At 50.6% G+C, this 133,687-nt stretch overlaps 1 protein-coding gene across 3 annotated transcripts; it reads left to right on the top strand.

Moving 5' to 3' along the window:
- The first annotated feature begins 48,047 nt into the window (after nucleotides 1–48,047).
- Nucleotides 48,048–122,691, top strand: LOC119363747 (pentatricopeptide repeat-containing protein At2g41720-like). 3 transcript variants are annotated; one of them, XM_037629114.1, is made up of 11 exons: nucleotides 48,050–48,486; nucleotides 49,142–49,314; nucleotides 57,216–57,321; nucleotides 58,244–59,353; nucleotides 59,426–59,531; nucleotides 59,605–59,809; nucleotides 77,512–77,644; nucleotides 99,240–99,344; nucleotides 99,787–99,907; nucleotides 122,146–122,301; nucleotides 122,377–122,691. In XM_037629114.1, exons 1-10 carry the CDS (start codon nucleotides 48,112–48,114, stop codon nucleotides 122,169–122,171), a joined length of 2,460 nt encoding a protein of 819 aa, XP_037485011.1. In that variant the 5' UTR covers nucleotides 48,050–48,111; the 3' UTR covers nucleotides 122,172–122,301; nucleotides 122,377–122,691. The 3 variants fall into 3 exon arrangements, with proteins under 3 accessions (XP_037485012.1, XP_037485011.1, XP_037485013.1); XM_037629116.1 differs by lacking the exon at nucleotides 49,142–49,314 and having other exon boundaries at nucleotides 48,280–48,486; XM_037629115.1 differs by lacking the exons at nucleotides 99,787–99,907; nucleotides 122,377–122,691 and having other exon boundaries at nucleotides 48,048–48,486; nucleotides 122,146–122,300.
- The last annotated feature ends 10,996 nt before the right edge of the window (nucleotides 122,692–133,687 follow it).

Here is a 133,687-nt window from a genome sequence, read left to right as displayed (position 1 = left end):
TAGGATTTTTGAAACTTAGGCGAGTACTGGACTGTAGCTAAGCCCCCGAGTGAGAGGATCGCTCGTCACTCGGTAGGATTTTTCAAACTTAGGCGAGTACTGGACTGCAACTAAGCCTCCGAGTGAGAGGATCGCTCATCACCCGGTAGGATTTTTCGAACTTAGGCAAGTACAGCCCACGAACGTGAGGATCGCTTGCACAATCTCATCCTTCTTCTTGATGGTGCAGCCCCGGGGGGAGGGGTCATGGCCGACCCGTACCGTTTGGTAGGATCTTTCAAACTTAGGCGAGTACTAGACTGCAGCTAAGCCTCCGAGTGAGAGGCTGGCTCACCACTCGGTAGGATTTTTTAACACTTAGGCGACTACTGGACTGCAGGTAAGCCTCCGAGTGAGAGGCAGGCTCACCACTCGGTAGGATTTTTTAACACTTAGGCGAGTACTGGACTGCAGCTAAGCCTCTGAGTGGAAGGCAGGCTCACCACTCAGTAGGATTTTTCAAACTTAGGCGAAACGGATTCGCAGCTAAGCCTCCGAGTGAGAGGTTGGCTCACCACTCGGTAGGATTTTTCAAACTTAGGCGAAACGGATTCGCAGCTAAGCCTCCGAGTGAGAGGCTAGCTCACCACTCGGTAGGGTTTTTCTTTTCAACTTAGGCGAAACGGATTCGCAGCTAAGGCACCCACTGGAGGATTTTAGAACATGTAAAAAATGAACAACAATCATTCGAAAGACTGTAAAATTATGTCTTTGGTAATCAAACTAAAAGGTATTTCTTATTACATCTCAACAGTCTGAATGCTTAAGAGTAAAAGGGGCGGAGCAGCTCCGCGTTCCAAGCGCGTGGCTCATCTTTATTGTGCTCAAAGCTGAAAAGACGATATGCTCCATTGTGGAGCACTTTGGTGACGACGAAGGGGCCTTCCCAAGCAAGAGCGAGCTTGTGTGGTTTCTGCTGGTCCACTCGAAGAACCAAGTCTCCCTCCTGAAATGCCCGACCCCTTACGTTTCTGGCATGGAATCGACGCAGGTCTTGTTGATAGATGGTCGACCGTATCAAGGCCCTCTCTCTTTCTTCTTCCAGGAGATCAACTACATCTTGCCGAGCTTGTTCTGCTTCCTCTTCTGAGAAGAGCTCGACCCGGGGCGCATTGTGAAGCAAATCGCTCGGTAGTACAGCTTCGGCTCCGTAGACTAAGAAGAATGGAGTTCGTCCAGTCGACCGATTAGGAGTTGTCCTATATCCCCAAAGTACTGATGAAAGTTCGTCGACCCAGGCTCCTGCTGCATGCTTGAGGTCACGCATCAATCGGGGTTTCAGTCCTTTGAGAATCAATCCATTTGCTCTTTCAGCCTGCCCATTCGACTAAGGATGGGCGACTGAAGCATAATCGACCCTTGTGCATTGGGAAGCACAAAAGGCTCTGAACTCGTCAAAGTCGAAGTTCGACCCATTATCCGTGATGATGATGTGCGGAACACCATATCTGAATGTTAATTCTCTGATGAAGTTTACAGCTGTACTTGCTTCAAGGTTTTTAATGGGCTTGGCTTCAATCCATTTGGTAAACTTGTCGACTGCTACCAGCACATGGGTAAACCCACTCCTGCCAGTCCTCAGAGGTCCAACCATATCCAATCCCTAGACAGCGAAGGGCCATACGAGTTGAATAGTCTTTAGAGCTGACGCAGGCTTATGGGACATGTTGGAGTAAAACTGACAGCCTTCACGTTTGTCTACTATTTCCTTCGCCATCTCATTGGCATGTGGCCAGTAAAATCCGGCTCAGTATGCTTTGGCCACGATGGTGACCATAGGTCCCCGAGTGAATATCATTGAGGATCATTTAGCCTTCTTCTGGCGTGATGCATTTCTGACAGACTCCAGTTACACTTTCTCTGAATAACGGACCTTTTATCACAGTAAAGGCTTTAGATCGTCAGAAGATATGTCGAGCCTCTTCTTCATCCTCTGGAAGCTCCTTCCTAAGAATGTATGCAATGTATGGCACTGTCCAGTCGGGAGTGACGACCAAAACTTCCATGAATAAGTCGACCACGGCTGGGATTTCGACTTCAGTCGGATCTGTGGCGCTTTTAGGCTGTGGGGACTCTTCAGTGAAAGGATCTTCTTGAACTGAAGGCGAATGAATATGCTCCAAAAACACATTGCTGGGAATGGTCTCTCTCTTAGATCCTATCTTTGCCAATTCATTTGAAGCTTGATTTTTCAGTCGGGGTATATGGTGAAGCTCCAACCCTTCAAACTTCTTTTCCAGCTTTCTTACTGCATTGCAATAACCAGTCATGGCCGGGCTCCTGACATCCCACTCTTTCATCACTTGATTAACCACCAAATCCAAGTCGCCGTAGACCATAAGGCGACGGACGACGAGTGAAATGGCCATACGCAACCCGTATAAAAGTGCTTCATATTCAGCTTCATTGTTGGAGGAATCAAAATGAATCTGGAGAACATAGCTAAGCTTGTCTCCACAGGGAGATACCAATACTACCCCAGCACCTGAACCATTCAGCATCTTGGAGCCATCGAAGAACATGGCCCAATGCTCTGAGTGAACTTGAGTCGGCAGTTGCTGCTCAATTCACTCGGCAAGGAAATCTGCGATTGCTTGGGACTTGATAGCTTTCTTTGCCTCAAACTTGATATCCAATGGAAGGAGTTCAATCGCCCATTTTGCCACTCGACCAGTTGCATCCCTGTTGTTCAGCATTTCAGATAATGGTGCGTCGCTGACGACTGTAATGGAGTGATCAGAGAAATAGTGTGCAACCTTCATTGTCATGTAGATTCCATAGACAAGCTTCTGATAATGTGGATATCGTTGCTTGGATGGAGTCAAAACTTTAGATAGATAATACACTGGGCGCTAAACTTTGTAAGCCTTTCCTTCTTCCCGCTCGACCGTGAGAACTGTACTGACAACTTGTCCAGTGGCTGCAATATAAAGTAGTAAAGGCTCTTTGCTGATTGGCGCAGTAAGCACTGGCTGGGTAGAAAGCAGGGTTTTGAGCTCTACAAACGCTGCGTCGTCTTCATCAATCCACTCGAACTTATCAGATTTCTTTATCAATTGGTAAAGAGGTAAGGCCTTTTCACCGAGACGAGAAATGAATCGACTCAAGGTGGCCAAACAACCAGAAAGCTTCTGAACGTCATGCACACGCACAGGGCGTTTCATTCGGAGGATGGTATCAACTTTTTCTGGATTTGCATCGATCCCTCGTTCGGAAACGAGGAAACCGAGTAACTTTCCACCTGGAACTCCGAATGTGCACTTTGATAGATTAAGCTTGATATCATACCTTCTTAGGTTGGCAAAGGTTTCTGCGAGGTCAGTCAGTAGGTCGGAACCTTCACGTGACTTGACCACAATGTCGTCCATGTATGCTTCCACATTCCGACTGATTTGAGTGAGCAGGCACTTCTGAATCATCCTCATGAATGTGGCTCCAGCATTTTTAAGACCAAATGGCATGGTGACATAGCAAAAGCACCCGAATGGGGTGATGAAGGCTGTTTTTATTTCATCGGGACCATACAGTCGGATCTGATGATACCCGGAATATGCATCTAAAAAGACAAGCGCTCACACCCCACAGTCGAGTCAACAATCTGATTGATGCGGGAGAGAGGAAAATGATCTTTCGGGCAGGCCCGATTGATGTGCTTGATTTCGATGCACATACTAAGTGAATCGTCCTTCTTAGGGACCATGACTACATTGGCAAGCCACTCGGAGTGGTAGATCTCTCGGATGAACTCTGCTGTTAGGAGCCGAGCCACTTCCTTGCCAATTGCCTTTCTCTTCTGCACGGCGGACCACCGAAGATGCTCTTTGACAGGTTTTACCTTGGGATCGACACGCAAACGGTGCTCAGCCAGTTCTCTGGGTACACCCAGCATGTCAGAAGGTTTCCATGCAAAGATGTCCCAGTTCTCACGGAGGAACTGGATGAGCGCTTCTTCCTATTTGCTGTCGAGTGTTGTTGAGATATGAGTCGGTGCGGCATTGGGATCGGTCGGGTGAATATGAATCGGCTTCCTTTCACCAGACGACTAAAATGCAAAATCTGTGGCAGGCTTCTTAGCTCGGAGCAAATCACTCGGATCTGCATTCTTCTGATATTCTTGAAATTCAACTGCTGCCATTTGTGCATCGGCAATTTTGGAACCCTTCTGGAAGCATTCCTCCGCTTTCTGCCGATTGCCAGTAACTGTGACCACACCTCTGGGGCTAGGCATCTTCAACTTGAGGTACATGTAACATGGTCGAGCCATAAAACGTGCGTAGGCAGGCCTACCTAGAATGGCATGATATGCACTCTGGAAATCCACAACTTCAAATGTCAACTTTTCCTTACGGTAATTCTTGGAATCACCAAAAACCACGTCAAGGGCGATCTAGCCGAGTGATTCGGCTTTATTTCCAGGGATAATGCCATGGAAACTCATATTGCTCTCGCTAAGTTTGGACATCGGAATGCCCATCCCCTTCAAGGTTTCAGCATAAAGGATATTCAGGCCGCTACCACCATCCATTAGCACTTTGGTCAGTCTAGTGCCTTCGACCGCTGGGTCGACCACTAACGCTTGCCTCCCAGGGGTGGCTATACGCGCAGGGTGATCAGACTGGTCGAACATAATGGTTGTTTGAGACCATTTCAGGTATGTGGTCGTCGTCGCCGGAGCGACCATATTCACTTCCCTGTTGATAACTTTCAACCGACTCTTGCTCTCAACATCAGCAAAAATCATCAGGGTGGAATTGACTTTGGGATAACCTTCGTCTTCCTCTTTGTCATCATCTTTGTCCGACTCTTTTTCCCTCTCACTGGGTTGTTTCTCTCGGAACTGCTGGATCAGGAGTTGACATTGTCGAGTGGTATGCTTAGGGTAAATTAGATTACCCTCTTCGTCCTTCTTCGTATGGATGTGACACGGTAAATCCAACACATCATTTCCTGCTTGATCCTTTACCTTCTTAGGGGGCCAGGGCCCTTTAGGTTTTCCTTTAAACTTTCCTTGAGCCACTGCTGCAATCTCACTGGGTGCTGCAGGCTCGGCCTTACGTTTATGTTTCCGATTGGAATTACCCCCACCGGCCTCTTGGCCGACTGGTTTACCCTTTCCGCTGCAGAGTCGATCCTCTTCTTCTCCGTTAGCATACTGGGTGGCTATTTCCATCATCTGAGTTAGAGTCATATCTCCAGTCCGACCGAACTTCAGGACCAACTCTCGGTATTTGACGCCTTCCTTGAAGGCACACACCCCTTGATGCTCTGATACATTTTCAACGGTGTGATGCAAAGTGGTCCACCTCTGACTGAAATCCCTTAGAGTCTCACTCGGCTTCTGCACACAATGCTGCAACTCTGTCAATCCTGCTGGCCGCTTGCAAGTGCCCTCAAAAGTTCTGACGAACACTCAAGCAAGCTCTTCCTAACTATATATACTGCCTGGGGCTAACTGAGTCAACCACGCTCGGGCTGATCCCTCTAGCATCAGAGGAAGATGTTTCATTGCCACTTCATCATTCCTGCCACCAATTTGCACAACCACTCGGTAATCCTCAAGCCAAGTTTCAGGCTTGGACTCTCTAGTGAACTTACTGACTCTAGTCGCCAACCTGAAGTTGGGAGGAATCACTGCAGCCCTGATGGCTCTGCTGAAACACTCTGGACCTGAAACATGCACTCTGCTGCCAGTCGGACGATCTTTGCCAGGGTCTTCTCTATGCACTCTGTTCCGGTCGACTAGACCTTGAACGAGGATAGATCTTGCATCAAAGCCTGGCTCTCTTGGGTCGACTGGTGCTCTGAGCTCGCCACTGTGACGGCGTCTATCATCGTCTGTCGAGGCACATATGACGCACTCCTCGGAGGAGGCGTGGGCACTCGACGACGATTGTTGCGGTCGAGTCGGTGATCATGTCGCCCACGGCCTTCACACTGTAGGGGCGATCTTGGACTGTGGGCCGACTGAATTGTATCCGCTACCACAGATCTGCTATGAATCCTATTCCGCGATTGACACACTATTGTGTTTTGTTCTCCTGCTGCCCGGAGTAAGGCCCGGATCTGCATCAAACCTCTGCCAGCCTCCGACTAGGAAGGTTGAATTGACTCTGCTATCCGGGCCGCAGCTGTGAGATTTTGAATCGGAGTGCGGTATACCTTAGGTGGAGGCGGGAAAAGATGTCGTCAACTGGACCCAGGGATCCGCTCCCGAGCACGCTCGTTGAGAGCACGCTGAAGGTTCTCTAGTCGAGTGTGCTCAACCAAATTAGCCAAGCGCACCTCTTCCAAGGCCCGAGCCTCGGGGGTTTCTCCAATGATGGGCATGTGGAGTGCATCCATGTTGCGGCGACAAAGTTCTTCCCTCTGTTGCGAAAAGAGGGGTTCGGGAGGGTATTCCTCGTGGACGCGCGACGGATCACCGCCATCTTCACGGCGGAAACCAGGTGGACTACATGGTCCATCGACCATCAAGACTTCAACCGCAGGGTCGCTGCTATCACACTCGGATGCGGTCTCGACGGAGCCAGTCGACAGATCGAACAGGCCGTGGAGAGTTTCGTCGGGCTCGATTGCCACGACTTGATGGGTGGCCGAATGTCGAGCCACCGCATGCCTCACCCACCGCTGAAGCCACGATCGACCGGATCTCTTGCGGCGGCGAACAGCGGGGAGAGAAGACACCATCGGAGCCAACCAATACTGGGTCGACGGCTGCTGGGGAAGGACGCCACGAACGCACGCGCCAAAGTGCGTCGCCCCTCGGACGGGGAGCGCCTCGACGTCCAGGGGAGCTTCCTGAAGCCAAGCGGAGTCGTCGGCGATGAAAACGAGCGCACAAAGACGGATCTCGCGGCCCTCAGCCAATCCACCGCCCGGAACCATGATGATGGGGATCAGAAAAATTGCAACTTCACCAACAAGTCGCTAAGACACCTGCCCCACGGTGGGCGCCAACTGTCGTGGTTCCAAGACTGACAGTAGAAAGGGGGTAGGTATGGAGAGGCAAGATCTCAGCTATGGTGAAGGTGTACACACAGGATTTATGAGTTCAGGCCCTTCGCGGAGGAAGTAATAGCCCTACGTCTCGGTGCCCGGAGGCGGTCGACTGGATTATATGTGTGTGATGTTACAGGGGGTGCGAACCCTTGTCCCAGAGGAGGGGGTGGCTTATATAGAGTGCGCCAGGACCCCAGCCATCCTCCATTACAAGGGGCTTAATGTACATAAAGTAGGGGCGTTACTGATAATGTCAGCCTTAAGTGCTATTAATGACTTTAAAGACTACAGAGTGAACGCCTGATCGTTGCAATGCTGAGTGACTCCTGATCTTCGGTGGGTCGAGTGATTCCTTGTATGGTCGAGTGACAATGAGTAGGAGGGGTATCCGAGTGATATGATTGGTCGAGTGGATTGCACTCGACACCTTTGACTGGGGGTTCTTTGTTGCCTCTTGGACTTCTTATCTTCTAGGGTAGTGACCTTGGGCAGGACGTATAGGTCAGGCCTATGACCCTACCCCAGGTTTGTATCCTTATCAGAGAGAACTTGCACTAGTGAAAGTATGAGCCCTAGGCCTTGTTTCAAGGCATTGCAATACCTTTTTCGCTCAGTTTTGTTACATGCTACCTTGCTGTTTTTATATTTTCAGATTACAAAAACCTATATCTACCATCCATATTGCACTTGTATCACCATCTCTTTGCCGAACTAGTGCACCTATAAAATTTACCATTGTATTGGGTGTGTTGGGGACACAAGAGACTCTTTGCTATTTGGTTGCAGGGTTGTTTGAGAGAGACCATCTTCATCCTACGCCTCCCACGGATTGATAAACCTTAGGTCATCCACTTGAGGGAAATTTGGTACTGTCCTACAAACCTCTGCACTTGGAGGCCCAACAACATCTACAAGAAGAAGGTTGTGTAGTAGACATCACTGTCCAACGAGTGTTGAGGCTCGCAGTGGCTATCATTATGTTCTCACCCTCACTGATGACTTAAGCAGATATGGGTATGTCTACTTAATGAAACACAAGTCTGAGATCCTTGAAAAGTTCAAGGAATTTCAGAGCGAGGTAGAGAATCAACATGACAGGAAAATAAAGTTCTTATGATAAGATCATGGAGGAGAATATTTGAGTCATGAGTTTGGCATGTACTTAAGGAAATGTGGAATTGTTTCACAACTCACGCCGCCTGGAACACCTCAGCGAAATGGTGTGTCCGAACTTCGTAATCACACTCTATTGGACATGGTGCGATCTATGATGTCTCTTACTAATCTACCGCTATCATTTTAGGGTTATGCTTTAGAGACTGCAGCATTCGCTTTAAATAGGGCACCGTCTAAATCCGTTGAGACGACGCCGTTTGAATTATGGTTTGGGAAGAAACCTAAGTTGTTGTTTCTGAAAGTTTGGGGATATGATGCTTATGTCAAGAAACTTCAACCTGAAAAGCTCGAACCCAAATCGGAAAAATGCGTCTTCATAGGATACCCTAAGGAAACTATTGGGTATACCTTCTACCTTAGATCTGAGGGCAAGATCTTTGTTTCCAAGAATGGATCCTTTGTGGAAAAGAGTTTCTCTCGAAAGAAGTAAGTGGGAGGAAACTGGAACTTGATGAGGTACCCCCTCTTGGAACAGAAAGTAGCGTAGCTCAGGAAGATGTTCTCTGTGGTGCCTGCGCCGACTAGAGAGGAAGTTAATGATGATGATCATGAAACTTCAGATCAAGTCTGTCTGAATCATGTTAGCAATTGCTACATTCCATGATTATGAGATCTGACAAATGGACGTCAAAACGGCATTCCTTAACGGTTTCCTTAAGGAAGAATTGTATATGATGCAGCCGCAAGGTTTTGTCGATCCTAAGAATACTGACAAGGTATGCAAGCTCCAGCGCTCCATCTATGGGCAGGTGCAAGCATCTCGGAGTTGGAACATTCGCTTTGATGAAATGATCAAAGCATTTGGGTTTATACAGATTTATGGAGAAGCCTGTATTTACAAGAAAGTGAGTGGGAGCTCTGTAGCTTTTCTCATACTATATGTGGATGACATACCATTGATGGGAAATGATATAGAACTTTTGGAAAGCATAAAGGCCTACTTGCATAAGTGTTTTTATTTGAAGGACCTTGGAGAAGCTGCTTACATATTAGGCATCAAGATCTATAGAGATAGATCGAGACGCCTCATTAATCTTTCACAAAGCACATACCTTGAAAAGACATTGAAGAGGTTCAATATGGATTAGTCCAAGAAGGAGTTCTTGCCTGTATTGCAAGGTGTGAGATTGAGCACAGCTCAACGCCCGACCTCGACATCAGAAAGAGAAAAGATGAGTGACATCCCCTATGCCTCGGCTGTAGGCTCTATTATGTATGCCATGTTGTGTACCAGACCTGATGTGAACCTTGCCATAAGTTTGGTAGGGAGGTACCAAAGTGATCCTTGTATGGAACACTAGACAGCGGTCAAGAATATCCTGAAGTACCTGAAAAGGACTAAGGATATGTTTCTCATTTATGGAGGTGTCGAAGAGCTCGTCGTAAAGGGTTACATTGACGCTAGCTTTGACACAGATCTGGATGACTCCAAGTCACAAACCGGGTACGTGTATATTTTGAATGGTCGGGCAGTCAGCTGGTGCAGTTGCAAGCAAAGCATCATGGTGGGATCTACATGTGAAGCGGAGTACATAGCTGCTCCGGAAGCAGCACAGGAAGGAGTCTGGATGAAGGAGTTTATCACCGACCTAGGAGTGATTCCCAATGCGTCGGGTCCAATGACTCTCTTCTGTGACAACACTGGAGCTATTGCCATTGCCAAGGAGCCCAGTTTCACAAGAAGACCAAGCACATCAAGCGCCGCTTCAACTCCATTCATGAATATATTCAAGATGGAGACATAGATAATTGTAAAGTAAATATGGATCTGAATGTCGCAGATCCGTTGACTAAACCTCTTCCACGAGCACAACATGATCAACACCAGAACTCTATGGGTGTTTTATTCATCACAATGTAACTAGATTATTGACTAGTGCAAGTGGGAAAATGTTGGAAATATGCCCTAGAGGCAATAATAAAATGGTTATTATTATATTTCCTTGTTCATGATAATTGTCTATTATTCATGCTATAATTGTATTAACCGGAAACCGAAATACATATGTGAATACCTAGACCACAACATGTCCCTAGTGAGCCTCTAGTTGACTAGCTCGTTGATCAATAGATGGTTATGGTTTACTGACCATGGACATTGGATGTCATTGATAACGAGATCACATCATTAGGAGAATGATGTGATGGACAAGACCCAATACTAAGTATAGCACAAGATCGTGTAGTTTGTTTGCTAGAGTTGTTCTAATGTCAAGTATCTTTCCTTAGACCATGAGATTGTGCAAATCCCGGATGCTGTAGGAATGCTTTGGGTGTATCAAATGTCATAACGTAACTGGGTGACCATAAATGTGCACTACAGGTATCTTCGAAAGTGTTTGTTGGGTTGGCACGAATCGAGACTGGGATATGTCACTCCGTATGATGGAGTGGTATCTCTGGGCCCACTCGGTAATGCATCATCATAATGAGCTCAATGTGACTAAGGAGTTAGCCACGGGATCATGCGTTACGGAATGAGTAAAGAGACTTGTCGGTAACGAGATTGAACAAGGTACGGGGATACCGACGATCGAATCTCGGGCAAGTAACATACCGATGGACAAAGGGAATTGTATACGGGATTGATTGAATCCCCGACATCGTGGTTCATCCAATGCGATCATCGTGGAACATGTGAGAGCCAATATGGGTATCCAGATCCTCTATTGGTTATTGGCCGGAGAGATGTCTCGGTCATGTCTGCATGGTTCCCGAACCCGTAGGGTCTACACACTTAAGGTTCGATTACGCTAGAGTTGTAATGGGAAATTGTATGTGGTTACTGAAAGTTGTTCGGAGTCCCGGATGAGATCCCAGACGTCATGAGGAGTTCTGGAATGGTCTGAAGGTGAAGATTATATATGGGAAGTCCAGTTTCAATCGCTGGAAGGTTTTGGGGTTATTGCTATTGTATCAGGACCACCGAAAGGTGTCCCTGGGTCCACCGGGTGGGGCCACCTACCCCGGGGGGAAGTGGGCTGGATATGGGTGGGAACCAGCCCCCTAGTGGGTTGGTGCACCCCCAAGGGCCCAAGGTGCCTAGGGTTGGAAACCCTAGGGGGTGGGGGCGCCTCCCACCTGCTTGGGGGGCAAGTCTCCCCCCTTGGCCGCCGCCCCCCTCTAGATGCATCTAGGGGGGCGGGCCCCTCTCCCCTTCACCCTATATATAGAGGGGGTGGGAGGGCAGCCACACCTCAGCCCCTAGCGCAGCCCTCCCCCCTCGTACACCTTCTCCTCCTTCGTTGAGCTTGGCGAAGCTCTGCCAGAGAACCACGAGCTCCACCACCATGCCGTCATGCTGCCGGAGTTCTCCCTCAACTTCTCCTCCCCCCTTGCTGGATCAAGAAGGAGGAGACGTCCCCGGACTATACATGTGTTCAATACGGAGGCACCGTCCGTTCGGCGCTTGGATCGGATCTTCCGTGATTTGAATCATCGCGAATACGAGTCCATCAACTGCGTTCTTGTAACGCTTCCGCTTAGCAATCTTCAAGGGTATAAAGATGCTCTCTCTCTCTCTCTCTCTCTCTCTCTCTCTCTCTCTCTCTCTCTCTCTCTCTCTCTTGTTGCTAGCATCTCCTAGATTGATCTTGGTGACACGTAGGATTTTTTTTTTGAATTATTACTATGTTCCCAACAACATCCGATGGTGACGGACAAGCGTGTGGAGCCCTATGACATGCTTCCACACCCCTACGCCCTGGATACAACAAGAAGGCCCCTGTCAGGGCCTCTTCCAATCCAATGGCACGTCGTTCGCCGGCTCTGCCAAGAGGAGAACATGGGGGTGCCACAATACAGGCTACTGTGAGCATCTTCCATTGGAGAGGGGAGCGTGGGGGTGTGGCAGTACATGCTACAGGGAGAAGATGGGGTGGAGCGAGGGTAGGGAGATAGCATTACCTGGGTCGTTGTTCGCCCGTACCATTGTGCCGCTCTTGTTCATCTCCCTCCCCGTGTGGATCTTCTCCTCGACTTGACGAAGAAGATATGAGATGCCACCATGCCAATGAGATCCTCCTGAACTCGATGAAGATATGAGATGCCAACGAGCGGATTCACCACTCTAATCTAGGTTAGTTGCAGTTTGTTGCCGCTCGTGGGTGGGAGGAGGTCGGTAGCGGCGATTCCTATGTGGAGAGGCAAGGGATTGAGAGCGAGAGATTTGCGAAAGGGGAGTGGAGGTGGATGTGCATACGTGGTTTTTTTTACTTTCGGACGGGAACGGGAAGGGGTGGAGGAGGTCCGATTTTTCAGGTGCGAGGAGAACTACATGTACGTGATTAGGGAGGTCGAACCATCATGACATCTGATTCTGCTTTAGTAGTAGAGACTAGGCTTAATTGGCATTTCAATTTAGTGTACATTGTAAGATTTGAATTGAGGACCATGCATATGGCTTCTGTAATTATTTCGAATTCATGTCGTACTAGTATTTGAAAAGTTGATGCACTAATATTGACTCGATTGTTATGGTATTTTGTATGTGTGTTGTCATATGCTTGAATCCATCCAAACTTTTGTCACTACCGTAGTGTTCATATTATACATACGAATTTGCATTAAAGAAACATAGCATGGATACCATGAAATGCGAAATCCACGTTAGAATTGGAGATTGCTATGTGACAAACACACTCTAATTCAAAGAACTCCTCATTAATTAATTTATAGTATCTCGTTTCAAAGGACTAATTATTTGCAAGGAAAACACGAGCATGGTAATACATACAGATTCATTTGCCAATGAAAAAAAGATTCATTTGCATTCTCAAATGTAGACGCGCCAGGCAGACTAGGGTCGATAGAACATGATATGACTTGATGTACAAAGATAATGTGCAACAAATGAGCTCTAAAGAACATGATATGACTTGGTATACAGAGATAATGTGCAACAAATGTAGATGCATCAGGCATTCGTTTGCCACAGAAATCATGCATATGGACATGTAATTGGCTCAATAGAACATGATATGACTTGATATACAGAGATAATGTGCAACAAATCAGCTCTAATATGGAGTCATCAGAAGGCAGCGAAGTACCACCACTATAGCGATGTAAGAAGTAGGGGAATCTTATTGTGGCCGCTACAGACGACTTTGGCCACACATAACCTATCGGGACCCAGGCGTGAGGACCGGTCATACACCTTCAGCCTGCCACCTAGAGCCGATGGGCGTCCTCCATGGCATGGGTTGCTGCTCATCTTCCCCCAGATCAAGGTCTTCTCTTCTCGGGCATGCTAGATCCTACTCCTGGGAGAATCCCGCGAAGTAATCCTGGCAACCCATCTGGTGTCTTGTTTTGAGCTGCTCTTATGGTTGCAGGCCAGAACCTGCCGGATATTGCATAGCCTCCAAAAGCCTCCCTTTCTGTCCAAGGAAAGCGTATGACCCAATTTGTTTTGGCCCGTCGCTCCAGGCTGTCACCACCCTAATTTTATTTATGCCGAAAGATGCCGCCTTCTTCCCACCTTGGGAGAAGGGGACATCGCTGGAATCCTCCTGCTGGTCGGAGTTGGATTCAGAGGGTGAGTTGTGTTGACTCTTGGTAGGGGCATCCAAGACACTGTCTTGGATGGCCAGGTTTTCTTTGCCCTGGTCTTCTTCACCCCTTATTTCTTTGTCTTGACGAGGACCACATAAGGGTCCTTGGTCAGCAGCTTCTCAAAATCAGGGCTCCTGGGGTCCTCCCGCTATGGTGTCGGGAACTTGATCGCCTTGGCACGTGCGTGCCAACTTTGTGCAAAATACATAAATTGACCACTCAGATAAGAAGAAGTGGCAAAGAGTCTAATAAATAACTTAAGACAAAATATTACCTCAGTGACACGACGTGCTTGGCTTAAGATGATGTCTCCATCGAATGGGAAGTTGCTCTTGAGCTTGAAGAGCATCTTCCACATCCCATCGAGGTCTTTTCCTTGGAAAAACCTTCAGATCATCACCTCCTCGTTCTCCTATGAGTACCTCCACATTGGAGTTGCTCAGCTTAGAGGGTCAGGATCCGACGATGGAGCATCACATGGACTACATCCACTAAGGTGACACCCATGTTGCCGATGGCCTTGACCTTGTGTTGGAGCTCCTCCCCTCCCCCGGTCAAGGTTCTTGCGGTTCAGGAGTGCATCCATTGTAGGGGCGTCGCTGAGAAGGCAGGGACCCCCTCATGCTTCCCTAATGGCATGTCGGCCATGTAAAACCATTCCTCCTGCCAAAGCTTCATAGTCTCGATAAATGTGCCCTTGGGCCAATATACCATGGGGATCTTGCTGATCATGGACCCATCACACTCCGCAAGATTAGAGTCGCTACTGTTCGGCTTGATGCATAACAGCTTTAGCCAGAGCCTGAAGTGGGGCTCTATGCAGAGGAAGGCCTCGCAGAAGGTAATGTAGCTGGGGATGTGGAGGATTGAGTTCGGGGCCAGGTGCTGGAACTGGATCTCATAGAAAAACATGAAACCCCTGAGGAATGGGTGGAGAGGGAAGCTGAGACCTCGGATGAGGTGAGAAATAAAAATCACCCACTCCCCCTTTTGGGATTCAGGGATAGCAGAGGCTGAGCAAACCTCATCTTTGCGCAAGGGAGATCGGCACCTAGTCGTCCATGGGGTAGGAGGTACCCATTGGCCTAGAGCTCAGCAATGGTTCCGATGGTGAAGATGGAGGGCAACCCTTGTCCTCTCTTATCGATGACCTTATCCTCAGACACTGAAGAGGCAGCGCCTTTTCCTTTCCCGACCATCTCTTTGCGATGGAGAATAGAAGAAGAGGGAAAGGGGCGAAGGTGGAGCTTGAAAAGCAAATCTCGGGGTGCTTGAGCTTGGGAGCATCCTTGACTATGGAGCAGGAATGAGAGCTTGGGGTGAATTGGGTTCATTATTTCCCTTTTATAGACCAGTAAAAGACTAAGGGGCACCATGCCATGGAGTAAATCCGCCAGTTCCCAATGCGACGTGCAATATGTGCACGCAAGGATTAAGGGATTTCATTAATGATATCACTTGAAATCCGGGGCATGATCGCTTTATCAATGGGACGTGCCAATAGAAACGGCCTCGAGCCATGATAAACTCAGGGTAATGGCTATTGATGAGACAAATCGGCACCGCGGTGGGCGGTGAAGGTTTAGTTTTTGACCGAAAGATATCATGGCACGACCCAAGCAGGCCTACTATGCTCATGTGGCAAGCCTTCATGGTTAAGCTAAGGGAGTCTCGGACCCTGTAAAATAGATTGTAGATAAGAAGGGCCTTGTTACAAGATACCCCTTAATTGCCCCAAATAAATCATTGCGCAAAATTGCGTGTGGCCACAATCAGAGGAGGGGGCGAGGATGGAACATAAAAAGGACTTCAGATATCAATGAGTCCACGGATCTAGGAACCAACGAGGAATATGGAACTCGCCTATGAAGCCAAAGACCAAGAGATGAAGCTCTCCCGAGGAAGGAATCAATAACCTCGGCTTAAAGACTAGTTGAGGGGCTACTAACGGTGTCCTGGATTAGGGGGTGCTCACGACATCGGTGTGCCATCCATGGGTTGGCCCAAGGACCCACCGATAACCAAAGAATGGGCCACACAAGCCATGGCCCACGACGTACTCAAGATGGAATCCTGCGAAGACTTGGCATATACTTCAAGGCATGTTTAAAAGATCGACATGTTTATCCCTATATGTAGTCGACATACTTATAATCTTAGATACCCCCGGTGCCTGTATAAGTCGACGGGTTTAGTCCGCAGGGGCAAGTTATAAATTATTCATACGATCTCGAGGTAGATCATCCTGTACCTTGTACCCCAACCACAATCAGTACAATACTAATACGTCTCCAACGTATCTATAATTTTTGATTGTTCCATGCTATTATATTACCCATTTTGGATGTTTATGGGCTTTACTATACACTTTTATATCATTTTTGGGACTAACCTATTAACCTAGAGCCCAGTGCCAGTTTCTGTTTTTTCCTTGTTTTTGAGTATTGCAGAAAAGGAAAATCAAACGGAGTCCAATTGACCTGAAATTTCACGGAGTTTATTTTTGGACCAGAAGAAGGCCACGGAGTACCGAAGATGGTCCAGAAGAGTCCCGAGGCACCCACGAGGGTGGGGGCGCGCCCTACCCCCCTGGGCGCGCCCCCTACCTCGTGGCCGCCTCGGAGACCCCCCCTGACTTGTTCCCGACGCCAAAACCTCTTATATATATGGAAACCCCCAGAACATAACCTAGATCGGGAGTTCCACCATCGCAAGCCTTTGTAGCCACCAAAAAACAATCGGCACCCTGTTCCAGTACCCTGCCGGAGGGGGGATCCAGCATCGGTGGCCATCTTCATCATCCCAGCACTCTCCATGACGAGGAGGGAGTAGTTCACCCTCGGGGCTGAGGGTATGTACCAATAGCTATGTGTTTGATCTCTCTCTCTCGTGTTCTTGATTTGGCATGATCTTGATGTACCGCGAGCTTTGCTATTATAGTTGGATCTTATGATGTTTCTCCCCCTCTATTCTCTTGTAATGGATTGAGTTTTCCCTTCGAAGTTATCTTATCGGATTGAGTCTTTAAGGATTTGAGAACACTTGATGTACGTCTTGTGTGTGCTTATCTGTGGTGACAATGGGATATTCACGTGATCTACTTGATGTATGTTTTGGTGATCAACTTGCGGGTTCCGTAACATTGTGAACTTATGCATAGGGGTTGGCACACGTTTTTGTCTTGACTCTCCGGTAGAAACTTTGGGGCACTCTTTGAAGTACTTTGTGTTGGTTGAATAGATGAATCTAAGATTTTGTGATGCATATCGTATAATCATTCCCACGGATACTTGAGGTGACATTGGAGTATCTAGGTGGCATTAGGGTTTTGGTTGATTTGTGTCTTAAGGTGTTATTCTAGTACGAACTCTATGATAGATCGAATGGAAAGAATAGCTTCGTGTTATTTTACTAGGGACTCTTGAATAGATCGATCAAAAAGGATAACTTTGAGGTGGTTTCGTACCCTACAATAATCTCTTCATTTGTTCTCCGCTATTAGTGACTTTGGAGTGACTCTTTGTTGCATGTTGAGGGATAGTTATATGATCCAATTATGTTATTATTGTTGAGAGAACTTGCACTGGTGAAAGTATGAACCCCTAGGCCTTGTTTCAAAGCATTGCAATACCGTTTGTGCTCACTTTTATCATTAGTTACCTTGCTGTTTTTATATTTTCAGATTACAAAAACCTATATCTATCATCCATATTGCACTTGTATCACCATCTCTTCGCTGAACTAGTGCACCTATACAATTTACCATTGTATTGGGTGTGTTGGGGACACAAGAGACTCTTCGTTATTTGGTTGCAGGGTTGCTTGAGAGAGACCATCTTCATCCTATGCGTCACATGGATTGATAAACCTTAGGTCATCCACTTGAGGGAAATTTGCTACTATCCTACAAACCTCTGCACTTGGAGGCCCAACAACGTCTACAGGAAGAAGGTTGTGTAGTAGACATCAAATACAAGCAGGACATAGGGTTTTGCCTCTTCGAGAGGGCACGAACCTGGGTAAAAATTGTGTCTTTCTCTACTTCCTGTTACCATCTAGCCGAGACTACTGGCTCGGGACCCCCTACCCGAGATCCGTCGGTTTTAGCACCGATACTATGGTCCTGCTTTGCCATTGCCACAACATGGTTGTCTCCATAATTAAGGTCATTAGACCGGAACCATGCATTAAGTTCAATGGATCCCCGTTATGTTATATTATCTTCGGTCCTCATAGATGTCTCCACCTGTCACGTCAGAGGATGCAAATTTTCTAAACAATATGTGTTAGTTGTACATGTAGGTCTTGAGATCATGTTGCCCGGGCCCTTAAATTGGAGAACACGCATAAAGTTCACCATAGAATAACACTCACTACATAGATCATAAGACTACGAACACGGATGGCGACAAATGGAATAGACACAAATGAATCTTACCACTCACCTACATCTCCCACGCCTAGGGGGAATTACTGACACATCGAAAGAGAATAACCAATCATCTCAGAGAATAAACCCATGAAGACCATATCAATAATACCGTGAAGACCCACAATAAGAAGAATTATCAAACAAGTCTCTATCTCTAGATGAGTATGAATAGAGTTTACACCATGATCTTAAAACTTGGAATTCTCTTACAATACTGAAGATGAAATGAATATGGAGATGGAGGAATAAAACTAGAAGAAATCTCCGGTGGTTCTCTGTATCTCTTCTCACCCTGTTCTGGCGGCTAAGTTTCTCCCCTCCTCCTTTGTCCTACATGAAAGTGTCTTGTCCTGATAAGGTGTGGCCTCTGGCACTTCATACAACCAACCATACGAGCGCTCGTGCATGCATGAAAGGTCGTCTTTCACTCTGTTACGCCAGATGGTTGAGCCCCCAACATGGAAGTTGCTCCATTTGGCTTGATTTACAACAATTATCCTTGGTTTCCTTCCATACATGGTATTTCCTACCAAACAATGAAAAATGATTTTTCTTCTCTCTATTGAAGGATTAGTGTTAGAAATAACCGAGAAGAAGTATATATCCGGGGAAAACCAAATGAAAACTACTTGCAAATAACCATAAATTTTTGAACTATCAAAATACAAAAAGCAGAGGAACATACGGCAAATCAAGAGAAGATACTTTACCGACTGGTGCTAGCATCTGAATAAGAACAGAAAAAATGACATGGCTTCGAGGTGTTTCTACAGAGCACAACAGAGGACAATGTAGAGATGTCTGAGAAGCATCGGACATGGCTAGGTGGTAAAACTATAACTACCAAAGAGAAGTGTGAGTGATAGAGGAGGATGAGGAGCTATATGGAAGAACTAAGAGTTGGTAGAGGATGAAGAAGGGTAGATGCTCGTGTCTGGTGGCTGGGCAAATGGGCGTTGGGCGCTAGGGCATTAACTTCTTATGCTTGGACAAAGGACGAGGCGAATACCTGGCCATTTATGGGGTGAAAGAAGACAATACAATTTGGAAAATAATTGTACTAGAAGGCATGGGTTTGATTAGGGGAGACTTGTATAAGACCTCACATTAGATGAGATCAATTTAAAAAAATAGAACATGTTCAAACATTCTTAATTTTTTTGTGAACACACATCAATGTTTGATTTACATCCTTAAAAAGTTTGAACTCCTAATTTGACCTACACTGATAGAAACAAAAAAGATAAAATCGAATGTGAATAGTGACAAAGTACTATTCACTCAGAGCTGCCACTATTCACATTTGTCTTTTTTTTAACCTTTAACTGTATGTCAAATTTTGAGTTGATTTTTTTGGGAGTTCTAGACACACTCCGCTAATATGTTGCCAAGTAATTTCAGATTTTTTTGAAATGGCTAAATATAAATTCTTGTGGTTGATCTAATTGGTCTCACCTAAGAGCATATACAGTCGCGGACATCAAAACTGACCCCTCAAAATCCCATAGACGCGACCGGATGCGTCCGCGGACACTGACCGGCCATACCTCATATTTTGTGCTATGCATCAAACTACCTCATATATCAACCCCTAGATCCATATGCAAATAAAATTCTACATATTACGTAAATCACGCTACCCTAAACTATGTTTCATCATCAGAAATGTCCATGACTTCCGTGCCGAATGTCGGTTAGATGGGCGTGTAGGAGGGCTCCGAATCCTCCCCCTCCTCATCCATATATGTGAGCATCTCGTCGATGGCCGCAGCATGCTCCGCCTTTGTCTCCCATAGATGATAGCGGTTGGCCTCCGCCTCCGCCTTTGATCGGAGGGAATCAAGGATTGCCTGCTGCTACGCCTGTAGATCCATGTCCGCCACATCCCCACACCCCTTGTCTTCCTCCTGCTCCTCTTCCACCTCCTGCTCCTACTCCGCGTCCACCTCATCCTCCTCCATCTTCCCCAACTCCTCCTCCAGATACACCGTGTTCGGAGGTAGCCCCGCAGCGATCCAGGCTTCATGTCTAGCCCGGATATGCTCAAGGAGCTACAGGCGGTGCTCCGACATTAGATATGGGTAGCTCCTTACACGGCGGCATGGTGCATGACTATTGTGTTGGGTAACGTAGCATGCAATTTCAAAATTTCCTATGATCACGCAAGATCTATCTAGGAGATGCATAGAAACGAGAGGGGGAGAGAGTGTCCACGTACCCTCGTAGACCGAAAGCGGAAGCGTTAGGTTAACGTGGTTGATGTAGTCGAACGTCTTCATCTAGTACTGAACGTACGACACCTCCGAGTTCAGCACACGTTCAGCTTGATGACATCCCTCGAACTCTTGATCCAGCATAGGGTCGAGGGAAAGTTCCGTCAGCACGACGGCGTGGTGACGGTGATGGTGATGTGATCCGCGCAGGGCTTCACCTAAGCACTACGATGCTATGACCAGAGGTGTAAACTATGGAGGGGGCACCGCACACGACTAAGAGAACAATTTGATGTGCCTTGGGGTGCCCCCGCCCCCATATATAAAGGAGGGGAGGAGGAGGTCGGCGGCCAGGAGGGGCGCGCCATGGGGGGGAGTCCTACTAGGACTCCACTCCGAGTAGGATTCGCCCCCTCCCCCCTTTCCTTTCTTCCACCGGAGGGAGAAGGAAGGAGAGGAAGAGGGAGAGGGAAAGGGGGCGGCACCCCCTCCCCTAGTACAATTTGGACTGCCATGGGAGGGGGGAACGGACACCCCTTGCAGCCCTCCTCTCTCTCCACTAAGGACCATGTAGGCCCAATACTTCCCCGGGGGGTTCCGGTAACCCCTCGGTACTCCGGTAAAATACCCGAACCACTCGAAACCATTCCGATGTCCGAATACTACCTTCCAATATATGAATTTTTACCTCTCAACCATTTCGAGACTCCTTGTCATGTCTGTGATTTCATCCGGGACTCCGTACAAAACTTCAGTCACCAAAACACATAACTCATAATAAAAATCGTCATAGAACGTTAAGCGTGCGGACCCTACGGGTTCGAGAACTATGTAGACATGATCGAGACACAACTCCGATCAATAACCAATAGCGGAACCTGGATGCTCATATTGGTTCCTACATATTGTATGAAGATCTTTATCGGTCAAATCGCATAACAACATACATTGTTCCCTTTGTCATCGGTATGTTACTTGCCCGAGATTTGATCGTCTGTATCCTCATACCTAGTTCAATCTCGTCACTGGCAAGTCTCTTTACTCTTTCCTTAATGCATCATCCCGTAACTAACTCATTAGTCACATTGCTTGCAAGGCTTATAGTGATGAGCATTACCGAGAGGGCCCAGAGATACCTCTCCATTACACGGAGGGACAAATCCTAATCTCGATCTATGCCAAACCAACAAACACCTTCGCAGACACCTGTAGAGCATCTTTATAATCACCCAGTTACATTGTGACATTTGATAGCACACAAGGTGTTCCTCCGGTATTCAGGAGTTGCATAATCTCATAGTCAGAGGAACATGTATAAGTCATGAAGAAAGTAATAGCAATAAAACTTAACGATCATTATGCTAAGCTAACGGATGGGTCTTGTCCATCACATCATTCTCTAATGATGTGATCCCATTCATCAAATGACAACACATGTCTATGGTCAGGAAACATAACCATCTTTGATTAACGAGCTAGTCAAGTAGAGGCATACTAGGGACACTCTGTTTTGTCTATGTATTCACACATGTACTAAGTTCCCGGTTAAAAATTTATCATGATATAAGGAAATATAAATAACAACTTTATTATTGCCTCTAGGGCATATTTCCTTCAGTCTCTCACTTGCACTAGAGTCAATAATCTAGATTACATAGTAATGATTCTAACACCCATGGAGTCTTGGTGTTGATCATGTTTTGCTCGTGGAAGAGGCTTAGTCAACGGGTCTGCAACATTCAGATCCATATGTATCTTGCAAATCTCTATGTCTCCCTCCTTGACCTGATCGCGAATGGAGTTGAAGCGTCTCCTAATGTGTTTGGTTCTCTTGTGAAATCTGGATTCCTTCACCAAGGCAATTGCTCCAGTGTTGTCAGAAAAGATTTGCATTGGACCCGATGCACTAGGCATTACAACTAGATCAGATATGAACTCCTTCATCCAGACTCCTTCATGTGCTGCTTCTGAAGCAGCTATGTACTCCGCTTCACACGTAGATCCCGCCACGATGCTCTGCTTGGAACTCACCAACTGACAGCTCCACCATTCAATATAAATACGTATCCGATTTGCGAGTTAGAGTCATCCGGATCAGTGTCAAAGCTTGTATCGACGTAACCATTTACGACAAGCTCTTTGTCACCTCCATAAATGAGAAACATATCCTTAGTCCTTTTTAGGTATTTCAGGATGTTCTTGACCTTTGTCCAGTGATCCACTCCTGGATTACTTTGGTACCTCCCTGCTAAACTTATAGCAAGGCACACATCAGGTCTGGTACACAGCATTGCATACATGATAGAACCTATGGCTGAGGCATAGGGAATGACTTTCATTTTCTCTCTATATTCTACAGTGGTCGGGCATTGAGTCTGATTTGACTTCACACCTTGTAACACAGGCAAGAACCCTTTCTTTGACTGATCCATTTTGAACTTCTTCAACAACTTTATCAAGATATGTGCTTTGTGAAAGTCCAATTAAGCGTCTTGATCTATCTCTATAGATCTTGATGCCCAATATATAAGCAGCTTCACCGAGGTCTTTCATTGAAAATTTCTTATTCAAGTATCCTTTTATGCTATCCAGAAATTCAATATTATTTCCAATCAACAATATGTCATCCACATATAATATTAGAAATTCTACAGAGCTCCCACTCACTTTCTTGTAAATACAGGCTTCTCCAAAAGTCTGTATAAAACCATATGCTTTGATCACATTATCAAAGCGTATATTCCAACTCCGAGAAGCTTGCACTAGTCCATAAATGGATCGCTGGAGCTTGCACACTTTGTTAGCACCTTTTGGATCGACAAAACCTTCTAGTTGCATCATATACAACTCTTCTATAAGAAATCCATTAAGGAATGCAATTTTGACGTCCATTTGCCTAATTTCATAATCATAAAACGCGGCAATTGCTAACATGATTCAAACAGACTTAATCATTGCTGCGGGTGAGAAGGTCTCATCGTAGTCAACTCCTTGACCTTGTCGAAAACCTTTCGTAACAAGTCGAGCTTTGTAGACAGAAACATTACTGTCAGCGTTAGTCTTCTTCTTGAAGATCCATTTATTTTCTATGGCTTGCCAATCATCGGGCAAGTCCACCAAAGTCCACACTTGGTTCTCAGACATGGATCCCATCTCAGATTTCATGGCCTCAAGCCATTTCGTGGAATCTGGGCTCATCATTGCTTCCTCATAGTTTGTAGGTTCATCATGGTCTAGTAATATGACTTCCAGAATAGGATTACAATACCACTATGGTGTGGACCGTTGTGACGCCCCCGATTCAATCGTACACTAATCATACATGCAAATGTTTACGATCATGATCAGGGACTCGCGGGAAGATATCACAACACAACTCTAGACACAAATCAAAATAATACAAGCTTTATATTACAAGCCAGGGGCCTCGAGGGCTCGAATACATAGCTCGATACACAAGAGTCAGCGGAAGAACCAATACCTGAGTACAGACATAAGTTAAACAAGTTTGCCTTAAGAAGGCTAGCACAAAAGCAACATGATCGAAGAGGCGAGGCCTCCTGCCTGGGACCTCCTAACTACTGTTGGTCTTCAGCGGCCTCCATGTAGTAGTAGTCGATGGGGGTGGCATCAACTGGAAAGAGGAAAGAAGGGGGGGAAGGGGTAGCAAAGCAACCGTGAGTACTCATCCAAAGTACTCGCAAGCATCAGATCTATACTAAGTATGCACTGGTATCAAATGGAAGGTTTGTATCTGTGGACTGCAGAAAGCTAGAATAGAGGGAAGGACTGGCCTATCAAAGACTAGCATCTTCAAGCAGCTCCAAGCATCTTGCAGCAAGTAGAAGAGTAAAGAATAGCAGTTTATATTTAACAAGCATGTTGTAACATTAAAGCCCAGAGATCCTTCCTCGACTCCCTGCGATAAAGCAATCCCGGAGCCACATATCTCAAGTATCCATTTGTAGTTGTATAAGATCAGGATATAAGTCTGAACGTCCGTTACCGTGGACACGACTATTAATAGATAATCTTCCCTGTAGGGGTGCACCATGTTTTCCAACACGCTCGATCACTCTGGCCGGACACACTTTTCTTGGTCAATGCCCGGCCTCGAAAGATCAACATGTTGCAACCCTACCCAGGCTCAGCAAAGAGGTCCCCGCCGGTCTACCTCCTAAGCACTCCGGGGTCTGGGCCAATCGCCCATTGCACTCCTGGTCGTTGCGCGTAGGGCGGACCTAGGCACCACCTCTGGGGTGCTGGCCCAGCCGTGCCGCACTGCTGAACTGGACGTGTGACAAGGCTTCGGCTGATACTGCGACATCGAGGCCCATAACTATTCTCGCGTGGTGGTTAGTGCGTAAAGGCCACAGGCCAACTCAGAACAAATACCAAAACCATAGTGTATTATTAGCTTGCGGAGACGAGCAGAGACTCATGATCAAAGTGACCCCGTCGCCCCGTCTCGTGGACTTACGACAAGGGCCCAGAATGCCCGGCTGTGCCATGTCATTATCTTGCGGGTGCTCTCTGGGCCCGCTCGACTTTCCCAAAGGTCTCAACAAAATTCAAGGTAACCGTGTGTCCAAACATCAAGGGGAAAACCCGAGGAATCACCCACGGAGGATTCCACTCGATGTAATCATCAAGGTGAACATAAGAGGAACCACCCCCGAGGTTCACACTTGAGGGGTTGCACGACAGAGCCATATCGGAAATGGTGAAAGAGGAACCACCCTCGTTGACCACGACCGAATAGCTACACTACAGAGTTGTCATCGGGAGTGCGTTGTGAGGTCTCACCCTCACCACTCGATAGTAGCTCCGCAGAGTCGAGCAACTAAAGGGGCATGATGTGATTTGAGGTGCCAGGCTCTGGTCATTGATCATGTTGATCGAGTCGTCGAAGATGAAGCAGGGCAACAAGGACAAGGTGGGGGTCACTGATGGATCTCTAACCAACCTATACTAAGTAGTTTAGGATAAGCAGGTAAGGTACAATGAGCAGGTTACAAAAGCAGGCTATGCATCAGAATAGGAGCAAGCAATAACAGTAGCAAAATCTAATGCAAGCATGAGAGAATAGAATGGGCAATATCAGGATGATCAAGGGGGGGCTTGCCTGGAAGCTCCGCTGAAAGGGAAGAAGGGTCGTCGTCGACATAGTCGATCACAGGGGCATCAGCAGCGGTCTCGGGGTCTACCGGAGAAGAAGAGGGGGAATAAACAGTAAATACAAAGCAAACACATGCACGACATGACAATAAGCAGCGCTAGGGGTGCTCTAACACAATGCTACACGATACTGGTGAAGGGGGATAACATCCGGGAATGTTTTCCCGAAGATTAGCATTTTCGGACAGGTGGACCAGAGGGGAAAAATTCCATGTTCGCTATGCTAGGGGCATGTGACAGATGAACGGAGAGCGTATTTGGATTCATCTCGTCATTCTAAGCAACTTTCATGTAGAAAGTTTTTCGATCCGAGCTACGGTTTAATTTCTATGATTTTCCGAAGTTTTAATGCTATTTTGCAATGTTAATTTAATTTGAAAATAATGAGAAATTGCTAGGCGCACCCAACACAGTGTGCACAAAAGTGTACCCAGTGGCTGACAGGTGGACCAGGGGGTCCCGGTTGACCAGTCAACATTTAACTGGTCAACAGGGGGTGGGCCCCCCTATCATTGTCTCAGCTCACTAATTACTGATTTAACTAACTAATCTAGTTCATTAGATTAATTAACTAAGTTCATTAACCATTTAACTAATTAAATAAGTAACACGAAGCACGAACACGTCGATGACGATCTACGACTACCACAGGAGAGAACGGAGAGAGAGCGAGGAGAGCATGCTCACGGCGGAGCTGTAGGGGGGTGGCAGCGGGCTCGTTGGAGCCATTGGGGAGGATGATGGGGACGGGGTCCGGCGGGATCCAGCGACGACGCGAGGTTGCGGCGACCTCCAGGGCGTCAAGCAGGCGTTTGGCCACGAGGGAGAGGGGACGGGGCCGCGAGAAGGACGGCGGCGGTCCGGCGAGGGGGGCTCGGAGCGACGTCAGGGTCGAGCGGTGACGATGGGGTCCGGGCAGTCCGCCCGATCCTGATCCAGTTCAGGAGGGGAACGAGAGAAAGGAGGGGATCGTGGGGAGCTGGGGTAGTGGGGGTTCGTGGCTAGGGTTCGCTAGGGGTGAGGGGATAAGGGAGGAAAGGTGGGCCGGCCGGCTTGGTTGGCTCAGGGGGCGATGGCCAGCTAGGTCGGTCAGTTGGCCAAGGCCCAAGGGCAGTGGGGGGTGTTTATCTTCTAATAAAACTGCCCCACTGTTTTCTTTAAAAAAACAAGACTAAAAGAGCTTTGTTAGAAAAGAGGCTTGTCAAACAAAACAAGCACATTATTTCTAGGAGTCACAAAAAGTTTTGAGGCCAAAAGTAGTTGCCTAACCATTTTTGGAATTTGGAAAGGCCAATTTAAAAGCTGCTGGACCACTAAATAAATTTCCTGGGCACCTAGGATTCCAAAAGAGGTTGATTCCAACATGACAAATAACCAGAGATTATTTGCCGCAGTTTGAACATTTTAGATTTTATGTTTGAAAACTTTTATTTTTGACTTTAATTTAAATTTGAAATTGCACCGGATTCGAACCAACACGAGTTTAACAACAGTAATCATGATGACATGGCATCATTAGCAGGGAATTACTGTAGCTTAATTATCCGGGCGTTACAAATCTCCTCCACTACAAGAAATCTCGTCCCGAGATTTACGTGGTGAAGTAAGGGGGAAAGACTCGAGAAGGACGGAGCTCATCGTAAGATAGGTACCTGAGGGCTATCTCACTAAAAGTGGCATTGATGCATCTCTCGAGTTGGAAGTTAAGAAAGTCATCGAGAGCAAGATAAGAAGGTGCAATAAGAAGGTTCAACCGGGTAGGCAATCGTTCATTGCCTGAAACAGAGGGTGAAATGGGTTCAGAGCAATGGGAATAAGTATTGCGCCTGATACCACCAACTTAGATCACTAGGAACGTGCCTCATGATTTACATACGAAGCCAAGTGCAAGGAACAATTTTGGAAAACACGGATGTACAGGAGTGTCAGGTTTTGATCCTGTGGAACTGTGGGTTATGGGCCCACCATGTGGAACGAAAATTAGGAAGGGTGATGTCATCTTGCATGATCTTGATAGCAAGGCATGTCAGACAATAACCTGTCAGTTATGTCGGCAACAACATTGGTACCAAGGGTGAGGGACAAAGAGAACCATTTTCCCTGCTCGTTAAGACGAGGCGGACCAATAGGCAAAGTTCTCGTCCATCGGTGGCTACCGAAATGTCATCAACAATAGTAACAAGGTCTTACTGACAGAGTTGTACACCGAGGTGTTTACATAAGCAGGGTATTATCACTGCTCAGATATGTTAGGTTACAAGAAAGGTTAAACAAAGCAATGGAGACTTGAATCAGTTATCGGTGTTATCGAGTGTCTAACAACTCAGAACCCGTGGAAACTTTGAATCGGCAAGAAATAATAGTTGATGAAGAACTCATAAAAAGTTATATAGTTTCGTGATATTCTCGAGATACAAGAGGGTAATACTCGAGGGTAGAGCAGAATAGGGATTGGACAGGTGAAAAGATCTGCAGAAGGCAAGTACTTTAAATTGTTCGAAAAATGGGATCAAAGAAGAACAATATGGTTGGAACCACGGTTGTAAAGGACCAAACATAGATACAAGATAAACTTACCACAAGGGGATAAATATTATTACAAGAAGCTTCATTGATAAGTTCCACATCGGGTCCATGGGCATGAACACAAAGGTTCAAGGTCGACTCCCACTTCTCCAACGCACAACCTTCCATTCACTTCTCGCATTTGAAGAAGTTGTAGCGTTGAAAATTTACCTGGCAAAAAGCCAGCAGAGTATAACCCGCATAACTTTTGAGTTCACACGGATTTAGGGAAGACATAGATTCAACCCATCGGGGCATCTTAGGAACAAATTCCAGAAACTTTAGGAACAAATAACTCAAGCTCGGAAGCAGAGCATGGTTGACAAAAGCAGGGGATACAATTTACCAAAGGCATTATGTATCCAAGGAAAAGCTCACAAGGTTATTGAATAAGAAGGACGTTGTCGGATAGAACCCAACAAAGGACCTAGTGGTCCATGAGGGATCTGATGTGAGCAACGGTACTCAACCAGAAGAAGAAATGATGCAAGGAGATTGGGTTATAGAAACAACTGACTAATTCAAAGCTCAACGCAACGAAATTATGATTTTCAATTCAAGGGGTCAGAAGCAGAGGCTTTGATCAAAGACAAGTAAGTTGGATAGACATAGATCGACAATCAATCAAGGTTTGATTTGTCGAACACCAGCTCATGTCCAGAGTGACATCTGAGCCAAGGGAAGAATTCTAATTAGGACCGATGATCGCGAGCATTCACAAACTTATCGAATCAAATGCTCGAAATTACGATGACAAAGGATGCTAATGAGTATTGCTAGACATATGGAAGTAACCATAATGCAAGCATATAAGGAGGAACAAGAGTAATAGGCTACTGAGCATTTTCGGAAGATCAAATAGTTTTTCAGGGCATCTTGTAATAACAAGAGCAACTGGGGATGAAGGTATGAACGACAATGTAGGTAGTTACCCATAAGGATTTATCGGTGGTAGGGATCGCAACGGTGAAGGGCACAAGGGTCTCTAGAAAACTTCGGAGAGTATCTTCAGAATCTTCTAGTGCACCAAGTAACCATCTGGAGTGAGGGGCTCTCCGGGAGAAAGTATTTACGAGAACCTAGAGTTGTTAGCAAAATCATTTAACCTGAATAGAAGAGAGATCAGAGTCCCAGAGTATAGACGAGGAATAAAAGATCCTAATACCACCCAATGGCGACGTGGGCCCATAAGCCACATAACCATGTTAGTAAAACAGTTTTTCAAAGACTAGACTCAACTTTGGCCAAGGAGTAGGAAAGGGGGTTCCTACAGGTAGTCGGCTCTGATACCAACTTGTGACGCCCCCGATTCAATCGTACACTAATCATACACGCAAATGTGTACGATCAAGATCAGGGACTCACGGGAAGATATCACAACACAACTCTAGACACAAATCAAAATAATACAAGCTTTATATTACAAGCCAGGGGCCTCGAGGGCTCGAATACATAGCTCGATACACAAGAGCCAGTGGAAGCAACAATATCTGAGTATAGACATAAGTTAAATAAGTTTGCCTTAAGAAGGCTAGCACAAAAGAAACATGATCGAAGAGGCAAGGCCTCCTGCCTGGGACCTCCTAACTACTCCTGGTCTTCAGCGGCCTCCATGTAGTAGTAGTCGACGGGGGTGGCATCTTGCTCCAAGGATCCACCATCTGGTTGCATCAACCGGAAAGAAGAAAGAAGGGGGAAAAGGGGTAGCAAAGAAACCGTGAGTACTCATCCAAAGTACTCGCAAGCATCAGATCTATACTAAGTATGCACTGCTATCAAATGGAAGGTTTGTATCTGTGGACTGAACTGCAGAAAGCCAGAATAGAGGGAAGGCCTAGCCTATCGAAGACTAGCATCTTGCAGCAAGTAGAAGAGTAAAGAATAGCAGTTTATATTTAACAAGCATGTTGTAACATTAATGCCCAGAGATCCTTCCTCGACTCCCTGCGAGAAAGCAATCTCGGAGCCACATATCTCAAGTATCCATTTGTAGTTGTATAAGATCAGGATATAAGTCTGAACGTCTGTTATCGTGGACACGGCTATTAATAGATAATCTTCCCTACAGGGGTGCATCACTCTGGCCGGACACACTTTTCTTGGTCAATGCCCGGCCTCAGAAGATCAACACGTTGCAACCCTACCTAGGCTCAGCAGAGAGGTCCCCGCCGGTCTACCTCCTAAGCACTCCGGGGTCTGGGCCCATCGCCCGTTGCACTCTGGGTCGTTGCATGCAGGGCGGAGCTAGGCACCACCTCTGGGGTGCTGGCCCAGCCGTGCCGCACTGCTGAACTGGACGTCTAACAAAGCTTCGGCTGATACTGCGACATCGAGGCCCATAACTATTCTCGCGTGGTGGTTAGTGCGTAAAGGCTAGAGGCCAACTCAGAAAAAATACCCAAACCATAGTGTATTATTAGCTTGCGGAGACGAGCAGAGACTCACGATCGAAGTGACCCCGTCGCCCCATCTCGTGGACTTACGACAAGGGCCCAGAATGCCTGGCCGTGCCACGTCATTATCTTGCGGGTGCTCTCCGGGCCCGCCCGACTTTCCCAAAGGTCTCAAGTAAGTCAAGGTAACCGTGTGTCCAAACATCTAGGGGAAAACTCGAGGAATCACCCACGGAGGATTCCACTCGATGTAATCATCAAGGTGAACATAAGAGGAACCACCCCCGAGGTTCACACTTGAGGGGTTGCACGACAGAGCCATATCGGAAATGGTGAAAGAGGAACCACCCTCGTTGACCACGACCGAATAGCTACACTACAGAGTTTTCATCGGGAGTGCGTTGTGAGGTCTCACCCTCGGCACTCGATAGTAGCTCTACAGAGTTGAGCAACTAAAGGGGCGTGATGTGATGTGAGGTATCAGGCTCTGGTCATCGATCACGTTGATCGAGTTGTCAAAGATGAAGCAGGGGCAACAAGGACAAGGTGGGGGTCATTGATGGATCTCTAACCAACCTATACTAAGCAATTTAGAATAAGCAGGTAAGGTACAATGAGCAGGTTACAAAAGCAGGCTATGCATCAGAATAGGAGCAAACAATAACAGTAGCAAAATCCAATGCAAGCATGAGAGAATAGAATGGGAGATATCGGGATGATCAAAGGGAGGGCTTGCCTGGAAGCTCCGCTGAAAGGGAAGAAGGGTCGTCATCGACATAGTCGATCACAGGGGCATCAGCAGCGGTCTCGGGGTCTACCGGAGAAGAAGAGGGGGAGGAAACAGTAAATATAGAGCAAACAGATGCACGACATGACAATAAGCAGCGCTAGGGGTGCTCTAACGCAATGCTACACGATACCGGCGAAGGGGGATAACATCCGGGAATGTTTTCCCGAAGTTTGGCATTTTCGGACAGGAGGACCGGAGGGGGAAAGTTCCATGTTCGCTATGCTAGGGGCATGTGACAGATGAACGGAGAGCGTATTTGGATTCGTCTCGTCGTTCTGAGCAACTTTCATGTAGAAAGTTTTTCGATCCGATCTACGGTTTAATTTCTATGATTTTCTGAAGTTTTAATGATATTCTGCAATGTTAATTTAATTCGAAAATAATGAGTAAATGCTAGGCGCACCCAGCACAGTGTACACAAAAGTGTACCCAGTGGCTGACAGGTGGACCAGGGGGTCCCAGTTGACCAGTCAACGTTTGACTGGTCAACATGCGGTGGGGCCTCCTGTCATTCTCTCAGCTCACTAATTACTGATTTAACTAACTAATCTAGTTCATTAGATTAATTAATTAAGTTAATTAACCATTTAACTAATTAATTAAATAATTATTTTTATATTTTTTTCTTGTTTTCTTTTCTCTCTTTTTTTAACAGGGGCGGGCCCCACTTGTAACTGGCCCAAGAGGCCACACGGGTTACAGGCGCAGAGGCGCCCGCCCGAATGGGGCACAGGCGAGGTCGTGGCCGGTGATGGCCACCGGGGCTGCGGCGCGGCGCCGGCAAGGGGAAGTGGAAGCGAGGCCGGGTGCGGTGGTGGCCAGGGCGGCCGGCGGAGAGGCGAGGCTGCAGGGCCTGTCGGTGTCAAAACCGGCGGATCTCGGGTAGGGGGTCCCGATATGTGCGTCAAGGCTGATGGTAACAGGAAGCAAGGGACACAGATGTTTACCTAGGTTCGGGCCCTCTCGATGGAGGTAAAACCCTACTTCCTGCTTGATTAATATTGATGATATGGGTAGTACAAGAGTAGATCTACCACGAGATCGTAGAGGCTAAACCCTAAGAGCTAGAATATGATGGTATGATTGTAATTGTGATCGGACTTGTAAGGACCAACCTCTCCGGTTTATATAGACATCGGAGAGGGCTAGGGTTTACATGGAGTCGGTTACAAGAAAGGAAACACAATATCCGGATCGCCAAGCTTGCCTTCCACGCAAAGGAGAGTCCCATCCGGACACGGGCCAAAGTCTTGAGTCTTGTATCTTCATGCTTCAATAGTCCAGACGTTGTACACATTCTGGTTGTCCAGATAACCCCTAATCCAGGACTCCCTCAGTAGCCCCTGAACCGGGCTTCAATGACAATGAGTCCGGCGCGCAGTATTGTCTTCGGCATTGCAAGGCGGGTTCCTTCTTCGAATACTCCAAAGTAATTATCGAACACTTGAATCATGTCCGGATCCACAAAATGATCTTTACACACCGTTGTAGAGAGAATGATATTTCACAAACGCAATCTGCTGACAACTTTTTTAAGCAACTCGACGTGTCATTATGGTCGGGTCATTATTCGAACCGTTTTCCTGCAACCTGCCATAGCGCATATTGCGAGGCGGTTTCTTGGACACGTCTTGTCAAAGCAGAGATCGTGTCCCCTTATCGCGGGATTCTCATCAATATGAGTATGTGTAATCCCACCACGCCATCAATCGTGGTGCTTGGGAAGCAAGCGATTCCCAACGGGCAAGTGGGGAGGCGCACCGCTTTCGTCGCCTCTATAAAGGGATAAGATTTCCTCATTTTTACCCACGCCTTCCTTCTCCCTTGCCCACTCTTGCCCACTCGAGCTCCAGCGCCCAAGCCCAAGTCTTCTCCGCATAGCTAAACATGTCCGGAGCAGGAGGCAAGTGGGTGGCTTCCACCGTCAAGGAGAAGCACGTCACAAATCTTCGGGCGGCCGGATACTTGGCCGCAGACATAGCGCACCGGCTATCGGACGCCGGGCAGGTCCTTCCGACCCCAGGACCCCACGAGAGGTCGTGTTCATCGCCCACTTCGTCCGTGGACTGGGATTTCCACTTCATCCCTTCGTCCGCAGGCTTATGTTCTACTACGGGCTAGATTTCCATGATCTAGCCCCAAATTTTGTCCTCAACATCTCGGCGTTCATCGTCGTATGCGAGGCCTTCCTCCGCATCCGGCCTCACTTTGGCCTGTGGCTGCAAACCTTCTGTGTGAAGCCGAAGATTGTAAGCGGCCAGCAAGCGGAGTGCGGAGGAGCCTTGGTGGGCAAGATGCCTAATGTCACCTGGCTGGACGGCTCCTTTGCGGAGGCCGTAAAAGGGTGGCAATCGGGGTGGTTCTACATCATCGAGCCGCGCGGCGCCAACTGGGCGGCGGCCCCCGAGTTCCGATCTGGAGCCCCCATGCGGTTCACCTCCTGGGAAAGGAAGGGCCTGTCCTGGGGCGAATCTACAGAGCTGACCGGACTCCAGACCTACATCAAGAGCATGAAGGACAAGAACATCAAGCTTGTCAATGTGATCCAGGTCATGCTCGTTCGCCGGATTCTGCCATGCCAAAGGCGGGCATTCAATCTGTGGGAGTTCGTCCCGGCCGAACACCAGACGCTCCGGAAGCTCCACGACATGACGCACAAAGGCGCATGGAAGGTGTTGTTCAAGGCCTCCGAAGTGCCTCCTCCCACATCCGAGGACCGCGGGCTTCACGCCGCGCAGGCTCCTAGTCAGGTGAGTTCTCAGACTACCACCGGATTCGGTTCTTCCCAATATATTCATGGGAGAGCCTTAAGTAGTCATGCACATTTGTTCAGGATTATGTGGAGATAGCGGAGCAGGTTTACTATTCGGCTCCGTTGCCAGAAGGCCCAGCTGACACTCTCCTGACGGAGATGCTGGTCCCGGCACCGTACAAGGTGCCGGAGAAGAAGGCCGAAAAGAAGGCCCCGGGGACCCGAAAGGGTCTCCGGCATAAGGTTATGCCAGAAGCCCCATCCGAAGACGACAAGGCACACTCCTCCCACGAAGGGGAGGAGGAAGAAGAAGAAGAAGACGCCCCATCCGAAAAGGATGAGGGACCCGGGGAGGCGGACCAGGGGGACGGAAAAGGCCCTCGGCGTAAGGCCATCATACCCCTGTCGTCTAATGACGACGAGACAGATTCCTCCCACGGAGGCGGGAGGAATCAAGAAGAAATTCTACCTTCCCACACTAGGGGGGGGAGAAGAAGAGAAAAACCGCCCTAGAGGGGGAGGCTAGGGCGTCCAAGAAGGGGAAGGTGTCCCTTCCGGACTACTCCGCCACGGCCGCTCACAGCGAGGAGGGGTGGCTGCCCAGGGGGAAGCCCCCAGTGCGATCGTAAGTGTCCGCACTCCATCATAACTTCACTCTATAGCTTTTGTTTAACGCCGAACATATGTGCAGTCCGGCCAGGGCTCACCCCGAGGTATCTTCCTTCGGGTCCCTGAGCGATTCGGAGATGAATTCGCTTTCGACAGCCACTACTCCTCAGCCCGCGGATGACACGGAGGTGTTGTCCCGAAGGCTACCGGAGCGTGGGGAGGTGACTCTGGAGACGCCCCAAGGCAGGGTCCCAGATGTCGGACACGCGGGGTTCAAGATCCCCGCGGATCGTGTCGATGAGAGCCACGATAGGCGGGCTTTCAGCCGAACACTGTCCCAGAACCTTCAATGGTTTCGAACTCAGGCGGACAACCCCTCGTTTGAGGTAAGTGCTAAATATGTGTAAAATTACCACCCGATAGGTAGTATCCCCTGATACTCTGTTTGGTGTTCGGAAAGAAAAGCCAAACGGAGGGTCAATTATAATCCGCAGGAGTCTAATAATAAGTATTCGTGTGAATAAGCAGGCTGTGCTGCTTGCCGCTGTTGCCCGCACCGCCGAGGTTGCCGAACTAAAGCGGTACCTAGAGCAAGCGCAGGGAGAGCTCGGCCTCACGAAGAGGTAGCTTGAGAGAATAAAGGTAAGCGATTCCCCGCTCGCATGTATTTAAAGATAGGCAAAATTGGCTAGTCTAACGCCAAAGCGTCGTGACTGTGTAACAGGGGCCACCGCCGAAGTGGCGTCCCTGAAGAAAGCGTTGTCCGAGGCCGAAGACAAAGCGGCCTTGGAATGCAAGGAGCGCGAAAAGCAAAGTGCTAGAGTGGGCGAGGTACAGCAAGAGCTTCGGGACCTCTGCAAGAAGTATGAGTCCGTGGAGCATGATCTGAAGATGAAAGAGGCCGAGCTTGCGAAGGCCCTTGTGAGTTTGAAAGACGCCAAGGCCGAAGCCGAGAAGGCACAACAGGAGATCCAGGAGGCCAAAAAGATAGCAGCGGGTAAGAAGTTCTTTATGCAAAGCAAACATGTGGAGGAGGCGTTTCTTTTACTTACTCGAATTCAGAGCTCTCCAGGGGCATTCGCAGATCTGCCATGCAGCGTATCAGACGCTGCGGAGTTCTAGCGTGCCCAGGAGGGGAGCTCAACGGAGAAGCTGTTTTGGTCCCAGTATGTTGGGGCCAAACATCCAATGCCTCTGAGTGACCAACTAAAGCAGTTGGTCGAACTCCACAGGGCGGCCGAACTGGCTATGAAAGGTTTCATAGTCCGGATGTGGCCTAGTGAGCTCCTACCCAGTAGCTACTTTCGCCTGATCAAGCGGATGGTGGATGCCTGACCGCGGCTTGAAGTGATCAAGCGATCCGTTTGCATCGAGGGTGCTCGTCGGGCATTTGCCCGCATCAAGGTGCATTGGGGCAAGCTGGATGCGGAGAAGCTGGTAAAGGACGGGCCGCCGGAGGGCAAGGCGCATCACCATCCCGAGATGTACTATGATGGCTTTATGAAGGGTGCTCGTCTCGTGGCCGATGAATGTACCAAGGACACTATTTTAGAGTGAATTCACTTCTGTCATGTTTGTAATTTAAAGACGAAGTTACTTGCACTATGTAGCGCTTTTGTTATTTAAAATATTACCTTCTGTGCGGCTGTTTATAAAATTCTGAAAGTAGGCCAGTCGTTGGCTTCCGCCCCCACGTAACTAGTACTGGGGTGTTCGTGGAAAACCCGGACACTCTTTATCCAAATGTTTGGTCCCTTAAGGAGGTGTTCAGCGTAACGAACAAGGCAATCGGACTATGCGGCTTTATAACTTTCACTTAGCCATAGAAGTCTACAATTTTAAATTTTGGCGAAGCCCCTAAAATCCGGACGGCCGAATTGGGGTGCTATACACGCCTATATCGGACGAAGCCGATTTATCGCCTAAAGCGGAAAATCTTTAAGGATTTTAAGACCTCTCGAACAGCGACCAGCTCTCGCCACATCATGCCGGTCAGTTTTCGGCTTTCTCTACTGAGGTGCTCGTCCGGAAGAATCGGGACACAATCACAGTAGTTCTTACTGCGCTACCTTAGCCGATATAACGGAATGTAAGGCACCAAAACAAGGGAGCCACGCTATCCCAACTGTAGACCCAAGACATGATTCGGAGCTGATGCATATAGTGCTATAAGTTCGGGGTGCCACACTGTTGAAAGTGTTCGGACTTTACTTGCCATATTACGGGGCGCCATGAGAAGCCCCTGGCAAACTGACCGTACCAAGGTGTACAGATGCAATATCAAATAAACATTTATAAGAGAAAAAATGTTCAAGTAAGAATAATAAGCTGACGCTATATATGATCTCCCATTGACGAATAATACGTTTAAGCGTATGTTTACAATGGATGCATTAAGCGGAGATAAATAGGACTATTTGACATGTCCTATCCAGGGGCAGGCTGTGTACAGATAGATAAAGCAGGTATAATGATCGTAAATAGATTCCACCTGGGTATTTCCTTCCGTGCATAACGTCTGTTGCCTTCTTGGATGTCTCTCACATGTAAGTCCGGCAATTCGGCTCTTCTGAGGATGCTGCACTAAAGCGATGTCCTGAAATGTAAGAGGGAAAGATTATGAAGGTATTTGGCGGTTACCCGCACTATTGACTGAGTCATTGATGCGCCTCCGCCCATGCCCATGGTATCTTGAGTGTGTGATTGTGTGCGTGTGGCACAAATGCTGCTTTGATGGGGCTTGAGCGGAGGCCGGACTGCTAATAACGCTCTTGGCGTTCCTGATGATCCTGTTGCACGGTGCTCCGGACTCGCTTGACGGTGCTTGAGGTTGTCGTCGCCGGATTGGAGGTTTGCCGGAGGAGGCCGCATTGTACTTCTGCCGCGAGGGCTGCAGTATGCTCTTCTGTACGGAGAGAGCGGTCCATGTTTCCATTTACTGTTATGACCCCGCGCGGACCTCGCATCTTGAGCTTGAGGTATGCATAATGTGGTACCGCATTGAATCTAGCGAATGTGGTTCGTCTGAGCAGTGCGTGGTAACCACTACGGAAAGGGATGATATCGAAGATTAACTCTTTGCTCCGAAAGTTGTCCGAGGATCCGAAGACCACTTCCAATGTTATAGAGCCCGTACAGCGGGCCTCTACTCCAGGAATTACACCTTTAAAGGTGGTTTTGGTGGGCTTGATCCTTGAAGGATCAATGCGCATTTTGCGCATTGTGTCCTAATAAAGCTGGTTCAGGCTGTTGCCGCCGTCCATAAGGACTCGCATGAGGTGGAATCCATCGATGATTGGGTCCAAGACCAATGCGGCTGAGCCGCCATGACGGATGCTAGTAGGATGATCCCTACGACAAAGGTGATCGGACAAGCTGACCATGGGTTGAATTTGGGGGCGACTGGCTCCACCGCATAGACGTCCCGTAGTGCTCGCTTTCGTTCCCGCTTGGGGATGTGAGTGGCGTAGATCATATTGACCGTTTTCACCTGGGGGAAATTTCTTTTGACCCCCCGTGTTCGGACGTCGGGGCTCTTCATCATCGTCGCTGTGCAGCCCATTGTCCTTGTTTTCGGTGTTTATTTTGCCAGCCTGTCTGAACACCCAGCAGTCTCTATTGGTGTGGTTGGCTGGCTTGTCTGGGGTGCCATGAATTTGGCACGAGCGCTCCAGTATGCGGTCCAGACTGGACGGTCCCTGATTATTTCTTTTGAACGGCTTTTTCCGCTGACCGGACTTGGATCCATTGAATCCGGCGTTTACTGCCGTGTCTTCTGTGTTGTCGTTATTGTTCCGTCGCTTATGTTTGTTGCGTCGTGGCTTGCCGTTGTTATCGCGGACATCCGAAGTGCCAGAATGTGGCGTGGTGCCGCTGCGAGCCAACCAGCTGTCCTCGCCCGCGCAAAAGCGGGTCATTAGTGTAGTGAGAGCTGCCATGGACTTGGGTTTTTCCTGGCCGAGGTGTCGAGCAAGCCATTCGTCACAGATATTATGCTTAAAAGCCGCCAGGGCTTCGGCGTCCGGACAGTCAACTATTTGGTTCTTTTTAGTTAAGAACCGAGTCCAGAATTTCCTGGCTGACTCCCCGGGCTGTTGAGTAATGTGGCTCAGGTCATCAGCGTCCGGTGGTCGCACATATGTGCCCTGGAAGTTGTCGAGGAATGCGTCTTCCAGGTTTTCCCAACTGCCAATAGAATTTGCTGGCAGGCTGTTTAGCCAGTGTCGGGCTGGTCCTTTGAGCTTAAGGGGAAGATACTTGATGGCGTGTAGATCATCTCCGCGGGCCATGTGAATGTGGAGAAGGAAATACTCGATCCATACTGCGGGGTCTATTGTGCCATCGTATGATTCGATGTTTACGGGTTTGAACCCTTTTGGGAATTCATGATCCATTACTTCATCAGTGAAGCAGAGGGGGTGTGTGGCGCCTCTGTGCCGGGCTATGTGGCTACGCAGTTCGAATTGGTCTGGGTTGCTATGTTTGGCCCGGTCGGACTTGTTGATGATGTGTCCGGTGTGACGGTCATCGTCGCGCGCTAGGGCGCGCCCCGACGATCCGTAGATCGATCTTGGCTATCCTGCTTTGTTTTCCGGAATATCTTGCAGGTCTTGCCTGTTGCCCTGGGCCGTAGTGTATTGGCGTGGGGGTGCGGGCCGGTATTCGGGCTGATATCCCGATTTATCCCAGCCACGAGGTGGCCGGTCAGCCGTTTGGCGCTCGAGTCCGTATTCCTCGGCTGCCAGGACTTCAGTCCATCTGTTTGTGAGCAGGTCTTGATCAGCTTGGAGTTGCTGCTGCTTCTTCTTTAGGCTCCTCGCAGTGGCTATAAGCTGATGCTTGAAGCGCTCCTGCTCCACGGGATCCCCACGCACGCCGAACTCGTCGTCGCCGAGGCTAATCTCGTCTTCGGAGGGGGGCATGTAGTTGTCCTCCTCCGGGTATCTGTCTGTCGCCTGTTCTTCTGGGCTGACCTGCTCATCTTCCTGTTCGGCCTGCTCGAAGGCGGGCTGGTCAGGGTTGTATTACTCTTCGGCGCCATCCGGATTGCTTTCGTCTCTGGGGCCAGTATTGCTGTGGCGGGGCTTGGAGTGGCGCCGACGACACCCATGCTTTGCTTTTCTTCCTGAGGGGTTATCCTCTGTTGCAACGTCGCCATTGGTTTCCTTCAAAGTGTCCACCATATATATATCATATGAGGAGCTGGTTGTCCACCGCCCTGTGAGCGGTGGCTCCTGCGATTCTCCTGCATCGTCGTCCATACCGTCGATGTCTTCGGAGTCGAAGTCAAGCACGTCGGTTAAATTATCGATCGTGGCAATGAAGTGGGTGGTGGGTGGGCAGCGAGTTCCTTCGTCGCCTGCCTCCCACTCGAGCCGGACATAGTTCGGCCGGGAGCCTCCTAACAAAGAGAGAGACTTTAGTGAGTTCAACATGTTGCCAAAGGGCGAGTGTTGAAAGATGTCCGCAGCGGTGAACTCCATTACCGGAGCCCAACCAGGCTCGGTGGGCTCGGGAATGCGTGGACTGGATCCTACAACCGGATATGAATCCGGGGGTCCGGAGTCACAGGCTTCCTCAGAAGCGAGGCCTGTGTTCGGCTCCACCGCGATGAGGGTACGGCCTGCGGGGCGGGGTCCATCCATCTGTCCCTAGGCAACGCAGCCTGCTCCAGATTTGAGTCCGGGGCTGCTGCAGGGGTGAGATCCCGAGCGTCGTCCGACAGCAGGTCCATGCCATGCTCGTCGTGACTGTCCGGTGCTCCTGGCGCGGGCCCAAATCCGTCAAAGATCAAGTCTCCGCGGATATCCGCCGTGTAGTTTAGGTTTCCGAACCTGATTTGGTGGCCAGGGGCGTAGCTGTCGATCTGCTCCAGATGGCCAAGCGAATTGGCCCGAAGTGCGAAGCCGCCGAACACGAAGATTTGTCCGGGGGGGGAAGTCTCATCCTGGACAACGTTGTTGATGATGATTGAAGGAGCCATCGAGCCTTGCGACGACGTCACAGAGGAACTCTCGATGAAAGCACCAATGTCGGTGTCAAAACGGGCGGATCTCGGGTAGGGGGTCCCGATCTGTGCATCAAGGCTGATGGTAACAGGAAGCAAGGGACACAGATGTCTACCCAGGTTCGGGCCCTCTCGGTGGAGGTAAAACCCTACTTCCTGCTTGATTAATATTGATGATATGGGTAGTACAAGAGTAGATCTACCACGAGAGCGTAGAGGCTAAACCCTAAGAGCTAGCCTATGATGGTATCATTGTAATTGTGATTGGCCTTCTAAGGACCAACCTCTCCGGTTTATATAGACACCGGAGAGGGCTAGGGTTTACATGGAGTCGGTTACAAGAAAGGAAACACAATATCCGGATTGCCAAGCTTGCCTTCCACACAAAGGAGAGTCCCATCCGGACACGGGCCGAAGTCTTGAGTCTTGTATCTTCACGCTTCAATAGTCCAGACGTTGTACACAGTCCGGCTGTCCAGATACCCCCTAATCCAGGACTCTCTCAGGGCCCACCGCAGGCGCAAGTGCTAGTGGTCACGGGGCTGGACATGCACGCTGGGCGCGGCCAGCATGGGGGACCACGGGCGGGGCGCGACCGGACATGCGAGCGGCGACGGTGAGGGGCGCGCTGAGCCATCAGGTGCAGACCGAGCATGAACACGCTGGTGGCGATCTACAACTACCACGGGAGAGAACGGAGAGAGAGCAGGGTGCTCATGGCGGAGCTGTAGGGGGGTGGCTGCAGGCTCGTTGGAGCCGTTGGGGAGGACGATGGGGACAGGGTCCAGCGGGGTCCAGCGACGGCGCGAGGTTGCGGCGACGTCCACGACGTCAAGCAGGCGTCTGGCCACGAGGGAGAGGGGACGGGGTCGCGAGGAGGACAGCAGCGGTCCGATGAGGGGGGCTTGGAGCGACGGCAGGGTCGGGCGGTGATGATGGGGTTCGGGCAGTCCGCCCGGTCCTGATCCGGTTCAGGAGGGGAACGAGAGGAAGGAGGGGATCATGGGGAGTTGGGGTAGTGGGGGTTCATGGCTAGGGTTCGCTAGGGGTGAGGGGATAAGGGAGGGAAGGTGGGCCGGCCGGCTTGGTTGGCCCAGGGGGCGATGGCCAGCTGGGTCGGTCAGTTGGCCAAGGCCCAAGGGCACTGGGGGGGTGTTTATCTTCTAATAAAACTGCCCCACTGTTTTCTTTAAAAAAACAAGACTAAAAGAGCTTTGTTAGAAAAGAGGCTTGTCAAACAAAACAAGCACATTATTTCTAGGAGTCACAAAAAGTTTTGAGGCCAAAAGTAGTTGCCTAACCATTTTTGGAAATTGGAAAGGCCAATTTAAAAGTCGCTGGACCACTAAATAAATTTCCTGGGGCACCTAGGAGTCCAAAAGAGGTTGATTCCAACATGACAAATAACCAGAGATTATTTGCCACGGTTTGAACATTTTAGATTAAAGTTTGAAAACTTTTATTTTTGACTTTAATTTAAATTTGAAATTGGACCGAATTCAAACCAACGCGAGTTTAACAACAGTAATCATGATGACGTGGCATCATTAGCAGGGAATTACTGTAGCTTAATTATCCGGGCATTACAACCATACTCTGGTTGATCTACGAGGTTTGGTAGTAACTTGATCTAAAGTTTCATGATCATCATCATTAGCTTCTTCACTAATTGGTGTAGGAATCACTGGAACTGATTTATGTGATGAACTACATTCCAATTCGGGAGAAGGTACAATTACCTCATCAAGTTCTACTTTTCTCACTCACTTCTTTCGAGAGAAACTCCTTCTCTAGGAAGGATCATTCTTAGCAATGAATATCTTGCCTTAGGATCTGTGATAGAAGGTGTACCCAACAATTTCTTTTGGGTATCCAATGAAGGCGCATTTCTCCGATTTGGGTTCGAGCTTATCAAGTAGAAGCTTTTTCACATAAGCATCGCAACGCCAAACTTTAAGAAACAACAGCTTAGATTTCTTGCCAAACCACGGTTCATATGGTGTCGTCTCAACGGATTTAGATGGTGCCCTATTTAACGTGAATGCAGCCGTCTCTAAAGCATAACCCCAAAATGATAGCGGTAAATCAGTAAGAGACATCATAGATTGCACCATATTTAATAAAGTACGGTTACGACATTCGGACACACCATTACGTTGTGGTGTTCCAGGTGGTGTGAGTTGCGAAACTATTCCACATAGTTTCAAATGAAGACCAAACTCGTAACTCAAATATTCGCCTCCGCGATCAGATCGTAGAAACTTTATTTTCTTGTTACGATGATTTTCCACTTCACTTTGAAATTCTTTGAACTTTTCAAATGTTTCAGACTTATGTTTCATTAAGTAGATATACCCATATATGCTCAAATCATCTATGAAGGTCAGAAAATAACGATACCTGCCGCAAGCCTCAACACTCATCGGACCGCATACATCGGTATGTATTATTTCCAACAAGTCAGTGGCTCGCTCCATTGTTCCAGAGAACAGAGTCTTAGTCATCTTGCCCATGAGGCATGGTTCGCAAGCATCAAGTGATTCATAATCAAGTGATTCCAAAAGCCCATCAGCATGGAGTTTCTTCATGCGCTTTACACCAATATGTCCTAAACGGCAGTGCCACAAATAAGTTGCACTATCATTACTAACTTTGCATCTTTTGGCTTCAATATTATGAATATGTGTATCACTACGATCAAGATTCAACAAAAATAGACCACTCATCAAGGGTGCATGACCATGAAAGATATTATTCATATAAATAGAACAACCATTATTCTCTAATTTAAATGAATAACCGTCTCGCATCAAACACGATCCAGATATAATGTTCATGCACAACGCTGGCACCAAATAACAATTATTCAGGCCTAAAACTAATCCCGAAGGTAGATGTAGAGGTAGCGTGCCGACGACGATCACATGGACCTTGGAACCATTTCCGATGCGCATCGTCACCTCGTCCTTAGCCAATCTCCGTTTAATCCGTAGCCCCTGTTTTGAGTTGCAAATATGAGCAACATAACCAGTATCAAATACCCATGCACTACTACGAGCATTAGTAAGGTACACATCAATAACATGTATATCAAATATACCTTTCACTTTGCCATCCTTCTTATCCGCCAAATACTTGGGGCAGTTCCGCTTCCAGTGACCAGTCCCTTTGCAGTGGAAGCACTCAGCCTCAGGCTTAGGTCCAGACTTGGGTTTCTTCCCGGGAGTAGCAACTTGCTTGCTATTCTTCTTGAAGTTTCCCTTCTTACCTTTGCCCTTTTTCTTGAAACTAGTGGTCTTGCTAACCATCAACACTTGATGCTCCTTCTTGATTTCTACCTCCGCAGCCTTTAGCACTGCGAAGAGCATATGAATTGTCTTTTCCATCCCTTGCATATTATAGTTCATCATGAAGCCTTTATAGCTTGGTGGCAGTGATTAAAGAACTCTGTCAATGACTATTATCAGGAAGATTAACTCCCAGCTGAGTAAAGTGGTTATGGTACCCAGACATTTTGAGTATTTGTTCACTGACAGAACTATTCTCCTCCATCTTGCAGCTATAGAACTTGTTGGAGACTTCATATCTCTCAACTCGGGCCTTTGCTTGAAATATTAACTTCAACTCTTGGAACATCTCATATGCTCCATGACGTTCAAAACGTCGTTATAGTCCTGATTCTAAGCCGTAAAGCATGACACACTGAACTATCGAGTAGTCATCAGATCGAGCTTGCCAGACGTTCATAACATCAACATCTGCTCCTGCAGCAGGCCTTGCACCTAGCGGTGCTTCAAGGGCGTAATTCTTCTGTGCAACAATGAGGATAATCCTCAAGTTACGAACCCAGTCCGTGTTGTTGCTACCATCATCTTTCAACTTAGCTTTCTCTAGCAACGTATTAAAATTCAAGGGAACGGTAGCACGGGCCATTGATCTACAACAACATAGATATGCAAAAAACTATCAGGACTAAGTTCATGATAAATTAAAGTTCAATTAATCATATTACAAAAGAACTCCCACTTGGATAGACATCCCTCTAGTCATCTAAATGATCACGTGATCCATATCAACTAAACCATGTCCAATTATTACGTGAGATGGAGTAGTTTTCAATGGTGAACATCTCTATGTTGATCATATCTACTATATGATTCACGTTCGACCTTTCGGTCTCAGTGTTCCGAGGCCATATCTGCATATGCTAGGATCGTCAAGTTTAACCCGAGTATTCTGCACGTGCAAAATTGGCTTGCACCCGTTGTATGTGAATGTAGAGCTTATCACACCCGATCATCACGTACTGTCTCGGCAGGACGAATTGTAGCAACGGTGCATACTCAGGGAGAACACTTATACCTCGAAATTTAGTGAGGGATCATCTTATAATGCTACCCCCGTACTAAGCAAAATGAGATGCATAAAGATAAACATCACATGTAATCAAAATATGTGACATGATATGGCCATCATCATCTTGTGCCTTTGATCTCCATCTCCAAAGCACCGTCATGATCTCCATTGTCACGGCTTGACACTTGATCTCCATTGTAGCATCGTTGTCCTCTCGCCAATTATTGCTTCTACGACTATCGCTACCGCTTAGTGATAAAGTAAAGCAATTACATGGCGATTGCATTTCATACAATAAAGTGACAACCATAAAGCTCCTGCCAGTTGCCGATAACTTTTACAAAACATGATCATCTCATACAATAACTCATATCACATCATGTCTTGACCATATCACATCATACATGCCCTGCAAAAACAAGTTAGACGCCCTCTACTTTGTTGTTGCAAGTTTTACGTGGCTGCTACAGGCTTCTAGCAAGAACCGTTCTTACCTACTCATCAAAACCACAACGATTTTTCGTCAAGTGTGTTGTTTTAACCTTCAACAAGGACCGGCCATAGTCAAACTCGATTCAACTAAAGTTGGAGAAACAGACACCTGCCAACCACCCGTGTGCAAAGCACGTCGGTAGAACTGGTCTCATGAACGTGGTCATGTAATGTTGGTCCGGGCCGCTTCATCCAACAATACCGCCGAATCAAAGTAAAACATTGGTGGTAAGCAGTATGACTATTATCGCCCACAACTCTTTGTGTTCTACTCGTGCATATCATCTACGCATAGACCTGGCTCGGATGCCACTGTTGGGTAACGTAGCATGCAATTTCAAAAAAATTCCTACGATCACGCAAGACCTATCTAGGAGATGCATAGCAACGAGAGGGGGAGAATGTGTCCACATACCCTCGTAGACCGAAAGCGGAAGCGTTAGGTTAACACGGTTGATGTAGTCGAACGTCTTCACGATCCAACGGATCTAGTACCGAACATACGAGACCTTCGAGTTTAGCACACATTTAGCTCGATGACGCCCCTCGAACTCTTGATCTAGCAGAGGGTAGAGGGAGAGTTTCGTCAGCACGACGGTGTGGTGACGGTGATGGTGATGTGATCCGCGCAGGGCTTCGCCTAAGCACTACGACGCTATGACCGGAGGTGTAAACTGTGAAGGGGGGCACCGCACACGGCTAAGAGAACAATCGATGTGCCTTTGGGTTGCCCCCCGCCCCCGTATATAAAGGAGGGGAAGAGAAGGCCGACGGCCAGGAGGGGCGCGCCATGGGGGAGTCCTACTAGGACTCCACTCCTAGTAGGATTTGCCCCCCCTTTCCTTTCTTCCACTGGAGGGAAAAGGAAGGAGAGGGAGAGGGGGAGGGAAAGGGGGGCGCCGCCCCCTCCCCTAGTCCAATTCGGACTGTCATGGGGGGGGGCACCCCTTGCGGCCCTCCTCTCTCTCCACTAAGGCCCATGTAGGCCCAATACTTCCCCACGGGGTTCCGGTAACCCCTCGGTACTCCGGTAAAATACCCGAACCACTCGAAACCATTTCAATATCCGAATACCACCTTCCAATATATGAATCTTTACCTCTCGACCATTTCGAGACTCCTCGTCATGTCTGTGATCTCATCCGGGACTCAGAACAAAACTTCGGTCACCAAAACACATAACTCATAATACAAATCATCATCGAACGTTAAGCCTGCGGACCCTACAGGTTCAAGAACCATGTAGACATGATCGAGACACATCTCCGATCAATAATCAATAGCGGAACCTGGATGCTCATATTGGTTCCTACATATTCTACGAAGATCTTTATCGGTCAAACCGCATAACAACATACGTTGTTCCCTTTGTCATCGCTATGTTACTTGCCCGAGATTCGATCGTCGGTATCCTCATACCTAGTTCAATCTCGTCACCGGTAAGTCTCTTTACTCGTTCCGTAATGCATCATCCCGTAACTAATTCATTAGTCACATTGCTTGCAAGGATTATAGTGATGAGCATTACCGAGAGGGCCTAGAGACATCTCTCCGTTACACGAAGTGACAAATCCTAATCTCGATCTATGTCAACCCAACAAACACCTTCGAAGACACCCGTAGAGCATCTTTATAATCAACATTTACGTTGTGATGTTTGATAGCACACAAGGTGTTCCTCTGGTATTCGGGAGTTGCATAATCTCATAGTGAGAGGGACATGTATAAGTCATGAAGAAAGCAATACCAATAAAACTTAAAGATAATTATGATAAGCTAACGGACGGGTCTTGTTCATCACATCATTCTCTAATGATGTGACCCCGTTAATCAAATGACAACACATGTCTATGGTCAGGAAACATAACCATCTTTGATTAACGAGCTAGTCAAGTAGAAGCATACTAGGGACACTTTGTTTTAGTCTATGTATTCACACATGTACCAAGTTTTCGGTTAATACAATTCTAGCATGAATAATAAACATTTATCATGATATAAGGAAATATAAATAACAACTTCATTATTGCCTCTAGGGCATATTTCCTTCATACTGGTGGTGGTGGACGGTGAGCGGCCGCTGAGTGGAAAGTGGCGGCGGCGGATGGAAGGAGAGAAAATGTAGACGAGTAGGTTCTCAGTGCTAGCGATCAGCTTAAATAGCAAGGTTAGAGCACTACATGGCTAGTCGGAGCGGCGCCACGCGGCGCCATCGATCCGTCGTAGTAGATGAGTTTCGGACCGCCGACCTGACGGACGCGCCTAGTCATGCCCGTGCCTCTCCGTATCCGCCCCATATTGAGGCTAGATATAAGGGGTGCCGGCCAACTCGGACCGTTTGAGACGGGTTTGAGACATTTGGGTCGTTTTTTTTCTTCTGCCGGTCAGTTAGTCTCCCGTGGGCCAAACGAATGGTGAGATATGTGGTGCATCCACCGCCAGGCTCACCGGGGTAGTATTTTCTAGTGGAGAACGTCGCTGAGAAATATCAGATTCCTTATCCGCAGAAATCTAGCACATCCACAACGGTCGAGCTTTGCCACCAACTGCAGCAATGTCTTCGGCCACCTCCCCTCCGCCGGCGTCACCGAACTCGGAGGCGCCTCCGCGCGTCGTCCACCCGCCACCTAGGCGGTCACCGAGGTCGCCTGGACCGCCGCCGTGGGCCAAGCGGCGGCCCTCCGTCTCCGTCGACTACGACCGCGGCCGCCGCACAGTCCGGGTCGAGGTGGACGGCGTAGGTGCCGACGCGCTCCCCGCGCGGCACCGCCTCCGCGTGGCGGGGAGCCGGTGGCAGCGGGACTGCAAGGTGTCCCAGGTCGCCGCGTGCGTGCTCGCGCTCCCGCGGGCCGACACCCATGCCGTCGACACCGTGCTCAACTGCTGGGCCGGGCGCTTCGCCCGCCGTAACTTCCCTCTCCTTATTCGTGTAAGACACCTCTGCAATTTATGTGTTCGATGCACTGAGTCTCTCTGACTCGCACATACCGGCTTTCTATGTGTTCGATGAAATGAGTTACTGGGCATCCATTTGGGTTTATCATAGGAGTAAATGAACAAAAAAACAAATGAAAGATTATTCTGCGACTATTGCAGTCTTGTCTTGCAGCTGTTGGCCATTAGAGTGTCTCCAAAATGTCTAGATGGGAGTGTTGAAACTGAACGAACTCAATTTCTGTTTTGGACAGACATTCTAGTCATATAACACCTGCGATTTCGTGCTTGATTCAAGCATTCGGATCTTGTATTATTTCTAGTCATCTTGCACGTATTAGCTAGTTCTAGTAAACTATGGGAGAATTATTGATTTTAAGGATTCTTGCTTGATCCTTGTAATCATAGGCTTCTCATGGCATTATTTCTGTTTAATGCTTTTGCTAGTAATTCCAAAATTCTAATTACTTAATTCATGTACCATCTTACCATCTTTCTGCTCCAATATATACATTGCTATTTACTAGAGAATGTGCTTCTAGCTACTGAAGCTACAAGTCACAAGTCAAGACTTCTCATTTTGTTAACAAACCTCCCACCTTTGTAAATCCACTGACATAAAGTGCTTACATGGTCTACATCACTTGTAGGAAATGGCCTTTTCTGGGTCCTTGCAACATGCTGTATATGTGTTCTGCTGGATGAAAAACCAGGAGAACTACTGTGCCCGTAATGACATTTATGGTATGATGATACGATTACATGCCAGACACAACCAGGTTGATCAAGCACGTGGCCTGTTCTTTGAGATGCAAGAATGGCGGTATGAATAATATTAACTTGAGACACCAGATTTCATTTAGCTACCCTCGGTTTTCACCAAAAAGTCAATAAGCCACAATATCCTCATGTTATCTGTGTTCATGAGTCTACATACAGACTATAGAACATATTTGGCCTTGGTTGCCTCTGTTATGGATGCAACTTGATTGTATTGCAAGGCCCATGGGGCAAATATAGCCTAATAAAGACTCCTAGAGCAATACCAATAGTCCTAGACCAATACTAATACTCCTAACACCTCAATGACAACGCATATGCAATAGCGTTGCATTTGAAGAGGTGTAACACTAGAAAAAAATGGTAATCCAAAATCCGCATCTTGAGAGTGTCGTTGTAGCATGGAGAGTCTTGAAAGCTTGTTGAGTCAAGCCAAAGGGGATAAGAGAAGATGGTGGATCAACAAAAGACACTGCATCAGTAGAAGATAGAAAATACGTATCAAGAGAAGATGGGTTGTCGAAAAAAGATGCACATCAAGAGAATGAAGCATTGCGCACAAAGTCATAGTCCAAGAAAATCGGCGGCTAGAGAAACTCGGTGGCAAGAGAATGGGCGTAAATCGACAATGCAAAAAGAGGCCACGAAAATCCTATAGAAAACAACGAGGACCGAAAAAGGCCACAAAAGCTGTATAGAAAGGACTAGAACCAGAAAAAGATGCTGACAAATAAAGGTTTGGTGGACTCACATGGCATGAGAAACAAAAAATATCAACAGATTTGGTGGACGCAACAGAAAATATGGAGAACTAGAAGCTAGGAAGCACATACAAAATGTATATCACGTGCTAGGATTGGGACCGGCTCTAAGACCGATGATTGTGACATGGTTAGGGGTACAATTCTAAGGAGTGAAGGTTGGCCAGCCATGGTGCCGGGGATGAGAGGGAGAGAAGGTTGGTGACAGGGATTAGATCTTTACTAGTTTATTCAGGGATTAGATCTTTACTAGTTTATTCTTATCTACTATTTCATAATCCTTATGGGGTACATGGTGTCCCTTTTATAGGGAAGACTCAACTTGATGCCTAAGAATAGAATCTTGGCTTTCCTAACAAACCATATCTTAATCTTCCTAACTGAACCAATCTTTTTCCTAAATAATTATCTCTAATGGGCTAAGTATGAGATCCACGCCTTTGACAACATAGATTCAAGAGCCATCGTGTATGCAGGAGAGTTTGTGGAGGAGGCTGTCGGCCCAGTGGGAACCAGGGTACCACGACCTGTCTGCCTCCGGCTCAGGAGGCGACACTTGGGCTGGCCCATGAAGGAGGGCCTTGCAACGACTGCTCCGGAGGGAGCCGCCTCGCGAGGGGCTAGCCTCGCGAGGCCCATTGTCACCTGGCTGAGTCTCGCCAAGGTCGTCAAGTACCAGGTTGCCTTGCGAGGCTCCCCTCGCGAGGCTGCCTCACGAAGCAGGTCGTACAACACTAGCCATGGGGCTCCAAGTCCACGTGGATGACGTTCCGCAGGGTAAGGACGGCAGGCCGTGACCAAGACCACTTTCCATTTTAGTGATAGGGGGCGGGAGCGTCTGCCTTCCCCAAAGCAAGTCCCAAAGCATTCCGCTTTGGTGTAAGAAGATCAGGACAGATCGATGCGCCAGGGCAGAGCTCATCGCCGAGCCCACGGGAGCATCAGGATGGCAGCTTTGGCAGGCAAAGACTGCCTTTAGTCAGGATAAGCATGGACGCCTGTTCCCCTTTGAATTGCCGCCTTGTGGCCACCCTTTCCCGCTCATATTTTCGGGGAAGAGGACCAAGGCACTACAAAGGGGGTAGGGCCGCCTCCATGTAAGGGGATCGAGCCATTCTCTTCCCCACGCATCGTGTACCTTGAGCTCCAAGCGCTCCATTACACAACAATCCCACACAAACAGGATTACAAGAGTACGGTATTACACCGCACGGTGGCCTGAACCTGGGTAGCTCGCGTGTCCCCGTCGTGTCCAGTGCGAGTGAGCGTGATCCCGCCGTAGTCCCCGTCGGGTCGTAGGTTGCCAAGCAAAGCCCCCTAGAGTTTGAACCCTAGTTCTTGGAGAGTTTCGTGGACGCAGATCCTAGACTCCGACATTTGGCACGCCAGGTAGGGGGATTTCTCGTCTTCGCACCTTCGACCTCGACATCGACATGGACAACGACGCCGCCACTCGCCAGGAACGCGCCTCGCGCCGGGCTGCCGCCAGGGTCCATGCGTCGTCCGCCGCCTGTGGTGCCCCTGGACGGCGCCCTCGCGCTGCCACCGAGCCCGTGGGATAGCGGGTGGCCTCCTCCGTCCACCCGTCAGTGAACGAGCAGGCACGTGGCCGCTCCGCCACCTCCTTCTCGCTTGCGCGTTGCGACCCTCTCGCTCCGCACGCCGTGCTACTCATGGCGCAAGAGTTGCTGGGCTATCGTCCCACCGAGGACGGCTACGACACTTAGCTCGGGCGCATCACCGAGCTCGTTGACGCCGCACGCGATGGCCAGGCGCCCTCTCGCTCCCTGCCTGCTCTGCCGTCGCGCGCCGAGCGGGCAGGGCGCGATGCGCCTACTCCCCCTCCTTCGGGCCTTGACGTGGCCGAACAGCGCCACGCAGCGCGTGCTTTGGAGCCGTCCCATGGCTTGTTCGCGCCGGCCGGTGTCGACGACAGCTGCCAGATTGTCCGTCGCGCGCCCTCGGACGCACGCGTGATCCTCGAGAAGCGGCGCAACCGTGAGGACCGCGTCCTCCATGACGTTGCCGCAGCCGGGCGCCAGAACCGCGCGGCCCTGGTTGGCGGCACCATCACCAACGGGGGCTACCTGACCCTCACCCTCGAGCTGCGACGTGTGGTGTGGCCCGACAAGTTCAAGCCTGAGCTTCCACCGCGCTACGACGACAGCGCCAACCCCACGGAGTTCCTCCTGCTCTACACCATCAACATCCAGGCTGCGAAGGTAGACGACCGGGTCATGGCGAACTGGTTCCCCATGGCCTTCAAGGACGCCGCGCGCTTGTGGCTCATGAACCTTCCAGAGGCATTCATCTCCTTGTGGGGTGAGCTGTGCACGCAGTTCGTTGCCAACTTCGCGGGCACGAGCGACCGTCCTCTCACGCTCAACCACCTGCGAGCCGTGTGCCAGCACCCTGGCGGACCCTTCACAAGTTCATCCAGCGCTTCAGCTAGGTGCGCAATAGGATCCCAAAGCCTCCGACGCTGCGATCGTCTCCGCCTTCATCAACGGCGTCACAGACGTAAAGATGTGCGAGAAGCTCTCCATCAACGACGAGCTCGACTCCGTGGCAGGGCTGTTCGTCCTCGCCGACCGTTGCGCTAAGGCTGAGGAGGGCAATCTTTTCCTCCACAACGACCCTGATGCTGAGCCTGGCGCGGCGAAGTCCAAGGGTAAGGACGCCAAGCGCAAGGGCCCTACCGTGCTCGAGGCGGAGCCAGACTACAAGCCCGGCCGCGACCGCGACGAGGCCAAGAAGGACGACCGTCTTTTTTGCGCCTACCACAATGTGAATTTCTCACAGCACTGAAGACTGCCACGAGCTCAAGTTGCTTCGCAAGGGCCGCACCGAGCGCCTCGGCAGCCGCAAGGAGCGTGGCAAGGGCTGCGGCGGCAACAACAGAGGCGGCCGCTGGGGCGACAACAACAACAACCGCCCGGCGACAACGACTGTTAGGGCTGGCAGAACCTGCCGCGGCAGGCCGACCCTCAGGCCAACACCACGCGCCAATGACCCTCCCCCCGCCGAGAGCGCTGGGGGCTACCAAGAGCTCCGCAGGGTGGCCTGCATCAGGCCCCTCCATCCAACTGCCACTTCAAGTAGTTCTCTCAGTGAGGTGAACGTGGCCCTCCTGGCGCCCGAGTCCACCAGGCGCCTCAAGTGGTCCGAGTTTCCCATCGCCTTCGACGCCAGCGACCATCCCAAGTCCACGAAGGCCGTGGGTGCCTTACCCCTGCTGTGCACTCCTACCATCAACAACGTGGCCGTCACCAAGACGCTCATCGACGGTGGTGCAGGCCTCAACGTACCCTCTGTGGAGACCTTCGAGACGCTTCAAGTGCCCTACGAGCGCCTGGTGCCCACCAGGTCCGACGGTTCCACTCTTCCCATGGGGCAGGTGCGCCTTCTCGTCACCTTCGGCACTCGCAAGGACTACCGCATGGAGTTCATTGTCTTCGACGTGGCTTACATTGGCCTGCCCTACAACGCCATCTTAGGCTACCCGGCGCTCTCCAAGTTCATGGCCGTGACCTACCACGCCTACGGTCTCGTCAAGATGCCCGGCTGTAGCGGCACCCTGACCATCTATTGTGACGAGAAGAACGCGATGCGCACTCTTGAGCACGCCTACAAGGCTGCTTCCACTGCATAGCCGGCTGATGAGGACGTGCCGGGGCCTGCCGAGCCGGTGCCCACGAAGAAGCCCCTGCTCTCCCAGGAGCGGTCCGAGACCAAGAAGGCGTCACTAGATGGGAGCGACGCAGGCCCCTCCCCCGCCGTTGGCGGCGGCCCTTCCCCCAAATAGGAAGGCGAGCTCGTCACCTTCCTCCGGGCAAGCTCTGATGTGTTGGCTTGGACAGCTTCAGGCATGCCCTGTGTACCAAGGGAGGTGATCGAGCACCACTTAGCCGCGTGCCAGAGCGTGCGGCCCGTCAAGCAGAAGGCACGGCGTCAGGCGCCCGAGAAGCAAGAGGTCATCACCCAAGAAGTCAAGAAGCTTCAAGATGCCGGAATCACTCGCGAAGTCCTCCACCGCGAGTGGATCGCCAACTTCACCGCCATTGCCAAGCCACACAGCAACAGACGCATGTGCGTCGACTTCACTGCCCTCAACGAGGCTCGCCTCGGGAGTCCTTTCCTTCCTCCACGAATCGACTAGACCGTGGGCTCGTCCTGCCGCATGCCTTTCGGCCTGGAGGGTGCCGGAGCCACCTTCGCGAGGCTAATGCGCATGAGCCTGGAGACCCGCATCGAAAGAAATGCGGAGGTGGTTAACACCCATCTCCCGTCCCGGCGCGACACCACTCGTGACGGAGGAGGGTGTTCCGGTACGAAACACATGGAACACCCGACATCTCCGTAAGTTCTATCCGTGACCCCACGGATAGAGCGACATGGAGCTGTACACGCTCCAGAGCTCTCTCTACCAGCGCTGCCACCGACACGCGAGAGCTCCTTCCCACTCGTGGAAACCCCATGCTCAACACTGGCGGATTACTTACCTGAGGGCCCCCCGGCCATCACATCCTCAAGCTGACCCGTGTCAAGCACGACAGCATGTATCTTTCTGTTATGTAATGAATCTACTTCATGCATCAATACATTCTATTTCCTACAGAATCCTATGTACTTGCAGCTGAGTGACGGCGCCGCTGCTGCCGCTGCCTCCCTGCGAAGCACGCTTGGGCTGCCGCTCGGGGGCTCGGCGCGGGTCCCGTCGGTGTCGGCGGGCGCGGTGCTCTCCTCCTCCCACACCTCGAGAGGCTCGCTGGCCTCCCCGGTGCCCTCTCCTCCGCCTCTCACCTGCGCGGGCCTGGCGGGGATAACGCGAAACGCGTCCTCTTCGTCGTCGTCATCCTTGCCCAGTCGAAGCCGGTGGCGCGCCGGCGGGGACGATTCCTTGCTGCTCTCTTCTTCGGAGTCTGCGGTGTTGTAGTCGCCCGAGGCGGACTCCGCCTCCGAGGAATCCTCGCGGAGCTCCTCGAGCTCCGTCCGGATCGGACCCCACTGGTCGAATCGGGGCATCGCCGTGACAAGCTCAACCTTGTTGGCCCAGCGATGCACCGGGCATGTGTCGTAGGGCATCTCCTCCGCCTCCCCTGGGAACAAGACCTCCCAGGCTTCGATCACCACTCCGGCCGGAAGGTGGCCCTTTCCTAGCCGAGTCCCGTCTTCGGATCCCGTGGTCTCCCACATCGGGTGCGAGCGCCTCTGCAGGGGCGCGATGCGGCGGCAGATGAATTCCTTGGCGACCATGGCTGCCGTAAGCCTGGCCTCCCGCAGCTTCGCCAGCCTCTCCAAGATCGGCCCTAGGGTCGCACGACTGAGCTTTTTGTGCCCCCAGCGGGGGGGTCTTCTCGGCCAGCTCGGTCGGGATTGCCAGAAGAGGGCTGGCCTGCGTGGCATCGACATAGACCCAACACGACCTGAAGTTCTCCACCTTCTTCAGGATCTTCATGTCGATGAGGAACTTGCCCATCTCATCGTCGATGCGGAAGGAGGTGTCGCCTAAGCGATGGTTTCTCGAGGAGAAAACCCGCAAGCTGTAAAAAGTCCGGAAAAGCGCCACGGACGACATCACTCCCAGGAAGGCCTCACAGAGGTACGCGAAGACGGAGAGGACAAGGACGGAATTGGGATGAAGGTGGAGCAGGTGAATCTCGTAGTGCTCCAGGATAGCAAGGAGGAAATCAGAGAAGGGCGGCACCAACCCGGTGAAGAGCGAGTGGAAGAAATGGGAACCACCGTGGGCCCGAGGTCGCCAGCCCGGCCAGATGTGGGTGTCTCCTCCCTCGTAGTGCTCAGTGGCCACCGGAGGGCGAGCCTTGGCCATTCCGCTCTCGTTGGTGATGGTGAAGGCCAGCAGGGCTGGTCCGGGCTCCCCCGCTGGGGTATTCTTGCTTGAGGAGGCCTAACAATTTTTGAATAAATTACAAAAGCCAGGACCTTAGGCTCTGGTACCATGTTAAGCTTCATGCACTAGCCAATGCCAAAAGTCCGAATTGATAGAAAGGGCAAGGCAATCCGCAATCCACATACACTTCAACACAGGTGAGATGCCGGTGAGCAGCAGTGCGGAATAGCAACTAGCGGATGAACATGCACCGACGGAAGGTGCATGTGGGAGATGGAGTTGACGAAATGACCACCGCCGAGGAATCACTAGACAAACAACATTGTAAACTTCCTTTTTCGTATTTTTAGAAGAGTTGAAGCTAAGGAGCACATAAGGCCGCAACATCAAGCATCTAGCGCACCAGCTAGAGCAGGGAAGAGCCACACGCTGAGCATACAACAACCAGTAGCGTGCAAAGCAAGCCGTTGCAAGGAAGATCCAACACGCGAAGCAGCAAGCGTCCCGCACGCGGGTCAGTAGCAGCCATGCAAGCAATGCACAAGTAGTCAAGGGAGAGCCGCGTGCGAGACTATAGAGAAGCAGCCTGCATGTTGTCCTCTGCCAGAGAGGTGCGTCATGACCAGGAGACATCTGCGCCGGGAAGACGGTGGCCCGATGGACGGTGGAGGTCGCTGGAGTTCTGGCCGGCGGGCTGCGGTTGAAGCCGGTGTGAGGCGAAGCAGGCGGGGCGTGCCGACAACATAGAGTCGTTCTCCTAGGGCGGCGGGGTGGCGAACTCCTGTAGCGGCTGCAATTGATCTGGACGGGGTTGCTTCTGTTGATCTAGATGATCGAGCGTGGGATGGCTGGATCGTGGGCATATCGATATGGAGATCGATCTGGCCAGCATTGGCGACGGCCGGTGCACGATATCGATCAGAAGAGGAGACCAAAAAAGTCCATCAAGAGCGTGAGCTGCGGCACGCGAAAAATCCCTAAACCTGGGCTCATGATACCATGGCCTAATAAGGACTCCTAGACCAATACTACTACTCCTGAATAGCCTCGTTGGCTGCTTGCCGAAATTATGAAAAACTCGTCTGTTTTATGAAGTGTATCCACTTAATTTTCTGCCAAAAGGCATATTTTATATTGTTACATATTTGCCTTTCTTACCACACATTACTAATGCCTTTACTGGAATAGCCAACTTGGCAGTTTGAAAAGCTGTACTATTATCATATGCACCAATATGATTTATCAATGTAGGTTATAGCTGCCTTATAATGGTCTGTCTTACATCGTCAGTTCAGTCTATGATTTTTTTTACATAACCAATATTTATAGGTGCAAGCCAGATGCTGATATATACAACTCTTTGATCAATGCTCATGCTCGGGCTGGTCTATGGCGCTGGGCCATCAACATTATGGATGATATGCTTCGTGCTGCTGTCAGTATTGTTCGTTGAAATAATCATTGTGTTCTAGTTGCTTTGTTTTCTTGAATATGACTGGTTATGTGTGATTTATGTGTTCTAGTTGTTTAGGGTTATATGTGATTTATGTGTTCTAGTTGTTTAGGGTTGTACGTTCCAAAGTATGCTATTTAGTTTACTGTCCTTAAAGAAAGTGACAGAGGTAAGGGCCTTGTTCACTTATAATATTGCTAGGGTGGCACCAGTACTGTAGATGTATACTGAGTTCTGGTATAGAATTCCCTCTAGTCTCCAACAAAGCCATAATTGTTAAGCATATATGTAGATTAGTACTACCACATTAGTTTTGGTTTACAGTCTCTTAAGAGTATCCATAGTTGACCCTTGGCCTACCAGATTAAAACCATCATAGCACTACTAATCCACATATATCCTTAGTATTGGCTGTGAATTATATTGCTGTTTAGTTTGGTAATGATGGGTGTTATCTCTATTTTATGTTGGCTACTACCTAGCCATTGCAGCGTTGCCTCATATTTCTTGAATTTCATTACTGGCCCACTTAGAAAACACTTGTATTTTTTCCGGAATTATGGATGTTATGCTTAACTTTCTTCCTGTCTGAGGAAGTACTAATGTTTTCACCAATTCTTGCCTCTTAGCAATAGGTGCAAAAATATCTGCAGTAGTCCATTGCACCACTAGCAAATAATAAAGAGCTATTGCTGAAATGGATCAACATCACTAAGATCGCCATGAATGTACTACCAGGAATAAATTGCAAATCTTGATTTTCTATATATTGCAGTCTGTAGTTTGCTCCGGTAACCACTTTGGCAAATAACATTTCTGTAAATATTATCAACGCTCAGATACTTGTACCATTGTTAGTTGTCATAGTTGTGTTATTAGTTTACTTTCTGTGTTTGTCCTGCAGATACCTCCTAGCCGAGCTACATATAATAATGTCATAAATGCATGTGGTGCTGCTGGTAACTGGAAAAAGGCTTTAGAACTTTGTAAGAAGATGATAAGAAATGGTGTAGGGCCAGACTTGGTTACACACAATATTGTATTATCTGCTTTCAAGAATGGCTCTCAGTATTCGGAAGCCATAGGTTACTTTGAAATGATGAAAGGAGCAAATATTGCCCCTGATACTTTCACTTTGAATATTGTCATCCATTGCCTTGTAAAAGTCGGACAGCACGGAGATGCTGTCGATTTGTTAAACTCGATGAGGGAGAAAAGAGCACAGTGTCCTCCAGATGTTGTTACGTACACTAGCATAATGCATTCTTATTATGTTTGTGGGCAAGTGAAAAATTGCAAGGCAGTCTTTGATATGATGGTTGCTGAAGGAGTTAAACCTAATATTGTATCATATAATGCACTTTTGGGTGCTTATGCCTCACATGGGATGCACACTGAGGCCTTGGGAATTTTCAAGTTACTGAAACAAAATGGTCTGCGACCTGATGTAGTTTCCTATACCACTTTACTGAATGCCTATGGTAGGTCAGCACAGCCTGAAAAAGCTAGGGAGGTTTTTAACGAGATGAGGAAGAACTCATGCAAGCCAAACAAAGTCAGTTATAATGCACTAATTGATGCTTATGGATCTGCTGGAATGTTCAAGGAGGCTATTAGCTTACTGCATGAAATGGAGAAGGATGGCATTCCACCAGACGTTGTTTCAATAAGTACTCTGTTGACTGCCTGTGGCCGCTGCAGGCAAACAACAAAAATTGACACAGTTCTTGAAGCAGCAAAATTTCGAGGGATTGAACTTAATATAGTTGCGTACAACTCGGGCATCGGAAGCTATTTAAGTTTTGGAGATTATGAGAAAGCTTTGGAGTTCTACGCCACAATGATGGCGAGCAATGTGAATCCAGATGCTGTAACTTACAATATACTCATCAGTGGATTGTGTAAATTGGGAAAATATGCAGAATCTCTGAAATTTTTTGAAGACATGGTGGACTTGCGAATTCCTTTAACCAAGGAGGTTTACTCGTCCTTGATTTGTTCATATGTCAAACAGGCAAGTGTCGATTTTCATTAGTTGTCTAGTTTTCTCTGGAAAGTTGCTATGCTAACGATGGTTCCCACTCAGGACAAACTAGCTGAAGCGGAATCTACTTTTAGTTATATGAAAGCATCTGGCTGCTTCCCTGATGTTCTGACATATACTGCTATGATTCAAGCCTATACTGATCATGGTAAGATCCTCTTAAATGTCTTAGGTTGAGATAACATTTTTTAACTGATCATGTTTTTCTTATGGATCATAAGGGAGTTGGACGAGTGTGTGGGACCTATTCAAAGAGATGGAAGGAAATGCCATACTGCCAGATGCCATTATATGCTCATCCCTCATGGAAGCATTGAATAAAGGAAATCAACATGAAAGGGTCCTTCAGTTGATGAGATTCATGCACGATCAATGCATCCAATTGAACCAGAAAGCTTATTTTGCAATAATAGCTTCATGCAGCATGTATGTCTATCCACTCTCTTAAGTTGAACAAGCATGAATTGGTAATTACGCTGTTATGATCTGAACAAGGTTACTACGGTAACACCGGTGGTCGTTACACCCACGTCTCATATACTACTTTATCATTTTAAGTATGTTCATATACTATATCTTAGATTTTCCAAAGCGACCTTCATGATTTTTTTTGCATGTGAGTCCATAGTTTTTAGTATATTTTGAAAATACTTTCATATTTATATGTGTACATATTAACAATATACTAAAATAACAGTTCATACTACCTAAAAAGTGGTATATATACTACCGAAATATTCTTATATACTACTTCCTCCATTCATAAATATATTTTTAACTTTTATCTGAATCGGATGTATATACACACGTTTTAGTTTGTTTGTTTGCTCATTGCAGTCCGTATGTAGTCCATACTAAAATATCCAAAACATCTTATATTTGTGAACGGATGAAGTACATACTATGCCTACATACTCCCTAGTTTGACAGATACTACATACTCCCTCCGTAGTGAACTAAACGCTTTTATGTTCTTTACGGAGGGAGTACAACATACGAATCTCACTTGAGTGTAACTACCACCGGTTGCATGTAAAATATCCGGGGCACCTAGGTGCATGGGCAGCTTGTTTGGGTCCAACCCGTTATTGCATTTGGTTGCAAGTGGCGTGCATCACTCTTGATTAGTTTCCTAATTTGTTTGCATGCAAGACTATCCATGTATGAGATAGCATCAAACATCTGAAATTTGGTTCCTAATTAAATAACATTATTAGTTATGTTGGATTTCGAACCATTCTTGTCTATTTGAATCTGAGATACCCACATGTACGTGTTACCAATTTAGGACGACACAATAATAACATTTTTTGGTATACACATACCCAAGATACCCACTTGTACGTGTTATTAGACCGCGATACCAATCAGTGGGTATTATACCTAACGAAAAATATTTAGTGTTGGTGTTATACCTAATCAAAATATATACACTCGAGGTATTATACCTAATGAAAATATACACATCCTGAGATACCCATGCGTACATGTTTGTAACTCGGTCAAAATATGGATGTGCAAACCCTCCTAATTACAAATAGTTCCTTCTCTATTCCTAATGGGTATCATGTACCTTCCATCTATGAAACATGGAAAGAAATATGAGATAATTATTCATGACGCATTGATTTCTGATTTCTCTCTCCTATTATGTTTCTCAACATGGAACGTTGCCATGCATGGTATTTTTTATTTGCTGCTAACAAAATGTTCAAACAAGTGATGGCGACACTGGTGACTTTCCAGTTAAAATAGGATTGCACCAAGGGTCAGCTTTGAGCCTTTATCTTTTTTGCTTTGGTGATGGATGAGGTCACAAGGGATATACTAGGAGATATCCCATGGTGTATGCTCTTTGCGGATGATGTGGTGCTAGTCGAACAAGGGTTAATAGAAAGTTAGAGATGTGGAGACGAACTGATGTAGGGTAGAACCCTAGATGCCCGATCTTTCACGGTTGGTGGGAATCCTACGAAGAACACGAAGAACACGAGGAGAAACGATGAGGGGAAACACGAGAGAATCACTCAAACCAACAAGATCCGGTCACACATATGCTAGATCCTCGAAACAGAAAGAGTGATACACGATCCAAAGTCAACAAAGGACGATACAAAAGGTCTTCTCCGAGAGGAGGTCTTGAAGGGTCTTCCCGTGATGGGGTCTTGAATCCGCTTGGGGGATCTTCTCCGAAGAGGTCGTGAACTCCGATGGTGAAGTAACCAAGTGGATGAGCAAAGCTCTCACACAAATATGAGCTAATCCTTTGCTAACCCTAACTAGGAGGAGGTCTATTTATAGTGTAAGTGCAAAAGGGGCAGAATGAAAGGGTACATGGGTCTCGGGCCCGAAGCTGCGCACACACAGGCAGCGGATGTCCGGCAGCTAGCGGACGTCCGGTGGCTCGCGAGGGCCCGGACGTCCGGAAGGCTCGGACTTCCGCTAATTATGTTCTGTAAACGTTGCACCGGATGTCCGGTCGTCCGGTCGCCGGCCGTCCGGTCGCTTCGGACTTTCGCAGAATCGACTCGGGTGTGGAAAATGCCGGTCGTCCGGTGGGAGCCGGACGTCCACTCGCTGGGAAGTTCTGCCGGTCGTCCGGAGGAGGCCGGACGTCCGCTCGCTGTAGCTCTTGTCGGCTGGGACTTGGGTCGGCTGGGCCTTCAGGCGTCAGACGTCCGGTCCTGGTCGGACGTCCGCTGGCTGGAGCGTCAGGCGCCGGACGTCCGGTCCTGGGTGGACGTCCGCTCGCTGTAGCTTCTTCGGTAGCTCTTCTTCTTGTCCTTCATGCTCGGTGTCCTCGCCGTCTTGTCCATTGGGTGTAGCTGCTCCGTGGCCTTCCTCCAAGTACCTGATCACACATAGTGTTTCCGCTTGAGGTAGTAGCCATGTCTCATGTGTAGAAAGTGGTAGTTCGGAGAGGAGCGAGTTCTCCTTATCTTCGATAGCCTTTGCTCGAGCTCTTGTCATTGGTTCAAGTGGTGTCGTAGGAGATGCAGATACATCCATGGGGATGATCGTGGGATGCTCCACATCATCTCCCCCCCTTGGGAAAGATCCGACCTTGAATCAAAAACTTCATCACGATGGTATGGCGAGAGGTCTTCGACATTGAAGATGTCACTCACATTGTACTTGTCGCTTGGGAGGTCGATCTTGTAAGCGTTGGTGTTGTAGCGTGGTAGCACCTTGAAGGGTCCATCGGCTCGGGGTAGAAGTTTGGACTTGCGTTCGTTGGGGAAGCGTTCCTTGCGAAGGTGTAGCCACACAAGATCTTCGATGTTGAATATCATGGGTTGCTTGTTGATGTTGAGCTTGGTCGCGAGTCGTTGTACTTGGCGCTCGATGGTGTGCCTTGTATCTTCATGCATCTTCTTGAGGTAGCTTGCTTATGCACTCGCGTCCATGTTGGTGCGCTCTTGTAGTGGAAGAGGAAGAATGTCCAATGGGGACAATGGGTTGAAACCGTAGACGACCTCGAAGAGGGACTTGCCGGTAGTCGAATGTCTTGCGCGGTTGTAGGCGCACTCGGCGATAGGTAGGCACTCCTCCCACTCCTTGATGTTCCTCTTGATCAACACGCGTAGTAGAGTGGAGAGTGTTCGTCACCTCCGTTTGGCCGTCGGTTTGAGGATGGTATGCCGAAGAGAACAAGAGCTTGATTCCGAGCTTGGCGCATAGAGTCTTCCAAAAGTAACTCAAGAACTTGACGTCGCGGTCCGAAACAATCATCTTTGGCACTCCATGGAGGCGCAAGATTTCCCTACAAAAAAGATTTGCAATATGTGAAGCATCGTCTATCTTGTTGCATGGGATAAAATGAGCCATCTTAGAGAATCGGTCCACAACAACAAACACGGTATCCTTTCCATTTTGAGTTCTAGGCAAACCAAGTACAAAGTCCATGCTAATGTCTTCCCAAGGTTGGTATGGAATAGGAAGTGGCATGTAAAGACCGTGGGATTGAGCTTTTGACTTAGCTTTGCGACATGTCGAACATCGGTTGGTGAAGCGTGAGACGTCGCGGAACATCTTGGGCCAAAAATAGTTCTTGGAGAGCGTAGCGAATGTCTTGTCGCGTCCAAAGTGTCCCATTAGTCCTCCATGAGATTCTTGCAAAAGTAACAAACGAAGGGAAGACTCGGGGATGCAAAGTTTGTTAGCTCTCATAAGATAATCATCCTTGATGTAATAGCGTTCCCAAGATGTATGCGTCAAACACTTGGCATAAGGAATTGCAAAAGTAGAATCATGCGCATACAAGTCTTTTATGTGCTCGAAACCAATGGCATTTAATTCAAGTTTGGTGACAAGCATGCATATGCGGGAAAGAGCATCCGCCACAACATTTTCCTTACCTTTGATGTACTTGATGACATAAGGAAATGACTCGATGAATTGACTCCACTTAGCATGACGCTTGTTCAACTTAGTTTGACCCTTTAGGTACTTGAGCGTTTCATGATCGGTATGGATGATAAATTCATGAGAGCGAAGATAATGTTCTCATTCACGCAAAACTCGCACTAAAGCATATAGCTCTTTGTCATAGATGGGATAATTGAGTTGCGCTCCGGAAAGTTTCTCACTAAAGTATGCTATGGGGCGCTTCTCTTGCGTTAACACACCTCCTATGCCATTACCACTAGCATCGCAATGAATTTCAAAAGGTTTGTCAAAGTTGGGTAATGCAAGCACAGGAGCATGAGTAAGCAAATTCTTAAGCTCATTAAATGCGGTATCTTGGGATGGTCCCCAAACAAAAGGCGCATTTTTCTTACTCAAAGAATGTAAAGGTGAAGCAATGGTGCTAAAATCCTTCACAAATCTACGATAGAAACCGGCTAAACTGAGAAGACTACGCACTTGTTGCAAGTTGTTTGGTTGGGGCCAAGTTTTAATAGCATTGATCTTAGATTCATCTACATGAACACCCTTAGAAGACACAACGAAACCCAAGAAAACAAGCTTATCAACACCAAAAAGGCATTTGTCCATATTAGCATAAAGGCGCTCTTTTCTAAGAGTTTGCAACAAGGTTCTAAGATGGGTGACATGATCTTTGAGAGATTTGCTAAAAATAAGAATATCGTCAAAGTAGACCACAACAAATACACCAATATAGGGTCGAATAACAAAATGCATGACTCGCATGAAAGTACCGGGTGCTTCAGATAAACCCATTGGCATAACAAGCCATTCATTTAAGCCAAATTTGGTCTTAAATGTGGTTTTCCATTCATCACCTTCTTGGATGCGTATTTGATAGTAGCCACTCTTAAGATCAATCTTAGAGAAGATGGTGGCTCCGCTAAGCTCATCAAGCATATCATCTACGCGTGGAATAGGGTAACGATATCTAACGGTGATAGCATTGATGGGACGGCAATCGGAACACATGCGATAAGTGCCATCTTTCTTAGGAACAAGGATTACCTGTACGGCACAAGGGCTCAAGCTTTCACGTACATGACCGTTGTCGATGAGTTGTTGTACTTGTCGTTGGATCTCCTTAGTTTCCTCGGGGTTGATGCGGTAGGGAGCCTTGTTAGGTAGAGGTGCTCCGGGGATGAGGTCGTTCGGTGTTCGATGCCTCGTGGTGGAGGGTAGACCCCGAGGTAGCTCGTCGAGGAAAACATCGTGGAATTCCTGCAAAAGAGAAGACAACACTAAAGGTAGATTGTGAGAGGTGTTAGTTTTTGGTGCCTCGTCCTTGCACAAAAGGACATAGTGTATAACACTTGATGGGTTCTCACACACTTCTCTCATCTCACTTTTGGTGGCAAATAGGACTAAGTTTTTCTTGCCGCTCATCGTGGAGGCATTCGATTTTGGCTTGTGGCGCTCACTCTCTTTTGGGTGGGTCGCTCTCTCACTCTTTTCTCCATGATGGGTGGCTTGCTTGTCGGCGATCACTTGACTTGGAGACATAGGTTGTAGCACGTACTTCTTTCCTTTCATCTTGAAGCTATAGTGATTGGTACGCCCGTTGTGGATGACGCCTCGGTCAAATTGCCATGGCCGTCCAAGAAGGAGGTGGCAAACGGACATCGGAACGATATCACACTCCAAGTGTCTTCATATGCTCCGATCTTGAAGGAGACTTTCACCGTATGCTCGACTTGGATAGTGCCAGAATCACTTAGCCATTGAACCTTGTAGGGGTGCGGGTCCTTCATCTTGACCAATTGGAGCTTGGAGCATAGTTCTTCACTTGCCAAGTTATGGCAACTACCTCCATCGATGATGACCTTGACGGACCTTCCTCTTGATGCCGGCCTTGGTGTGGAAGATATGGCATCTTTGGTCTTCGTCTTGTTGATGTTGAAGAGTCAAGACCTTGGAGACAACGAGAGCGGGGCTCGAATCCTCCTCACAAAAGACTTGATTATCTTCATCTTCGTTCACGCGCCGGTGCATGGCCACTTGCTCAAGGGCTTCCATCTCTTCTCTCATGGAGTCATAGGTTCCGTCGTCGTTGAGGATCATGGTGCGCTTGTTGGTACACTCAAAGGACTTGTGGCCTTGGCCGCCGCATGTGAAACACTTGATGGAACTTGTCTTGACGGTCTCATCGGTTGGAGTAGATGATGAAGCTCTCGGCTTGAGGTTGCTTGTAGTAGGAGGACGACTTGAGGTTGTCGAAGTTTTCTTGTAACTTGACTTGTCGCCGTTGCTTGTAGATGGCTTGGTTGAGGTAGAAGGTGTTGGAATCGTTGAATCTTGGTTGTTGGAGAAGCCGTAGCTCTTGGAAGAGTACTTGGCATACTTGAAGTCATCTTGCACTTGACGTTCCGCCTTGGTAGCTTGATGCACTAGCTCAATGAGGTTGGAGTAGGGTTGGAAGTCGGCAATCTTCTTGATGGGATGATTGAGGCCATTCAAGAAACGGGCCATAGTTTGCTCATCATCTTCCGTGACACTGGCTCTTATCATGGCAATCTCCATTTCCTTGTAGTATTCTTCAACGCTTTTTGTTCCTTGCTTGAGGAGTTGGAGTTTCTTGAAGAGGTCGCGGTTGTAGTATGTTGGCACAAAGTGTGCTCGCATGACATCCTTCATTTGATCCCATGCGGTGATTGGTGGTTCACCTCTTGCTTCTCGGCGCTCAAGGACTTGTTCCCACCATATGAGCACATAGTCTTGGAACTCAAGGGATGGCATGGCGATCTTCTCCTCTTCCTCATAGTTGTGCAAACGAAAGATCTTGTCGACCTTCAATGCCCATGAAAGGTACTCTTCGGGATCATTGCTTCCATTGAACTTGGGCATGGTGAACTTGAGCTTGCCGTAGCGTTGCTCTTCATTGTGTTGGGGTCGAGGATGATGATGACGCCCTTGACGTGGATGATAATCAACCTCATATTGCTGTTGGCGTGGAGGATTTCCTTAGTCATCATGCTCTTGGTGAACTTGAGGTTGTGGAGGAGCTTGTCGAGCTTGTGGAGGAGCTTGAGGAACTTGATGATGCACTCTTGCTTGGTAGTTTCGCTCTTGAATTTCTTCTCGAAGTGCTTCTTCTTTATTGCGCGTATCTCGGTTGCGGTTGGCGACGGCTTGACTTGACTCTCAAAGGGCACGTTGCGCCTGTTAGACCTTTCAGCCTGAGCATTGATAGATGTGGATGACACTAGGAGAGTTGGGACAATTTTCGTTGGTTTATTTCTCACACAATGCCATACCAACCCGAGGGGTTGGGGATACATATTTATAGGCTGCTAGCCAGCCAAGGCATATGCTAAGATGCTGCCAAGATGCCAGTCTAAGATGCTAGTCTAAGATGCTAACTGACAGTCCTTGATGGTAAGGACAGAACTCTATCCTAACAGCCAGTCCTTGATAGTCCAGGACTTTATCCTTCTAACTGCCACAAGGACCATGTGCTGCAGCCCCACAAGGACCCTAGTACACAGACTTATCCATCATTCTCCCCCTAAGTCTTGTACGTCGTCTTGTGGGAGAGTTGAATCATCCCAATCCTGGAGCAAAGTTCGAGGAACTTGACCCTCCCAAGGGGCTTGGTGAGCAGGTCTGCGAGCTGATCCTTGGTGTTGATGTAGCTCGCCTCGATGCTCCCTTCTTCCACACAGCTGCGGATGAAGTGATACCTCAGTCGGATGTGCTTGCTCCGTTCGTGGAACACGGGGTTCTTTGCCAGGGCCAGGGCGGACTTGCTGTCCACCAGGAGCTGCACCGTTCTGGTGTCTTGAACGAGAAGATCACCAAGCAGTCGAGCAAGCCAGAGCGCCTGAGTATAGGCGGTGGAGGCCGCTATGTACTCAGCCTCACAGCTGGACAGGGCCACCACCTGCTGCTTGACTGATTGCCAGCTCACGAGACACTTGCCGAGGAAGAGGAGGATCCCGCTCGTGCTCTTGCTGGTGTCGATGTCGCCGGCGTGGTCGCTGTCGCTGTACCCGACGAAGTGTGCCGCCCCAGGACACCTAGGGTAGTGGAGGCCGTGGTCGAGGGTCCCTGCTATGTAGCGGACGATCCTCTTCACTGCCTGCTGGTGTTCCGACGTTGGTCGCTCCATGAACCGACTGACATAGCCGACGGAGAATGCCAAGTCCGGCCGTGTGTGAGTGAGGTAGCGAAGGCTCCCCACAAGGCGTCGGTACTGCGTAGCATCCACTTCCTCCGTCGTGCTGTCGCGGCTCAGTTTCAGCCTCTCCTCCATCGGAGTGAGAGCTGGATGGCAGTCGGTGAGCCCAGCTAGCTCAACGATGCGCTTGGCGTAGGCGGACTGTCGAAGCGCGATCCCGGAGTGGTCCTGGTGCACCTCAATCCCTAGATAGAAGGAGAGGAGCCCCAGGTCACTCATCTGGAACGTGGCCTTCATGTCTTCCTTGAACGCCGCCACCTCTGCACCTTTGGTGCCGGTGATCACCAGGTCGTCAACGTAGACGCCCACCAGCAGGGCCTTTCCTCCACTCCCCCGTCGGTAGACGGCAGCCTCATGCGGGCTCTGCTCGAAACCCATCTTCTTCAGCGTGGGAGTCCAGCTTGGCGTTCCACGCCCTGGGTGCCTGCCGCAGGCCATAGAGAGCCTTGCGCAGGCGGAGCACCTTGCCCTCCTGGCCGGGAATCGTAAACCCAGGTGGCTGATGCACGTAGACTTCCTCCTTCAAGTCGCCGTTGAGGAATGCCGACTTAACGTCCATGTGGTGGACACGCCAGCCCTCCTGGGCAGCCAGCGCAAGGAGAAGTCGCACGGACTCCATCCGTGCCACGGGAGCGAAGGCGTCGTCGAAGTCGACTCCTTCCTGCTGCAAGAAGCCTCGGGCCACCAGGCGAGCCTTGTGCTTGATGATGGCGCCGGCTCCATCCCTCTTCAGCTTGAACACCCACTTAAGGGTGATTGCGCGATGACCACGGGGGAGGTCAGCGAGCTCCCAGGTGCGGTTTTGCTCGACCGCATCCATCTCCAACTGCATTGCGGCGCGCCATGCCGCATCTCTCTCGGCCTCTGCAAAGGACCGTGGTTCGCCGTCCTCACACGCGAGTTGTAGCTGCGCCTCCAGGTCACGTGGCATCAGTCCCGGCACCGGCTGGTCGCCGAGTAGATCATCCATCGTGCGATACCGCAGCTGTTCACCTCCATACCATGCGTCGACCCGCTCCTCGTCGTGAGTGAGCGGGGAAGCGAACTTCATCGGGTTGTGCTCTGCGTGAGCTGGTGCTGATGAAGACAAGCCCGGAGTGGCGACCGCCGGGGCTGGAGTATGCGGCATCGCCGGTTGTGGTGTCGTCGGTGTAGCAGGCGCCGGAGTCGATGTAGTTTTGGGGGCCGGGGTAGACGTGCCCGGTGAAGAGGAGCTGCTTGCTCCCCCAGCTTCCTTGAAGTGAGCGTACTCGACAATGAAGTCGTCATACGTCGGCGTCGAGCCGTCGTCCACCGCCTTGTCCCATTGCCACCCTCGCCCTTCGTTGAACACGACGTCTCGCGCTGTGCGCACACGTTGTGTCTTTGGGTCGAGGATGCGGTAGGCCTTTGAGCCCTCCGCGTAGCCGATGAAGACTCCCGGAGTGCTCCTGTCGTCGAGCTTGCCGATGTGGCCGAGCTCCTTGGCGAACGCAAGGCAGCCAAAGACCCGCAAATGAGAGACCGCCGGCTTCCGCCCATGCCAGGCCTTGTACGGAGTTCTGCCGTCGAGTGCCTTAGTAGGAGAGCGGTTGAGGATGTAGACGGCCGTTAGCACCGCCTCTCCCCAGAAAACAGCCGGCATCCCTCTCTGCTTGAGGAGAGCCCGAGCCATCCCCACAACCGTCTGGTTGCGCCGCTCGACGACGCCGTTTTGCTGCGGGCTGTACGGCGCGGAGTAGTGGCGCTGGATGCCCTCATCGGCGCAGTACGACGCGAATTCAGCCGCCGTGAACTCGCCGCCGTTGTCAGTGCGCAACACGCGCAATTTGCGGCCGCTCTCCGCCTCCACACCAACCTGCGCGCGCCTGATGGCGTCCGCCGCTTCTCCCTTACTGCCGAGGATCATCACCCACATGTAGCGGGAGAGATCGTCGACGAGCAGCAGGAAGTAGCGTCGACCTCCTGGTGTGGCTGGCGTCACCGGGCCGCACAGGTCTCCGTGCACGAGCTCCAGCTTCTCCTTAGCCCGAAAACTCGCCTGTTGGGGAAAGGGGAGTCGTCTCTGCTTTGTTAGTACGCAGATGTCGCAGAACTGCTCCACATGGTCGAGGCATGGCAGGCCTCGCACCATCTCCTTGGCACTTAGACGCTTCAGGGCCTCAAAGTGAAGGTGCCCAAAGCGCTCATGCCACTGCCACGCCTCGTCGTCTCGACGGACAGCGAGACAGACCGGTTGTGCCACCTGCACATCAAGGACGTAGAGTCGATTTTCACCTCTGGGCACCTTGGCGAGAAGGCGACGCTGGCGATCCCAGATGCGTAGGACCCCATGCTCAATCAGCACGCGTGAGCCGTTCTCATCCAGCTGTCCCAAGCTGATGATGGAATTCCTTAGCGCGGGGATGTAGTAGACACCGGTGAGCAGCCGGTGCTCTCCCATCTTGGTGGTGAAGATGACGGAGCCGACGCCCTTTATCTCCACAGCGGAGGCATCCCCGAACTTGACGGAGCCTCGCGCATCGGAGTCGAGCTCGGCGAAGAATTCCCTTCAACCGGTCATGTGGTGGGTGGCGCCGGTGTCGAGGCACCACCCCGTAGCCTTGTCCTTCCCGGAGCCATCGCCGAGAAGAGCGTGTGCTTTTGGCTCATCGAGGTGGATGAAAAGCCTTTGCGACTGGAGTCGCCGAGGGTAGCTCAATGCTTGCATGCGCCATGAACAGAGCCGTCTCCTCCTCCTTCGCCTGTGCGACGTGAGCCTGGCCTTGTCGTGGTTGCCGACACTCATTGGCCCAATGGCCAAACCGGCCACAGTTGTGGCAACTGTTGTCTTGTGCCGGCTTGGGCTTGCCAGCGGCGCCGTCCTTGGCGCCTCCGCGGGCGTCACCTTCGGCACGTCCTTGTGCCCTGCCCGGGGGGCCTCTTCGCGCCTTACGCTGCTTGCCACGCTTGCGGCCGCCCGTCGAGGAGGAAGGCTCCCCCTTCTTCCTGTCACCAAGGCTGGGATCCCACTGCTCCCGAGTTAGGAGCAGCTTCCCGCCGGTGGTGACGGGCCCCGAGGGGGGCTGTGGCTCGTCGGTGTCGACGACCTTGAGTCGACCTATCGCCTCCTCGATCGTCATCGTGGAGAGGTCCAGCAACGACTCGATCGAGCGAGCCATCTGCTTGTACTTCTCGGGAATGCACCGGAAAAGCTTCTCGACAGCTCTCTCCTCGGTGTAGGTGGCATCGCCAAACTTCACCATCTTCTGCAGCAGAGTGTTGAGACGGAGAGCAAAGTCATCAACGTCCTCACCTGGCTTGAAACCCAGGTTCTCCCACTCCTTACGAAGTGCCTGCAGGGTGGACTTGCGAGCACGGTCGCTGCCGATGCGTGCTGCGGCGATGGCGTCCCAAGCCTCCTTGGCAGTCCGCTTGTTGGAAAGCGAGAACTGCATCTCGGGCGGGACTGCGGCGATGAGGGCGTCCAGTGCCCGTCGATCCTCTAGGTGGTCGACGTTGCTGTCCTGGACTGCCTCCCACATGCGCCGCACCTGGAGCCTGACCTTCATGATCCCGGCCCACTCGACGTAGTTGGTTTTAGTGAGGGTAGGCCACCCAACACTGGAACCAACATCCCTGACCACAGTCCGGACCTCGTAGAGGCCGCGGTCCTGGTCGTTGCAGCCGCCGTCGCGGTGCGCGCCTCCACTTGGAGCGCGGGCGTGCTCGGCTGCCCACTGCGCCGTCCGCTCCTGCGCCACTTTGGCGCGATCTGCGTCGGCGCCGTCGTCCGCAGGCGCGGAGCTGCTGGAGCTGCCGGGGCTACCGCGGAGTGCCTTGGCATCCGCCGTAGCCTCACGGGCTGCTTCTGCTGCTTCTACCTCCGCCCTGGCTGCTTCTACCTCCGCTCTGGCTGCTGCCAGCTTCGCTGCAGCCAGCCTCGACACTCTTGCCGCCGCAACAGCCGCTGCTACAGCCGCTCGCTCACGCTCCTCTGCCACGGCGCGCTCGGCCTCTTGCCGGCGCCGCATGCTCGAGGTAGCCGTGTGCTGAGAGCGACCTGCAGACATGGCTCGCTGCAGGGGGGCTGTTGCGTGAAGAGGAGGCTGATGAAGACGAGCTGCTGCTCGACAGTCCGGAGAGAGGAAGGTAACCAGAGGCAGACGGAGCAGCTGCTGCTACCGACTTGGGCTGCTCACAGGAAATGCTCAGGGTGCAGGTTAACGAGGCTCTGATACCACTTGTTAGACCTTTCAGCCTGAGCATTGATAGATGTGGATGACACTAGGAGAGTTGGGACAATTTTCGTTGGTTTATTTCTCACACAATGCCATACCAACCCGAGGGGTTGGGGATACATATTTATAGGCTGCTAGCCAGCCAAGGCATATGCTAAGATGCTGCCAAGATGCCAGTCTAAGATGCTAGTCTAAGATGCTAGTCTAAGATGCTAACTGACAGTCCTTGATGGTCAAGGACAGAACTCTATCCTAATAGCCAGTCCTTGATAGTCCAGGACTTTATCCTCCTAACTGCCACAAGGACCATGTGCTGCAGCCCCACAAGGACCCTAGTACACAGACTTATCCATCAGCGCCTCCAGTGCTCGAGCTTCCCGTTGTTATTGTTGAAGACGTTGAGCCTCGACATCTTGTTCGTCTTGGTGTTGGCGCGCTCGCTCTTCCTCTTGGTGACGTTGACGTTACCTTTCTTGTGCTTGTGCAAGAGTAGGTTGGTTTTGGCGATGACGATGTGCTTGCTCGTCGAATTGCTCTTGTGGATGTTTGCCGTGTAGAGGATTGCGAGTTGCTTGACGGTCTTGGCGCGTGGCTCGACGTAGAGTGTTCGATGTCGGTGTACTTGAGCCGGAGAGGGTGTCGTCGGAGTGTCGACTCGAGCGGCTCCGTCTTGAGTAGGACGGAGTGGTAGAAGAGCGGTTTACCAACAAGGCACGAATCTCGTCCATTCTTGCATCGTTCTCTTGTTTGTGTGCGTCGAGCTTGTTATCGAAGTAGTCTCTTGTTCGTTGCTCGGAGAGTCGCAAGTCGGTGGCGAGATTGTCGATGCGGTCGCTCATTGCTTGTTGTTCTTGATGCAAAGCTCTTTGTGCACCAAAGAGGTGGCTCTTGGTGACATAGGATGACATGTCGTCGTCTTGCTCGATGAAGAGTGGGTTGGTAGAAGAACTTGGCCTATCCATCATTCCAAGCAAATATGTGAGTGGGAGAAAGAGAAGAACTTATACCAAATGTACCTTGACCGATGTTGAAGATGGATCAATGATCACTCAAATGTGGAACAAGGAAATAGCACAATTGGTACCAATTCTTGTCGGTTCTCACACCTACACAAGTAAAAGCTTATGGTGGAGCTCGGTTAGGATGGTGGCACAAATTTTGATGCAATTGTTAGTGAGCCTCAATAATGTTGGAAAAGATTCACAAATTTGCAAATGCAACAAGTAGACCAATAGCAAGATATGGTACACGGAAACACACACGCAAATAGATAAGTGGGGTCGTGAACCAAGGAATGAGCTAAAATGTGGAATCCACGAAAATGCTCTTGTTGCACAACACTAGAGAGACGCTAGCACGATTGCACAATAGGCGGATACGAAACTTGTGCACAACCTACTAAGCAAAAATGCAACGACTTCTATCCCAAGTATGCTATATGTATTGGTATTCCGGTGATATGATCCAAGATGATCGAGTATGACAATCTTAATGTAGTATGATGCTATGGTTCTTGCTTATAAGCTCTTTGCTTATCTTTCCCTTTTCCTTAAAAGCTTGTTTGGCTCTTTCTCTTTTGAGCTCTTTTCTCATGCAAAACTTCACGAACCAAGATAGCAATTGTGTATGCGATGACAACTTTGTGACACAAGAGATGATACCAAGATATGCACCACGATGATATGGTATATATGCTATGGGAAGTATGATCACTAATGTGCACAAGTCACGTTGCCGGCAATACTCAAAGGCTAGTCTTGATGGGTAAGCAACGCAAAAGTAAGGCTATGTGGTTATCAATGCAATGTCAAGGAGTAGACAAAGATGTCGTCGAGGTAGTCGTTTGTAAGCAAGGACAGTTGTTGGCGATGACGAGTCCTTGACGAATGAGCGGTGGTGATGTTGATGTCGAACCGTACCTATATAGCCGAAACACAATAGGACACCGGAACCACAACTCAAATTCTCAAAAGAAAACACGTCAAAATTGTCGGGGTTGATACCGGGTAAGCGATGGTGGTGCTTGCGGAAAGTGGTGGTGGTATGCAGAATGGTAGTGCGTATGCGGAAGTGTAGGTGGAGAGGCGGTGGTGGCCGAACTGAAATTATTCAGTTTCGTCAGGGAACAGCGGACGTCCGGTCGGGGAGCGGTTGTCTGGTTGTCGGACGTCCGGTGGCTAGCGGACGTCCGGTGCCTGGGCGATTTCGGGCACGGGATGAACAGCTAGGGTTCGTGGAGGAAGTGGCGAAATTTGTCAAATCCGGGCTATTTTGTGGATGGAAATGGTGGAGATGATGGGGGAAAGCTAGATCCACTCGTGGCAAAGCAAATCCATGGATCAAATCCAACAAAACTTCATCACACCAACAAATCACAAAAAAATTTGGGGCTATTTTTGGTGGGGATTTTCTAAATTAAGGACGAAATCAACAAAACAAGGCTAGAAAACAAGGGGTAGGGGCTCCAAATTCGTGATCAACGTGGCTCATGATACCAAGATGATGTAGGGTAGAACCCTAGATGCCCGATCTTTCACGATTGGAGGGAATCCTATGAAGAACACGAAGAACACGAGGAGAAATCACGAGGGGAAACACGAGAGAATCACTCAAACCAACAAGATCCGGTCACACATATGCTAGATCCTCGAAACACAAAGAGTGATACACGATCCAAAGTCAACAAAGGACGATACAAAATGTCTTCTCCGTGAGGTCTTGAAGGGTCTTCCCGTGATGGGGTCTTGAATCCGCTTCGGGGATCTTCTCCGAAGAGGTCGTGAACTCCGATGGAGAAGTAACCAAGTGGATGAGCAAAGCTCTCACACAAATATGAGGTAATCCTTTGCTAACCCTAACTAGGAGGAGGAGAAGGTCTATTTACATGGGCCTCGGGCCCGAAGCTGCACACACACAGGCAGCGGACGTCCGGCAGCTAGCAGACGTCCGGTGGCTCGCGAGGGCCCAGACGTCCGGAAGGCTTGGACTTCCGCTAATTACGCTCTGTGAACGTTGCATCGGACGTCGGGAGACGACCGGTCGTCCGGTCGCTACGGACTTTCGCAGAATCGGCTCGGGTGTGGAAATGCCGGTCGTCCGGTGGGGGCGGGACGTCCGCTCGCTGGGAAGTTCTGCCGGTCGTCCGGAGGAGGCCGGACGTCCGCTCGCTGTAGCAGTCGTCGGCTGGGACTTGGGTCGGCTGGGCCTTCAGGCGCCGGACGTCCGCTGGCTGGAGCGTCAGGCGTCGGACGTCCGCTGGCTGGAGCGTCAGGCGCCGGACGTCCGGTCCTGGGCGGACGTCCGCTTGCTGTAGCTTCTTCGGTAGCTCTTCTTCTTGTCCATTGGGTGTGGCTGCTCCGTGGCCTTCCTCCAAGTACCTGATCACACATAGTGTTTCTGCTTGAGGTAGTAGCCATGTCTCATGTGTAGAAAGTGGTAGTTTGGAGAGGAGCGAGTTCACCTTATCTTCGATAGCCTTTGCTCGAGCTCTTGTCATTGGTCCAAGTGGTGTCGTAGGAGATGTAGATACGTCCATGGGGATGATCGTGGGATGCTCCGCATCACGAACTTTAGAATAGAAAGGGTTTAGTCTTGGTAGATCTAAAGCTGAGTACATGAGGTGCGGTTTCAGTATTAGTAGGCACAAGTGGTACCTCAGAAGGACAATATTTTTAGCGTACTCCTTTTTACATACAAATGGACATATTTTAAATATATACTAAAAACTATGGACTCGCTTGTAATCTGAAACACACAAGCGCCAGCGCGTTAACGAGGCGAGCGAGAGGGCAAATAGACAGGCAAATGTATACCTCGGAGGCGCGGGTGAGGCGATCGCCGCTCTCGCCGGTAGAGATGTTGAGGACGAGCTTCTGCACCTTGATGGGGTTTAGCTACTTCTTCTCCGTCGACTGCGAGTACCAAAACACAAACAACACCATACCGTCAGAACACCAGGAACCTGAGCAACCCACAAGATTTGGAAAAATTGACAAAGCGGAGGGGAACTCACCATGGCTGCAGGATCTGGGGTGCGGCGGCGAGGGAGAGGAGAGGGAGAGGGGGAGGGTTTAAAGCGTGGTGCGGGGCGGCGGCGGCAGGGGCTTTGTAGGGAGAGAGAGGAAACCCTAGCGCGGAGGGTGCTTATATGCCTACAATTATGTTCGTGCCCCCGTGTGCAGGTGTAGAATGGAGGGTGGTTTAGTAATGTTGGTTAATCTGGCTTAGGAGCGCTAAAAAAAGGACATGTAGCTTGCTTTGGAATCTTATATATAGTACTCCCTCCGTTCCTAAATATAAGTCTTTGTAGAAATTCGACTATGGACTACATACGAAGCAAAATGAGTGAATCTACACTCTAAATGCATCTATATACATTCGTAGGTGGTCCATAGTGGAATCTCTACAAAGACTTATATTTAGGAACGGAGGGTGTATATGAACGTACTCAAAAGTAATAATGTACTCCCTCCGTCCCTTACATTGTGGGACGAAGGGAGTAAGCACATATACTACCCCATGGTAGTTGAGACGTGGGTGTAACTAGACCGGGTTGTAGGATGTATTTTCCCCACGGAAACATAAAATGGTTTTGTACTCCTGGAAGTATATATTCCTGCTCCTCATACACCACACAGATAAACTGATTAAAGCTCTTAATTATTTTTGGCATATTTTGCTAATAATTACTAGATACCTAAGTGAGTTATATGAAAATAATTGCCAAGTCCATATATTTTACTTAGTTTACATATGACGCCTTTTTTGTACGTAGAACTGTTATATTGCAAAAACTAGGGACCTAAGTGACAATTTTTTGTACTACTTGTACTGGTGTATCTTACAGTGATTACTATGGTATATTTAGAATGATAGAGGTATACTATGGTATATTTAGAATGATGGAGGTATACTATGGTATATTTAGAATGATAGAGGTATAATAGATGCATATGAGGTACATTGAATGTGGGAGTACGTACTCCCAGGAGTACAGAAAATTAGTCCATATATCTTATATTACTAGACTTTTAGATTACCATGTCTATTTATCAGGTTATCGTTCGAGTCACTTGCAACTAGGTCTGCTGTCTTCTGAGGCAACCATGCCGAATATACACACCATGGTTAATAAATAGAAACATAATAAAGTTGAATATTTATTGGGATAGCAGCATAGAGATTTCTTGTGGTTAAGATGCCATCTAAATTGTGGTTGTTCAGTTTTTATAATAGCTGCATAGAACCGCCCTTGATGTATTGAATAGGTCAATGTTCATTTCTGTCGCTTAGTTACTTATCGACATTTTGCTTCCCCATAACAGGCTACGGGACTGGAAAACTGCAAGTGAAATAATTGAACATTTGGATTCCTCTCTCCCATCCATTTCTGTTGGGAAGCTAAACCATCTTCTGAATTTTCTTGGAAAATGTGGGAAGACAGAGAGTATGATGAAGGTACAATTGGTCTGCGTAACATAGCTTTCATACCAGAACCTTTTTTTGTTATTTCCAACTTCTTCTATGCAATTGATATAGATACTTCAGCATTATCTGTTTTCATAGACCATCAATTTGTTATGTTGTTCTGTATATGAAGCGGAAGTTGTGGCAACCAGTTCACCCAAAAAGCCTAAGCTTAGGGAGACGGTCAGACATTATATTCAAACACTCCCCCTCGCGTATGAACTGGGTTTGGAGATATGATGTGCGCATCGGAAGTAGAGGCAGATCACAATTATTTATTGCATGTACTGGGTTTTGAACCTAAATCTCTTGGATTCAAATTGTATGTGCATGACCATTTCATCCATCAACTCAAGCTTAGAGAGGGTTAGATATGACATTCTGAACATGTTTGTCGTTGCCAGTTATTCTATGGACACTTAGCAATATTTTTTAATGCATTATCACTTAGTGTTTTTGTGCTTACCATGATCAATTTAGACAGCATGGCTCCTCATTTAAAAAGAATGGACTGCTTGTGCATAATGGCTTGCTGGATCCCTATACAATCTTTCCCCTTGAAGTCTATTGTGTTTGGTTTGAGCCCAAGCCAACCTTGTCAAAAATTTGGCGAGCCAATATTTTGGCTAAGGTTTGTTTTCACTACTGTTGCAAGAACAATGAACTAGAGGGCATGCCAAAATTTTGGCAACTATCCATGAAAAGAGCCAAAATTGTTTTCATGACCAAAATTAGCATGGCTGATTTTGGTCATTAACCAGACAAACCCTTTGTTTTCTTGAATTTTGAGGCCCAAGTACCAATGTACATGTTGAAGTGTATATGTGGATTGCCTAGCCCTTTCCATCAGTTCGGACTTTTGGTTGCGTTGACTAGTGCATGAAGCTTAACATGGTATCAGAGGCTAAGGTCTTGAGTTCAAGTCCTAGCTTTCGCAATTTATTCAAAAATTGCTGCTGCCGCCCTTTGTGTCGGCGTATAGGGCTCTTGAGCCATACCTCTTGAGTCTATTCACGTGTTGACTTCCTGCGTCACACGTGAGAGGGGGTGTTGAAGTGTATATGTGGATTGCCTAGCCCTTTCCACCAGTTCGGACTTTTGGTTGTGTTGGCTAGTGCATGAAGCTTAACAATACATAGATAGATATTTACATACCCCCCTGTTCCAAATTATTTGAAGTTCCAGTTTAGTCCTAAGGGAAACTTCTCTATATTATTATTTGACCACGTCTGTAGAAAAATATAAGGACTCGACCTGGGTTGGAGATTACAGACTTATTAGTCTCATTCATAGCTTTTCTAAGATCTTGGCTAGGCTACTAGCCAACAGATTGGCGCCGCATATGAGGGAGTTGGTGGGTGCATCAGAGTGCCTTCATTAAAAAGGAGCTGCATTCATGACAATCTTTTGCATGTTCAGCATCTTATTAAAGTTCTTTATAGGAGGCACATAGTTGGCATATTCCTCAAATTAGACATCTCCAAGGCATTTGATTCTGTGAGCTGGATGTATCTTCTGGAAGTGATGTAATAGGGGCAAAGGTGTCCTGATCTTTCGATGAGAAAGTAGCTATCGATTTGAAGGAGTCGACTTTGACGATCCGACTACGAACATATGATGACGTCGGCCTGCAAAGACAGATCTGCGGCGTCAGACATCCGAAAGGCAACGGAAGCAGAAGACTACAAATATGTTGGTGCGACGCGTAATTACCGTGAGGGCGTCGAGCTCAGCCAAAGTCGAAGCCTCGCTCGCACGCCAGAGACGGAAGGACGGGCTGCTATGAGCGGGCGCGGGACCTTGTGCGGTAGCGGCAGCAGGTGCTGGTGGTGCGATGGTCATCGAGTTGCTCCGGACGAAGTTGGGCATGGGAAAGTCTTCTGACCCTTTGGGTTTTTCTTCGTCCAGTCGACAACAACCGGAACCAAGGCATGAACCGAAGATACCAATTCCACTCTGCAGGCAGCTACTGCTGCCTCGACTGCCGCTTTGATGACCTCAGATTTGATGACTTCTTCGGTCTCAGCTGCTCTTTTGTCAACCGCAAGCGCCACCTTCTCATCGATGTTCACCTGACTGAACTTCCTTTGCCTTCTGGCCTCTGGGTCCTCGTGGTAGTAGTACTTCCATGTGGTGTCGTCTCTGACGCCGTGCACACGTCCATACTGCGGCCGCTGGCCCTGAGGGAGTCCGTTCAGTATGTTCAAGGCCCAGTTGAGAGGGGTGTCCCACTTGGGCCTCGCCGACGACTGAGACGACGAGTCGCTTTCGGCCGCAAGCTTGTGTTGATTTTTTTGCAAAAGGAACGTTGACCGTTTAGAAATGTTATACTACAATGTGTAGTCGAATTGATCAGAAGCTAACATAAGGTGGTAATTACCAGTATTCTCATCAACTTCCTCGTGGGCTCGTCCGTGTAGAAAACCTTTTTTTCTTTGTCCCACTTGTACCGAGCCCTGATGAAGTCATGCTCCAGCGGGTTGGTGAACTCCGCCAAGGGGTCTGGGATCCCGTGGGCTTCACGTTCCGCGTCCTCCTTATCCCATATGGGTTTCTTGCCAATGTAACCATGGCTCCCGAGGCGGTGGTTCCCAGTGTTCCTTTGCGGAAGCCCCTTGAATTTCTCGGACTTGCGCTTGGCATCTTCGGTAGCACAAGTTTCCTTAAATTTTTCGTAGTCCTCTTCCGAAAGTGTGGGATTTTTCGCAAAAATCTTGGAGTAGGGTTCATTCTTGTTAGTCGAAAGTTTCACCCTGACTTTCCAGGCGGACAATGCGCCGCTGAACTTCCCCATGGCGGCGTTGTTCATCTTCTTCATGCCATCATCTTCCCACGGAACTTTGGTGTCATCCCGGCCGGGGAAATGGTATCTCTGGTGCAACTTCGTTAGGGGGAGGTGCTCCATATTTTTTGGTTTACTCCTTAAGTCCGTGGTGTTGATGCTTGCGACGTCCCGTAGGATGCATCCGAGTTGGTTTCCGTAGTTCTTGCGAGCTTCATCCGATGCTAGTGGCTCAAATTTCCCGTGCTGTGACCACCAGTCTGCCGGTGCCGAGCTTGTTAGGACGTCGTGACCTCGTACTCTTCTGCTCCGGCCCTGGTCTCGGCGCCGGTGGTGGTGTCGGGGTCGGGGTCGATGGCAGTAGCACTGTCCGCTATGATAAGGGGGCCCTCCAACCTTGTCTTGCCTGACTACACAAAAAGTGAAGGTAATCGTGTTCATGCTGTAAGGGACCGTCGACCTCATGATGATCAGAAGCCCCGGCTTCATCGTTGTTCGACATGTTTCCTACGTACGGTTAAGTTTGCTCGTTTAGTTCTCAAACTATAATCAAATGAATAATGACATAAAAAAGACCTATGGTTTGCCGGACTGCCGTTTCATTCCCGTCCCGGCAATTCCCTGGCATTGGATATGTCCTACTTTCTAGCGCCTGAAATTTGCCGGAACGGAAATGAATCAACATTCCGGCAAAACATTGGCCACTCGGAGTTTCCCTGCATATAGATCACTCAATGGATATCATCATGTAGTACTCAAAGGAGATCATCATTAATATAGGCCAACAAATTATTCAAGGAAACATAGGCCAACAAATTATTCAAGGAAACATAGGCCAACAAATTATTCAAGATAACAATAATAAAAATAATGAACCCTAGAACTCAATTCAAATTATGAACCCTAGCACTCAATTCATATTTCTGTCCTAATAAAAATAATGAACCCTAGAACTCAATTCAATCCAAATTATGAACCCTAGTACTCAATTCAATTTAAGTCATAAATTATGAACACTAGAACTCAATTCAACTCAAATTATGAACCCTAGTACTCAATTCAAACTATGTCATAAATTATGAACACTAGAACTCAATTCATATACTGAAAATTCATTTACTGATTTTTTTTATTCCTACTGCCATTTGAACCCGAGAACCCTAGCTAGAACTAAATTCCTACTGTCTGTAAATTGAATTTCTAATGAACCCTAGAACTAATTTCCTACGGTCTAAATTCCCCTAATGAACCCTAGAACTAAACCCCCCTAATGAAGCCTAGAACTAAATTCGCATAGAGAAGAGAGGGGGAGGGTAGAGAGAGGATGCTCACCGGAGCAGGGGCGACGACGTCGGAGGGCTACAGAGGGCGGAGGGGGAGGCGGTGGCCTGTGCTCCGGCGACCTCGGGTGCTCCTGAAGGTCCGCGGCGGCAAGGAGGGGCTCAGGGAAGAGGGCTCCGGCGAGGAGGGGCTCGGGGAAGACGGCTCCGGCGGCGAAGCGGCGACAGCGACGGTGAAAGAGGAGTGGGGGGAATCGGGGGGTGGGGTGGAGAGGAAACCGCACCCACTTACTAAGTTAAAATAGCAGTAGCGAGGGGTCCAACCCTGCGCTATAGCTAAGTTAGCTATAGGGCGGGTTGTGCTTTTACCGAACCTGCGCTATAGCTAAGTTAGCTATAGCGCGGGGTTGAAACGCATCGCTACTGCTATTTTAACTTAGAGGCAGACGCAGTTTCCTCTCCATTTTCCCCTCTCTCCATTCTTTCCTTTTTTTTCTTTTCATTTTCTTATTCCTTTCCCTCTCTCCATTTTGACTTAGGGGCAGGGTTGTACTGAGCTGGAACCATGGTGGGAAAGGGGATACAATATATAACTTAGGCGATATATTAGTGCATAACATATATATGTTACATCATTTGACCGATAACGCGGTCAAGTGCGTATACAAAATAGGTACAAATATAAATGTTGTTTACTCAGCGTCGACATTTTCATTTTTGAGTGAGCTTCTTTCCTTTCTTGTTCGTTGTCGAATAATTGAGCCCCTCGTTGTGACTTTTTCTATTCCATGGAGTACGATCTTTCTTTAGTAATGTAGTTTGATTCTTCTTTTGACGTACGCTTCATCGTCATCGTCATCTTCCCTCATAGGGTTGTCGTATTGGTCGTAATCTTCCTCGTTGGCGACTCCATCCATTCCGACGATGCTCCTTTTGCCTCTCCTCACGACAACACGGCTCGGATTGCTCGGGTCGGTTAGGAAGAAGCATTGTGTCACGTGCATAGCGTGTACCCATGGCTCATTTTTGGCGATGACGTTCACGGTAGCGCTCTTGGCGTTGGGTATGAACATGGTAGTGAAAAAACAGTTTTCTCTTTGGATGGACTTAGCCCATCTGACAGGGAACATCGTCACACTGGGCTGCCCAGAGTAGTCATGCTCCCAGATCTCTTCGACCCTTCCATAGAATCTTTCAGTTGTGTCGTTGTTGCCGGTCATGCATTCCATCGTCATCCTGAGTTCTGGTAATCATTGTTTATAGCTTTGGCCTCTGTGTAGAATGTGTATCCGTTGATATCGTACGCATGATAGGTTGCGAGGTTGGGCGCGGGGCCATGTGCTAAGGCGTATATGAGCAATCCGTCAGTAGAGCCCTCTTCCGGGGGATTAGCAAGAACATGTTGTTTGAACCAAGTCAAGAAAGTGAGTTTGTGCTCTCTAATAACTTCGGCGTTCGTCTTGCGTAGCCCCCCGTCACGGTATTTCTTTTTGATGGTTTCTTTGTGCAGTGTCACGAAAGGATCTAGCACTTCTAGGTGTTGTAGCACTACTAAGTTTGCTATGTCAAAGTCGTTGCGTCGACCCGAGTGGTCCACATGCAGTTCCCTCCGGCCGTTGGTGTGACCTTCACCTCCGAGCCTCCGAAGGTGCTTGTTGACGGCAAACCAACAACAGGGTCTCCGGCGCCTAAATAATTCTCGCATAAGGAGATGCACTCTTGGATAAGAAAGACCTGGACGATGCTTCCATATGGACGGGACATGTTACGAACGAATCCTTTGATGACCCCATTCATCCTCTCTAATGACATCATGCTGTGCAGGAATGTTGGCCCGAGGTCGATGATGTCGCCCACAATGTGGACACACAGATGCACCATGACATCAAAGAATGCGGGCGGGAAGTACATCTCAAGCTCATTTAGTACGACAACGATCTCTTGCTGTAGCCTTGGAGTTGCTTCACACTGATCGACTTTCGAGAGATAACGTCGAAAATGTTGCATAGACCAGTAAGCGTGTCACGGATGTGCTGGTCCATTATCCCTCTAATGGCAACAGGGAGTATCTGCGTCATCATCACGTGACAGTCATGAGACTTCATCTCGTTGAACCTTTTCTTCTTCGTGTCTAGAAATCTGCTCATCTTCCCACAGTAACCGGAGCTAACTTTGATTCCGGTAAGGAACTTGAAGAATTGATCCATCTCCTTCGGACTTAAAGTGAAGCAAAAAGGGGGGCAATATTTCTCTTCCTTCTTGTTAGACTTTTTTGCCCTGTCCCCTGCCTCCATCTCCGTCTTTGTGTCCTCCGTCGACTTTTTACGGGGCATGTGGAGATCTGCCCTGATTTTCAAATCTTCCAAGTCTTTTCTTGCCTTTGGCCCATCCTTGGTCTTGTCCGGCATGTTCATCAGTGTCCCAAGCAAACTCTCGAGGACATTCTTCGTGATATGCATTTGATCAAGGCAATGAGGCGTGTCGAGTTTGGGCCAGTACTCCAAGTCTCAGAAAACTGACCTCGTTTTCCATACCTTCAGCAGCGGCTCCGGTATTTTTTTCATCTTTCCCGGCGCAGGGCATGCTTCCCAGTTTTTGAACAACTCATGGATTTCGGCGCCACTCCTCTTACGTGGAGGTCCTCGATGCTCAGCCTCACCATTGAATAGATCTCCATGGTTTCTCCATGGGTCATCCTTCTCGAGCCATCTTGGATGCCCCATGTACACAATTTTCCCAGACCCCCATCTTTCATTAACTGCTGAGACGTTGTATCATCCGTGCACCGGGTGCATCCACAATATCCGTGGCACACCTGTCCTGTGAGATATTCGTAACCGAGATAGTCGTGCACCGTCGTCATCAGCGTGGCTCTCATATAGAAATACTCTCTTTTGCTGGCGTCCCATGTCTTGACCTGTGTTTTTCATAACGTGTCTAACTCCTCTTTCAGTAGCCCCTGATACATACAGATTAATATTATTTCCCGGTTGTTTCGGCCCTTGAATCAGCATGCTCATGTGTATGTACTTTGTCTTCATGCACAACCAGGGGGAGGTTGTATATCCATATAAACAGAGGCCATGTGCTCTGGTTGCCAAACGGATTCATGCCATTGGTACTCGCGCCAAGCACGATGTTCCTTGCATCTGTTGCGAAATATCGATATTCGGCGTTGAACGCTCTCCACTGGCTTGCATCCGCGAGGTGTCTCAGCTTCGAATCATCTGCATCGTCGGGCTTTTTCCTCTCCGCGTGGTAACGCATGAGCTTTGCTTCCTTAGGATCTACGAAATAACGCTGCAGACGGGGAGTGGTAGGTAAGTACCATACAACTTCCTAAGGACATTTCTTTTTGGCCTTGTATCGAGAAGCATTGCACACCATACAACAGGTTTTTTCCGCGTGCTCCTTCCGATAAATGATGTAATCGTTGATGCATGCGTGGTATCTAATGTGCGGCAGATCAAGAGGGCACACGATTTTCTTGGCCTCATCGACACTAGTAGAACACAGGTTCCCTGCGGGGAGAACCTTCTTTAGATACTTGAGAAGCTCATCGAGGCTTCTGTCGGTCCATTTGTTTTTAGCCTTCGTCTTTAGAAGTTCCAGCGATTTGTTTTTAGAAGTTCCAGCGTGAAACTCAAGCGGGTCACCTCTGGATCGCAACCACCATACAATGGAGTCTTCGAGTCCACCTCCAGTTGCTCAAGCTTGGACTCCTCTCTAGAAGCAGCTCTGTCGCTAGTCGTCTTCTTGCGAAGCAGGTCTCGAACATGAGCTTAGACTCCTCTCTAGAAGCAACTCTGTCGCTAGTCGTCTTCTTGCGAAGCAGGTCTCGAACATGAGGGTCCTGCATGATTGAACTTAGTACCGAAGAAGGTTGTGGCGTGTCCGCGGCTTCTCCGTCATGTACGGTCTCTTCTCCGCCGCCGTGTCCAGCCTCTTCTCCGCCGCCATGTCCGGCCTCTTCTCCGCTGCCATGTCCAGCCTCTTCATTGCCTCCATGTCTGACCTCTTCTCCGTCGCCATTATTGGTCATCTCTTCGTCTGGCCCAATGTCCAGCCTCTTCATTGCCTCCATGTCTGACCTCTTCTCCGTCGCCATTATTGGTCATCTCTTCGTCTGGCCCAATGTCGTCATTGGCCGCCCCATCGACGTCATCATCTTCACTTATCCACCGAGTATAGCCATCCATGAAACCATGCATGAGCAGGTGCGCTTTCAAACGGCCTCCCTTAAAGGGGTCGAGCAAGACTCCTCCTTTGCATCTTCGACATGGACATAGAATCTCCTTGCGGTTATTTTCATACATGTCGTGCACCGCGGATCGCAACCATCTTTCCACCATTGTTCCACTGACCTTCATGATCGCCTGCGCGGTATAATTAATAAGCAAAAGGATTATAAACGCATCCATGCATCAAAGTCATACAAAAATTCGACATGACCTTCCCTAAAAAAGGACATATAGAGTTTGCCCGAAATTCGCCGAAACGGAAATAAATCGACATTTCGGCAAAACATAAGCAACTCTCATGTCAAACACAATTCGACAAATAAACATATAGGCGGCAACTCATGCCACACTCACAATTTTCATCATATCGCCCTATTCGGTCATATCGGTCACATATTTTCCAATAATTCTTCCAAATCACAATTTTTTACTCACCTAGCTATTTCGAGAGAGAAGCACGGTGACTAGATGACTTTACTTCATTAAAGAATAAATCTAGTTGGGGATGATAGAGCTAGCTAGTTGGGGAAGGAGAGATGACTAGTGGAGGGAGGAGAGAAAAGTGAGGAAGAGAGAAAAGGGTTGTATTAATGGAGATGGTGGACGGGGCATTAAAGCAGAGAGAAGAGAGGTAGGAGAAGGAAGAGAGAAGAAAGCTAGGTAGTAGTAATGGGGGAGAAGAAAGTGAGCGAGAAAGTGAGGGAGAGAGGAGGTGGAGGGGGGAGGGGGGAGAGGGGGATTGGGGAAAGGTGGCTGTTGTGCCTTAGCAGCAACGCGGGTCCTGTATAGGCAAGACGCGTTGCTGCTAAGCGGGGCCCACCAGGTGGCATAGTGCAAGAGTAGTTGCAGCGGTGGGCTTTGGACACACGCTACTGCTAATAACTTGGAAGTAGTGCGGTGCGGGACAAACATGCTGCTACTTTGCGTACCCTGGTGGGTACTGCGGGGTCCACTTAGCAGCAACGTCGTCCTTCTTACCCGCGCTACTGTTAACTATGTAGCAGTAGCGAGTTTGATTAGCCCGCGCTACTGGTAAATAGCAGTAGCGCGCACGTTAGACCCGCGTTGCTGTTAAGCCTCTACCTATAAGCTTTTCCCGAGTAGTGGCTCTTGTACCAAGGTCACCATTGATAATGGTCGAAACACCCTATTGTGGCATGATTGTGGGCTGGCCGACGACCCTTTAAAGGCCGTACCCCAAATTTGTTTAAAAGCAGCGGGCCGTTTGAACACAACTTGAAAATGACAATTAGATTGGGTCGTTCACCAGACTAAGTGATGTGGTTGAGCTAGTGGACTTTGTTCACATTTGGAAGGAGTTGCAGAGGTGGTCCTTAACCCTTTGTGGCCTACTCCATATGCTGGATTCGCTCGCTTGATGGCGTGTATTTGGCCAAGTCCCTTATTTTGGTTGGTTCTTGGGTAGCTCATCTCCTTTTGTAGGAAGCAAGATATGGTAGCGAAGGTGGAGCCAAATGCCATTTTTTCTCTTGCTTGGCTCTTTCATAATCATGTCATCACCGCCGACTGTCGTAGCATCGAGGCTAGACAATGAACTTGTCGCACCGCTAGCCATATATGAAGACCACTACGGGGTGCGTGGGAAACTTGAGGTGGAGACACGCATTCCCGTTTGCCGTGACCCAACATGAAGTTACCTGAAAGCAACAAGAAATCAACAAGTATTGCAAGGAGGGAGACAAGTCACTCTTCATTCCAGATATTGGCCCCTTTGTGAGGGGGGAGGGGTAGTGGAGCGGGTACATGAAGTTACATCTACGCTCAACTATTTACAATCCTAACCCTAGATGAACTGATGTACCTGAGGGCGGGTTGGCCTTTTACTTCTGTAATATCCTGAGAATATGCGTGGATCCCACTTGGTGCTGAAGATGTAGTTTTCCCGAGGCACCGACCTGGTGGCATTCCTCAAGGTATTAACTTGGTGGAAATCCTATTGGGTTTCTGGTTGGTAGCAATCCCGCGGGGTGTCAAGTTGGTGGAGATCTCGAGAGGTTATAAGGTTTTCCGCAAAGTCTAGTAAGACATTGAGTCCAAGTAGCACATTGAACCTTCCCCGGCAGTAGCCCCTCGTAGGCCTGGGCGGTAAAGTAGCGCATGTCCGGGTCGATGCATGAATCCTAGAGGGGTTGGTGTGCTGACCGGATCTATGAATTTTGAGGCATGCGTGATGATGGTTGAATCCCACCTCTATGGTTCACTGGATTTACTCATGCATCCTTTTGATCCCATCACTAAGCATACTAGTGGTTGTATGATTGATGTAGCTTGCAAAACCTCTTGCTTGGTCGTTGACTTCGCGTCCTCAGTTAGCGCATGTCCGAGCCGATGCACGAATCCTAGAGGGGTTGGAGTGCTGACCGGATTAATGAATTTTGAGGCATGCGTGATGATGGTTGAATCCCACCTCTATGGTTCACTAGATTTACTCATGCATCCTTTTGATCCCATCACTCAGCATACTGGTTGTATGATTGATGTAGCTTGCAGAACCTCTTGCCTTGGTCGTTGACATCGCGTCCTCGGTGATTGGGCCCATGACCTCGGCTCCGCTACCCATGGTCGCTTTGGCGCGCACGATCCTGGTGTTCCTCCCGCATCACACGGGCTTGCGGATGCTATCCGTCTACCTTCACTCGGTAAATACCGTGAGGGCACAGTTGGGTATCTTCTTGGGTTGGCTTGAGTTGCCTCGTGTGCAGAATGCTCCTTGTTCTGTTGTTGCTCCCCTTACTCCTGGAGCAAGTACTTCCTCATGATGGCGTAGAGCCTCTTAGTTGTTGACCGTAGACTTTGATGCAACTTGGCGTAGAGGGCTGGGTCACATATCGCCAATCGCGTGGCGAAGCACACGCTCTCGTCGGTGATGGTGCAGATTTGACACTATATGCCGGTGAAGCGCTTTTGGAATGCTTTGATAGATTTGCGTGGATCTTGAATGAGCGTGTAGAGTTTGACGGCGGTCACCTCCTTCGTCTCATTCCCTTGGAAGTCAGCATGAAGATGCTAGCAAAGTTGTTCCCAAGTGCACCGATCTAGGAGCGAGCGCTAGGTACCACGACCGAGCCATCCTAGAGATCTTGAGAAGAAGGCTCTTGGCCATGGTGGTTTCGTCGCCTCGTGCCGCCTGCACGACTGTTGTTGCCGGACTTAGCGAGAGCGATCAGAGATGAGGTCGAGCGAGAGAGAGAGACGGAGGTAGACGAACGAGAGAGAGAGAGTCAGTTTTGTGCTGCCACCAACTGCGCAGCGTTTTCTGCTCTTACCTTTTCTTCTTATCTCTGTTACAAAATTGGAAACGACTAACTACCCCGGCCAGCTCGCTGTGATCCGGATTGGCCGCGCCATCCCGCAACCTCCAGATGCACAAGCGCGCTACGCTGACCGGGTTAACTATAACAGAAAGAACGGAGCGAGATCATGCGTACTGCACGTCCCCATCTACTACGTGCATGCTGCATGGAAGTGTCACATCTGCAGGCATGCAATGTTTATTTTAAGCAGAAAACTACATTAGCCTATGACGTGAGCTTAGCATGGCTAACATTTCTCCCCCCTAAGCTCAGCGTCCTTTGCTAATTACCTTCACTCCCAGCCTCTGACGCAGCTCGACGAACTTCACCCGACCCAGCGCTTTTGTCAAGGCATCAGCAACCTGATCATCAGTGCCAACGTGATCAATCTGCACCTCCTTTGTTTCAACACAATCTCGGATGAAATGAAACTTGATATCAATATGTTTGCTTCGGTCGTGGTGAACGGGGTTCTTGGCCAGTGCGATTGCAGACTTGTTGTCAATCAGAAGCTTGAATGAGCTTGCTTCTTCTTCTCCTCTCATCTCTGCAAGAAGACGGCTCAACCAAAGACCTTGGCAAGTGGCTGCGGCTGCTGCAACATACTCCGCCTCACATGAGCTGATGGCTACAATCTTTTGCTTTTGAGAGGTCCATGACACTGGGTTCTCACCAAGGAAGAAGATCTGACCCGAGGTGCTCTTGCGATCTCCAACATCTCCGGCGTGATCGCTGTCACTGTAACCAATCAGTTCAGCTTTGCCGGAGCCACGCCGGTAGCAGCAGCCATAGTTCAGAGTGCCGCGCACATACCAAAGGATTTGCTTCACGGCTGTCCAGTGAGTCACAGTGGGCTTCTCCATAAACCTGCTCACTATCCCAACCGCATGTGTGATGTCTGGCCTGGTGTGAACCAAGTATCTCAGGCTCCCAATCACGGTACGGTACAGCGAGGCATCAACCAATTTTGCTTCATCATCTTTCTTCAGCTTGAGCCGGCATTCCATGGGAGTTTGGCATGCATTACATCCATCCATTCCAGCCACCTCGAGCACTTTTTCTGCATAATTCCTCTGACACAAAGTAATGGAGTCTCTGGTTTGTGTTACCTCAATGCCCAAGTAGTAACTTAGAAGGCCAAGATCACTCATTTTGAAGAGCTCTTGCATCTGTCCCTTGAACTCGATGATGGATGCTTGGTCAGTGCCCGTGATGATGAGGTCGTCGACGTACACGCCCACTAGCAGGAACGAGTGAGCATTGCCACGGCGGTACACGGCGTGCTCCAGTGGACTGCGCGTGAACCCCAACATGCTCATGCTCTCGTCTAGCTTCGCGTACCAGGCCCTCGGAGCTTGCCGTAGCCCGTAGAGTGCCTTCCGAAGCCGCAGGACCTGCTGCTCCTTGCCGGCGGTGATGTACCCCGGCGGCTGCGCCACGTACACTTCCTCGGCGAGGTCACCATTGAGAAAAGCGGATTTTACATCCATGTGGTGCACCTCCCAGCCGGAGTGCGCGGCGAGCGCAAGAAGCAGCTGCAGTCTCCATGCGTGCCACCGGCGCGAAAACTTCCTCGAAGTCCACGCCTTCTCGCTGCACATAGCCTTTCGCCACCAAGCGGGCCTTGTACTTGATGATCTTGCCGTCCGGGTCGCGCTTGACGCGATATACCCACTTGAGACCGATCGCCGTGTGTCCACCTGGGAGCTGAGCAAGCTCCCATGTCTTGTTGTCGATGATGGACTGCATCTCGACGTCCATGGCGCCCTTCCATGCCTTGCTTGCGAGCGCCTCGTCCACGCCACGCGGCTCCTCGGCACTGAACAGGCAGCGCACGAGCAGGCACCGCTCGAACTGCTCACGCACCGCTTGATCCTCGGTCTCCTCCAGCACGCTCGTGAAGCTCCGGTAGCGAACTGGCTGCCCCGTTGGCACATCATGCCTGGAGTCATATGACGGAGGCGTGTCCCCACTAGCCCTCGGCGAGTCCATGCGTGTCACCGGCTTGTACTGCGATGACTCGGGCGCGTCCACCACAGGTGTGGCAACTGCAGGAGATCGCGGCGTCCCCAAGGCTGGTGTAGAGGGTGTCGCCGCGGTCCGAGGGGTGGCCAGCGGGGTGGTCGACCCACTGTCGATCTCCTGGACACCATCATCCATGGTGTAAACCACGGTAAATGTCACCGGCGCTGCGGTGTCCGCGCTCGTGCCCGGGGTGCTCCAAGTCCATGGCCTGCTCTCTTCAAATAAAATGTCACGAGTTACCTGAAGTTTTTTCGCCACTGGGTCGTAGACGCGATAACATTTGGCACCCTCCTCATAGCCAATAAACACCATGGGAGTTGAGCGATCAGTGAGCTTGGTCACCCCTGGTCCGAGCTTCTTCACATGTACTGTGCAGCCGAAGGTACGCAGGTGTTGCACGTTCGGCTTCCTGCCGTGCCATGCTTCATACGGCGTGACACCATCGAGGCTGCGGGTCGGTGATCTGTTGAGAATGTATACAGCCGTCCTCACTGCTTCGCCCCAGAACACAGCGGGCATGCCCATGCTCTTCAGTAAACACCGCGCCATCTCGACAACAGTCTGATTACGCCGCTCAACGACACCATTTTGTTGCGGCGAATACGGTGCAGTCGTGTAGTGCTTGACCCCGAGCTTGTCGCAGTACTCCACGAACTCACCAGAATTAAACTCGCCGCCCCGGTCAGACCGGAACGCACGCAACCTGCATCTTCCTTCAGTTTCAGCAGCAGCCTGAATCCTCTTGAAGCAGCTGAATGCCTCGTCCTTTGTCTTCAGTACGGCCAACCACATGTATCGACTGAAGTCATCAACTACAAGCAAAAAATACTTGTTGCCTCCAAGAGTGGGTGGACTGATCGGACCACACAAGTCAGTGTGGACAAGCTCCAAGCCTTGTTCGGCCCTGTACGCTGCTGCCTGCGGGAATGGTGCACGGTGCTGCTTGCCGAGGGTGCATCCGTCGCAGTACTCGTCGACGCGGTCGATCAGCGGCATCCCACGTACCATGCTTTTGGAGGACATGGCACACAGTGCCCTGAAGTGTAGATGACCCATCCTAGCATGCCAACGCCAGGTCTCGTCGTCGTTCTTCGTCAGCAGGCACGCCGGTGTGTCAATGGTGAGCACGGCAGTGTACAAACGACTGATCGAACGCCGGATGTGAGCCATCATGCGCCCGACGGTGTCATGAATTGTCATCAGTCCCTCATGAATCTGAATTCTGCACCCCCCTTCATCCAGCTGGCCAACTGAAATTATATTGCTGCTAAGACTTGGGATAAAGTAAACCTCTGATAGTGCGCGTTGGTTGCCGCTCTGTCCTCTGAAGATCACTGAACCTCTTCCTCGGATTGCAACGCGTGATCCATCTCCGAACTTTACAGTCCCTTGCACAGATTCATCAAGAGTACTGAACATGCCCCTGTCACCAGTCATGTGGCTTGTAGCTCCCGTATCAAAGTACCACAGCCCCGGCGGTGAGATCTCTGGATGCACTTTCTCTTCATTGAGATGAACTTGCTGGGGCGCCACGATGCTGGTGGTGAAACAAGTGGTGACCGCGGCCATCATAAGTCCCTCATGGTGCTCGTCGCCTTCGCGGACTAGATGTGCTTGCCCCTGCTTTGCACGTTCTTCTTCCGCCTTAATCCTGGTGTAGCACTCTTTCTTCCAATGACCCGGCTTGTTGCAATAATGGCATTTGCCCTTTTTCTTGCCGCCTGAGCCGCCGGATCCTCCCGCGCCGCCGCTGCCCGGTGCAGGTCTGCCACCGCCGCCACCATGAGGTTTTGGCTTGCCCGGCGACTTGTTCTTGCCGCCGCCTCCGCCGGACGATGAACCGCCGGCGCCGCTGCCCAGCTTCTCCCGGGCCAGCCACTCCTCATGAGTGACCAGAAGGCGCCCGGTGGATTGCGTGCCGTCGTCGAGGTCGTAGTGGTCCTCACATGCAGAGAAACGCCCGACGAGCTCCTCGATGGACATGGTTTTCAGATCGATCAAGGATTCGATCGCCATGGCCATCGGGCGGTACCTCCGCGGCACCACTCGGAGAAACTTCTGGACTGCCTTGTGCTCGGTGACAGGGTCGCCATACAGCTCCAGGTCGGCGACGAGGCCAGAAAGCCGCAGCCCGAAATCCTCGACGGACTCCCCGTCTTTGAAACGGAGATCCTCGAACTCCCGCCGGCGCACCTGCGCCTTGGCTTCACGGGCGCGCTCGCTGCCCATCCGCATCGTCTTGATGGTCTCCCACGCCTTCTTCGCCGTGTCCTTCGCAGCCAGCACACGCAGCATCTCCGGCGGAACGCCGGTGAGGATGATCTGTAGCGCGCGCCGGTCGTCGTTCTCCTCGGCGCCGTCCTCGATCACCGCGGTCCAGACGCGTGCGACTTGCAGCTTAACCTGCATCACAAGCGCCCACTCCTGGTAATTGGTACGGGTGAGCATCATGGACGTCCCCGACTCCTCGCGCACGACGCGCTCCACCACACGGAGTTCGCCGCTGCCGCTGCCGCTGCCGGTGAGACGCGCGATCGGCGCCTTGGACGTCGGCGTCTTCGGCGGCGACTTGGTCCCGGTCTTGCTCATCTTCTCCTCCTCGCTATCTGACATGGTACGCCGCGGATCGGACACCGCCGGCCACCGGAGAGTGGATCGAACACCACGGCTCTGATGCCAATTGTTGTTGCCGGACTTAGCGAGAGCGATCAGAGATGAGGTCGAGCGAGAGAGAGAGACGGAGGTAGACGAACGAGAGAGAGAGAGTCAGTTTTGTGCTGCCACCAACTGCGCAGCGTTTTCTGCTCTTACCTTTTCTTCTTATCTCTGTTACAAAATTGGAAACGACTAACTACCCCGGCCAGCTCGCTGTGATCCGGATTGGCCGCGCCATCCCGCAACCTCCAGATGCACAAGCGCGCTACGCTGACCGGGTTAACTATAACAGAAAGAACGGAGCGAGATCGTGCGTACTGCACGTCCCCATCTACTACGTGCATGCTGCATGGAAGTGTCACATCTGCAGGCATGCAATGTTTATTTTAAGCAGAAAACTACATTAGCCTATGACGTGAGCTTAGCATGGCTAACAACGACGGCCTCGTACATAGGTGAACCCGCTCAGGTCGGCGTCACTTGCTTATTAGCTCGGGAGGTCCGCTGGACAAAACTTGTGCGGCCATGGCTTCACTTCAAGTCCTAGGCTAAGGGCGTTGCGCTCGTCGGCAATGTTGATGACTTCACATCTTCGAGCGCGCATTGTTTGTGCGGAGATGTAGTTGTTGAAGCGCTCACTGTCTTCCTCTAGACCCAATGACACTCATCTTTCGCAGAGTAACCAATCTGGTCATGCCTGCGTAGGATGATGGTCTGGAGTGCTTCTACCTCCGAAGCTCCTCGGAGTGGCCGTCTAGCCCACACATTCATTTTTCCTATTGGCCATCTTTGCTTCTTGACGATTTCGGAATTCACCTTAACTTACTCCCTTGCCGCATCACACTCTTGGGTTTGGTGGTGGCGAATTTCCTTGGTTTAAGCCATGCGGAGCGGGGGTTCGGCTTTGCTAAGGCTATTGTGGTCACTTGTCGCGCATGTATGTTGGCGGCCTCGTGTAGGAGCGCCACCAAGCGAATGGAGTCCGCTTGGGATGCTTCTAGGATGGCTTGCAGTTCTCCTGCCCTCGCGCTCGCGTCTGTGGCTTGTTGCCAGAGTGCTTCAACTTCCTCGTTGATAATGGCTTGTGCAGATTCTTCCGAGCTGGCAACCTGCACATCGGTGGAGGTTTCATGTGCTTTGTTAGTCGTGCGAGCTTGGCGCGTGCTGCTTGTAGGTTACGTGGGTTGAGTCGTCTCCTTCCTCTTTGATGCGCTTATGTTTCTGTGGTGCCATCTCCTTGCCTTCCTGTCCAGGCCTCCAAGAGAGTGCACGGGGTGGATATTAGCTGGCCTTCCGCATCGGTCCGTGATGGTTGTGCTCTCTTGGTCACACTGCTTCTGGCTAGGTTCCCATAGATGGCGCCAATTGTCATAGCATCAAGGCTAGACTGTGAACTTTTACACCCCTAGCCGGATACAAAGACTGCCGCGAGGTGCGCGGGAAACTTAAGGTGGAGATACGCGCCCCTGTTCGCAGCGACCCGACGCGGAGCTACCTGAAACCAACAAGTATTGCAAGGTAGGGAGACAAGTTACAAATCTGCCCTCCGGCTGTTTATAATCCTAACCATAGATGAACTGATGTACTTGAAGGCGAGTTGGTCTATTTCTCTGGGAATATCATGAGAATATGCTGTGGGTTCTGCTCGGTTCTCAAGATGTAGATTTTTCGGGGCGAGCTGGTGGCATTCGTCATGGTGTCAGACTTCATGGCAATCCCGCGAGGTTATAAGGTTTTCCACCAAGTCTAGAAAGATGTCGAGTCTGGGTAACGGGGGGACCCTTCCCCAACACGAACAATCTTGGGCGACGTGGTTGGCCTCACGAGCAGATACACGTTCTTTTGTGGAATTGAGGAGAACCATCTCTGCATATCTTGCCCATCAGGTAGGAGATCATGACTTCCTTAGTGGGCTGGAATGGCCTTCTCATTCCACACCTAAAACCAATCTCCGTTTCTCTGAACTATGATGCTTGATGAGAGGCTTTACTGAAGGCTTGCGAAAAGGATATGCGAGGGTGTTTTAGCGGGCTGCTCATATATATTCTCTGGAATGTGTGGAAAGATACTCCAACTAGTGGATGTGGCGCCCCTTGCTCATGAGGAGTTTGCCCTATGTAGATTGGCTTTGCTTAATATGTAGTCTATTTGTTGGTAAAAAAGTTGCTTGTATTTTGTCTTAGGAAGTGTTGAGTAACGTGATTGTATTGGAAACATAGGATAGACTAGGAAGTATTCTGGCTTGTCTTGTACTCCAAGTAGATCATGTACTCCTATATATATACCCATGAGCCTCAAGCAATACAACAAACTATTCTGCCAACGAACTATTCTGCCAATCTCTCTCTCCCTTCTAACATGGTATCAGCCTAACCGGTCCAAACCCTAGCCGCCACCCACCGCTTCCGCACCCGGGGCGGTCGCCCTCCATGACCGTCGCCAGGGGCCGCGCCGCCCGTACCTAGGGTTCGTCCGCCGGTCATGTTGACCGGCTGCCCTAGAGTCTTTTTCCTGAGCCCTTGCTCCGGGTTTTTCTCTCTCCCTCGCCGGTCGTTTTGATCGGCGTTTTCTTTTTGGTTTTCCGATCTATGCTTGATCGGTTTGCGTCGCCCGCCGCCGCTGTCGACACCAACGCGCCTCTACTCCGACCCCGGCGCGACCGGCCGGCCTCTCCTCCAACCCGGCTGCCACGCGTGCCGAGGCGGCCCGTCAGGGCCAGCCGTTGTCCGCGCATCGGCCCGCTCGTCGCCTTACACCTGCCGTCGTCGCCCTGCTCCGACCGGACTCCTGCATCGCCCAACCCGGCGGCCTCGCGCGATGCAGCGGCCCATCACAGCTGCCGTTTTGCGCGACGGCCCACCCATCGATCCACGCCACACGCCTCTGCCGCGTCCGCACGGCGGCCCTGCGGTCTACCTCGCCGGCCTCGTCCCCGGCGGCGTCAGGCTCGTGACTGTCTCAGCTTGGGCGCCGCTGCTACGTTGGTCGCTTGGGCCTCGCTGCCCGGGCGCCGGCGCTGCTTTGGCAGCCCGGGTGCCGGTCGCATGACGTCCCACGCCGTCCGTCATCGCCGTCTTCATCTTGGACTCCGCCGCTACCCCGCCTTCACCGAGCGGCGTCCCTGATCTCGCACGCGATCGGCTTGATGACCTGCTCGCCGCCGCGATCCGCGTCATCTACGCCCCGCGATCGACCTGGCCCGTCGGTTGCTCGCGCCTCTGCAGGTCCCGTGAAGATCGTGCCCGAGTTCAGCGCGCCCCTCCACCGATCAAGTAACGGGCTGCTGCTGCGTCGCCCCGTCGGGCCGCAGCGCCGCCGCCCTGTGGTTCTCCTCGCAGCTGCATCGACTCGCTCGTCGCCGCTGCGTCGTCCCTTTGGGTCGTGGTGCCGCAATACGCGGTCCCGCCCGCCGCCTCGAGGCCGTCCCCGCGGTTGTACCGACCCGCATGTCGCCGCTGCGCCCTTCGGGCCGTAGTGCCGCGATATGCGGTCCCCGCCGCCGCCCTGAGGTTTTCCCTTCGTCGCCTCGACCCGCCTGCTGCCGCCGCGTCGCCCCTTCGGGCCGTGGCGCCGCGACCCGCGGTCCACCACCGTCCACGCGCGTCGACTTCCCGTGCCATGCGCCGCGCCGCCTCCCTTGGCGCGGGAACGCCACCGTCCGCGCCGGTCTTCGTCACGCTGTTGGGTTCCTCGCCTACTTCGAGCATCGCCGCCGTGCTCGTAACCAAGCCGCCGCTGCCGCTCTGCTTTGGCCGCCGCCGTCGCTACGCCTGTAGCCGCCGCCGCCAGTCCACCCCCCTTCGTCTTCGTCCAGCACCAGCCCGTCGCCAGCGTTGCCGTCATCTTCCCCGACCACTTCGTCTACTCCGACCACCGTTGGTGACATCGGCCCCCCCATGCCCATTGGCGCCACAACCGTCGTCGAGTCTACTTCTCTGCTGGCCCCTCCGACTCCTTGACATGGCGTACAGCTTGTGCAGGTCCCTCGTCTACGCATGCCCGGTGCTGGCAACACTGATGCGTGCCTTCGTCCACGATGTGTCCCCGGGCCTGGCAAGCGTGGCGCGACGCTTCGTCAACTTCGTCTTTGTCCGTCTACGCATGCCCGGTGCTGGCAACACCGACGCATGCCTTCGTCCACGATGTGTCCCTGGGCTTGGCAAACCCGCCGCGACGCGTCGTCAACGTCTTCTTCCCGGCGCACCCCTACTTCGACACCACTGCGCCCATGCTAACTCGGCGCCTCCTTGCATTCGCGGCTCCACGGCGACTTCCTCGACACCGGCTACCCCGACTCGACATCGACCACGGCATTTTTTGCACGGCTACCGCGACCACAGCTACACCATCCATGCTCTCGGCTACATCGACAAACGACACAAAGGGCTACCGCCTTGCTTGAGCAACCTCGTCGGTTTTCACTCCAGCCACGACTTTCGCGATGCATCGACCGTTACAACTGTGGGGGCGTGTCCGTCGGCTTGCCTTCGGATTCTTCTCCAGTCTCACCGTCTGGGTCGCTACCGTTGTGACTGCAGGGGGATGTTGAGTAACGTGATTGTATTGGAAACATAGGATAGACTAGGAAGTATTCTGACTTGTCTTGTACTCCAAGTAGATCATGTACTCCTATATAAATGCCCACGAGCCTCAAGCAATATACCGAACTATTCCGCCAATCTCTCTATCCCTTCTAACAGGAAGGGCTTAAGCAGTAGTTTTTGTCTACTCGAGTAATTGGCTTGTTGCTTCCTTGTGCTTGCTTTGGCAAGCTTTGTAACAAACTGCTTTTCCTTCTTTGTGAAAAAATATGCTAATATCTACAACATCAAAGCTTGCATATTTGCATGGATATTTAATTATTTATGATGAATCTAATGAAGCTAATTTGGTGTCGTTAGATGTTAATATTTTTTTTTGTAGACTTGGTCAATTTTTTTAAGTTTAACTTGGGACAAAGCTAGAACTTCAAACAATTTTGTATGGATGGAGTACTTCATGTATCACCTATATAACTATATTCCTGATATTCTTGGCCCGAAGAAGCTGGTTTTATAGTTAAGAACGCTAGCTTCTTGACTAGTTTCAAGACCATCAAACCACCGTCTTTTCTTTCATGAAAATACGTTGATACTCGAGGGACCCATGTAATCTCATATCTAAACACTGGACTTGTGAGGAAATAGTTTCAATAAAGGTGCTTGGATTATTGGATGTGCTTTCCAGTTTATGTTTTACCCTGAGTCCTTGTAAAGATGGGCCTAAGATACTTAATTTTCTCTAATGCAGCTGTTTTACAAGATGGTGAGTTCATGCTCTACTGTAGGCCTTTCTACTTATAAGGTTCTGCTGAGAAATCTCTTAGCAGTTGGAAAATGGAGAAAGTATGTCGAGGTAAAGATGGGTATTCACTAGTATCTGTTTCACTTATGATTGCATATTTGCATGGACATCTATATCTGGTACATTCAATTTGCACAACTGTGCTCTGGCAACATGATGGTGTACTGCAGATACACATTTATCTTGGAACAACTTCACATTTTTACCTCAGAAAAAAACCCTCACATTTTTTTCTTCTGTTTTGACCTGTATTATGTTGGTCCTTGTAAAACCTGCACCAATATGTGCTTCTGGGATCATAAGAACTGTGGCAGAAGCAAGTGATTTGACATTACATTGAAAGTTTTGCTTGAGTTACTTCTTCCATGAGCAAAGCTCTAATGTCAGCAATAAAATGCTAGTACTGGACGGGTATTTGAGCCTCCATTATATAAACAAAAACCAAGGCTCGTGGTTGTTTATGGGCAACTCCTTTGTTTTCTGGAACATGTAGGTTTTGCAGTGGATGGAGGATGCTGGAGTCTGTCCAACACTATATATGTATCAAAATGTTCTTCCATATATTTGGAGGGACAATAGCATGGATTATGTCACTCTTATGCAGGAAAAAATAAGTATGTTACTTCTTTAACTTTAGCAGAAGTACTATTTTATCATGCAAGAACCTCTTTCAACATTTCTGTTTTCCCCTTGCCATTAGTGACCTAGTCAAATCTAGAACATGTCTTGTTTGGTGCTTGTGGTTGTTGAACTATCATTGTTGTAGACCTTAACATTTACATGGTTTTATCCTTTTCCAGGAAGTGTCATATTTTTCAACAGTTTTTGTACAGGGAACATTTTTTGATATTTTAGTCAATAAAGTGTCCGAGTATCTTATGTTTGTTAATTTATAGTTGTGATAGGAAAGAAATAGTAAAAGACATAGCTACATCATGTAATCCAGATATTCAGTAAACATAAAACTGTGGCATTTAGACAGCGAACTGAACCATCTATGCTACCTATATGAGGCATAGCCTTCCATCATCTCGTATACTTTTTTATTGAGAAAATGCAAAAGCTTCTGTCTTGCATATATAGAAAAAGAGAGTTGTGTATGAGCCCAAGAGGGCCACACCCACAAGTAGAATACCACACACCTGCAAGCTAAGGCGCCACCGGAAGCATCACCACAAGACCCAATGCTCCCACCTTCTCCCATAGTTGGGCCTCAGCTTTAACCGTGTCACAGGCTAGCGATACTGAGTTTGCATACCCTTGAAAATGGCCTCGTTGCGATGCTCCCAAATTCACTAGACCATGAGCACGATCACCGTGGAGGTGCCCTGCCCTTACGACCGCTGGGATGGAGGTGATGGCTGTTGCCACCAATCTGCAAAAGACCGGCCTGTTGCCATAAATCTGCAAAGGACTGGCCTATTGCCACTAATCTCATGTATTCTTTCAGTGTCTACTGTGAGTTTACCTTATGCTGCCAATACTCTGAAAGATGTGGCATTTGAATAATTTGGTCATGAGAAAATTTGCAGTCACTTGGGGTTTAAGAAAACAGCAGGCAGCCATAATACCCGCTTCATATGAAATCTTTATTCTTTAGCTGTTGAAAGAGGCACATATTAGCTTCATAAGAAATAGTTAGCTATTTAAATAGACATACGCTACATGTTCTAGAATCTATAGGGCGCGCTTGGTTGGTTGTTTCCTACCCAATACCAGCGTATAATACGAAGTATGTTTCTTTTCCAATCTCAGCGATTGGAACTGTTATGACCGGTTTAGCTTATAACCGGAGGAGGCCCACCGGGCAGTAGTCAGGGGCTTGGCCCACAAGTTATCTTAGGCTATTCGTATTGAGGTTATAAATACTAGATGTAAAACACTTTTGAGAGCAAGCAATAAGAATATTATTATTCCTGTTGCCCGGCTCCCAGAGGAGTCGGAACCCTAGCCGCCTCCAACCCTAGCCGCCGCCGCCATCTCCCTCCTACGTGACGGCGCCCAGCCGCCGGCGCGCCCGCTCATCACCTCGCCCCGCTCCATCCTTCCCCTACAACCTCCGGAGCAGGTCCGGTAGGACCCCTGGTTCTACCAATTTGGTATCCAGAGACTCCAGTTCGATCATGTCTTCCAATCTCCCACGCGGGCGCTGCCCACCGGCACCACCGCCGCGCCATCCGCTCCCCCGATGACCACCAACGGAGCTCCGACGCTGCCGGGGCCGAGCACCACCGCGGGTGCCCCAACGCCGCCGGCCCCAACGCCGCCGGCCCCAGTCACCCCCGCGCCACCGCCGATCGCCGTCTTCACGCCGGAGCAGATGACCTTCACGCTGCAGCATCTTCTGACGGCAGTCCAGGGCCTCCAGCTGCACATGGCGGGGCCCTACGCTCCACCGCCGGCTGCCCCGATCACCGCCTACGGCCACCCCGCGCTGCCATGGCCGTCACAGGGCGCCGCCGCGGGCGGCGGCCTCCTGCTGCTGCAGCTTCCGGCGGGCCACCCCGGCGGGCCGCCATCGCCGCTGCTGCTTCCTCACCAACCGGCCGCGGGCCCTCTCTGGCCGCAGTGGCCAACCACGGCAACAGCAGCCCTCATCGCCCCGGTCCACACTCCACCGCCGCCGATGCAACCTCCCGCGCCACCCCTGCCCAGCTCGGGGGCGCCCTCGCAGGCCGGCCTGCCCATCAATCAGGTCCTGTTTCCGCCCTCTCCGTCGCCAATACCAGCGTGGGCGGCTGGATCTTCACCACCGCCGGTCTACACCGCGACGTCCGAGCAGCCGACCCCGTTCCCGCAGTTTGGCGGGCCATCCGGCTCCACAGGTCGCTACCCGGAGTACCCCGACCAGGCACCACCGGCCGCCCTGCTCCGCTCCTCCGAGCCAGTTCGACATGACGCTCCGGCACAGACCCCGCCGCGGTTCGCCAAAATCGACTTCGCCACCTATGATGGCACGACGGTAATCTGATCAAACTGCCAAGATGGGTCCAGGGACAAGAGCGATGCCCCTCCCGCTCCCCTAGCTCCCCTCACCACCAACCCCGCCGCCGTCGACTCCACGCCGGTAGCCCCCCTCCCTTGCTCTGCCATGGCCCCCCACCCCCCCTCGCCCACCCGCTCCCTCTCCGGCGAGCGCGTCTCCTCCGGCGACAGCCGCTGGTCCGATTCCGGCTCGGACAGCGTGGCTCCCCCTCGTTCCTACCGCGACGTCGCTCGCACCCCACCGTCGGCTCCGCCCGTCCGCGACATCGTCCTTGCGCCGGCGCCCGGCGGCCCCGCCCCGGCGGCCCCCAGACTGCCCGCCTCCGCCCGCCCCTGGCCCCCGCTCGGAGGTGCACCGCGTCTCGCACGGCGCCTCGGTGGACGCCGACGGCTACCAGCAGCCACGCCGCAGAAATCGACGTCGGCCTCGCCGCGAGCCTGCGCGGAGCCTGTCGCCGCGGCGCCAGCGCAGCCCGTCCCCCGAAGAGCTTGCCGGGCTCTGTTTCCGCTGCCTCGACCCGCGCCACCGCGTCCGCGACTGCACCAATGACATTCGCTGCCGACGGTGCCTCATCTCCGGCCACGACTCCCGTGGATGTGACGACTTCCACCGCCGCACTGGGCGCGTTCCACCCGCCGCCCCAAGGGCTGCCGAGCACCACGCCGGCCGCGACCCCCCCGCCGCCCAGCGGACTGCCGCGCCCCTGACACAGGCCCCTGCTCCGGTTGTGCAGATCCCCCCCCAGCCACCGGCCCCAGCCACGGTCGCGCACGTGAGCGCTGCTGCACCAACGCGCATCATCATGTCGCGCACTGTTGAGATGGTGGAAGCGGAGGAGGTGCTCAGCCGGGCGATGGTGGCCACCATCACTGGGACTCGTCCCCAGGTGTCCGCCGACGACGTTGCTGAGCTCCTCTACTCCACGTTCGGTTTTGAAGAAGGCGACTTCACCACCCACCTCCACAAGCCGGAAGATTTCCTGATCATCTTCGGCTCCCGCGCCTCCAAGGACCGCATGAACGGCGACCACTACATTCGATGCCCGCGCTTCTCACTGTCGCTTCGCCCCTGGTGCAAGCTTGCCCACGCCGGCTCCGGTGGGTTCGAATACCGCGTCGAGCTCGAGCTCCGCGGCATCCCCGCCCATGCCTGGCACTTAGCGACGGCGGAGCACATCCTCGGGACCGGGGTCTGGATTGAGCGCCTCCATCCGCAGACACGCTCCCGCGCCGACTTGGCCACGTTCCGCCTCTCTGGTCGCGCGCACGACCCTGCCGACATCCGCCGCGCTGCGACACTGGAGATCGTCGAGGTCGCTCCGGGACGCACCGCCTCCTTCGCCCCCACGGTCACCACCCTCACATACCCCATCACCATCGCCCTTGCCCGATCCGACGTAGACCGAGCTCGCGCCCCCTCTGGTCATACAGCTCGCCCAGATGGCACGGGTGACAGGCGCACGGCGGCTGATGGCGACGCCGATGCCGGCCAGGGCCCAGGACGAGGCTGTTCGCGTCGCCGCGGCCGCAAGCGCCGCCGCACTCCGCTGCTCCGGAGGGACGGGCCGACAGCATGACTGTCGACGCTGCCGGCTGGACGCACCCCCGTGGCCAGCACCGCGCTGACGGCCTAGCCGTCGCCGATCGCTGGTCCGGAGTCTGCAACGCCGTGCGCGCAGACACGCCACCGCCCGTACCGTCGCCGGCCCGATGTATGGACGCCTGGCCCACCGCCTGCACCCAGGGCCACCCCTCTCGTCACAAAGCTAAAAGAGGAAAGAGGGGAGGAAAGAAAAAGCGTGAAAGAAAGGAGGCTGCGCTCACCAAGGCTGCGGCGGCAGCAGATCCCAGGCCGACAGGATCGCCTCAGCGGGAGTCCGTGCATGCCCCCCCCCTGCTGGCCCCTATCCACTGCCCCCGACAAGATCGCCTCAGCAGGGGGACACGCATGTCGCTGCCCCATCTGGCCCCCAACTGCTGGCGCCAACCCCACCCCCCACCTCTGACGCCGGGCCAGACGCGGCCCCGTCGCATGCGTCGCCTAGCGACCGGGTGGGCACGGCGACTGTTGTTGAGCCCACATGCAGTGCGGTCCTGGACACCCACCCAATGGTGCCGCCCGTCGACACAGTGGATGATGATCCTTTGTCGGGACAAGATGTCAGTTCGTGCACATCAGCGCCTACGGCCGCCGCACCACATGCTGATCTTCCCGCGCGGGCGGACGCACGGGACTTCCAACCTGGTGCCGTCCAGCCGCCAACCCATGGCCAGCTGATTGCTCCGACTGCTGATGTGCCTGATGGCCAGCCCGCAAGCCCTGAAGCGGCCCACACACAACTGCAGATCCTTCAAAGACCCCAAAACCTGGACTCTCCCAGGCCACCGCCCTCCGGCCCTCTCGCTGACGGCCCATTGGAGGAAGATGCAGTCCAGACGCCAACGCCGACCATCAGAAGTGCGACGCGCTTCGCGTCCCCCCCCTGTCACGCTCCGCCGCAGCCGCCCGCGTGCCCCCTCGACAAGCTCTTGGACCCTTGGCGACTTTCTCGCCGCGGCCACCAGGCAGCTCAGCTCGGTCCTCCCCGCTCCGGGCCGTAAACCGAGAAGACAGCCGCTGAGCTTCGCCCAACCTCGGCGCGGGCGCTCGGCCACCGTGGCCAAGACGAAGATCGGGGCACCGCCGACTGCCGCACGCCGCACGCAGGTGCAAATACTGCGCACGCTCGGCATCGTTGACGCGGATCAGGCGATCACCCCGGAGGCCATGAAAGCTTATGATGACATCTTTGCCGCGCCGATTCCCAAGACGGTCCTTGCGGCCATTGCGGCACTAGTTGGGCGCGAGCTTCCCGCCGACCCCTCTGTCGCACCGGTTACTACGGTCATCGCTGGCAGGCCCATCGAGGCCTAGCTGTGCGCTTGTACCCCCTGTGTCGATCATGCTTTTATGGATCATGGACCGAAGATTATCGTCTGGAATGTGCGCGGACTAAACACCCGCGCTAGGCGCACCGCCATTCGCTCGCTGGTCGTGTCTACCGACGCATCGATCGTCTGCTTCCAGGAAACCAAGATGGAATTCATCCACATGTCCACTGTCCTCGAAACGCTTGGTTCGGACTTTGATGACTATGTTTACCTGCTGGCGATTGGCACTCGCGGTGGTATCCTGCTGGCCTGGAAGAGCAGGATGGTGACTGTTGACAATCACATGTTCAGCCCCAACACGCTCACCACCCAGGTTTCGACTCCATCGAGCGTGGACGCCCCCTGGTGGCTGACCATTGTATATGGGCCGCAGCAAGACCAGGAGAAGATCGCGTTTCTTCAGGAAATCCGCGACGTCCGTGCTAGCTGCGACGGCCCTTGGATGCTCTGCGGAGACTTCAACTTGATCTACCGAGACGAAGACAAGAACAACGGGAATATTAACAGACGCATGATGGGGCGCTTCCGTCGTGTTATCAACGACCTCGCGCTTAAGGAGGTTTACCTCAACGGTCGACGATACACATGGTCAAATGAGCAGACCCCGCCCACGTTGGTCCACCTCGACAGAGTCCTTTGCACCGCGGATTGGGAGGAGCGGCACGGCGAGTGCCACCTGCGCTGCCTTGCCTCGGTTGTTTCCGATCACAGCCCGCTCATGCTGGACTGCTCGCCCTCGCCCCCGATGCACCGGCGCTTCCAATTCGAGGAATACTGGACGCGCATTGCTGGCTTCCAAGACGTGGTTGCAGCTGCTTGGTTTTCGGTGGACGACCCGAGCCCGTTCCGCCGCATAATGCGGCGCATGAAGGCCACCGCACGCAGACTCACGAGCTGGAGCGCTCGCGCCGTGGGCAACATCCGTGCCCAGCTCGCGATCTCGCGCGAGCTGCTCCTGCGTCTTGACTCGGCCCAGGAGCTTCGTCAGCTCACGCCCCACGAAGACTGGCTCCGCCGACAGATCAAGCTGTCATACCTTGGCCTCGCTTCGCTCGAGCGAACCCTGGCTCGACAACGCGCGCGCATCTCTTCTCTCAAAGACGGGGACGCCAACACATCCTTCTTCCATCGCCAGTGCACTTATCGCAAGCAAAAGAACAGGATCCACTCCCTGTCGGTTGACGGCGTCGTGCTCACCGACCAGACTGACATGGCTGCGGCGGCCTTCGCGCATTATGATTCTCTGCTCGGGACCGATCGACCTCGAGATTGCGCCCTTGACCTGCAGCATCTCATCGAGCCGGCCGCCCTTGATGACCTGGAGGCCCCATTCACTGAAGACGAGATTTGGCAAGCCATCAAACGCCTGCCGGCGCGCAAGGCGCCCGGCCCGGACGGCTTTACCGCGGAGTTCCTTCGATCCTGTGGCCCGTCGTCAAGCACGACTTCATTTGCGCCTTCCAGCAGCTTCATTCGCTCCGTGGACGAGGATTCAGTTATCTGAACCAAGCGCTGCTCACACTCATCCCAAAGCGCGCCGACGCTGCCAGCCTGTTCGACTACAGGCCCATCAGCCTCATCCACCTCGTCGCCAAGATCTTCGCGAAGGTGTTGTCTCTCCGCCTCGCGCCCAAGCTCAATGACTTGATCAGTCCCATCCAGAACGCCTTCATCCACGGACGTAGCCTCCACGACAACTTCTTGATCGTGCGACAGTCGGCGCGCCTCCTCCACCAGCTGGGAGCTCCGCGCATCCTCCTCAAGCTTCATCTCACCCGCGCCTTCGACTCCGTCTCATGGCCCTTCCTCTTCGAGGCCCTGCGTCGATATGGGTTCGGTGATCGCTTCCTTGGCTGGATTGCCATCCTGCTCTCGTCGGCCAGCACCCGAGTCCCCCTAAATGGCGCGCCTGGCCCGGCGATCTCGCATCGATGTGGACTCCGCCAGGGCGACCGGTGTCACCGCAGCTCTTTGTGCTTGCTGTCGACACGTTGGGGCGCTTGTTTCGCCGGGCTGCTGAACTCAACATCCTGCAACAGCTGCACCCCCGTCGTGCGATCCCCATCATCTCGCTTTATGCCGACGACGTCATCCTCTTCTGCCACCCCTTACCCAGCGACACGTTGGCGGTCAGAGAGATTCTGCAGCTTTTTGGCAGAGCTTCAGGCCTGCGGATAAATTTTCAGAAGAGCACGGCCACGATGATTCGTTGCGTAGCCGAGGAGGTCGCTCCGGCCATCGCGACGCTGGGATGCCCCATCGCGCAGTTCCCCATCACCTACCTGGGTATCCCCCTCACCTTGCGACGCCCGACTGCTGCCCAACTGCAGCCCGTCGTCGACAAGACTGCCGGGAAGCTGCCCACTTGGAAGGCGCACCTCATGAACAAGGCTGGACGCCTCGCCTTTGTCAAATCCGTGCTCTGTGCAATTCCCCTGCATCAACTCCTTGTGCTCGCGCCGCCGAAGAAAGTCCTCAAACTCCTTGAGAAGATCCAGAGAGGCTTCCTCTGGGCTGGCCGCACCGAGGCTCAAAATGGCAACTGCCACGTGAACTGGCGCCGCGTCTGTCGCCCCACACACCTAGGCGGCCTCGGCATTCATGACCTGGAGCGCACGGGCCTTGCCTTGCGCACCAGATGGCTCTGGTTCGCGCGCACAGACGGAAACAGGGCCTGGGCTGGCCTCGATCTGCAGTTCTCCAGTGAGGAACGTGCATTCTTCTTTGCGTCCACCTCCATGGTCCTTGGCGATGGTCGGCGAGCATTGTTCTGGGAAGACCGATGGATCAACGGGCAATCCATCTCTGAGATCGCCCCCCAGCTATATGCCCTCATCCCCAAGCGCCGCCGCAAAATAAGAACAGTGGCCGATGGCCTCCAGGCGCACACATGGGCATCAGACATCCATGGCGCCCTTGGCATCCAAGAGATTGGCCAATACTTGCTAACCTGGAGGGCCATCGAGAATATCACTCTCTCTGGTGATCCAGACCAGCTCCATTGGAAGTGGAATGCTGCTGGCACATACACCGCCCAGTCCGCGTACCTAGCCACCTTCCATGGCTCTACTTCCTGCCCGGCATGGAAACTTAATTGGAAAGGCTGGGCCCCCCCGCGAGTGAAGTTCTTCCACTGGCTCGCTAGCTTGGGACGATGCTGGACAGCTGATCGTCTCGCTCGCCGCGGACTGCCGGACCCTCCTCGCTGCCCGCTATGTGATCAGATGCCGGAATCGATGAACCACCTGATCATGGACTGCCCCTTCACCAAGCAGATTCGGCACGACACCCTGTCTTGGCTGCACCTCCCTTGCAGTGCACCTAATGGTGAAAACTCCCTGTCGACCTGGTGGCACACGGCGCGCCAGACCACACCCAAGCTGATGCACAAAGGACTAACATCCGCGACGCTGCTGATCCCTTGGATGACCTGGAAGCATCGCAACGATTGTGTCTTCAATGCAGCCACCCCTTCGACTAGCGTCTTGGTTGCAAAGATCAAAGAAGAAGCTGCGCTCTGGGCGACCGCGGGTGCTCGAGGCCTGCGTGTCATCCTCCCACAGACCTGGGATGTACACTGAAGTTATTTTTTGTTTCTCGCCTGTAATGGTGCCTCCTAGGAGGATGTAACAAACTATCTCTCTCTTTGCAATTTAATGAAACGCAAAAGCCTTTTTGCGTTTTCTCAAAAAAACCTATGATGGCACGGAGGACCCCCTAAACTGGCTCAACCAGTGCGACTGGTTCTTTCGCGGGCAGCGAACCCTCGCATCGGAGCGTGCCTGGCTCGCCTCCTACCACCTCCGCAGCGCGGCACAGACGTGGTATTACGCCCTCGAGCAGGACGAGGGCGGCATGCCCCCTTGGGAGCGCTTCCGCGAGCTCTGCCTCCTCTTTGGGCCTCCGGTTCGTGGGAGCCGCTTGGCGGAGCTCGGTCGCCTTCCCTTCACCTCCACAGTCAGGACTTCGCCGACCGCTTCCAGGCCCTGGCGTGCCACGCTTCGGGCGTGACGGCGCAGCAGCAGGCCGACCTCTTCATCAGGGGCCTTCGGATCACATCTACGTGGACGTGGAGCTTCGCGGACCTCAGGATCACCAGACGGCCATGTACTACGCCTGCGCCTTCGAGTGTCGCGCCCAGGCTATGCAGCAGGCAGCCCCGGCTCGAGGAGGTCGACAGGCCACCCGGCAGGCCCCGGCGCCGGGCCGGCCACCCCCGGCCGCGACGCGGCCCTTCCGTCGGCTCTCTCCGGCGGAGCAGATGGAGCGGCGACGCCAGGGCCTCTGTTTTAACTGCGACGAGCCCTATACGCCGAGCCATGTCTGCCCTCGCCTCTTCTACTTGGAGACGGCCGACTACATCGAGGAGGACACCCTGACCAATGGGGCCGACGCACTGCCACCCCCAGCGGCTGCGGATAGGGCTGGAAAAAAAGCTCGAAGCTCGTGAGCTAAACAAGTAGCTCGTGGCTCGGCTCGAATCAACTCGAACTCGAAGAATAACGAGTCGAGCCGAGCTTTAGTTTAAGATCATTTATAGACCAAGTTAAACGAGTCAATCTCACGAGTACTCGTGTAACTCGTTGGGCTCGATACAATAGATCAGCCACTCCCAATACAAAGAAAGATCAGCCACTAAACAACCTACGTCCCAAGCGCACAACCCAAGGCCGAGCAGTTGAAGGCCTAGCCTCCTAGGAGACTCATGTGTTACAAGAAAATTACAATTGTTTAGTGATATATATGTTTAATATATACATAATCATTTTTATCATATTTGAGGGCTTTATGTTTATATCTTAAACGAGCTTAACAAGCTAAACGAGCCAGCTCGCGAGTTATACGAGTCGAGCCAATCTTGGGTTTGAGCTCGTTATAGTAACGAGTCGAGTCGAGCTAGCTCGTTAACGAAACGAGCTCTAGCGAGTCGAGCCGAGCTGGCTCGACTCGGCCTGAATTCCAGCCCTAGCTGCGGAGGCCGCACCCGCCGCCGCCCCGGCGACGGCACTCGTGGTCTCTTTCCACGCGCTCGCGGGCATCCGCGACGAGCGGACCATGCTGTTGCCGGTGATGATCCACGGCGAGCGCTTGGTGGCCTTGGTGGACATAGGCTCCACCCATAACTTCCTGCCCGAGGCTACCATGCGGCGCTTAGCACTTCAGCCGACGGGCGGGGAGCAACTTCGGGTCACGGTGGCCAACGGCGATCGCCTCCGATGTCATGGACTCGCCCGGGACGTCCCCATCACCATCGGCGACGAACACTTCTCTATCACATGTGCGGGCATCGACTTGGGCTGCTTCGACTTCCTTCGGACCCTCAGTCCCATCCTTTGGGACTTCGACGCTCTGACGATGACCTTCTGGCGACTGGGCCGCCGCATCCGGTGGGACGGCATTGGGGGCGCCGCTCCGGCGACGCCGCAGCTCTAGCTGGCTGCGGCAACCTCTGAGGCCGAGCATCCCCTACTGGATCACCTCCTGCAGCAGCACAACGACCTCTTCGACGAGCCACAGGGCCTTCCACCGGCCCGGGTGTATGATCACCGTATTCATCTACTGTCGGGCTCCGCACCGGTGGCAGTTCGTCCTTACCGCTATCCGCAGCTGCAGAAGGACGAGTTGGAGCGGCAGTGTGCACTCATGCTCGCCGCGGGCATCATTCGGATCTCCACGTCGCCCTTCACCGCGCCGGTCCTCCTTGTCCGCAAGTCGGACGACACGTGGCGCTTCTGCATTGATTACCGCGCCCTTAATGCGCTCACACTCAAGGATAAGTTTCCTATTCCGGTGGTCGATGAGCTACTGGACGAGCTCCATGGGGCGTGCTTCTTCACCAAGCTCGATCTCCGGTCGGGGTACCACCAGGTGCGCATGCACCCGGACGACATCGCCAAGACGGTGTTCCGGACTCACCACGGCCACTTCGAGTTCTTGGTGATGCCCTTTGGCCTAGCCAACGCGCCGGCAACCTTCCAGGCCCTGATGAATGACGTTCTCCGTCCCTACTTACATCGGTTTGTGCTCGTTTTCTTTGATGACATTCTTATCTACAGCGCCTCGTGGGCGGAGCACCTCCAGCACGTCGCCATCGTCTTCAACGAGCTTCGGGCGCATCATCTTCATCTTAAGTGCTCGAAGTGCTCGTTCGGGACGCCTTCAGTCGCCTACCTCGGCCACGTCAGTTCGGTTGACGGGGTTGCTATGGATGCCGACAAGGTGGCGACCGTCGCTGCCTGGCCGACGTCGCACTCACCGCGGGCTCTTCGCGGTTTTCTCGGCCTCGCGGGCTACTACCGGATGTTTATCCGAGAGTCCGGCCTCATCGCGTCGCCCCTCACGCGTTTGCTGCGTCGCGACGCCTTCGCCTGGGACGACGAGGCGACGGCGGCATTCGAGGCCCTCAAGGGGGCCCTCACGACGGGTCCCGTTCTTCAGATGCCGGACTTTGACCTCCCATTCATGGTGGACTGTGACGCCTCGGGTGCGGGGTTCGGCGCCGTGCTTCATCAGGGCGATGGGCCTCTCGCCTTCTTCAGCCGACCCTTCGCTCCACGCCATCTTAAGCTCGCGGTGTACGAGCAGGAGCTCATTGGCTTGGTACAGGTTGTACGCCATTGGCGGCCCTATTTGTGGGGTCGGTCTTTCCGCATTCGCACGGACCACTATAGTCTCAAGTTCTTGCTGGACCAGAGGCTCTCGACCGTGCCGCAACATCAGTGGATCAGCAAGCTTTTAGGCTTCGACTTCTCCGTCGAGTATCGCCTGGGTCGTCTTAATACCGTGGCAGACGCCTTGTCTCGCCGCGACGCCGACCTCGACTCCACCGTCGGCGACTCCGAGGGGGCGGCGCTGTACGTCCGCTCTGGGCTGACCTTCGGCCTCTTCGACGACATTCGCCGGGCGACGGCGACCGCCGCCGCCGCCGTCCTTCTTCAGCAGCAACTGGCGGCCGGCGACCTGGAGGAGCCTTGGCGCTTCACCGACGGCCTGCTCCTCCATGGGCGCCGCGTCTTCGTACCGGCGCATGATGATCTCCGTCACCAGGTGTTGCTGCTAGCCCACTCTGGCTGGCCATGAGGGTGTGCAGAAAACCCTCCATCGCCTCCGCGCCGGCTTCTACATTCCTGGTGATCGAGCCATGGTCCGTGACTGGGTTCGGTCTTGTATGACGTGCCAGCGCAACAAGACGGAGACATTATGGCCGGCTGGTCTGCTTCAGCCCTTGGAGGTGCCGTCTCAGGTCTAGGCAGATATATCCATGGACTTCATCGAGGGCCTTCCCAAGGTGGGCAGCAAATCGGTCATTCTCACGGTGGTCGACCGCTTCTCCAAGTATGCTCACTTCATCGCGCTGGGCCATCCGTATACCGCCGCGTCCGTGGCCCGTGCCTTCTTCGACGGCATCGTCCATCTTCACGGTTTCCCCTCTTCGATCGTCAGCGACCGAGACCCGGTGTTCACGGGCCATGTCTGGCGCGACCTCTTCAGGATGGCCGGCGTCAAGCTCCGCCTGAGCACGGCCTTCCACCCTCGGACAGACGGCCAATCTGAGGTGGTTAACAAGGTGATTGCCATGTATTTGCGTTGTGTTACAGGTGATCGCCCTCGGGCCTGGGTGGATTGGCTCGCTTGGGCGGAGTACTGCTACAACACCTCCTATCACTCCGCCCTGCGTGCTACGCCATTTGAGGTGGTCTACGGCCGGCTGCCCCCGCCTATCTTGCCGGTGGACCCGGCGACGGCTTGGACAGAGGCAGCAGGCGACCTTATCCGCACCCGTGACGAGATGCTTGCGGAGGTCCGTCAGCGTCTCATTCAGGCCCAGCAGCTGGCCAAGCATTACTATGACGGCCACCATCGCGAGGCGGAGTTTGCGGTGGGTGATTGGGTGTGGCTGCTTCTTCTCCACCGCTCTACGCAGTCACTGGACCCGCGCACGAAGCGCAAGCTCGGGCCTCGCTACGCCGGGCCCTTCGCCGTCTTGGAGCGCATCGGACAGGTGGCCTACCGCCTTCAGCTTCCGGCCGGTGCTCGCATCCACGACGTCTTCCATGTGGGGCTGCTCAAGCCTTTCCGTGGGGACCCTCCTGCAGGCCCTTCCACGCTTCCTCCGACCTTCGATGGACGCCTTCTTCCGGAACCGGAGAAGGTGTTGCAGGCGCAGCTCCGTCGCGGAGTCTGGTTTGTCTTGATCTAGTGGACGGGCCTTCCGGCGCAGGAGGCTACTTGGGAGCAGCGTGACGACTTCCACCAACACTACCCAGACTTCCAGCTCGAGGACGAGCTGTTTGCGCAGGCGGGGAGAGATGTTATGACCGGTTTAGCTTATAACCGGAGGAGGCCCACCGGGCAGTAGTTAGGGGCTTGGCCCACAAGTTATCTTAGGCTATTCGTATTGAGGTTATAAATACTAGATGTAGAACACTTTTGAGAGCAACCAATAAGAATATTATTATTCATGTTGCCCGGCTCCTAGAGGAGCCGGAACCCTAGCCGCCTCCAACCCTAGCCGCCGCCGCCATCTCCCTCCTACGCGACGGCACCCAGCCGCCGGCGCGCCCGCTCATCACCTCGCCCCGCTCCATCCTTCCCCTACAACCTCCGGAGCAGATCCGGTAGGACCCCTGGTTCTACCAGGAACATCGTTTTCCTTTTCCACCAAAGGTTTACGCACGGTTTGGCCCAGACTACAATGTAAAGTTTACAGACCAATCGAGGCCACACAAAAAAAAACGAACGTATCAACGATAGCCGGCCTCCCTCTCCCCCATCCTGCACGCCAGCAACTTCCACGTCGTTGAGCGCCATTGCGGCCGGTACTGTCTCCCAGATGGAAGTGGTGAGGAGCTTGAGCTCGGCCAGGATGCGTGCTAGCACCGGGAACGTGGTGATGGAGAGCGCCATCCCCATGTCCGCGATGGCGGACGCGCGGCGCCTGCTCTGCCTGACAGAGCGAAGGTCAAGCTGGAGGCTGACAGGGAATAGGAAGAAAAAGAGGCCGAGGCTGGCGATGGACCCGAGGACCGGTGTCGTGTTGTCCTCTTGTGGCCGCCGGGCGTAGTGCACAAGAGAATTTCTCCAGATCTGCCATTTCTTTTCTTCCCCGCTTCCTTGCTCACCTTCCTCCTTCCCAAGGCGAGCATCCGCGGTAGATTGGTTCGATTTTCATACGATCTTTAGATTTCCTCCCCTTCAATTCATTTGCCTCCACACAACCACTCCAATTAATACTCTCAATCTGGTGAGTGAAATACAGTTGGTGGTGTTACGGGCCAGTGGTGCCTCAACATACAAGAGCCGGCCCGGGCCCCCCTAGGCTGGTTATGCCTTGGGCCGACGTATCGGCTCATGGGCCTTATGAAGATAGGACTCGGAAGCCTTGAAGTACACGACAAGGACTCTAGAACCGACTAGGATCATGTAACCCTAGACCCCGGTACCCATATAAGTCGGGGCTAGGCTAGTCGATAGGACATGAACCCAAGAGTTGATACTCAATCCCTCGATCACCTTTGTAACCCCTATACACAATCAATACAATCGAGCAGGAGGTAGGGTTTTACCTCCGTGAAGGCCTAGACCTGGGTAAGCTCTCTCTTGTTGCCCATCTAATCTACTTGTCTGGCCAGAGTAGTCGTAGCCAAACACAGGATATTACAGCGAAAATGATACGGGTGTGTTCTACATGTGCCCACTAATATACATCGGTAATCATTTGCAGTTGTAAAGTCGTACAGGGCTTCCAAACACAGTCTTAGTGGTTTACATAGGCATATATTATCTTCAACAAACTTGGACTTTTCTGGATTTTTCTTTTGGAAATATCCTACCAGAAGGGAAAACGGTAATTTCTGGTTTCTGCTACTTTGGTCACCGTCTGGATCTAGAATCTGGAACTCTACCATCTTCTTTCTTGGGCGTTGCTTCTTTGGCGCAAAGTACTGGGCATGTTTGGTTGCGTGCAGCACCCCAACAAGGCCTTAGGGAAGCAATTTTGGCATATTTGCTTGCCTGGCCTGCACTGAAATCTTGGCCCGCACGCTTCTTAAAGCACTGCTCGGCCTGGCTAAGGAGGAACTCTTGAATCGGCCTTTTTCCCAGAGCCAGACTCCAGTGAGGCACGCGTGGCCCTCGCCGGTACCCCTTGGGAAGCGGGAGAGACGAGACGACATTACTGCCCACTCCTCTTCCCTCACCGCCCAAATTCCCGATTCACACCCCTTTCTCACCGGCCTTTCATTTGCACCGATGGCCGCTGATGCTCCACCACCCCGTCGCCCGACTCCTTGCCCCGCCGATGATAGCAACCACGACTGTTGGCTTGCTGCCATGACGAAGTGGGGGCCTCACCCCCGGGCAGTTGGCGAGGATGCTGAAGGCAGGCCCCTTCCCCCCATCTGCACTAAGCCACTGGCAGTGGCGAGGAGTGCGGAGGTGACGTCGGCCGCTGGAGGGGCGGGGATGTTGTCTTTCTGCCGGAGTTTGCTTCGGCGCCATCCGCTCCCGCTCCACCTCTAGGGTACTCTGAAGTACTCAATGTTGCTTCTTCAGTTGTGCAGATCCTGTTTAGCGGTTAGGGTGTTTTAAGGTGGTTGCTAGGATTGATTTTGCATAGCACCGGATCGATTTTGCATATTTTGCACCGATTCGATAGACTTTAGCACTGATCAGCACCAGATTGATTGGATCAGATTTTGGCACTGATTATGCAGTGAGTGTCGATTTAGGGTTAGATTTGGGGGGAATCTAAGTTCGATGAGGGGGTAGATCAGTCCTATTTATGGGAAGGACAGTTTGATTAAGGACCATGTTGAGTATTGATCTTCACTGATGTGCAGTCCATATATTAGGGTGATCATTGGTATGAGGGTTCGTCTACGCATTGTAGTCTGATACTTGTACAAGCTCTCCCCTTCTACATGACAACATGCAGTGAAGATCATCACCCTGGACATGCACATTGTGATCCTACACATTGTAGTTCGGTTTACAGTATAGTTCGGTGGTGTGTGTTGAGCCTAATGTTCTTCATTGCTGCGCTTTGCGGGCAATGAGGATCCGGGCAGCTGCTCCAAGGGCAAGGTTATAGTAGAAAATGTCTCTGAGGCGTCGGGGGAGGCCAAGGAATGTTGGTCTGCAAGGTGCTAAAAGCAGCTGGGTAGGATCTACTTCCGATCCCCGATGCCTTCCATGAACACATGAACCCCAGTGCAAGGTGCTAAACGTCATGAAGTCATTCTTAGGATGAACGCCGGTTGCAACTGGAGGGTGAAGCTCTGGGATGTCAACGAGGAGGCTTGCCATTCATCAAGGGTGGGCTGGCTTTGCCATAGCTTGGAGTTGAAGATCGGGCACATGCTCACTTTCAAGGTCCTGACTGAGGATAGTTTCAAGGTGATCGTGTTCGACCTTTTCGGCGTTGAGGTGGTGATTAAGTGCGGCCAGCACGACCCATCACTTGCAATGAGAATTGTAACGCCTGTTCGTTAGTCTGTCGGTCCTGGACTATGCATGGTTTTCTCTGTGCTACTATTATGTCTGTTCGTGTGTGGTTGTCTGTGTGCTACTATTATGTCTGTTTGTTAAGACTTTGTTTTAATCTGTGTGTTAAAGTGGTTTAATCTATGTTCCTCACTTTTGTTGTGCTAGTAACCTCACCACTCAAAGAAGAGACCATACCGCATGTCTTGCATGTAACCAAACAACAGCTAGTTGTATCTGGTGAGGAAAGACTTGCAAGCAAACGGCGTCTACTTTTTGTCATGCAGCTTAGATTTTGGTGGGTAACGAAATGCAGTGCAGAACATGGTTTACTGCCTGTATTTGAGCCAGGCTGAACCAGGCCACAAATGCAGAGATCCACGCATGAAACCAAACTCGCCCATCACTTCTAAAGGACAGACCCAGTGCATAGAAGCTCCCACACAAGGTGGGGTCTGTGGAGGGACTATAGGAACCTAGTTTTACCCCTGCAAAGTGCAATGCAGAGAGGCTGGTTCGAACCCGGGACCTCTTGGCACAAGTGGGGAGGACTTCACCACTGCGCCAGGCCTGCCCTCTACACACCCATCACTTCTATCAAAGTAGTTTTATTTGGGAGTGAATTGCAGAAAACATCGACTTTGAAGGCTCGAAACAGGCTTTCGCTCCGCTTTATATATAAAGCACCAACCAAACAAAGTACACGGCCGATTGATACAAGGGGTAGCCCTCAAACAATGCCAATCCTAGGCTAAGCGGATCACACAACATGAACGTCGACAACGCTACTGAAATAGTAGAGTACATGAGGAACTGAGAACAACACCACACTAAGCCCTATATCACCTAAGTTCCACGACAACGCCCCTAGGAGGGAGAACGACGCCAAGCGTCGTTGTTGCCGAGTCCCAACAGACATAGGTTTTCACCCGGAACCCAGACACGGAGAGGGGCACCACGACGATGTCTTCAAGAAGATAACGGCGCCCACGAGCGTCGCCGTCGTCGGCGACAAAGCGCAGAGTATTTGCTCAGCAACTCCCCGGCGTTACCAAACGAGGTCTTCAGGGCCAGCGCGACGAGCCCAGAACTCCTGATCCGGATCGGGACACCGCCATCGTTAGAGACAAAGAGCGCGTCCGAGCCACCCGCTGCACCACCTCTCGCCGCCCACACGACCAAGAGAGAATGCCAGCACCGCCGCCATGGTGCCTGCCTGAGAGCCAACCATGCAAACCGCCATCCGGGGCCGCCACCCCGGCATCCATGTCCAAGGCTCCACTAACCGTCCGCGTCATGGTGCATCCACCAAGGTAGGAGTCAAAGGGATCTCCTTCCACTCCTAGCCCGGCATCAGTCACTGAGTATGGGTCGACGCCTCCATGGTAGGAGGTACCCACGCCTGCATCTCCAGCCGGTCCCGGTGGACCGGGGGAGACACTACCCCATGACTCCCGACGGCCGTCGCCGAGCGTGCTCACACGAGGCATGTCCATGAACTTTAGCGGCGATTTGCCTAACAGTGCAGTGGATCCCCGACCACCACCAACTCCCATCGTACCCGCGAGAGAGGGACCACAACGCCCACGGACTCCACTCGGATCGAACCCAAGCATACCAACCCGGAGTGCGAACTCCAACTTGCCCTAGGCCCTGACAAGATCCGCCCGAGCACGAGCCCCGACTTGCCTCCATGCCGTCGACCTACAACTAGGAGGAGGTTGCTTCCGCCACCCAGCGCCACCGGCAGCGGGATGACACCCAACTCCTTGCACCGCCACCCCCACCGACCCGCACCACTTGATGAGGCCAACCTAGCCGCCGCCGCCACTGGCCACCCCATCATGGCATGCCCCCACTCCAGCCACCTCCAGCACCCAAGGATCGTCGGAGACAGCCGGACCTCGCCGCCTCAGCCCGCGTCGCCCCTGAGTGCAGCAGGCTGGAGGAGCAGCCCGCCAGATCTGGATCGGACAGCGGCAACCCCTACGTAGCCCACCCTGCGCAGGCGCGCACCACCTCCCCCCCCAGCAGCCCACCACGCGCCACCAACAGCCGTCGCTGTCGCCGGGACGGCCGCCGTCGTCGTGCCGCCGCGCCCTGCCCAATGCCGCGCACACACCCGAGGACGTTGCCCCGCGCCAGCCGTCCCCGCGCGGAGGGTGAAGAGGGCCTGCCGGCGCCGCGCTCTGGCGGAGGCGTGGGGAGGAGATCGAGGAGGGGTGGGGGCTGGCGGCGGACGGTGTAGGGTTTCGCCCCCCGCTCGCGGGAGCGGGTCGGGCGAGGGGTCTGCTATTTAGTTTCTTGTCCCGACATTGAAGGCTAGGGCTGAGGAAACCACACTTCTACAGTTTTGCGCCAAAAACCACTAATGCTGAGGCTAATTTTTTTGCAAAAAACACTAGTTGACAACTTAGACCGTTTTGAGCATGATTATGACAGGTGGATTCCGCAAATGATGACAGGTGGATTCCACAAATGATAACGCCACCACGGTAAATAAGTTTAGACGGGGTATTTTTGCCAAAAACTCCTTCCCTCCTAAGAAAAACTCTCTCGCCTGCCCCAATCCAGATTGGGATCGGGTTTCGCACCATCGCCCTCCTCCCCTGCCAGCTCCTTAGTCATGGCCGGAGCTCCTTCCTCTCTCTCTTCCTACCGGTTGCCGTGGAAGGCGACGGGGAACTGAAGGGCGTCAGGGCACTGCACCTCGCCGCCGGCAGCGGGAAGCTGGAGGTGTGCGCATACTTGGTCGAGGGCCTGCTTGTGCCCGTGGATGCCCATACGAGGTCCGCCGGCGCACGACCCTGGTGGTGCCCTTGTCTGCCAGAGCACGACCAAACGAGGACATCGACCCGCATCTAGGCTAGCCAAACCATCCCCGGCCACCGCAGTGCGGATGCCCTCGAGCACGCCCCGCCACACGACCTAGGTGAGGTCGTCGACCCGCTGCTGTTGTGGCCCATTTGCGGCGGCGTGTTCCTTCAACGGCACCCCCCCCCTCCCCCGGCGATGAGACTCCATGGCCGGCGTGTTGTTGCTTTGCCCGCCTGTTTGGGGCTGATTGCTTTTTTTTGTGGTTTGAGTGAAGGATGCCCTGTAAATTACAGGGATTGTTTTGTAAATCTAGAAAATTCCACTGGTAACGATGTCTACAGTGAACCGTTACGCCACGTCATCATTTGAGGGACCCACCTGTTACCTGTCATAATCATGCTCAAAACGGTCTAAGCCGTCAACTAGTGTTTTTTTGCAAAAAATTAGCCTTGGAATTAGTGGTTTTTGGCACAAAACTGTAGAAGTGTGGTTTCTAGAACCCTAGCCTTCAATGTCGATGTTTTCTGCAATTCACTCTTTTATTTGGCCTGTGATCCTTGCTTCATATGTTTCTTGTATCAACAACAACAACAACAACAACAAAGCCTTTAGTCCCAAACAAGTTGGGGTAGGCTAGAGGTGAAACCCATAAGATCTCGCAACCAACTCATGGCTCTGGCACATGGATAGCAAGCTTCCACGCACCCCTGTCTATAGCTAGCTCTTTGTCGATACTCCAATCCTTCAGGTCTCTCTTAACGGGCTCCTCCCATGTCAAATTCGGTCGACCCCGCCCTCTCTTGACATTCTCCGCACGCTTTAGCCGTCCGCTATGCACTGGAGCTTCTGGAGGCCTGCGCTGAATATGCCCAAATCATCTCAAACGATGTTGGACAAGCTTCTCCTCAATTGGTGCTACCCCAACTCTATCTCGTATATCATCATTTCGGACTCGATCCTTCCTCGTGTGGCCACACATCCATCTCAATATACGCATCTCCGCTACACCTAACTGTTGAACATGTCGCCTTTTAGTCGGCCAACACTCCGCGCCATACAACATTGCGGGTCGTACCGCCGTCCTATAGAACTTGCCTTTTAGCTTTTGTGGCACTCTCTTGTCACAGAGAATGCCAGAAGCTTGGCGCCACTTCATCCATTCGGCTTTGATTCGATGGTTCACATCTTCATCAATACCCCCATCCTCCTGCAACATTGACCCCAAATACCGAAAGGTGTCCTTCCGAGGTACCACCTGGCCATCAAGGCTAACCTCCTCCTCCTCACACCTAGTAGTACTGAAACCGCACATCATGTACTCGGTTTTAGTTCTACTAAGCCTAAACCTTTTCGATTCCAAGGTTTGTCTCCATAACTCTAACTTCCTATTTACCTCTGTCCGACTATCGTCAACTAGCACCACATCATCCGCAAAGAGCATACACCATGGGATATCTCCTTGTATACCCCTTGTGACCTCATCCATCACCAATGCAAAAAGATAAGGGCTCAAAGCTGACCCCTGATGTAGTCCTATCTTAATCGGGAAGTCATCGGTGTCGACATCACTTGTTCGAACACTTGTCACAACATTATTGTACATGTCCTTGATGAGGGTAATGTACTTTGCTGGGACTTTGTGTTTCTGCAAGGCCCACCACATGACATTCTGCGGTATCTTATCATAGGCCTTCTCCAAGTCAATGAACACCATATGCAAGTCCTTCTTTTGCTCCCTATATCTCTCCATAAGTTGTCGTACCAAGAAAATGGCTTCCATGGTCGACCTCCCAGGCATGAAACCAAACTGATTTTTGGTCACGCTTGTCATTCTTCTTAAGCGGTGCTCAATGACTCTCTCCCATAGCTTCATTGTATGGCTCATCAGCTTAATTCCACGGTAATTAGTACAACTCTGAACATCCCCCTTGTTCTTGAAGATTGGTACTAATATACTCCGTCTCCATTCTTCAGGCATCTTGTTTGCCCGAAAAATGAGGTTGAAAAGCTTGGTTAGCCATACTATCGCTATGTCCCCGAGACCTTTCCACACCTCAATGGGGATACAATCAGGGCCCATCGCCTTGCCTCCTTTCATCCTTTTTAAAGCCTCCTTCACCTCAGACTCCTGGATGCGCCGCACAAAACGCATGCTGGTCTCATCAAAGGAGTCGTCCAGTTCAATGGTAGAACTCTCATTCTCCCCATTGAACAGCTTGTCGAAGTACTCCCGCCATCTATGCTTAATCTCTTCGTCCTTCACCAAGAGTTGGCCTGCTCCGTCCTTGATGCATTTGACTTGGCCAATATCCCTCGTCTTCCTCTCCCGGATCTTAGCCATCTTATAGATGTCCCTTTCACCTTCCTTCGTGCCTAACCGTTGGTAGAGGTCCTCATATGCCCGACCCCTTGCTTCACCAACAGCTCGCTTTGCGGCCTTCTTCGCCATCTTGTACTTCTCTATGTTGTCTGCACTCCTATCTAGGTATAGGCGTCTGAAGCAGTGGATCTCATATGTTACTTGTATCACTGTTCTAAATATGTTACTAGCATTGAGTGTCTGTTTCTCCAAGTACCTATACTAGCATTGCACTTTTTTTAATCTGAATGACCCATTTGAGCTTGCTCACACCAGATGCCTTGAGAGAGAAGATAACATGAGCTTTAAACGTGTATATGCACGTCTTTGGTGTGAAACAATTCAATCGCTAAATATGGTGGATAACACACTGCTGAGTTTGTTCTCTAAAGTTGTGGAGCAATGGATACTTCCCCCAGAAAGATTGACAAGGTAACATAACAATCGTAGGCCCAAAGTAATGATTTTGTCTAACTGATGCCTAACATTATTGCTGTTTCTTTCTAGATCAAGGTAAGATCTAAATATAGCCCAGTGGGGTGCTTGAAGAAGGATACAATGGCTATATCAAAGGTTTTATAATTCAAATGCTCAATGCTGCATCGTAGAACTGTAGACGCCGGGAAAAATATGTTTTTAAATAGAAGTACCATCCGTTTTCCCTACAAAGACAGTATAGATTATAGAGGATTATGTTTTTAAGAGTCAGTTCCATTTTTTACCCCCCAGTTACACATTTGTGACATGTTTTACCCCATTTAAGAGAAATTCCCCCATTTAAACCCATTTAACTGAAATACTACTGGTTTTTACCCTTTTTAATATTTTTTTGGAGATCTGACAAGTGACAAGTCTGTTCCACAAATCACTGCTTATGTGGCATGCTTGGCTACCCGGTTTCATTCGATTCGGCCGTAGTAGCGGGATGCGCCATGATCTACTGGATCGCTGCCGTTCCGATACATCTCCAGATAATCAGTTGCTTCGGTTTCGGTCACCAACGAGATGCTGTCGTCTATGGCATCTTCGTGGAGGAATGTATTTTATAGTTTGCAAAACTAGTCAAGCTTTAATCTGCATTAACATTAACTACGATGAATGCTTGCGTGATCATTAAATGGGAATTTTGGCAAAAAGACCACCTACCCAGTGGAATTGGCAGAAGGGATATCTGCATGTGGTATTGCCAGATCTACCACCGTGGCAGGGCGCAGGCGCCAGCTCGGGAATAACAGGATTTCCCGACTGGTGGCGAGTTGCAATGGAACGGAGCCGTGGTGGTGGACCCTGCCGCGGTCTTGGGAATACCTCCATGTTTGATGACCCGGATAATAAACCCCATACACCTGTACAGTTGCGGTGTTACATTTCACAGCCCTTTAACTATGGCAAGCCAGTGGACACATGCACGAAAACAATGGTCTACAAACATTGTGAAAGGTTGTTACCCCGAATACCACCAACATGCACGAAAACAATGGTCTACAAACATTGTGAAAGGTTGTTACCCCGAATACCACCAACAGTTTGAACTTTTGGATGAAACCCATGGACTGAGCATGACGTTCAGATTGTCTTTGGTGCACAACGCATCTCAACCGAGTGTGTGAGAGATAGTGGCTTATGGCTGACTCGCTGCAACTTACTGTACCTGTGGTTTGTTGAGCCGTATAACCAAGAATGTCATGAGATAGTTCGGTCTCTATTAGAATATTCCACCACCTTTATCAAGATGTGTTGACGACGAACTCATAAGTAAGCTGTGAACTTCCTAAACAATTAACGCCTTTGTAATCTTGAAGTCTTCTTAATATAAAAAAACTCACACTACATAATTTTCAGGCTTAGCAATAGTGGCATGACTGGAGTGCCCACAACATTCAATGGATAGACGAGTGGAAAATGAAGCGCTAATAATTAGTGCATCAACCTAGGTAAATTTTTATTTATGGATAGACAAGTTGATGAAATTACTTCATACGCAGATCGTACAAGCAATGGTATTGCATCACCACACGTACTCGCCTAACCGGTCAACCAGCTCCGAGGCCAGACACATCTCAGATGAGAGGAGTAGTTGCAGGGACGGATTGGCAGTCATCGTCTTACTATCGTGACTACGCAGTAATCACAATTCAATTATTCGGGTTCATCATTTCAAAATTAGTTCAACCACATAACAACCCCATTTCGTTCAGGTTGATCAGTTCATAACAACCCCATGCGGATGCGAGGCATGCCAGCTAACAAAAAGTCAACCTTCGAGCATATTCAAGACATGGTCAAGAGTGGCGCCAAAAGATTAGGTTGCGGTAGAGGCAACGACATTTTCACTGGAGCATACAACATGCCGGAAGTGCGGTCATCAACACGGAGTGCAGCTCTGTCACCTAGACTGAGTGAGGCGCATATGAGCCAATGTGGGACAGTGTGGGAGGGTCCGAGTATGACAACGCCATTGCCACAACATGACCCATCTTGACTACTACGTCGTTCTCCTTCAGTAGCGTCGGGTCAAGGGTCGTCATCCCAGGAATAGGGCGCAGGCTTTGACTTGGATTCGATGCTTGAGGAGACTCGTTTACCGGACCCAATCGCGTACACAGGACATGGCTCATACAATCAAGGCGAGGGATCTCAACCGTATCTCTCCAGGTGAGGGATCTCGATGCCCAAGGAGACTCGTTTGCCAGAGATAAACCAGTACGATGAAAAATGGTTACACTAGAGGCGAGGAATCTCAGCAGGTATTATCTCACCCCTATCTACATTTTTGGTGCATTTGCCATGATATCACTAACGGTTTATTTTCATACAATTTTCTTTGGGAACTCATGTGATGCACGAGGTGGTAGGACAATACTCCTAAAGTCAAAGCCAGGGGTCACGACGCTAAAACACCACTCAAGTATGTGTTGGGAAACGTATAAAAAACAAAAGGTTCGCCCTACGATCATCCAGGAACAATACGAAGATGCATATAGGGTTTGGATCAACGATCATTACCGACTTCAGAGTGTAGCAAAAGTAGACGAGTCGGTGTAGATCATACTTGGAGTCCCTCAAACCGTTGATGACGATCTCGCGAACCACCCTTGAATGACCCCGCGAACGGAAAACCGAAAGCACAACCTCTCTACTTGGTTGCAAGCATACAGTCCTCACAATCCGGCAGCGCTTCGCCGTCCAGAACTAATCGTCGCCGGAGAATCAAAGGGGGGAGATTAGAATCACACTGGGCTTCTAATTATGAGGATTAGAGGAAGTAAGTCTAGCTCTAATTAGTCAATTAGGACCAACTAGAACTAGAACTAGATGAGCTAGAGGAGGCTCCAAAACTTGTGTAGACAATAGGGCCAATACCTCAAGTATATATAGGTTAGAAGGGGAAGGAGGGGCAACCACTGTCGGGGGATTGATTCTGAGCCACGGGAAATCCTCCAAAAACCCTGGTTCGAGCTCTAGGGGCTCGACTTTGTGTCTACGAGGCTACAAGCTAGGCATGGCGAGGACACGACGAGCTATCCAGGTTCGGGCCAGCTTGCGGTGTAATACCCTACTCTTGCTTGGTTGTATTGCTTGTGGACGATGCTCTTGGAGCTACAAGGTGAGCTGGAGCTCGGTGGGGCTAGCAATGGCGCTAGAGCTTGAGCAGGAGACGATGAACCGATCCCACGGTGGCCGCACTGCCCCTTAAATGGATGCCTTGGGCCTCTTCCTCGAAAATATGAGTGGGAAAGGGCTACCACAGGGCGACATTTGAGAGGGGACAGGCGCCGGTGCTTCCCCTGATGAAAGGTGGTCTTCGCCTGCAAAAGGTGTTGTCCATGACGCGCCAGGGGCTCCATGATGACCTCTGTCCCCTCTCAAATGAACATAAATGCCTTGGAAAAATGTGCATGTCCTCTGGTTAAGGTTTTAACCTTTTTCCAAAAATAATGAACATTTTTGAAGGGCATTTTGGGTTCATTGAAAAATATTTGAATTTGAACCAAATTGAATTCATCTGATGCGGGGGTTTGGTCATCCCCATTTCAAGATTTAAAAATTTAAACATGATGCATGGATGCTTATGCAGAGTCGGGCAAGGACGAAGCTAGGGCTGTGACAACTCACCCCCACTAAACAAGAATCTCGTCCCAAGATTCAAAACGTGAGGTAAGAAGACAGAGGGGACACAAAGCCAACTCAATCTTCACGATCCAGATTGCACTTTGTAGGAACGTTGATTCCTTGCATCATAACTAGATCTTGACATCTTTGCTTTAGAGATCTTTAACCAACACGTCAATGAGAAGAAAAGAGCTCTATAGGAATCGATCTTCTCGAAGATTGGGCAACTCACGGCCAACTCACGGAAGGAGACATAGTAACATCCCTCGAGTTGAAACACCAAACACACATAGAGATGGATGGAAGAATGACGAAGGTTCGAATGGGTAGGCAAAATTCCACGCTGAAGAAGATGGTGCGTGGTTTCAAGATAACGAGGAGTTATCTGCCATGATTCCATAACGACACCTTAGGCAAGGTGACTCGTAGGATTATTCCCTTAAGTGGCAAAAACAATTACTTTTGATATAGAGACCACTGAAACTCTTCATACCAGCCTAAGGCAATTCACAAACGATTGTTTAAAGGAGTTCTAAGAAATGGCATAATCAATTTAAAGAGGGAGCTAGGGTTCTGAGACAACTCGGCAATGGAAGGCACATTCGTATTGTTACCGAGGATATAACCCAATGACTGAGCGTGCTCTCAAGAACTTGAGCATTTCCATATTCATCAAGGTCTTACCAGCATCCGCAGCGAGGATCCTGGCAACACATCATACTACCATGATAAATAGTGATGGGCGATGCAGATGCAAAGGAAGACAACACTTTCTGAGATTTGTCCTTAGCAATGCTAAGGAACAGAACCTGGATGATCGACCAAGAGACATTTAGCACTCCGCTTCTAATGTTCTCCTTGATGTACTAGATATCACGATCATGCTTAAAAGCATGAACATGGCCATCAAGTACATGTTGGACTTCGGAAGCACAAAATCCATAAGGAACAACTTCTAGAATAAGTCATATGACATCATCATGGGAAGGTGGCTAAATTGTTGAATCAAGATACTACAATAATTGGCCTTCTGGCTAGATGGGGTAGCCACAACATCCACTTTATCGGTTTATAGGACCAATATTATAATTTTTGGAAAACGTTCCAACCATTATATCTGCCTGAGATTCAGATTTGGTTGATCACATGATACTCTAGACTCAGTAGGTCTGAAAGTGAAAGGTTGCAACACAAATCGACGAGATGACGTTGCAAGATTCTCGGGAAACGAACTACGATAGTAAGCTTCGAAACATGAGCCGGTTCTGCTACATACAAGTGAACATGTTGTCCAAGACAAGCATGGCCACGTAGAAGTCTTACAACAAAATACTACCGAGTTCAGGTTGGGAAACCATCATTGCGGATAATGAAGTCCTTGCATAAGTCATATGATTAGCTCTTATGAGGGAACTTCTTCTCCTTGAACAAGTCAATCAATTGCTTGGTGTGCTATAGAATACATGTGGAGTGGAGGTAATTAATCTACCAAACCATAGTATACTTTGCACATGCATGACTGACTTGGGACGATTCCAAAGGAAGCAAAAACAATCTTTCTCGGATCCACGATGGCAACTTACACCAAGTGCACATGAATTAGAGGAAGTCACTCCTTTCATCCAAGCATATCCTTCATGAACGGGACACAAATAAAATGCTTACACAAGTTTTCAACACTAGCCTGATGTTCATCATGAATTATGGAGGAGATAAAATACTGCTGATGGGCTCAACAACAACTCATCGGAATTTCCATATCACTGGAATTCCACCATTATGTCGACAAGGTGATATTGGTCAGACCAAAAGATGTAATGGTGTATGCTCGAGGGATCAACCACAAGTAAGACAACATTACGAACATTGTTGGTGCTGAATTTGATTTGATGATAGCCCACACTCAAATCAAAGTTTTGATAAGACAATACATCCAACAAATGATCACGAAGACCAATCGATGAAGATATCATCTTTCTTCAACACACATACAATCACACAGGGATAACCCTTTGGAATGAACTAAGTTAGGCAAAGCTCCAACTCTCCAAGTTGTTGTTTAGCTTAACTAACCAGCTCAAGGGTATCCAACACAAATTCTTGGAGAAGGGGTGGTTTCAAGAAACCAACTTGATCGCGAGCTCATCATAACAGTCAGGGGACAACCTGGTGATACTTCCGAGAACATAATCAGAAAATCACGAATCACCGATATGTTATTAAGTTCGAGAACAATCTTGATTCCGAGGCAAGACGAGATGATCAAATAAGCAAGGGATTGCCGTAGTCCTAACTCATTGATCGAACAGTGCACCATAAATATAGACTAGGTAGCACGATCAACCTTAGGGTGATGATTCAATAATCAACACGCTAAGGATGAGGTTATTGTCCATTAACTACCATGTAACCGAGTTGCTAGGAGTATTGATTTCACACATCGCAGTTCACTTGTCGGCATTCTGGTTGTAACGAACACAGATACCGAGGAATGAAGAATGATGGAGAGAAGCATCACTTCATCAAGAATTCATAAGAGGGTGTGCAATTCTCACGATACTCTTGTTATAAAAGAGGGTGATACTCTGAGGTAGAACAGAACAAAAGCTGGAGTGACATTTTGATCTGCGGAATACAACTGCTTCGACCCAATCCTAGAAATGGATAAGGTACTAGAGTTTGTTTCTCCTAGTCATTCCAGAGTAGAATGGCTTGATGGACCACAAGAGTAAAAGGCATCGATGAACATGAATGCACACATGCTCTTGACTATCAACTGATAGGTGAAGGCCGAAATACAATTAAAGAGGGACAACTCAAAGGAGCATATGATTTTCTTAGTTGTGGATGCATAGATTAGCATGTCGAACGAGTTCAACATATTTCTTCCGGATAACCCATGCAGAAAGGTAGAACTGGCAGAGTCACAACATAGAATCGAGAACTCATCAAGAGCACTCTGGTTGTGATCTTTCGGTTGAAAAGAACCTCTGCCAAGGATGGTTCATGATATTGGAAGAACGATATACCGCGGACCTCGAGGACTATCGCAAAGGTTACTAATCACCCTAAAGGAACTAGGAAACACTATCAACATGAATGAGTAGAGTGAATCTCGGGTTCAAAAACCCAGAAATAGAATGCCTACTAACTAAATGGCATCACGAGATGCTTTCGAGAATGACGGCCAGAATCATAACACTGTGAAGACAAAACATGGATGGATTACTAGGTGGTTCTCCAAGACATCTAGGTCATAATAATATCTCCAACATATATACTGAGGCAATAGAATACCTCAACACGCTGGTTAGTGTGGTTAATCTAGCCCAAAGGAACATCAAGAATGGAAAGAAGGGATTTGCAAATGCATCAGACGATTTAAAAACCTGGGATGACTCGAACAACATAACGGTTGTAAATGCTAAAAAGATCTTGAGATATTGTGCAAAATGGTGGCATACCCACTCGACATCACAATATCAAGGTTCCGATACCAACTGATGATACACGGAAGTAGTAGGAACTGAACTGAGGCTTAAATCCATCAATCATATAAGTCTACGGATTAGTAACACGTGATCCTGATAGAAAAATGAGAAGCCTAGTTCTTAATCCCCGTAGAATAGAAGAGGTTGACTCAGATCAGAAGGCATAAGGTAAAGAAGTAAAAAGAGCCTTACATTCCCTTCCACAATCAATTTCCTTATGTAACTAAAGAATTTCTAGACTCAACTTCAACCTTTTTGGGTTGGTAATCCTACAGGCAGTCAAGCTCTGATGCCAAAGCTGTTAGGACCCCGATCCGAAGTCACACCGATCTAGCTTGTAACACATCATATCACTTTGCGGCCTCATGCACGATATTCCCACGGGTGCCACCTTACCTGGCTCGGGACCGTTTGCGCCTTTTGGCTCACGTATATGATAGTGTCGCTGGCATCCTTATGACAGAGAACCCGGGCCGACATGACTAGTCGTAAACCCAAGGTGGCGCTATCTTACAGGGACATGCACACATGACCCAGAGACGAACGTGTCAATCATCAACGTATGAACCCAAGTCGTAGCAAGCTACAAGGACTTAAAGGAACAACCCATGACATTTCCCCAAAGGGACAGACACAAGAACGAAGAAGGACACATGCCGGCCAGCCTAAGTGTTCCGGAGCAGTAGCAAGCTAACATGGCTCAGTGGAAGCACTAGGAGACATTTTCCCATAAGAGAGGCTACCAAGAATAAACAACTAGATTGTCGGGTCCCACACATACCAAGCATTTCAATAACATACACACAATATGCTCGATATATGCAAATACAACATGGCATCACAACAAAACTCTATGACTCAGAGAATTTATTCAAGAGGCTCCGAAGAGTCATACCTAGTAAGGAATACAATCATGGGTCACATGACCCAAGTTACAGAGCATACAAGCAACGGGAGCATAACATGTCTGAGTACAGACAACTACAAATGAAAAAGGCTGAGAAGCGTGACTATCTACAAGACCCTCCCAAGGGTACAAGATCGTAGCTGAGGTAACAAGCTAAACATCAAAGTCCACGCGGAACTACTAGTGAGACTGAAGTCTCTCTGTAAAACATAAATTAAGCAAACATGAGTACAAATGTACCCAACAAGACTTACATCAGATCTAGCTACATATGCATCAGTATCAACAAAGAGGTGGTGGAGTTTAACTGCAACAAGCCAGCTTTGACTCGGTGGTTATCCTGTACTACGACTGCTAGTAACTCTTTTGAGGTAGCGCACATGAGTTCACATATGCACCATATCAATACACCACTATGGATCCGCTCCCGCCTCCCTATTAGAAGGCCATCCATAGCATTCACGCTTATCTTGCACATTTTAGAGTATCCACTGTCACTTGTCTCTGAACTGTACAAGCAACCAAGTAGTCCTTTACCGCGGCCGCGACTATTCTAATAGACCATGTTAAACCTGCAGGGGTGTACTTCTTCACACACACTCTTGCCACTTACTGCCATGTACACGTCATGTAGCTCGACAACCTTCAAGCGGAAGCCTGGCGAGGGTGTCGGCCACGACCTGACTAACCACGCAAGACCCTAGTCTAGGTTTATTGCCTATTCAAGTTCCATCCGCAAGGAGATCCGGCCGGGGTGTCACTCACGGCCCCAAACGATGTGCACAGGGTTTCCAAGCCCACCAAACGGGCGACGCTTGGTACACTCGGCCACGGTGCCTAGTCTGTCCCAAGCCCACCAGTACCGGGTGCCACTTGGTAGACTACTAACACAACCTACAAACACCAGAAACTAGTTGCAACTCCTGGACAAACGTCAAGGCGATTAATAAGTCGAGAGGGGTCGAGTTACCGGAACCCAATGTGTGGTAGCAACTGTCTTGGATCACAGACACAGAACTCAGTTCCTGAGGACGGTTTCAATGAGACAACCCACCATGTACTCCTACATTGCCTCTCATCGCTACCTTTACCAAATCGTGTTCACACACTTAGCTCTGAACAGAAGGACATGTTCAACACCGTCCCGATCCATCCCGGATGAATCAGACCTGACACAACTCTATGCAATAGCGGGCATAACAAACAAGCATGTATGAGTAGGAACATCATGGCTCAAACAACTCCTACTCATGCTAGTGGGTTTCAACTATTTACTGTGGCAAAGACAAGTCATGCAGAGGAAAGGGGTTCAACTACCGCAGCATGTAACAGTTGAATCGTTGTTGTCCTAATGCAGTAAAAGAGAGGAGGAGCAAGAGAGTGGGATTGTACCAGAATGAACAAGGGGGTTTTGCTTGCCTGGCACTTCTGAAGATAGTAATAGCTCTTCATCGGTGTCATCGAACTCATCGTCAGAATACATCTATCGAGAGGGAACAACCACCGGCAACAGAGAAGGAAACACAATCAATGCAATGCACAATATGATGCATGATCATGACATGGCAAAATGAGTGTCTTTGAGCTAATGCAACTGGCAACAAGTTAAATGAAGTTGGTTTGAACCCTAGGTTCAAATTCAAACTTCACATGTGGTTATTTAAATGTCATTCATTTGATTTGTCCTAAACAGTAGCCAAAACTTATTCTCACATGGATGAAAATAGGACAAATGGATAAATTGGTTTTTTTCTGATAATTTTTCATATATAAATTATTTCATTTGGAATCACGGTTTATTTTCTATGATTTTTAGAAGTTTTAGGAAATTTCTGAAAATAATAAATCATTTCTGATTTATTTAAAATCCAGAAAGGTTTTATGATGTCAGCATGACATCATCACCACGTCAGCAGGTCAACACGGCCAGCCAGGTCAAACCTGACCAGTGGGAATGTCAATGATGAAATTTGGCTTGCCAGTTTTACAAATTTGATAGCTGTTGGAATCGGAGTTCAGCTAAAAGTGCAGATAAGAAATATGTTCAATGCAGAGGATAAATACGGTAATACTTCCATGATGGAGTTCTTGCTTAGACAGCAGAGGGGCAAGGAAGAAATCTGGTCTGGAGAATATTTGAGATAGAAAAGGTTCTGCATGAGGTAGTTGTTTGGCTGCAGCAAGCCCAAATATAGGCTAGTACGTACTAGTGTAGGGCTGGGCTGCTGTCCCATGTGTTTTGGGTGCTGGGCGGGCTAATTAGGGATTAGGAATATTATATTTGACCTGCTTGCAGAGGAAGCAAAACAGGGATTACCTTCTGTACATGCAAAAGGAGTCCTACTCCGATTCAGCCAAAGACCAGGGCGTGCCCTTATATATATGGGGTACTTGGCCGATTGGAAAAACAACCAATCGATCATTTTGCAACCTTACGTTACTTTTTCTCCTACGTTCTTTTCTTTCCAGCACCTAGCTCGTAGCTTCTGCCCAGCCGTAGCAACCCTAGGGTTTGGCTGATCTTTGCCGTTTTGCATTGAAAAACGGTCGGTTTACCTCCACGAAAGTGAGGATTCTGTGGTGCTGTGTGGATCAATTTCGCGCAACAACACAATTGGCGACTCCACTGGGGAAGAAGAAGAGGAACACAATGAGCACCGACCCCAAGGACGGGAGTGATCTCAACCCCGACAACATCATCACTGTCACACTTGAGGATCTGCCTGAGGATCGGCAGAAACTTGAATAGGAGCTTGAGGAAGAGAGGGTGGAAAAGCTGAAGCAGAAGTTGGCGGACTTCCAAAGGACAAGAAACGGCGTTGTGACGCCCCCGATTCAATCGTACACTAATCATACACGCAAACGTGTACGATCAAGATCAGGGACTCACGGGAAGATATCACAACACAACTCTACAAATAAAATAAGTCATACAAGCATCATAATACAAGCCAGGGGCCTCGAGGGCTCGAATACAAGTGCTCGATCATAGACGAGTCAGCGGAAGCAACAATATCTGAGTACAGACATAAGTTAAACAAGTTTGCCTTAAGAAGGCTAGCACAAACTGGGATACAGATCGAAAGAGGCGCAGGCCTCCTGCCTGGGGTCCTCCTAAACTACTCCCGGTCGTCGTCAGCGGGCAGCACGTAGTAGTAGGCACCTCCGGTGTAGTAGGGGTCGTCGTCGACGGTGGCGTCTGGCTCCTGGACTCCAGCCTCTGGTTGCGACAACCAGAAAGAAAGGAAAGGGGAAAAAGGGGGGAGAAAGCAACCGTGAGTACTCATCCAAAGTACTCGCAAGCAAG

The sequence above is a fragment of the Triticum dicoccoides genome, chromosome 2B (assembly GCF_002162155.2).
Source record: "Triticum dicoccoides isolate Atlit2015 ecotype Zavitan chromosome 2B, WEW_v2.0, whole genome shotgun sequence".
In the NCBI taxonomy this organism is placed as follows: domain Eukaryota; kingdom Viridiplantae; phylum Streptophyta; class Magnoliopsida; order Poales; family Poaceae; genus Triticum; species Triticum dicoccoides.
This window is presented reverse-complemented; position numbering and strand designations above follow the sequence as displayed.

Bases quoted from the DNA above. Each gene is read 5' to 3' on its own strand.
- LOC119363747 (XM_037629114.1), top strand. From the start codon at position 48,112: ATGTCTTCGGCCACCTCCCCTCCGCCGGCGTCACCGAACTCGGAGGCG. The intron at 49,315-57,215 runs GTATGAATAATA...CAATATTTATAG, and splicing joins TTTGAGATGCAAGAATGGCG to GTGCAAGCCAGATGCTGATA. The intron at 59,532-59,604 runs GTAAGATCCTCT...ATGGATCATAAG, and splicing joins TCAAGCCTATACTGATCATG to GGAGTTGGACGAGTGTGTGG.